Here is a 144,179-nt window from a genome sequence, read left to right as displayed (position 1 = left end):
TTCTAGTTACTTGTTTCTGCAGTTGTATTTTTCTGTAAGATATCTGAGCCTCAGTCTTTACATCTGTTAAAGAGAGAGTAAACATACCAACCTTGCATAACTAGCTAAGCTACAGACCAAGGGCTCAGGTGTGAATAGCCTCTTTATCATTAGGGTTGCTCAATAAGTACCCCACTGAGAATGTGCTTGTGGCAGTCATCACTGTGCCAAAGGTGGGAGTGCTCCCCAAGCCAGACTGCTTGGATTGGTCAGTTAAGGAAACTCTTTACTTCCTGTCCCTAACACCACTGCCCACACATTTCCTGCTATGTGCAGACCAGTGCATGAGCGTGCGCGCGCATACACACACACACACACACACACACACACACACACACACACACACACTACTGCTAAGATTGCACACAGACACAAAGAAGACTTTGTTGGCTGCAATTTCCCTAATCCCCTTTCCCTAACAGTGTGGATTTATAGGTACCATAACCTTAGATACCCCTTTCCCATTTCACCTCTTCTTTCTTGACTTTGTTAAAAGCAAACAAACAAATTGAATGCAGAGGAGACAACATCAGCAGAACATGAATTTTTGACAATCACAACGTTACCAATTTGTAATAGCAAATGGACAGATTGTTTGGGGAATCAGGTAAAAGATGGGGTCTGGTTAATTAAATTAATAACTATAGTGAAACCTACTTTATTGACACACCTGAGATTCCTGCTCCTTTCCTGGAGCAACAATATTCTGATTTCTGTGGTCTTTCTTTCTGGAGCCAGTTCTCCCATTCATAGTCATTTGGTTGGAATGGGCTTGACCCTACCTCCAGTTCCAGAAGTGGCCCCTTATTAGCTGAAGCCAATGGATGCAAGTCCTTCCCATAGTCTCAGCAATTGGTCCCAGATGGGACATAACTCAGGGCCCAGAAGAGAGATGTTTGCTGGGACCACTAAGAGAAACCTTCTCTCTTCAGCTGATTCTGAACTTTCCTATATTTAAATCTTTGATATTTATATGGATGTTCCATTCATTTTTTATTTTTTTGCCTGTAGCATGAAAATATTATATATTTTGATTCCTGAGTATTTTTGGTGCCCACTTAAATTTTGCATCCAAAGCAAATGCCTAGATCCCCTCAGCCTCCTTCTGGCCCCATGGGGGTGTGGAGCTCACAGCTGCATAGTCTTTTTTTTTTTTTTTTTTCATTTGAGGAGAGACTTGAGACCTGAGGTGGGAACACCACATGGAGCTGTTGAAAGAAGCCATCATTACATGCAACTGAGAGAAACCTAGTCCAGGTTCTTTGAGCTACTGAAACAAGCTTTGCCTAAAGCTAGTCCTACTGCTGGAAAGTTTACAGGAACCAGTAAATTCTCTTTATTCTGTAAGCCAACTTGAGTTGTTTTCTGTGACTCAAAACCAAAATAATGTCAACTGACACAATGGCTAATTACAAGGAGTTAGCCTCTGAATGTCTTGCAGAGAATGCTTCTAAATATTGACTAACACTTCCTTCTTTAAATGTGTGATCCATCAAACAAAGTCAGAGTGTCCTTGCTAGCTGTGGGCAACTTTCAGAACAGCAGCTTCCCCTGCAGGATAATATTTTATTCTATAATTTACTGGGTCCTTTTACATACTGGTGCTACGCTAAACACTCCGTGTACACTATTTTCCTTAATTCTCAACCCCTCCTCTAAACAATATCAGGTAATGCTATTATTATCCATACTAGAGGCCTGATGCATGAAATTTGTGCAATAGTAGGCCTTCCTGCCGAAACTGGTTTGGCTCAGTGGATAGAGTGTTGGCCTGTGGACTGAAGGGTCCCAGGTTCGATTCCGGTCAAGGGCATGTACCTGGGTTGCGGGTACATCCCCAGTGGGAGATGTGCACGAGGCAGCTGATCGATGTTTCTCTCTCATCGATGTTTCTGGCTCTCTATCTCTCTCCCTTCCACTCTGTAAAAAATCAATAAAATATATTTTTTTAAAAAAAGAGTAGGTCTTTCTTCCCCCAGCTGCCAGCACCGGCTTCCCTCTGGAACCCAGGACCCAGGCTTTCCTCGCAGTCCCGGCTTCATCTGGAAGGTCATCTGGAAGGACATCTGGTCTAATTAGCATATTATGCTTTTATTATTATAGATTTTACGGGAAAGGACGCAAAAACTGGAAAAAAAAAAAAAGCAGTGTGTACAAGGTCACATGAGAAGTGGCAGAGAAAGTGACAACTTTATGGCCAAAGTTGTCAGTATAAATGCCTGTGTTCTTAATGACTATCTGATATAGTCTCAATATTTTATCTGCAGATGGAAGAAAAGACCTGCTACATAATAAATGCTCAATAAGTATTGGAGGAATGAACAAGTGAATTAGTAAGTTAATTAATTCAAAGGTGAAATGTTAGCCATTTTGATATCCAATCACTTCAATTTACCTCCCTCTATAAATTAAGTAGAGTGGGAAATACAGCCTCTTTATGTTACAGTTAAGTTAATACAAGTTTTTCTGTAAAAGGATGCAATTCTCAGGAGTTGCACATCAACATATTTGAGCCCAGCCAGTGTAGCTCAGTGGTTGAGCATCAACCTATGAACCAGGAGGTCACAGTTCGATTCCCAGTCAGAGCACATGCCCGGGTTGTGAGCTCAATCCCCAGTGTGGGGCATGCAGGAGGCAGCCAATCAATGATTATCTCTCATCATTGATGTTTCTATCTCTCTCTCCCTCCCCCTCTCTAAAATCCATAAGAATATATTACAAAAAAACCAACAAAACAAAAACAAATTTGAATACAAATTGATGAAAAGCACACAGATGGAATAATGGCCAAAAATCTAAAGAAGCTCCATGGCAAATTTGGTCTCCTTACTTCAAAGTTTTGGGAGGAAATCAAACCAGGTCAAAGATGTCAACATGTTTTGTAAACTGTAAGGCAAATAGACAACTGAAGTTTTTACATTTATTTTCTGCATGCAAGGACTTACCATTCAGAAAGCCTAAATTGAGTGTTAAATCTCTATGACTTAAAGCGATTACTTGATGAGCATGTTTGTAAGACAAATCAATATAATCTTAAGCAATAAATTTATCTAATGAAGGTAAATATCACAGTGGAGAGTTCCAGGATTTTAGCATTCTTAACCAAAGCAATAAGTAAACAGGCTCCTCCCAAAGTAAAGATGGAAATATAATTATTCAGTCTCTCCATGTTAGATCTGCCCAGAAATTGAAATATTGTTAGCAAACACGGATTTAAATTTTGTGCTCCAATGAATTGGTAGATCTCTTAGTTTATTGTTTTGATTTCTCTGCATTCTACCACAGGGAAATTATGCAAACTCTTACAGTACATGAAAAGAATACTGATAATTATGGCATTTGCTGCTTAGCTTGAAAATAATTTCATGAATCCCTTCTCATCTTTTGGCACCATAGCCTGTGCATGTTTATGTTACTGCTATTCTTAAGACCTGTGATCTTATTCCCATGCTAAGTTGTGTCTGAAACTATGCAATGCCAAGCCAACTGTTCAATTCAGCACATAAACATTGGCTCAGGTGGGTTTTTTCTGAGGTGCCGGTTGCTGAACAGACTTAAGTCATCCTATGTGGTCCAAGGTTGGAAATCCAGTCTGGTTCCAACCCTGCCTGTAGGTCAGAAACCACTGGAAAGCTTCATAAAATGGAAACCCCAGGTCCCACCCAGACCCTTTGGATAAACATCAGAGTCCAGGGAGTCTGTTTTTCAATGCGCCCTTCAGGAGATTCCTGGGCACTGCCAGATGGAGACCACTTCTATGTGTCTGACCCACAGAGGCCAGAATAGACTAAAATAAATTAATCCTTTGTTCATCTGCATGATGCTTAACATAACTACTTTCATTTTGTTATGTTTATTTACTTATTTATTTTTACAAAACCTGTTGGACACCCTGGCTGCTGGAGTGTTACGTAAATATAAGCTCACAGGCTTTGCTTCCATCTGGAAAGACTCCATTGCTTAGAAGCTGAGAGGACTGCATTTATAATGGAGTCTTAGAGGGTGTTTGTTTCAAACGTCCCGTCTGCCTTCTCCCTGGAAGTTCTTCCCAGCATGGGTCAGAGTCCTCTCTCTATTATAAATAGTAACCCTTCAACTCTCTGAAGGCAACCACTCTCTCAGTGAAAACACCTCTTTTCACTGGATCATCTAAAACATAAAAAAAAGTAATGGAGTACAGTGGAGAGTATACAGGCTTTTAATCCTGGACTTACTACCTGCAGGCTGCTGATCCTCAGTTTCCTTATCTGTAAATGGAATTCAATGGCCCTATTATTTTCTACCTACCTCATGGGGTATGAGAGTTTACGCATGTAAAATGTGCGCACCAAATAAATGGTAGCTATTATGATCGTTATTATGACTAAATTATGTTTTTTAGACTTCTGAACACTGGAGTTTTATATTAGATGCAGTCTAATCTACCAAAAGTGTAAATATAATTCCAGTTATGTCTTGCCCCATGCAGTGTTAAATAACCAGATTACTTTATTTAGGATTGGGGAGGTCATACTTCTAATATGCTTTTTTCTAGCCAGACAACACCTGGAATATCGCAATGATTTCTGAACACCTCTCTTAGAAAGACACTGACAAACCAAAGTATTGAGGAAAAGTGTCCAGGGACGTGTTGGAAACCCAGACTGTGTCTCATAAGTGTGGGGGAGAAACAGACTTTCCTCTGCCCTCGAGGTTCTTCCGGCTGGTCTAATAATCAAGTAGACATGAGACAGATTGGCAAGAGAAAATAACCAAATTTAATACATACATATGTATGGAAACCCTGCCTACATGAGATAGACAGAGACCCCACATGCACGAGAGGTTCAGAGATAGAAAGGGGGACCGAGGTATATAAGACATTCTGAGCTATGGATCAGGTAAGGTGCCTTGGGGGCTTCAGATGGTCATTTTAGGAGGATAAGAAGAGCAGACGCTTAACAAATACAAGTTTGTCCTGCCTGTAGATGGATCATCTCTGATAACCTCTTCTTATGGACAAGGCCCGGAATTCAGGTTCTTCTAGGTAGTGAAGGGAGGGGCAGAATTTCTATTGAGCCTGAGGCCAAATTTGCCTTTAGCTCAAAGTAATCTGTATACCCTTGAGGCATATCTTGGGGTGGCGCTTTCTGAACTCCCACATAAGAAATTATTTCAGAAACTGGCATTCTCAGCGGGGAAAAGAAAAGCCATGGGGAAAGTATGAGAGTTGTCTTCAAGTATATGAGTAGTTTTTTCAAGCAGGTAGAATGAGACCAAGTGAAATGACTCCACACTGTGGAACTAAAATGAGGGCCCTGGAGATGAGCTTAAGGTCTCCCTGGCATTAAGAATTTAAGGAGACTTGGATCCAGGATTTTCCTTGAACTGAGCACTCTTCTTCTATTCAGGCTTACAACAACAACAACAAAAGTGTGTTCATGTTTAAACAGTCATATTACAGTGTTGTCCTTTCTGAATATTCCTATGTGGCTCAGCTTCTTGCTGGGAAGAGGTAGCCTGAAAATTAAACAGGTACCCTTGTAATTAACATGAGAAAAACAACCCCAAAGGCATAGATAAGTGAGTAGCAAAGGTCGGCTGGTTGAAGTGGATCCACTAGCCCCATTCAAAGGCATCGGGCTCTCCATGATCTGTTTAGAGCTCCTACTCTAAATACCATGATTACTGGAAAGTGGAGAGAAGGCTTACACTCCAATAGTCCTGGTTGCTCAACAAACCCCTGGCCCAGAGAACTGAAAGCCATGCCAGAACAAAGCAGGACTTCCCTGAGTCAGGAAAGCAGACCCTTGTTTAACAGGACCCAAGTCCCCTAAATTCATCAGAGAAGATAAAAGCTACTTTTTACAAACCTTGATCTTTATGATACAAACCATAATGGGATAGACTGGGAACCCTGAAATCTCTACATTTATTCTATAAATATATTACGATTTTTGTTTTATAATAGTGATTGCATTAAAACATATCTTTATGGGAAAGATCAAAGTCTAAGAATTTTTTATGCACACTACAAAAATAAAGGAGTTAGCCAATCTAGATGCCATACAAGGACTCTTCCTGCAAATGAATTTTATGCCTCTGTGACTATCATTTTATTCCCCAACATAAACCACTTATGGGTGCTATGTTCAGCATGGGTCCCCCCAAAATTCATATGTTGAAACCTACCCCCCTAAGAGATGGTGTTACGAGGTGGGGACTTTGGGAAGTGATTAGGCTCCTGAAGGAGGCTCCAGGGCTCTCTAGCCCCTCCTGCCACGTGAAGAAGGTACAGTAAGAAGACTGAGACCAGGAAAAAAGCCCTCACCCAACCATGCTGGCACCCTGATCTCGGATCTCCAGCCTTCAGACCTGCAAGAAATAAATTTCTGTTTAGAAGCCACCCAGCATGTGGTATTTTGTTACAACAGCATGTACAGACTACGTAAGTCAATGGGGGAGCCATTGAAGGAAGAAGACAGTGAGGCACGAGTGGCTGACACCCCTTGCCCTGGATCCTGCAATGGAAGTGGCCGAGTTGGCACCAACATTCAACCCTGTTTCTCCTCCTGGTATGTTATGGACTGAAACAGCCAAAGGCCTTTTGGAGGGCCAGTGGGCAATGGTAGCCAAAACGCCAACGGAACCTGGGCTCACCCAAGTCAACAATAAACTGGAGGGATGCCATGTTAAGAGCCAAGGTTAGAAAGCCAAGGAACCGATGCCAAAAACACCAGAGTGAAGTGTAAGCTGGAAAAGAGGCTTTTTGGAAAAAATCAATAATGTTCTAGATATTCTGAGAGATACTCTCATACCAAGCAGAGTCCTGGCATTCGCAAAATTAACTTGAGTTTTCCAATCTTAGTTTCAAAATTGTGTGGGCCACCTAGAAGGTCTACAACACGGTCACAAATGAGACCTCCATGCGGAGAGGCAGCTGCAGCATTGTACATAACTCAGAGGTATGACTTACAACATGAACGGCTTTCTCTGGAATTGTGCACCGGGGCAGTTCTGCCATGTGGTTGGTTTATTAGCAGAGATCTGGGCTCATAAATAAGTGCAGCTCACTGCCTACATCTATATTTTGATGTGGCCTTGCTGCTTTCTCTATTTAATGTCAAATATGCCATAGCATGTGTCATGTGTAAAATATTTTGTACCCTTTTTATTGGGGGGGAGGGGTGGGGAGACCGGTTGCAAATATGAATAATGGAAATAAAGAGAAAGTGAAAAGAAGTGTTGGATAAATTCAAGGGTAAAATATCAAATTTGGTTGTTGCTTGGAGCCACCAAATATTCTATAAGGAACCAGGAGAAAGTAATTTCTGAAACTGTTCAGCCAGTGTTCCAGCAAGAATTTATTTTAATTGCTTTTATAAATTGCTTTGATCCTACATTTAGGGAATCATTAGGGGCCTGAAAGGGTCACTTAAAATTTTCACTTATGCTTAACTAAATTTTATGGAGAAAATTACATGTTTTAATGGTATTCATAGAATTGGGGACTTGCAAAGGTCTCAAGATGTGTCCTTCTAAAATAGCAAAGGTCTGTGACTCAATATCACTTAATTCTCACAATAGCCCTGTGAGATAAGGATAATTATTCTCTTTTTACAAATGAGGCAACTGACCCTCGGAGAGTTTGAATTATTTGCCAAGTAAGCAATTTGAAGGAAGGATCCTTTCTTATTCATCTCTCCATCTCAAGGGTCTGGCACAAGGCAGATACGAGGCATATTGCTTCAAGGGTTCTCAAAGTATGGTCCCCAGACCAGCAGCAGCAGCAGCAGCTGGGAAGTTGTTAGAAATACCAGTTACCAGGCCCTGCCCCAACCCTTCTGACTCAGACACTATGAGTACAGGGTCCAGCAATCTATGTTCTAGCCAGCCCTCCAGGACATCCTGATGCACATTAGAGTGTATGAGAAGCCTTGTGCTCAGAGAATAGTGAATAGAGGTCTACCAGATGGGAAAGGGTAGATCCAGGCTCCTCAGAGCCCTGAGGCCATAGTCAATGGGAAGAGCTGTGGAAAGACACAAGTACAAGGTTTCAAAAAGCTAGGAAACTAAGATCGCAGCTGTGGATTGACCTTTGATGGAGTCTCCCTTGTCCTAATTCTTAAAGGAGCCACATTCTCAAACCACAGTTTGCCAGGATTTGTTCACAGCTGCAATGCCCATACCTCACAGCTCTGCCAGAAATGTGGAAGGAATACTGTGTCCCTCCCCTGCAATGAACACAGTCAGTCAAATCTCCATTTTTCTTTCTTCCTCCAAATTCCCCCACAGTAAGGGCCACCTGAGGAAAGAGATTTTCATCTTGCACAAAACCCGATTTGTCTGAGTTCTTTGCACAACAATGCGATGAAAGCCCAAATGATTTTTCCACATTTGGTAGCACTTAGAAGCTTTTCATCAGCGCAGGAATAGAGAGGAGAACTATTTTCCTCATTTCTGTTTACCGCAGCGATACAGCTGAAAGAAAACAATTTAAATCTATAAACTACTGAGATGTTTTTGACTTAAGACAAGCACTGAAGTCTCAGTCATTTATCTAGAATCACAGCTTGTCTGAGATAAAAGGCACCCAAGAGATCACCTAGTCAGTGCAAGATAATGTGCAGTGGAACTCAGATGCAGTTTCTCATAGTCATATATGTCTTTGTATTTTCATATGTACCAGGAAAAAATACATAACTTTTGCATTAAATGCTGATTTCATGGATATTATTGCTTAGGATAGAGCTACTTAGTATATAAAAAACAAAAATGAAATGATTTCCAAAAAAAGGAAGCCAATATGCAATAGACCAGGTATGGTGCAGATATGGCAAAAATCATGGAAGTGATACATGATTTTGTGATTAGCTAATTACCCCCAATAAGGTCCTGGAAGGAAATAAAATGTGCCCTACCCAGATGGTTCAAATGGAGAGACTGCAATGAAGGAAATTCTGAAGGACTTGTATAGGTTTAAGGGAACCAAAGGTGGTGCTGAGGTCCCCAGAGACAACTGGAGGAGGAAGTTGTCACTACTCCAAGGCTAAAGAGGCAAGGGAAAGAATAGTGTGGCCAGAGAGAAGGAGCAGGGGAAAAAATAGCCCCCCTTCTCCTCCTGCCCTCTTATGTCCCACCTCTACTTTCCACTGGCCAAAGCCAAATTGGAAGCCAGAGGGCAAAGGAGCCAGGTGATCCCAATGGTAGAAGCCAGCCTCCAGGAACACAGGTGGCACCAAGTATAAGTGGGAGGCCAGGGAAGACGATGGCTACGGACAGGGAGATAGGGAGAGTCTATTTCACTTGCTCCTTTAATACCTGCAGAATTATCCAAACAGGAAGAAAGTCAGACCAGTGAGGATGCAGGAAGATTCACTGGGCTGGTGAGAAATATCTCTAAAGAAACTTATAGATATCAGAAAAGTGGCTTAAGCTCTCTGCACCTCAGTTTCTTTATCTGAAAAGTGGGAAGATTATTTCTACCTTGCAGGTTTGTTGTGAAGATTGTAAATTGCATGTAACACAGAAGCTCAATAAAAAGTAGCAGCTATCATGCCAAGTGAAAGAAGCCAGACACAAAAGGTCACACATATTGTCTGAATCCATGTGTGTGAACTATCCACACTAGATAAATCCATAGGGACAGAAAGCAGATTGGTGGTTGCCACAGGCTCTGGAGAGGAGAAAATGGGGAGTGACTGCTTAATGGGTCTGATTTCTTTTAAGGAAAAAAATAAGGTGTACTTGTCATTAAAGAGGAAGCTATTGATTCTATTGGGATCACATCCATGTTTAAGGCCCTTTATGGAATCCCCATTATACTTGGAATAAAATCCAAAGACTTTATATGAGCCTAGGAGACCCAACAGGAGCTGCCCTTGCTCAATTCCCCACCCGTCTCTCCTACCTCTGGCCCCTGGATCACCATATTCCAGCCACACCGGCCTTCTCGCAGGTCTTCAAACACCCGAAGTTCTTTTCAGGCTATAACCTTAACTGACCCATTCCTTGTTCCCAAAATGCATCTCTCTGACCTCAAACACCCAACTGAAGTTGTATCAATCAGGGTCTATTTATGGAGAACAGAACCCACACCTGGTGCTTTAGTGGAGGGACTTCAATTATGGTAATTAGTTGCAAAGGTGTTAGAAGAGCTGGAAGGGCAAATAGGTAAAATGAGGCAGTCCAGTGGCTAGCAAACTGCAGAAAGATTTGGAGAGACCAGCGGAGGAAGTGGTATTAATGGAGCCCAGGACTGTGATCCCCAATCAGGAGCTGGGATTAGAGAGGAGAGGGCTACAGAGCAGATGCTTGAATGGTGGAGAGACACAGCCTCTGCAGCATGCCCCCTAAAGCTGAGAGGAAATGGGGGCACACACACCCTTTCCGATTGTCTCTTCTCATACCCTCCAAACTCCTACCAAATCTAGTCAGAAGCCAGTTCAAAAGGGAGCCTGAGAAATGTATTTTGCAAGGGCCAGCCCCTTAAAGAGGGGTAATACATGTAAACAAATAGGCAAACCACTTCCCTGTAGCTGACGCCTGCTCTTCCTTTAGGTTCCAGCTTTAAGTCGCCTCCACAGGGAAGCCTTCCTTTAAAACTCTAGGTGGTCTTCCCTGTCCTCTGTCACAAGACCTGCTTGTTCACATTCTGCATAGCATTTAGCAGTTATTCATTTATTTCCCGAAACAACAATGAGATACCAACCACTGAATACCCATGAGAATGGCCAAAATCGGGAACACCAACACCACCAAATGTCGCCGAGGATGTGGAGCAACAGGAACTCTCACTCAGAGCTGGTGGGAATGCAAAATTGTATGGTCCCTTTGGAAGACAGTTTCATGGTTTCTTACAAAACTAAATATACTCTTACCACATGGTCCAGCAATCAAACTCCAAATCAGCCAAATTCTGACTTCTTCTTGGTTTATTCCAGGGAAAGCTGTGTGTAATTGGAACCAGCTTGGAGCTCATGTTCCCATACATCTGAGAACAATTGAAAGATCACCATATTGCCTCCACCTTCACTCCCAACCTAGATTTAAAAGAAATATTATGTACTCCAGTTCTAGCCATTTGTCATTTGGTGTTTGAAGTCCATCTCCTAGTTAAGTGGTTCTCAACCTTCTGGCCCTTTAAATACAGTTCCTCATGTTGTGACCCAACTATAAAATTATTTTCGTTGCTACTTCATAACTGTAATGTTGCTACTGTTATGAATCATAATGTAAATATCTGATATGCAGGATGGTCCTAGGTGACCCCTATGAAAGGGTCGTTCAACCGCCAAAGGGGTCGCGACCCACAGGTTGAGAACCACTGTCCTAGTTGGTCTAGCATGTGAGAGTTAGCTGCTGCATTAGGGAGAGGTCATCAGGATTTCATATTGCATGGTCACTTTTGACAGTATGTCCTGATTATGACTTGAACAGCTGGGATGAGTGACAGCTCCTTTTTATTACTATAATGTAAAAATTCTGTGCATGATCTGAAAAAAAATGCTAACTGCAGATAAACAAATGAAATATCTTTCTCAAAAAGTTAAACATAGACTTACCGTTTATCTCTGCAATTTCACTCCTTGGTATATGCCCAGGAGAATTGAAAACTTACACCCACACAAAACTTTGCACATGGATGCTCATAGTAGCAGTATTCATAACAGCCAGAAGGTGGAAACAACTCAAATGTCTATCTAATGATGAATGGATAAATAAAATGTGATTTATCTACACAATGGAAGATTATTTAACTATAAAAAAGAAAAAATTACTGATACATGCTACACAGCATGGATGAACCTTGAAAGCATTATGCTAAGTGAAATAAATGAGATACAACAGGCACATATTGTGTGATTCCATTTATATGAAACAAGCAAATTCATAATAACAGAAAGTAGATTAGTGGTTACAGGGACAAGGAAATGGGGGGGTAGAGAATGGCTGCTACTAAGTACGGGGTTTCTTTTTTGTGGTGTTGAAATGTTCTGGAATCAGACAGCAGTGATGATTACACAAGTTAGTGAGCATACAAAAACACCCCCACTGAATTGCATACTTCAAAATGGTGAATTTTATAGTATATAAATTATATTTCAATTTTTAAGATCTTTAAGAAACAAGCACCATGTATATCACATCTCTGGAGTAATACACTGAGCCCATTTTCATACTCTTGTGTTTTTAAATAGTCTCAAAGAAAATAGTGGACGGTAACCTATTGTATGACTGACATGGTTACTGATCATTGAATCAGGGAACCTGAGAATTTATCATCATTTCTTCGAAGTACTTCTCATAACAGTTGCTAACAGTGTTGAGGGCTACTTATGTCTCCAGGGCTGTTCCAAGAACCTCATATGTTTAAACTTGTTGAAATCTCTAAACAACACTATGTACCGGTTAGTACTAGTGTTATAATTTTTTTTTAGACAAGAGGAAACCAAGGTTCAGGGAGTTTATGTGTCCATAATCACAGAGCCATGACATCTCAGAGGGGAACTGAACCCAGGAAGCCTGGCTCCAAAACCTCTGTTCTTATCCACCACATTGCACTGTCTTTTAATGCAACAAATGCTGTTAATATTGCTTTGCTACTAATGTCTTAAATCTGAGTAATGATTCACAATTTATGGGATATTTTAACATGACTAAAAGACTATTGCATTGAATTCAGTGTTGAAATAGCATCCTGGGTCAAATTTGAATTCAACAAACATTATACACTAACCGATTTTAATCTTTTTCCCCACCTATGTTTTTACAAATGCCACCTAAGACAATGAGTGTACTCATTGCTTGAATAAAAGCAAGGAGTATGCCTTATTTCACCCCTTGCTTTACAGTTTTCAAAACATTTCCTCATTTATTTTTATTTTTGATCTTTACAAATTCCTTTAAGATGAAAAAAAATTGAAATGATTGTTCCTATATTTCAGACGATAACATTGAGGCTCCAAAGAGTTGAGACAGAACTTGAACCAAGGCCTGGTGGTTTATCATCTTCTATACAACATACTGTCTACCAACTGAAACATTTGGGGATGATATATTCACAATAATTCAGCCAACTTGGCAAATGCTGTTTTGTTCTCTTTGCTATAAAAGGCAGCAGGCCACTGTCCCTCCACCTAGCTAGAATGGGTCCCTAACAAGAGTGAGCTCAAATAGGAGTGTTCCTAAGCTAGCCCTTCCTTCAAACAGGGTTGAATCAAAACATTCAGATGACTGGTTTTATATACAACATGTGCATTGAAAGGGAGAAATGACCTCTGATTCTTCTTGGTATCAACATTCCTCATTTAATTGGGGGTCAGCATGGCCATGGGTCAGTATCTGGGCTGCGTCCCTGCATCCAGAACCAGCTCACTGAAGGCAGGGGAGCTGCTCTCCTCCTCATTTGAATGATAGGACAGAAGGAGAGTTCAGGTCTCTTGTAGGCCTCACATCCCGAAGATCATATTTCCCTTCATGTTTTCACAGCCAGGAAATCCCTCATCAAATCCAAGTAAATCCCTCTTTCTCTTCTCTAAGCCCTCGACTTGTTCTATTCTCTAAGAGGGGAGGGAACAGCTGGCTGCTCCTCAGAAGCAGCCACCCCCGAAACCTGCCCACCCCGGAGTCGTGCAGGGCTCCAAGCATCTTAGTGTCAGACACCTGAGGGCAATTGCCCTCTCAAGGCTCCCACATCGGTGCTGCTGGGTTCAAAGCATCACATCACAGTGCAGAATCTTACACAAGGTTCCTTACCTTCCTCACCAGTGCTCGGCCCCTTCTGCAGCCCCTAATTAGCCCCACCCGGACACCCACATTTGCAAAGACACAAACAGAAACCCTTTCGGTTTGCCCTTTCACCCAATCTTGCCCTACCCCTGATCCATTTATATCTTTTTGGGTGTCAGAAGGTCCTCTCCTCCCTCATTCAAAACATCTTCTCTAAGCCACATGTCTTATCTATTCCCTTGTTCATATCCAGGGATTCTCAGGACAGCTTTGCACAATAAATACTTTCTCATACCACCGGTGGAATTTTCCCAGGGCGTAAAATGACTGGGAGAAGCAGAGTCCGCATCACTCATTACTGACAGGAAGGCACAGAAAGACCTAGGGAGTCATAAATGCAGAGCAAACATTCCGGATATGTTTGATACACTCTGACCAAGGATGCGAAAGAAAACCTTAAGAGTTCGTCACTGGTCCTCTTCTCACAAATACCAGAAACTAGAGCATAGTCCTATTACTAGAGATAGTTCTAGTACTACTGGATGGCAGGGTCCCTTGAGGATTTCAATCCACATAACCCCGGTCTCCATGATCCTGTTGGGTCTTTGGTAGACCTTACAAAATCTCCACTCTACGCCTTCTTCTGCACATGGAACATTATCAGGGAGCTTGGACCCCAGGCTCCAGACCCCCGTCACCTGGCCCCCCTATACACTCCCGTGAGCGGTCTAGATTAGGGACTGACAAATGAGACTTCTGATAGGGTTTTGACCATTCCACAGAACAGAGAAGTCATAATCTTATAATTATATATGCAATAGCCCTTAATGGGGTGGGGGGGAGATCTCCCCAGTGAGCCACCAAACCTTTATATATCACCAACTTGGGCAATTACGTACTGTTTTGCAATTAAATTCACTCAGGAAAACAGAATCATTACTGCGAGGAGCAGCTAACCAGCAAAGGGCGAAAGTGTGCTTTCAGCCATATGGCAGGCAATTCCCAGTGATGTCAACAGAAAATTGCACATGAGTAACTGTGAGGCAAGGCTTGTCCCTGGGAGAGGCTCTGCAGTTTTATGATCATAAAGGGGAGTGGTGAAGTGTCAGAACGAAGCTCGGCTGTACGAAGCCATCATTTTCACACAAACATAGAGAGACTTTCTAGGTCAAGTTGACCAATACCACACAGTTCATTATAGCTTATTCTTCCATCCTGTCCAATTTTTAGGGGACAGAAGACTCTTCAGCAAACAAGTGTCTTTTGCAAATGCTTTATTTTCTGATTTCTTTTTGCTCATTGAGATTCTGCCCACCAAAAAGAGACACTCAAGAATAGTATCTTTTGAGTTAGTGAATACAGACCCTCAAAATGCTGCAAATCATGCAGAAGAAATGCACAAAGTCTAAAACACGAACTCTATCATGAGACCGTCTGTGTTAGTGGTAAGATGGAGAAGTAACACACAGATGAGGAGAAATAAACACAGAGCACATGTTCTATTTAGTGTTGTTGCTTCCTCAGCAAGAAGGCAAAAGGTAGTCTCAGAGCCCACCTTGACATCCTCCGCTTTGCACACAGCCCCTCAGGTCTGAGGGTGTCAGACTGGTACCAGGTCACTGGATAGGGCCAAACATCCCTGGTGCATATGTTAGCCTGGGTCGGATCCCATAGAGCATGTTATTAAGAGCAAATTAAATAAAAATCATTCCCATCAAAACACTCGCACTTTTCACTCATTTGCATGAAATAAAGCCCCCACCCTAAAGGCAGGGTTTATGAAGGCAAGTGTGGATCATAAATTCAAAGAGGAAAGACATTGTGTCTTGCCCTTACTTTACCCCTGTAGGTTCTTAGGATGTGATTGTCCCATCAGTTGCTAAGGAAAGTGGGATGCCAATGAGAAGAAAACGCATGGAAGAGAACAGAGTTCATTGGGGAAAGGTGGGAAGTTCAGGAGGCTCCTTCTGGGTTCACCATAGCATTGTTCCTGGGAGTAGAAGGAAACAAGAAGGGATGATGGCTGTTCACAAAATAATCCCAGTAATAAAAACAATAGCGGACACATACTGACAGGTACCTGAATGACAGGTACTAAGTTAAGTGCTCTACACGCCTCATCATGCTGCACCCTCTCAACCCCATGTGGACTTCAACCTCCCAGCTTCCCTGTGTGGTTGGTATTATCATGACTGCCATTTTGCAGAAGAGGAAAGGAAGTGTTAGTGATAAGATGGAGAAGTAGCACACAGATGGAGAGCAATAAACGCAGAGCACACGTTCCTACTCATGTAGGAAAAGAGCCATAAAGGATCCATTAGGAAGGGATGAGAATGGGCAGGAAGAGCGGAGAGTCTGGTCAAAATTTGCAGGGGTGTGTAAGCCCACAAGGTCAACAAAGGCAGGTGAGCATCGGCAGGTACAAGGGATCTCAGCAGGAAGGCAGGGCCCAGGGTCAGTTAGAAAATGAGTCCACCACCCAGTGGCCCTTGTTAGTGAGCTCTAATCTCTAATCATAGACACAGAAAAAACATTTCCTGCGCCATGACTCTTTTCATAGTTGCTGCCACATGAGATTCTGACAACAACCCTGATACACAAATGCTGGACGGAGGCTCAGAATGCGCTTTGCCGAAGCTCATATCACTGGGAATCAGTGCAGCCATTCACTATGGAAGCCCAGGCCGTCCCAGAGCTCACTGCCTTGTTCACGTGTTTTTAAAATGTCCATGCATCAACCATTTGGGGTATAAACCAGAGTCCCAGAGCCTGAGTGCACCCCGCAGGATGAATTTTATTCACAAGAGGAAAGACCACATCTACAGTGGGATGGGCCGTTTCCATGAGTGACCAGTGGTGGAAAAGGCAAGGAGACCCGGCCCAAGGACAAGACAGGGACCAAACTGAAGGAGTGAGCCAGGAGGCATGCCACGTCTCAGGGGGCAGGTTGTAAATCAGTGGGTTGGAATGAAGCAAGAGGCCTGGCCTCCGGTTGGTCATGGCTTCCAGGAGGAGCCTCAGCTAAACATTGGCTGGAGTTGTGCAGTGAACAACGGGCCAGCAAGAAACTGCCTGCTGCTAGGAAGGAAGGGGCTCTGTGTCCTCCCAGAAATGCTCTCCCTGGGTGCTTCCCAGGCTGAAATTATACACAAAAATGTTGAGCCTCCCTCAGATCCTTATCCCTTCCGATGGCCAAGATCCAACTCAGTATCTTGTTTGTTCTCCACTAGTAATACCATTCCCACTTCATCCAAGGTAATATTACCCCCGAGGCCTTATTCGAATGCTCCTTTTTCATTCACCCCAGACCCTCTCCAAGGTCAGACACTTTGAAGCAGGTCCCTAGATCCAGAGCATTGTGTTATTAAAATCTTCCTCCCAGCAACATGTCCCCAAACCCTCAGAGGCTCCCAGGCTTGTCTCACCTGAAATACAGGTAGATACCCTTGTTCAGTGATCAGGGTTAATGAACAGTTCACTTTCTTTGCCAGTTCAGAAAGAATCCTCATTCCAGTTCCTTTTTACTTCCCCGCTTCTATTCTCTCCTTCGGGCAAAAAGAGAGATTAAGAGCGAACAACGTTTTATTGCCACTAAGAATGAGAAAACCCTTTGGTTAATTTTTCTAAAGATAAGAATGTCACATTACTCTCACATAAGGGAACGAAAAGGTTTTCCAGCCGAAGCAGCTGGAAAGGTGACAACTAAATGGGAAACGGTGCGTCAACAGCAACGGCAGTCCCGTCAGCAGCTCCTTCCTGGGTGCCTTTGAAGCCGACTCTCCTGAAAGCATCTGTTTCTTTGCAAGAACAGAATGTTTGAAAACCATAATAAAATAAGAAATTTGACCGTACGGTTAAACAAAGGGTGGGATAATAGAGTACAGGGCTGGGTTTACAGAGAGGAGAGAGCGGCCGCTTCTACCATAAACATTGTTGGGGAATTAGAAATTTCTGAGAATGAGATGATTTCCGTTTTCAAGAGTGGACACAGGCAATAAATGGATGATTAATTTTCAAATAATTTACATCTTTTCAAAATGCTACCACTCAAGTCATACTTCACCTCATTTAATCATGTGTGGGTGTTTCAAAAGGCACTTCAGAATCCAGCGTGGTTCAAGGTCGTCACTCTGAATTAGAGTTCTAATTCCACTATAGACTCGCCTCTGGTCTTGCCTCCCTAGGTTTTTTTTTTAATTAAAATATAGTTAATATACAGTGTTATATACACATATATTCCTAAGAAAGTGATCACCATGATGTCTCATTTCAGCCCAGCAGCCAGAGAGATCCTTTTATTTAAAATGAGACGGCTCACAGCTCAAGTCACTGTGCTTAAAATCCTCCAAAGCTCTCCCTTTATCAATCAGAGCAAAACCCAAAGTCCTGATAGGAACTTTCAAGGCCACCCAGGTGACCCTCATCTCCTGATCTCAGATCAGTCTTATGCAGCAGTTGTCGTTACTATCCCCATTTTATGGATTAGTACACTGAGGTTCAAAACAATAATGACTCCAGTTCCACAAAGGGAGAGTAATAGATGTGATAGAATTAGATGCGAGCCTATGTTTCTCTGATTCCAAAGCTCCTGCTCTTGTTTGTGCCATATTACAACAAACACTAAACAGTCCCTTTTCCTCCCTTCTTTTCTTCCTCCCTCTCTCCACCCCTCCCTCCCTCCCTCTCTCTCCAGGCCTCCTACATCTTGCAATTACTGAAACCAACTCCTCTGCTCTGTTTGCATTCATTCACTAGTCCCTCCAGAGAACACTCTTCCACAGCTTTCAGCGTGATTTATTTTATCATCTCCTTTAGATCTGGACACAAATAACTCCTTAGCAGTGTGGGTTTCTCTACCTTCTCTAAACACCCTACTGAAAACAGCAAACTCTTCCCTCCAACACACACATGCACTCATTCCTTATCCCCTTTATCCTGCTGTCTCTCCTCCCTGTCACTTACCTAAGCTTGCATTCTTCTATTGTTTGTGCCATGAATTTCCCCCATGAGGGCAGAGCTTTGTCTATTTTGTTCATGGCTGAATCCCAGCACCTACGACAGTGCCTGGAAAGTGGTTGGTGCTACTGAATATTTATTGAATCATTAATGCATATGCCTGGCATATGAAAGTTGATTGAAAAATTAAAGTTCTGGCTTCTTGTTCAGACTGATTGATCCAGGGTCTGGCAATCATCTGACTGGCTCAGGAGACAAGATATGCGATCCTAGACACCGAGCAGCCACTAGCTAGCAGCACAAACTTCAGAGCCCAGTTGCACTCCTGTTATAAGCATTGGCCAATTTGTATTTTAATTGTGTATATACTCATCAACTCTCCTTAGCCAACAAGTCCCCTGGTGTCAAGAGATGTATTTTTCATAGCTAACATTCATTTGATAAATCGTTACCATGAGTCAAGCACTAGGTCAGACACTCAGGATATAGAAATAAAGTGCAGTGTTGATCCAAGGCCACTGCACGTCTCTGGACAGGCTGGACCTTGCACATATTGTTGTGCAATGCACAACCTGCAAAATGGAAGCAAACGGCCTTGTAATGATGACCAGTTAATGACCAATTCCAGTTGGCCATACCTTCCAAAGAAACTTATATCCTTCAGCTGCACTGCTGGTGACCTATCCAATGAGTCTCATTAAATCATCTTCCTTGATGATTATTGTATACACCTTTGATAGCCATGTACATGTGCCTTGCAACCTCCAACTGCAGGGACTGTTGTTGGCCAAGGACCTCCACTGCTTAAATGCTCTGAGATCCATTGGCAGATCTGTACTCCAGCCCATGACAGCATGGCAGTCCCACCAGGACGGGTAGGGGTGGCAGGTACATACACAGGCTCCTTCCTGGGAAGCATACTCCTCTGGTGGCAGCTGTGGCTTGAGGACTCCCTGAAACCCTTTCCAACCCTTCCTGAGACTACATTGAAGCAGTCTAGGATGGTGTCCCTGCTGCTTCCTTCCCTCTGCCCTTGGCTCATGGTCAGGCTTGCACTGAAGTCCGATGTCTCCCCAGGGCTTCTCCAGTTCCCTCCCCAGAAACTTGCAAGTGTTTCCCCTCATAAAGTTCTAGCACATTTAATCCTGTCTCCACTTCTGCTCCTTGGAGGACCTGAACCAACACACCTCTATCTCAGCTCCTCAACTCTAGTTTTGTCTTTGTTTTTTAAATATGTTTTTATTGATTTCAGAGAGGAAGGGAGAGGGAGAGAGATAGAAACATCATGAGAGAAAATTATCAATGGGCTGCCTCCTGCACCCCTCCTACTGGGGACTGAGCCTGCAGCCCCCACCAAGAATCAAACTGTGATCTCCCAGTTCATGGGTCGACACTCAACCACTGAGGCATACCGGCCAGGCCCCAACTCTAGTTTTAATTCTCTACGACATGTCCCCAAAGAGGGAACTTCGCAACAAGAAACTTAGATTGTTTTACCTCTACTCCAATTTCTTTGCTGGCTGTCCATTACTCAGAGAATAAACCCTGCTGGGAGTAACAGGAGCATCTGAGGCCCTCGATGCACGAGGAGTCTCTGCTGACTTTCGCAGTCGCTGCCAGCAGCAGCACCAAATTCTGTAGTTCCCCAAAGGGCCATGCTTCTCTAGCCTGCTTTATTTTCAGTTCATGTCTTTTCCTCTGCCTGAAAAGCCACCCTATCCAACCTATACCCTACACACACACACACACACACACACACACACACACACACACACATACACACACACGTATGCACACGCACATGTTTTAGACTCAGCTCCACTGGTGTGTGCTCCATGGAGCCCTCTGCACTCCCTTCACACTGACAGGTCCTGCGCTCTGAAATGTGGAAAAGCCTCATTTCCAGAGCCCTTGGCAGCCACACTAAGAGGTTTCCTCCCCACTTTTCTCCACTTTCAGGGGAGCTCTTAGAAGACAGAAACAAGGAAGGAACCCCAATGGGCTAGCAGCTCAGCCCCCCTTTTTCAGGGACTGCTCCACCACCCCAATCCCCAGGAAGACTTCCCTAGGCTCAGCCACATTATTCAGTATCACCTGGCTCCCCTTACAGTGGTTGAGTGAACCAGATGTGGGTAGTAGCATTTAGCCCAGTTAGTTTCCTTGGATTTTGAACCAAGGGAAAATCAGGCAATCTTCGGATGGCTGGATCTGCAATGTTGCCTCCTATCATGTTGTGAATGAGAAAACCAACATATAGAAAGAAACAGAGGTGAAAGGTAGTATCATGCCTTACTGCTTCCACTTGCCCTCCCGCCCTGCTACCGTGAGATGCCCCCATGTCCCTATCAGAAATTGCTCTTTGCTGTTAAGCTAGTTTGAAAAAAAAGCAGGCCATCATACTCATCTCTGCATCCAAAGTTCCCGGCATGTAGTAGATAATCAATAAATGTTTGGAATAGAATGAACAAACGAATGAATGAGTGTGTGAGTGAGTAGTAAGGCCATGGTGGAGGGCCATGATGCCTGGCATTGATGGTCTAGGGTACTTTGACTAAGAGACATTTGAAGACAGCTTTCTGCGACAAGGCAGTGGCACTGGTATTAAGAGACTCAGAGAGAGACTCGTGGTAAATGTCATACTGACAGCATTCCACGCACGTGCCGGAGGAACCGATCAGGAAATAATAATTTCCAACCCCGCCTGGATGTCTGGAAGTCAGCCTGCTGCCAGCTAGCAGGTGCTTCGGCTACCAGTCTAAGTCAGCAAGCTCTGGCTGCATGTGCAGCGTTTTGCAAAGAAGTCTGTCCTGAATTCTAGCAATATTTCATGCCTGTCCAGTGCCCAGGCCTTCAAATTCAGTGACATGGTCCTTTTGGGGACAGGTATTTTAGTAGCAGAGAACGGTCTATGCCTGAAGTTGGAGGTCTCATTCTAGCCCATAGGTGTGCTTGGTAGTGACAGCATCTACCTACTGAGGTGCTGTACCCAATATACAAGGTACTCACTACCTGCAAAGTGCTTCCCAGGAAGCCTGGCTCCTAGTAAGTGCTCAGTAAAGATGACTTAGCCTGTCTCAGCCTCAGTTTCCTGTCAGTAGACTGAATTAAATTAAATCAGATGCTTTCTAAGGTTTTTCCTGTTTGAAATGTCTATGATTTTTATCAGTCATAGCACAGATTGGGGGCATAGCTCTGGGGCATTCTTGGTGTCACCCAATCAAGCCTGTGCCTAAATCAAAACCTGCCAAGAAAACAAGCATCCCATGAGGACTAAAGGAGCAACATCGGGGATGGTGACAGTGACGGCAGTGTTCTTTTGAGCAGTTAATGGTCGTTAGCTGGTCTCCTAGGGTCCCCCGAGTACCTCTGCTGCTAATTAGGAAAGATGCAGCAAGAGGCGTCCTGGTCCCCAGGGCTTCCTCTTCATAATTTCTCCTGACTCCTATTTCTTTGTAGTTGATGCTCCATCCCATTAGTGTAGGCTGCTCTCCTTATCGCTGATTGATGGAAATAAAGTAGGACAAAGGCAGTAAGAGGCGCCAGCAAGCCTGGGTCCTCAGGCAACACCTCAAGTGCCATCCCTGACACCTCCCAGCAAAATCTAGACACTCATTTGGAGCCCTGAACTTGACCCACCTTCCTTCCCTCAGTATTTGTGAAAGGCCTCTAAATGTGCCAGGCATGTGTAACCAGGCACCAAACTTATAAACAAGCAATTAGTGTAATGTAACAAGTGCTTTCATAGATATGAAAGTGTGTTGAAAGCACCTGGAGCTGCTGGAGAAGGTCCTAAAGGAGGGGATTTCTGATCAGGGCCCAATGGACTACGTGAGCACTTGATGAAGATCACCCTATGTTTAACTCGGTTGCCCCAGTCCACACCCCTTTTTCCCTGTAGCCCTTGCAAACTGAGGTCCCAGGACGCCTAGGACCTGTACCTGAATGGGTAATGGTTATTCTCTACGCTGGTTATAATCTACGCTGTCCTCTGGATCTACTCTCCACCTTTCTTCCCACCCTCACCCCCAGTTCTCGAGACTGGTCAATATGGGCTCCATCAGTGGGACCCTCTTGCTGTCTTGAGTTGAACTAATAGGCATCACCAGAAGGAGATGGCAGGGCAGGAGGAGGGAGAGGTCAGACATGTACCCCTAGCTGACCTCCCTGCTGGGCGGTGGTTGCAAAATGCTGGTTCCTCACCCAGGGCCACACCTCTGTGGGGTGGTGCCGCCTATTGCATCAATTCCCCTGGAGTTCCAGGACCACTCCCTTCCCTGGAGCCTTCAGGCCCACGGTGCTAACTGCTTCCTCCATCCCCAGCCCAGGGCACTTGCCTGCCTCCCACCCGTTCCCTTAACCTGGCCCACGCCTGTGTAAATAGCCCTGTCACTATAGTCTAGTTCCTTTCCTTTGGAGCGTGCCATCTGTTTCCTGCCCGGACCCTGACTGAGACAGATGTTTACATAAATACTTTGAGACTAACGGATTTAGATCAATCCCAGAGTTATTTCCCTGGTGGACACAATATTTTATAGAGGGTCTCGTTTGTTGACTTAAGAAAGGATTTTACAAATGAATATCTAAGAAATCCTTCTTTGGTATCTTTTTCCCTCAGGAGGCTCTCAGGAAGCTCAGAATCCCTTGGAACTCGATCCTCCTGGATTTCTGGTATGGAATCCCTGCTCGGAATTATTCAGTAACTGCAAATACTCCAAGGACCTAGACAAGAATGTCTCACTCAGGCATTCAGAGCCTGTTATAATTAGGCGCTGACCTGCCTCACTGGCTTAATTCTCCCCTCCCAGTCTGCTATAATCACAGCTCCAGAGCACTGCCTCCGCCCTCCATTCATTCCGGTTCCTATGACTGGCATACCCTGTCCCCTCCAAACACCAGCCACCTCCCATTTCTCCTGTTCTTAAAGTGCTGGCCATTCTTCGAAGCCCTGCTCTAATCTTCCTCCCAGTGTGTCTAACATGCTACTCCTCCTGGCCTTCAATTCTTCTCCTGTTCTCTTTGTACATTGGGTCCTCCAATAGTTCACTAGAATTTTCTGAAATGGGCCTGTCGTCAATTGTTAGAGATATACAGTAGAATACAGAAAGCCAAACTGTGAGGGGTGTGGGCTTAGAAAGGAAGGAGTGGAAGAGGCTGTCCGGCCTGCCCTGGCTCTGTGTCTTGAGTCTGCCTCCACACAAAAAGAAAGGCTCCTTGGCGCCCAGTCTAGTTCACCAGGAGACCGCGCTGTGGTTTGGAGCAAAGCTTCTTGGTATGAAAGACTGCTTTTGCCTGGCCCTTCACTCTAGGTATACATTTCATTCAGGCATCTCTAAGGTGGGACTGGGGGAGGCTGTGGCAAGAAAAGTTTTGGGGATTCAGATCCTGAGCCCTCGGCCATCATTCCAGACATGCACAGGGCTGTGTTGCAGCTGGTGATCAAGAGGCCCCATGGAGACTCCATGGCCTCCCAAGAAGGCATTGATATATGGCTCACTCTGCAGATGGAAGTATCCCAGGTAGCAGTCTCCTTTGTTTAATTAAAAATCAAGCCTGTGCAACTATAGGACAACTCGGATGAAAATATTTAAGGGGCTCACAGTAGTCTACTCCATCTACTAAACATGCGCTCTGGTCCCTGAGCCTGTAAGTACGGATTTCTGGATAACAGCAGTCTTCTGAAAGCCCTAGCCCAGCCTGGATCAGGGCACTGGGTCTCTCCCTGTCCTTTTCCTTCTCACCAGCCTGGGCCGAACCCTACACCAATTCATACAAGCAAACCACATACAGCTCAGTGAACTCCAAGTCATATTTAACATCAAAGCTGCCATAAAGGTAGCAACAGAATTCCAAAGCACAATTTTAAGCCCATCTGAAATTTCCTTCCGTTTTTTTAAAGCACAGAAGAAATCAAATTAAAAGTAAAAAGCATTCTTAGGAAGCATCCCTACAGTGACCTTTTCAAAGGCTTGATAAGATGTATTAAGTTTTAATTACACATGAAGCACATAAGTGGGTACTCCGATGAATACAAAACAAGTAGCAAGCATGGTCAACCTTGAGAGTATTCGATCTGGTATAAAGACAATTAGACTTGGCACCAGTGCTTAAAACCCACACTTCTCACTTCCATACTGTATGATTCAGGCTCTGGATTTGCGGACAAATTAATAAGAAATCTAAGACTCACTGAAAAATCTGTGAAACTGGGATAATAATTCCCTCAGGGCGTTCTGTGAAGAATATAATAAAATAATGTGTGAAAGCAATTAGCACAGTGTTGGCACATGGAGGGTCCTTGGTCAATATCGGCTGGGGAGATGGAGGCTTGCATCAATAAGCTTACTTGCTAGTTGGAAAACCGAGAGAAATAGAAATAAAACAGGGAGAAAATAACCTTAAATTATGCACTGGCCATAATATAAACTTCATACTTATGCTATGAGTAGAATGAAGTTTTTATTTTAAGTTATTTTATTTATTTATTTATTTTGGAATAAAGTTTGTAAAAAGCATCACTTGTAGAGAAAATTTGACCAAGAAGCACTTTAGGGAGGAAGGAAGACGTCAGTGGGGTCTGAAAAATGGGCGCAGTTGGATCAGCAGAGAGAGAGCAGTGAGCAATAGAACCACCACCAGTGAAGACACAAGACAGAAGGGGGATGTGCAGCAGTCAGCACCCATATGCGAGCCTTCGGATGCCATCACGAGTGAAACCAAACAAAAATAAAACAGTGTGTGAAACCTAAGCACCACTTGGCCGTTAGCTATGCCCTACGCTCCATGCCTCATCACACCAGAAGCGACACATACTCAGTTCCCACCATCGGCCTCTCCGGCAGAACCTCTCCAGATTTTCTGGCAGAGGGGCTGCCTGGAGATAGAGTCCGCAGGCATCCGCATCAGAGCATCTTTCTGACTGCCGAGCCTTCTCACACCTCAACCTCTCATGCTCTCAAAGGAGAGATTGCAATCTTTCTCCTCTTCAACACGGGTAACTCAATACGTACAACAGTCCCAGTCAGGTGAGGGAGGGAATGTGAAGGCAAGTTGCCCTGCACTGTTGCTGCTCCCTGAAAACTTCTCCCTTAGTAGCACCCTTGGTGTAATGGCTCCTGTAGGTCCCCAAGTGTCCCACTGGGAGCTCCGTGTGTTGGGGAGGTGGGGAGGGGGCAACCAAATTCTCGATAAATCCTAGTCATCAAGCTAGATAACCTATTTCCTGAAAAAGAGAAAAATGCCCTTTGTTAGAAATTGAAGCAGAAAAGACTTTACATGTTCAAAAGCACACTCAGAGCATTCTGTACCAGATAGCATGCTAAGTGCTCTGTGTGTGTCACCTCCCTTGATTAGTATGGTTTTAGGGAGATGGTAAATGTATCCATAATTTGCAGGTAGTGAAACCAATTCCACGTGGACAGATGACATCACAAGCTGGAAAATGGTACAATGGGGATTTGAATGCAGGCTTGTCTGACGCAAAAGCCTGTTTTGAACGTGCTAACTGCCAAAAGTATGTGGCCTGAGAAGGATCCTGTAAGTTAACGTTGTGCAGTCCCTCGCCCACATGTCTGTGAAACTCGGGCAGTGATCTGTAAGCTATAAAGGGCACATAAATAAGTGAAAATTATGTGCAAACACAAGCACAGACAGGTGTGGAGGGCAAGCATTTGATACACTTAAGGGGTTTGGTGAAAGAGTTATGAGATATCATTTCTTAACATCATTAAACTTCATTATTGATGCTTCACAGTCCTCAATTTTATATTTACTTGTGGCTTTTTATTAAATACCATCTCTTTTTGATATGAGAGTCATGCTGACAAAACACGATTGATTAAAGTTTCTAATTATCTGTCATCACAGCATGACCAGTGGCAAATGGAATGCATTTTCTTGTTCCTTCCAGGAAAAAAAAATAGAAAAGAGAGAGCAAGCTCCCTAATGCAAGGCACAGAACTCTTCTGGCTCACTCAAGTGCTCAGAGAAAATGTTCATGGCAGGGCAATACAATGGGTGGGTGATGTCACACGGCCATGCAGCAAAGCTGACTTTCCATTGGGAAGACAACCAGCTAGGGCCAAAAGGAGGGACCCCAGAAAGTGTCTCTAATGTAGGCATCTTATAAAATAATTATTCTTTTCTTATCTTTAAATTTGGTATCAAATATAACTGGGTTATATCTGTCCTTCCTATGGTAGCCACTGAACAATCCCATTGAAATTCTATGTGAGTGTATTGCTTACCGCAACACTAGCTGCTGTAACAAAGTCTTAAATTATCAATGACCTAACATAAAAAAAAAATATATTTCTTATTCAAGCAACAGTCCAGTGCAGTGAGTCCCTGCTGGTCAGCAGCCTTCCATAAGGTGATTTGAGAATTCTACCTTATGCTTGGCCCATTTTCTCAGGCCTCAGAGTCCCATCAATCCAGCCAGAGGATGGGAAAAGGCACAACCACTTTTAACCTCTTTAGTCTGTGAATGGTACCTGAGGCTCAGTTCATGGCAAGAACCAGTCATGATGCCAGCTTCACTGGGCAGCCACTTTCCAGTACAAATCTCATTCTTGGAGGAACAGAGACTTAGGGGGGCAGTCAGTCATCTTGCCACTGTTGTTTCTTCTGTCCCCCAATATTCACAAGCCCCCCTTTTCCTACACATGCATATACTCAGTCCCTCCTTGGGTGTCACCCAGGACTGCATCCAGCACAGAGCATAGAAACTCAGAATAAAGAACAGCCATTTCCATCTAGTTATTAAGAAGCTCTCCATGATATGGTAAGCCATGCGCTAAAAAAAAAAATTATCTTCCCTCCATACACTGAGTATTATATACACAGTGGTGGTAAAGGAGGGACCAGAAAACCACAAAGACAGGAAAACACCTCCCATTGTTTGTCTGGTGAAGGGAAATACAGCACACACCACTAACATTCTGTTTTCTCATTTTTTCCTGCCACAGCTATGGCCTTAAAGACACTCAGTTTGCCTTCCAAGTTCCTACAGACAACAGTTTTTGGTTTGTTCAATGCATATCATGGGCCTGCACCTGTTCAGTCCCTGGTAACAGTATCCTGAAAGCCTGCCACCCACACACCAGGCCAATGGCACGAATTTTAGCTTCTTCTAATAGCGGCACCCCTCATTGGGGAGGGCTGACGGGGGCACATTCCTGAAGAAGAAGGCCCTCCTCCCAGCAGAATGCTGAAAACGCCCCAAACTGGCACCAGAAGGATGTCATCCTAGAGATGGCAGGTGTATTGGGCTGGCTAAGTTTAGAAAGCTTTGTAGAGTATTTTTTATTAACTTCTTAGACAAAAAGAAGGTATTGTATTCTTCCTCCCAACCTATAGTTTGATCATTTTATAAGCATTCAAGCACTGATTGAAAACAAATGCAATCAACGTGGCACCAACCCTCCTAGGCTACGTATGTCTTTCTTGCCCCTTTGAAGAGCCTACATTTGCATCCCAACTTGGTTCCTCTTAACAAAGCACTTTCAGAGCCTATAGTACCTTCTTTGTCTTTCCTCACTGTGCCAAAGCTTTGTTATTAGACCTTTTCCCAAACCCTGATCTATCGTCAAAAGGATCCATTAACAAGTCTGGTGAGTAAAATGGGTGATCCGGTGCTGCACCTGGGGTCAAAATATAGGCTGTAGTTCAACAGGGGCGCACAGATAATCTGTGTATGGGAACCACGGGTGGAGCTTTAGAAAGCCCAGCACCCCCAGGTGGGAATGTGGAGATATGACTTTTATCGTCTTTCATTTTGTGGAAAAGGTCTGAGAATGCTACAACCACACTTCTGAACCCACTAGTTTAAAAAGAAAAGCCTTACACATGAATTGGAAGGACCCTCCCCATACCATTCTGCAGTGACGGAGTCATCCCACCCCTCCACCCTTGCCCAGAGTCACTGATGTTGGTCACCTGGGTTTTGTTTCCCACCGGTGTCTTCATAATTCTTTATACTTATACAACACGTGGATTGAAATGAATTATAGAGCATTGTTTTGTATAGTCTCGAGCCTTAAACAAATGATTTACGATACTCATTCCTGTACAACTTCCTTTTTTCATTCAACCTTGTATTTGTAAGATTTATCCATGTTGGTGGATGTAGCTCTAGTTCATTCATTTTACACTTTCGTTTATTGATCCACAATATGAATATAATGCAATTTATCTGTTCTGCTGTTGCACATTTAGTTTCTAATTTGTCACAATTACATATATATTAGCTATGACTATTTTTGTAGATGATTCCTTATCCCATCTATATATTGTAAGTATTCTGCTTGTCCATGGATGCTCCAGTGCAGGGGGTCTCGAGATGTGGTCCCTGGGCCAGCAGCATTCATGTCACCTGGAAACTTTTCAGAAATGCAAATCACTAGCCCTCACCCAGGCTTACTGAATCAGGAACTGGGCACAGGGGGTAGTGATCTATGTTTTTACAGGATTCTGATGCTTGCTAACATGGAAGTGCTACTGTTCTAGCCTAGCATATGATGTCTCTTGTTTTGCATGTCTTGTAACCCAAATGAAAATATCCAAAATGTTTGTGCAATGGCTGCAACACTGAAACAAATTCAGAAACTCCCACTGACTGCTTGAAAGCCACTACATATGCATTTTAATGAAATACATTAAGGTCTATGGAGGAACATTGAAAATCATAAAGCATAATACAAATTAGTAATAGTCAATGTGGTAAATTTATTTCAAAGCATTGTTGTGTTTCTTTCGAAGTCACGACTCATGTATCTAAACACAACAGGCAGAGAACACAGACATACAAGGGCATAAAGTCATTTCAGTCAAGTGTAAGTGTTTCAAAAAACACTCAAGAGCATCTGAAGCATTAAATATATTTCTGAATGAGCTTCAGTATCATCACCCATATGGCATGGAATTTTTTCCCTCTGTATTTTAATGTGTACTCTTGCTCGCGTTCTGGCTGCCTGGACTACTTACAATTCCATATTCTTGGAACAAACAAACAAAAAAGTCTGATCTTGGCATTTGCTGGTGAGGCATGGCGGTTTTCTGGAGTAAGATGGAGCAGGGAGGAGAACAGGGTGAGAACTGCCCATTCGCCAGGCTCAGGGGAAGGTATCACCAGGTCCGTAGTGGAAAACCAGGCACGGCCCAGGGACAGGGGCCTTGGCATTTTCTCCTCACAATTCAGGAATATCATCGATGCTCTGGGTATTTGGTGTAACTGGAGGTTCCCAGTAGGTGAAAGAGCATAGCGTTTGGTCATAGCGACAGAACATGGATAGATGGATAGAGAAATCCAAGAATCACTAGTAGTTTTCATCTGGGGTAGACTCTGATCAAATGACAGAGAGGGAACTGTCAAGAATAAAGAATGGCCCCATTCTCGTTAAGGAACAGGGGTTACTCAAAGGACTGAGGATGAGAAGCCAGTAGAGTTCACATCCCAGGAAAGGGCATGGGGACAATCAAGCACAGAGACTCCACTAGCAAAAGGGAGTGGCATGACTCTGGGTTCAAGTGAAAACCAGGAAGTGGGGGTCGGGAGGCAGCCCTAGAACATCCTTCTAAGGATAAGGGCTGTCCAAAGAATAAGTGATGGAGAGATGGAGCATGTAAGTACATATGGCCTCAGTCAGGTTAGGCCCAAGAACACAGGCAGGTGAGAGGCGGGCTAAGTCTGTGTGGGGGCATCGGTGAGCCCAGAGGTAAGGAGATGGAAAGAGTAGACTATGGGAAAATGAGGAGAAAGTCAACAGAACAAAGGAGAAGGAAAAATAAGTCAAATGTTTAACTTACTAATGGTCTATGCCTCTCTTTTCCCAAGGGGTTTATGAATTGAATGGTCCAATCCCCTACCTTGAGGGAATAAGGTGAGTGGAAGAGGAGCCACCTGAACTCGGGTGGGCACTGCGGGAAGCTAACTGGAGCCAGAGAACAAGTACAGCAAGTTGTGTCATGCTAGAGGTGTCAAGGTCAGAGCCTGTAGTGTAGCTTAGTCCATGTTGAAACACCAAGCAAGATATCTTAAGGAAAAGGACGAGTCAAAAATAGATGGGCGAAGGGAGAAGAAATAGGTCAAGGATTCAGGAAAATCAAGAGTGAGAAGTCAGAAAGACAAGCTGGAGATGTTCTGGATAAACTGGCCACAAAGGCCAGCATCCGCAAGGTGAGAGAGCTGAGCTCACTCAGTGGAGCCAGACAGGATGGGCAGTGTCCTCCTGAGTCACACTCAATCTGTGGGGAAGAATGGGATCAGTGATAAACATCTTGGGCTCAGAGAAATGAAGAGAATAGAGTTCTGATAAGAAGTGTCCTGCCCCGGACCCTGCCGCTGTCTCTAGGCAGGCTTCGGGCTCTCAAGTAATCCAGACAGGTACTGGACCCAGAAAATTGGATACTGCTGAAGTTTGACAAGACTGCAGAAGCCAGGGCTTCTTTCATTAAGTCCTAAATAAACAAAGGGCTAACTCACAAAGCAAACGCTCACTCATTTACAAATCTAATTTACGCAAAACCACCAGTGACCAGAGGTGGATTTTATTACCACCCCAAAACCCTCTCTACTGTGACAACCCCAGAATCTATGGGCTGCTCTGTGCCTGTTGCACTAGATTGAACCTACATTAGAAGCCAAATGCTTGTTGTGAACTTTCTGAGTGCCAGGCCACGTGCCCAGGGGGAAACAAAGGTGAATTAGACCTAGTTCCAGTGTCTGGAGGAGGCGAGCATTGAGCAGGACAGACAATGTAGCAATAGATTCCTCCAGACTCCTGTGGTTAACCCGATAGATAAACGTTTATGTCAAGCTTGGGGTCTTTCCCTCCCTCGTGGAGCTTCTTTTTCTGATTCTGTAGTGATCTCACCAAAGTGTCAGGCAGGGCAATTCCAAAGCAGGGCAATTGCAAAAGGGGTGTTCGTTACTGTACCGCAGCCTTAGTACAATACTACTTGCTTAACAACAAAGCCAGTCATGAAGTCGGGTGCATTGTGGACTGGATTTAGTTAATGGAGCACTAAGTAGACACTTGCACAACTGCATTTCATCCTGAGCCCTAGGCTAACTACTTTATTTTTCTCTAATCTTTCATATCACTTACACACAGAAATTGTCAAGAGACCCAGAAATGGGAACATTTTCTTTGTTAATGTGAAAAAAAAAAAAGATTCAGTCCTGTTGATTCAAAACATTCCCTTTAGTGTCATTCTCTGAAAGCACACGTAAATTAAACCAGTTTTATTTTTTATTAAGCCAATGAGTGTCCAATAGCTGGCACCAATACATTTCCCCTAATATTGCCCAGGTCTCATGAATGACATAAGGAACAGTGGCAAGAATCAGACCCACTATGTGTCTGAGGCCCTTGGATGGGAAGTGACCCCTTAACTTCTGCTATCATTCTGCTTATTAGTAAAGAAGTACATCTAAAACCAAAGAGAGGTCTCTGTAGAAATGATACACCCTCAGATCAGATTTCTGTGCTTCCAAGGACAGAATTCCAGTTCCAGGTTAGCTTCTCCTCTGACTCTGAAGAGTAATGTGTTACATATGCACAATGTGTTACTTATGCACACATAAGGCCATGACCCAGGCAAGGGAAGCAGAGTCAAGCTTGAAAACTGGATCCATTTCCTGAGGCTGCTATCACAAATTTATCACAAACAAGAGAAATTTATTCTTTCACAATTCTGGGGTCTAGAAATCCAAAATCAGTACTGCTCAGCCAAAATTAAGGTGCTTTGCTACCTGGGAAGGCTTTAGGAGAGACTCTGTTCCTTCCCTCTTCAGCTTCCAGTGGCTGCCAACATTTCTTGGCTTGTGGCTGCATCATTCCAACTCTGCCTTCAACCTCTCTCTTGTAAGGACAGTTATATAGGCACTTAGAACCCACCCCACATAATCCAGGATAATCTCAAATTCCTTGACTTAATCACATCTCATTTTCCAAATAAGGTAACACTTACAGGTTCCAGGGATTAGGGCCTGATACCAGTGGGACCCGTTATTCTGCCTACCTCACCAAGCTCCCCATGACATTAGGCTGAGTTGGAACTTCACCAGAAATTAGAGCCAGCCTCATACTATCTCTCTAGACTGGCCTGTTTCAGGTGCAGGAATGAGTTGGGCTGGTACCTGTATTGGTCTGCTAAGGCTGCTATAACGAAGTACCATAAACTGGGTGGTTTCAACCACAGAGATTTATTGTCCCACAGTTCTGGAGGCTGGAAATCCAAGACCAAGGTGTCAGCAGGGCTGTTTCCTTCTGAGGGTCAGGAGAGAGGATCTGCTCCATGGGTTTTCTCTAGCTCCTGTGGTGTGCTGGTGATCTCAGGCATTCTTTGTGTTGTATATCTCTGTCTTCATCTTCACATGGTATTGTCCCTGTGTGTATGTCTGTGGCCAAATTTTCCCTTTTTGTAGAACTCTAGTCATATTGGATTGGGGCTGGGGGCACCCTATTCTAGTATGACTTCATCTTCACTATATTTGCAACAACCCTATTCCTAAATAAGGTCACATCTGAGGTACTGGGGGTGAGGACTTCAACATATGAATTTGAGGGGGACACAATGCCCAAGGGCCTACCACCTTCTTACAGATTTCTCTGATGCTGACTCACTGCCTCAGTCTCTGTCCGTCTCCAACTCCTAGACATGCTCTTGCCTGTCTAACTGACTTGGACAGCCCTAGCAAGTGGTATTGGGTACAGAGATAGAATTGGCTTCCCTGGCTACCACCCACTAACCATCATCTTTCCTTACTTTTCTGACTGCTGACCTGGAATTCTTCCCAGAACCTGCAGCTATCATGCTGGTACAGTGTAGGCATTCAATAAATAGTCATTGAATTAGCTAATTGATTAGTTACATCCAAATAGGATCTGGATGTACTTCCACATTCTAACCTACTCAAGCAACTCAGGTTTATGCATTTAAGCCATAATCAGCCATATCTTCAGACATGACATTATCTAGCAATGAGATATCAGAGAGATGGCTAAGAACTCATAATTCTATAACTCCTGCATTGCAGGCTCAGGTTATACATGGCAGCAAAGGAAGAGAAGCACACAGCTTTCTGATAAGTCAATAAAGAAGATAAGATCACTCGCAGCCCCAACTGCTATCAAAGACTCCTGTTAAGAACAACAGCCCCTATCTCTTTGTTTGGCTTCAAAGTCTTACAAAGTCAGTGCAATAGAACTTGAGCCAGGAAAGCTAGCAAGTAATCCTGGTAGGTATAGTTTTCCAAAGGCATTCAGCTTAAATTCAGCTCCATAATTGTGTAGATCTACATGTCCAACCTCTCCCCTCCCTGCACTGTCCTTTCCTCCTCTCTTCTTAGATGTCCATACTCCTCACCTCCCTCCTCCACCTCTATTTCAACACCCTCACAAGCATTCTAGAAAACCTAACTTCAACACAAAAGATACAAGATCACTATCTATTTTTGAGGTGTAAATACACACATAAGGCCATGACCCAATCAAAGATAGAAAGTAGCAATTAATTTCCTATCCTACTCCTCTAAGAGTTCGTTATTTCTTTTTATACATTGTTTTTTATTAAATACTAGAGGCCAGATGCACAAAAATTCATGCAAAAGTAGGCCTTCCTTCCCCCAGCTGCCGGCACCGGCTTCCCCTCTGGCACCCGGGACCCAGGCTTCACTCCAGCCTCCGGCAGGCACCTGGGACCCAGGATGCTTTTTTCTGGCCCCGGCTTTGTCCAGAATGACACCCGGAAGGATGTTCATTCTAATTAGCTTATTACCCTTTTATTATTATAGATTGTATACCTAGATACTAGTGTTCCTAATTTATGTCAAGGTTTTAAAGTAAGTCTCTAACAAGTATGAAGGCCCAGAAACCCAGATCAAAACAATTTCAATGAGTCAAAACTAGTATTGCATTAAATTCCATTGCTGATGTCTCCCATGAATCACTTACCTCAGGGGAAATACTTAAAAGAGAAAATATCCCACACCTGCACACTTGATGTGGTGGCTTTAAATCAGCCCACGTTTGCATTTCATTAGTTATATCTGACCAGATAAACACTTTGCATCCTTCCATTGTCTTCAAAACTTCTAGCTTTGTATTTTTTACCCATTTCTATTCTTCCCACCCCCTTGAACCTTGTCTTATATAACTCAGCTTCAAGTCTACCCTTTGTATTTGCTGACTGCTCATGGGAGTTTTAACCCCAGTTCTAGATAAATGGGTTCATTTGGACTTGAACCCATTTATCTAGAACTTTCCCAAAGTTCTATCATTTTATTTATGTCAAATATCAGAAGGTCCCATTCTTCTGTTTGTTGCATCTGTAGGATCTGAGCCTCCAGCCTGGCTTGTTTAGCTCACATCACAGCCAAGCCAAGCCCCACTTAAGAGGAGATTTGGGAAATGCCTACCATCTTCTAAAACTGTCCTATTCAGTTCCCTTATAAGTGGCCATGGGAGGGTGGTGGGGAACACAAGTAAAATAAATATTGAGTGTGTTATTTCTAAATAGTGAGAAAGACTTATATGCTCAACACAAAACCAGTTATTTTTCTTCAAAGCTCTTCAAAAACCTGCATGGTAAATGCCCCACTGTTAATAGGGGTGCTAGACATGTAAATAGGTCATTAGAACACAGCAAGCAGGTAAAGGGGGTAACTGCAGGCACTAACAGGGCACAGAGAAGAGGCACCCCCCTGTCCTTGGGGTGTGGGGAGCAGAAAGGACAGGAATGCCATTCCAGAGAAAGTAACATCAAACCTGAGTCATAAAAGGAAAGTAACATCCTGTCCCTTGCTCCATTTTTAAAAAATATATCTTTTATTTATTTCAGAGAGGAATGGAGAGGGAGTGAGAGAAACATCAATGATGAGAGAGAATCACTGATTGGCTGCTTCCCACATGGCCCCCACTAGGGATTGAATCCACAACCCAGGCATGTGCCCTTGAGTGGAATCAAACCCAGGATCTTTCAGTCCACAGGCCGACGCTCTATCCACTGAGCCAAACCGGCTAGGGCCCTTGCTCCATCTTTTAAAGCTGTCACTCAATATGGCCTTTCCCTTCTCTGTTGGTTACTATTCCATATCAAGTCAGGTAGGTTTTTGATGCCGAATGTTCGGTAGATCAGCAGACTAAATGTTCTGTGAAGGTATTTGTTAGGTGCTACTAGCATTTATGTCAGTAGACTTCAAGTAAAGCAGGTTACTTTAATGCGGGTGGGCCTCATCCAGTCAATTGAAGGCCTTAAAAGCAAAGTGAAGTTCCCCAAAGGAGAAGGGCTTCTGCCTCAAGACTGCAACACAGAAACCCTGCCCGAGTTTTCCAGCCTCTGGTTCTGGTTCTCTGAAGAACCCTGATTCAAACACTTTTTAAATCACAAATCACTAGGGCTTTTGGCAGGGCTTATTCAGCACTGTCAGCAGCATCCATGCCATGAGGCAGGGCAGGGAGCAGGTGAACACCCGCGCCCCCTCCCCCCCCACCCCACCCCCCCGCCAATGTCAGGTTTTTTGTAAGTTGGCTGCACAACCACTAAGGGAGTTACTTCTTTTAAATCAAAGAAAAAAAGTTTTTTATTATGTTTTTTAATTGATTTCAGAGAGAGGAAGGGAGAAGGAGAGAGAGATAGAAATATCAATAATGAGATAAAATCATTGATCGGCTGCCTCCTGAACACCCACACAGGGGATTGAGCCCACAACCCTGGCATGTGCCCTGACCACAGAATCAAGCCATGACCTCCTGGTTCATAGTTCTATGCTCAACCACTGAGCCCTACGGGCAAGGCGGGTGTTACTTCTAGGACAACCTAAAGAGGTCTCCCTGAAAGAGCAAGAAATCCCTAGAGGCAGGCCCCTGGGGTATCCAGAGAATTGCTGCTAAGTGCCACCAACCTGAGAACATGATCAAGGGCTGATCCCCTGAGATTTTTTTCTCCTTCAATGGACTGAGTGAGCCCCGGGGACTTGGGAGCATGCAGGAACAGGGGGAAGAGTGGTGGGGAGAGAGAAGAAAAGCCATGCTGTCTGCATACAGAACAAGAAAGATTCCCACTTTGGGAGGTGGCTTTCTTTGAATTTCCATGCATGTCCTCTGTTACCCTCTGCCCAAGATGGAATCTGAACACACAGTTCTGCACGCCTCTGGGTGACACCCTGTGATTCTCTCGCCATGCTCTCATGTGCCCCCAAAGCTGGATGCTTGTTTGATTGGGGCCTGTCTGTGCCATTGGATGTTCCTGGTTTCAGGAGCTTGATTTTCAAAAAGAAGCTGAGACAAATGGCTTCAGAACCTCAGAAGGGTCTCCCAGGACACTGGGGAGTTGACTCAAACTTTCAAGAAATGCTGTATGAATCAAGAGTTATTCATGAGAGGAGTTTACAAGACGGAGAAATCGGGGCCAGCTGAGAAGTCAAGAAAGTGTTCCTAAGTCATGCTTTGAAGAAAGGCTTCAATTTGGATAGGTGAGGAATGGGCTAAAGAACATGCCTTAAGGAAACCATAGGCAGCATGGGATGGGGGAAGGGGAGGCGGCTAGGGCAGTGCCTAGAGCAGGGGTGGGCAAACTTTTTGACTCGAGGGCCACAATGGGTTCTTAAACTGGACCGGAGGGCCGGAACAAAAGCATGGATGGAGTGTTTGTGTGAAGTAATATAAATTCAAAGTAAACATCATTACATAAAAGGGTACAGTCTTTTTTTGTTTTTAGTTTTATTCATTTCAAACGGGCCAGATCCAGCCCACGGGCCGTAGTTTGCCCACGGCTGGCCTAGAGGGTACCACCTGCTAGATCAGGGGTCCTCAAACTACGGCCCACGGGCCACATGCAGCGGCCGAAAACATTTATCCGGCCTGCTGGGTGTTTTTGCCGCCGCTGCCTGTTGCTTAGCAGCCGACTCATCCAGGTCCGGCAGTGAGCATGTGTGGAATGTGCTCCGCACTCTCCTACTCCCCACCTTCTTTCTGTCTCTCGACTCCTCCTTTCAGTCTCCGGTGTGATCGGACAAGTCACGAGCTTGCCTGTGCAGAGCCTGATGCTGCCTGAGGACCGAGGTAAGAACAAGTTAGGATTTTTTTTTTTTTTTTTTGAAGTTAGGAGGTCTATTTTTTTTTTTTTTTTTTGCAGTTAGTAGGGCTTTTTTTTTTTTTTTTTTTTTTGAAGTTAGGAAAGCCTTTTTTTTTTTTGAAGTTTTGTTTTTTTACTTCAAAATAAGATATGTGCAGTGTGCATAGGAATTTGTTATAGTGTTTTTTTTAATCTATAGTCCGGCCCTCCAACAGTCTGAGGGACAGTGAACTGGCCCCCTGTTTAAAAAGTTTGAGGACCCCTGTGCTAGATCATAGAATGCAAGTCAGGAAGCTGTCAAATATTCATGTGGCTGCAAACAAGGTCTATATCTTAGTTCTCACTTGTCCATGAGCCCCACATTTATTCTGAACCCCTCTCCCTGACCTTTACCTCATACCTGATTCTGGTCACTCTCAGGGTAAGCATGCTGACCATCCCCAGTTTCAACCTTACTGTGATGCTTGGTAATGTTGCCCTAGCTCCAACCTCGCTAATCTTAATAAAAATGCTGTTTCTCCACAGTTACTTCAATCTGCCTTCAAAATGCCCCTCCTGGTTTTACCTGGCTCCATGACCAGCCCCTACCCCCACCCCACCCCCAGTCTATCTATGAGTGAGGAGCCGGCCTCTAAGACTTGGGCAGCCTCACTCCCACTCCCACTCTTGCCTGACTTCTCCACTGGACACTTTCTCCCATGTCCCCACCATCAATAGTTGTCATTGCAGCTCACATTCTAAATGCTCGGTATTTGCAGTTTTAATAGAGATGCAAATCCAGATTATAAAAAGCAATTTTAAAAATAGAATGTCTTTGCTTATAAAATAAAGCAACATGCACACATGTGCTTGTGCACACATACACTCACACACACGTGCACATGCACACACACACACACGAGTTTATGAAATGCTTGTTTGTAAAATAAAGCTGCATCCTCCCAGCTGTGAATCATACTGTCCCCAGAAAGTGGTGCCACTTTTCCGTGACGGTGTGACAAGGCCAGTGAATCAGGCTGCTCCCACCAGCCTGTTGAGAAAGTGCAGCCTTGCAGGATGGATTAAATGGTCATTCCCACCTGTCACTAATTTCCCTTGCTGGGTGAGCAACAGCTCTATTAATCGGAAAAGACCTTGATTGGTACAACTTCTCTACCTTCAGATTCAGATGTGCCCATGGTGGTTTGCGGAGCACAGCAGGGGCTCTGGGCCGGCCTGTCTGCTGGCGGCTGCGGGAGTGGGTCAGTGAATCTGATTATACTGCTGCTCAGTCCGGAGTGTCTAGCTCTGTTTTTTTTACCCCCTCTCCCTAAAGAGTGGTGTGATCACTTTATGCCAAACCACTCAAGGATAATTCATACTGTCAGGCAACCCTTGTGTTTACCCATTATCCGACAGTTTGGGGCTCACTTCATATTCCAGAGTGGCGTGATATAATGTAATGCGATTTGAAATACTGTAAAGCAATAACCAAAGTAACACAGTTTGACATCTTGAATCTCAGAGGAGGCGTCCACACACTGGCTACACTGTATTTCCACTTTCCCAGTATCTGCTGCTTGATATTATTGGACTTTTTAAACTATTATCTGTTTTTAAATGCAATTAGAAGGATGAGGCATTGGCAAAGGAAATTTCTCACGCTGTAAAAGGGCAGTCAGTGGTTTATCCATCCTACATGGGAGCTCCTTAGTGGGGACACTGCCCACACATGTGACACACCATAGACCCAATAGTCAGTGCCCATCCCATGTCACCCGATGAGACAATGCTGGCTCATTCATGGGAGCTGCAAAGTTCTTTAAACTTCACACCCATCCAACACATCACACCTGTGCATTGTGCACTACTATGCATAAGACTTTAAGAGGAAATAGCTGGCGTGTGAATTGAAAATTAGACGGGTTATGATGGGACCTCCCAGCCAGCTTAGAGCAATGTGGTTAAAAGCTTCGAGAATATGCTGGATCAAAGCACCAGGCTTTCTTACCCAACTGATTTGTTTGTTCTTCGCATGAGCCAAAAGCAAGGGTTTGGGCCAAACGAGCAGTGGCTGGCTGAGCCTCAGCAGCCTGAAGCTCCAAAAAGCCAAGAGAACTTGCTGCCTCAGCACTGAGGCCCAGATTTGGCACAGAGCCCATTGGAAGGAAAGGAAAAATTCTTGATAATAAGGAAACACCCCACAATCTCTTCTTCTCAAACTATTACCCGGCCCATCTTTTCTCTCACCGCGAACATTTTAGAACAAGAGTTTCTGCTTGCTGAATCCACTTTCTTACCTCCTGTGCTCACACCAGCCCCCTGCGACCCACTTTCCAGCCAGTCATTCCAGGTGCTTCCAACTACTCCGTCTTCCCCTCCCCTGTACTGGACCCCTGAGCTTCTCCTGAGACGCAGACCATCCTGACCTTGGTAACAATGTCCCTCCGCACGGCCTGCCTCTGACTCCTCCTGCCCACCTCGCAGGCCGCTTGTTCAGGTCTCCTTCGGGGCGTCTTCATCCTCTCCCAAAAGTTCTGTGCTCGGCGCTGGGAATATAGTCAATAATATTGTAATGACTATGCATGGTGCCAGGTGGGTACTGGAAATATCGGGGCCACTTCGTAAAGTATATGATTGTCTAACCACTATGCTGTACACCTGAAACTAATGCAAAATAATATTGAGTGTGGAAAAAATAAAAGAATAAAAAAGTTCTGTGCTTGGCTGTCTTCTCTTTATGCTCCTCGCTCTCCATTGGAGTGTGTCTGTCTGCCTTTGATGTCACAGCCGTATTTGCACTTGATGCCCAGGTCCTTACCTCTAGCACAACCCCGATTCCCCATTTCCAGGCTTGGAGTTCCAGTTGCCTGTGGGCATCAGCTTGCGTTCTGGCCCTCCTCTCCTCTAATCTGACCTCCGACGATCAGCTTGGAGCTGTTCATACTCTTTCAGCTTTCCTGCTCCAGCAGCAGGGGACTTCTTTGAGTGCCTTCCTCACTTTTCAAATTTGAGTTCCCACCTCCTGACATGTTCCTCTCCCAAATCTTCACATGCTTCTTCCAATATCACCTCCTCAGAAAGGCCTTCCCTGCTCAAAGGGGCTGCACAGCCTCTCATTGTATTCTAGCCCATCATTTATCCAATTCAGTAATAGTTTTATTTATTGACTTAGTTATTGGCCAGCTCTATTGCTCCACTGCTATGATGTAAACTTATAAGAGAGACCTGCATGAGGGTAGGTGCCTGTCTGTCTTAGAGACTGATCCCTTCCCAGCACCTACTAGGGAATAGCAAGTGCTCTTGTTAAACGAATGATTGCGAATGACACCCCAAATTTTCTATTTAGCATAGACCTCTTCTTTCAGTTTCAAATTGTTATGCCCAATGGCCTACTCAGCATTGCCTCAGCAAGATAAACAATGCAAACATATCATGTCTAAACCTATATTCTGCACTTTCTCACCTCTCTACCTTCATCGCAGTAAATGAATGGTGCCAGTTACTTGTTGCTCAAGCCAGAAACCTTGGAATCCTCCTGGATTCCTCCCTCTTCCTCACTCCTGCTGATATCCACTTCATGATGAAGTGCTGTGAGTACCACCCCAAGTATACCTCAGACCTTCTCCCCAGCTCCACTCTATGCCACCTCCCTTATAAGCCACTATTATGTCTAGAAAGGAATAGCCTTAGGACCAGCGTCCCTGGTTGCACTTCGCCATATGATGCACAACATTTTCTTTTAGAATTTAAATCTGGTGATTTCATGCTTAAATACTTTTATTTTCATCCCATTCTTGTGCATACTACAAACTCCAGCATGTTATATCCTTAAGTCATCTCTCCTAGCCTCATCCCATGCTCCTCACCAACAAGTCACCAGCCTCACCGGTCTCCTTCCACTACCTGGGACACTCAGAGTCTTTGCATCTGCTAGTCTGTCTGCCTGGAAGGCTCTACTCCCTCCTCTCTAAGGGGCTGGCTCCCTCTGTCCTTGAGGCCCTAGCTTAAACTCAACCTTCTCAGTTCACTAAGTTGGTTCTTCCCCACTACCGTTATTCAGTTTCCCTGTTCCACGTTTGTTTCCTTATGATACCACATGGTCTCTCCTCCGCTAAACACGCTCCCCAATCACAGTTTCCAAGTCTGTTTTATTCTACAATGTATGCCTAACTGTTGACATATTTGCAGGATGTGTTAAATATTTATTAAGCCACAGGAAAGAAGAAAGTCTGGAAGGAAAAAAGAGAGGAAAGAAGGAAGGAAAGAAGGAAGGAAGGGAGGGAGGGAGCGAGGGAGGGAGTGAGGGAGGAAGGGAGGGAGGGAGGGAGGGAGGGAGGGAGGGAGAGAGGGAGGGAAGAAGGAAGGGAGTTTCACAAGTATTTTTAGATTCAAATAAAACCTTTATCTTTTTCCCACCATCATAGAACCCACCAGGCATCCTGAATCCCCTATCTCATTTGATAGCATCACGGTTCATTATGTTGCTCAGGTTAAATATCTCTGAATCATTTTCATGTCTTGTTCTATTTCCTACATCTAGTAGACTACCACAGGTTATTATCTCTACCCCTCAAACTCACCTCAAATTACCCCCTTGTTCCTCATCCCCACTGCTTATCTCATCTGAAATACTGCATGAGGTTCCTGACTGTTCCCTTCTTCAGACCTGCTCTCCTGCCAAGATTCAAATTCTAAAATAGAGGTATGATATCATTCTCTTTAAAAAAAAAAAATAAATAAGAAAAAATCCTTTAATGACTCCCTATTGACTGAAGAATTCTTTGTCATGGCATTCAGAGCTCTGGCTATATTCTATATTTCCTGTCTTATCTCTAAGAGATGCTGGGAATTCTCTCACTCTCCATTCTCACAGGCATCTTACCATCCCCCAATCTTATGCATGCTGCCAACCTTTGTCTTACCATCTCTTCAATCTATAATTCAATGTCAAACCTTTTCCTATCTGAAGGACCTCAAGTCATATCCAAGCCTAGTCACTTACCAAAAAATTAGGCAAATATCATTTTCCATAAATTAAGTAAAAGGTAATTTATATATTAACTTTAAATTAATTATTGACTTCCTATAACACATAAGCAACTGAACTGTCTCTACATTGAGCACCTACTATGTGTTAACCTTTATATATTAAGTCTTTAAACACACACTATAAAATAGATGCCAGTATTATCCCAAATTTTACAGAGCAAGGAACAACGTTTAAATAAATTAAATTAATTCACCTGGGTCACCCACTTATAAAATAGGAGCGCTATGAATCCAACCCAGATAAATCTGACGCCTGAGCCTGGTTTTACTTAAAGCACTACTTGGCACACCCTCAGAAGGTGGAGGTCCCATTTGATTTATCTATAATGCTTAATATCTAGGCTATGGTAGACAATCAATAACTGTTTGTGGATTGAAGGAGAGAGTAGAAAATCATCAGGCTTCCCAGGATTCACAAGGGAAACCAGGAGACTCCTTTGTAATTTGGCTGAAGTAACTATTCAGTCAACATTGAATTAAATGTGAATTGAATTGAGTTACCCAAGTAATAGAGCTGGATATGTCTCCGGAATTGAAGATGGAAAACTCCCTTCTATATGACTTTGCAACTTATCACTGTCAGAAAGGCTGAGCAGGGAGAGCTGGGGCTTAGCTGGCATACACAGAAGAGTCTAAAAAATAATCAATTGAATTCAAACCACTATATATCATAGGCATTTAGAGCCAGAAAGGACCTGGGAGATCATCTGCTTCTCTTCCTTCATTTCACAGGAGAAGAAAATGAGGCCCGGCAGGAGAGACATCAGTATCCCCTAGTTAGTGTCCCGGGTTAGTGGAACATTAGGACTAGGAGCACATTAGAACCAGTCCCGTTCTATCCCATGGACTAGCCCATGGGTTGCCAGAATGCAGCCCTCAGTTGCCCTAGTGCCTGGCTACATTATTCTCATCCTTCCTAAATAATATTTAGATAAATATCCACTTTTTTAATGCCTTGTATGCCTATTTAGAACTTTTACTTATTGTTAACTAATAGTTATACTGTTTTTACTTAAAGGATTATCTGCTTAAATGTCTTACTTAAATTTGGGGTGGGGAATGAGGTAATTTATAACATCAGGCAGCAAATAAAAGCCATATGTTTCTAGAACTTCCACTTTCAGATATGGAATGTGACCTTTCTAGCCATCATCCCATCGAACCATAATAGGCTCTCACTGTTCAGATGAGTAAGACCAAGTCAAACCCAGGATAGAAGGTGTGGGGTTCAGATGGCAAGAATTATGCTGAAATATTCTATCTTCATACTTGCTCAAAGAAAGTAAAATGGAAGATGTGTGATCCTCCCCACATATTAAGGTTTTTTTTCTTTGTCCCCCAAATTCTCTTGCTATATAAAGCCCCACCAGAGAAGGCTGTTTGCAGTTCCTTAACATTTCCCCTCCTCTTATACAAAACACACACACACACACACACACACACACACACACACACACACACACACCTACATACCCACACCCCCACACACATACACACACACAAACATGTTAAAGAATATCAAACATACAGTGTTCTGCTGTGTCTATGACAGAGGCACAGATTTTTTTCTTAAGATATACAAACAAAATGTTAGTCTACATTGAAAAATTCAAAATTGTTCTTCTTGAAACCCCAAAATAAAGCATTTGGCAAGCACTAAATTTGGCACCATGTTTGTATTAGTCAACTATTGCTGCAATAAAGCTGCATAACAAACTACCCCAAAACTCAGTAGCCACAATAATAAACAGTTATTCTCACACTTAGGGTTCCGTGGGTTGACTATGAATTCACTGATCTTGAATGGGCTCAACTAAGTGGCTCTGCCCTAGACTACAGGAAGGGTTGATATCTATTTGATTTATGTTCTTTTGGGAATCCAGGTTGAAAGGGCAGCAGCTGGCTACCTGTAGAAAATCCTTCCAGTGCTTGTCACCAGAGCATAGCACATGAGCAGAAACATTCAGAGGCCTTGGCCTGAAACTAACCCATTGTAAATTTTTCCTACATCCCATTAGCCAAAGCAGATCATATGGCCAAACCCAATAGTACAAAGAAAGATACTCCACCCTCCCTCTAGTGGGAGCTTCTGCAAAGGCAAATGGCAAAGGACATGGATGTGTATTTCTAATATAAGGAGGGGTGAATGACTGTGAACAATGATTCAATCTACCACTATGTAAACCATAATTTGGGAGAATAGTAAGGATTTCCATGCATGTTAAAGATTACCTTTTGCCTTTTCAACATGCAGCATTCAGTGGAATTGACCGCTATGATTACACACTCATGCACACACCCAGGCACACACATATCCTTAATGTTGTTCATGTTCACAATCCTATTTCCTGGTAAGAATGTATCATCATGGGGGCTTTCTTCTGAAGAGGTGGTGTAGAGGAGTAGAAAAAGCCATGTCCTAGAAGTCATAAAAGCTGGATTCTAGTCCTCATTCTGCCTTCTATTAATATATCATTTGGGGCTTAAAATAGAAAAGCTTTAATGAGTCAAGAGACTCAGCTTGCCATGACAGGGCTGAGATGAGAGAAGATGGGTTGAATAAGAAACCCTTCCCAGGAGCAGTGAGATTGACAGTCAAGAGTCTGCCCTACCAAGCACTTGAGCATTCTAGACTTTGGGTTTAATAAAATAACAATCTCGCAAAAAGTAGGAGAAAGACTTGGATCTGTGATATTGCTCCCAACGCATGTACATGGAGAAAGTATTGACAGTATATTTTGCACCCAGGACCAGACCCTCTTGTGAAAACAACTCTAATCTTGAGAGTCCCCAAGGAACAGATGCATCTTCTATGCCATTCTGTTGGTTATAGCAGCACCAGGTCCAGGTAAACAATATTCACCTGGGTCTTTGGGGGACACTTTACCTGGGGGTAGGAGCAAACCAAAGTACCCCAAGCAGCTCACAGCATATCAAATAGCTAAAATGAAACTTTCCTGACCATTCCATTCATGTTTTCCAGGAAAATCCAGACTTTCTCTTTTGGAGTGTGCTGCACCCACTTTCAGTCTATAACAGCTTCCTATCCATGTGCCTGAGCACCTGGCATCATTGCATCAGGGTTGTTGGTGTACCAATATATTGGTCCCTTAGGTCCTCTGGGCAGCCAGGCAGGGTCTGGAATCCACATTGCTTCTAGACTGATGGCCTACAGTAATGGAATGCCATCACTTCCTATGTAATGTCATCACTGCCTCTGTGTGACCTGAGATAAAGGTTGAGAAGCACTGGTCTATACACTCAAACAGGTTAAAAACTTCAAAGGTAAATCCTCACATTTGCTGAAGAACTAGTAGAATTCTCAAGCTGGGTTCTAAGAGAGGATTAATCCCTGAGGCCCTAAGGCACCCACCGTGTGCAATAAATTAGACTCTCTTCTGTTCATCTAGAAAGGTACTAGTTGAGTCTACTCTTGGAAGAATTAAGAAAAATCGTCACTCAAATCAGTTTCTCTGTTCTGAGGTTCTGATGGGGAGCCCAGTTGAGAGTAAGTGGATGACTGCTTACTGTTTACTTCAATAGATTCTAACTCATTTTAGAAGAAAAAAAAATTGCTGTTTGTCCAATAGATACCATTTAGTTCAAATATATGATTAAACAAAATAAGCATTGCACCAATATAGATGTACATAGGACTGCATGAATGCTAAGACTCTCTTCAATGGTTTGACATTTTTTGCAGATGTTTTCTTTTATCTGAAATGGGCCAATAAATGCAATTACTCTTTTCAATACTTTGACATTTTTGCAGATGTTTTCTTTTATCTCAAAAAGAGATGTGGCAGGGGAGGGTTCCAGAAGGGGCAGTGGCTCACTGAAGCACACAAGATACTCACAAAGATGGGACAGGAACCAGGGTCTCTTGACCCCCGGTGAGGCACTCTCTCCCTTCCTCTGCTCTCTTTCTATCAAAAACATGTTTTCTGATTATTTTCCATTAAATGCATCATTCACATTCACTCTCCAGAGAGCACTTTTGAAGCATCCTCACTCTTTTACCCAATCACTTAGCATGGTTGCTCTGTGAAATCTGTGGTTTAGAAACCTTCTTGTTGCACCTAATTATTCCACTTCTTGGATTCCTAGGATGTGTGCACCTGATAATCAAGAGTCATTCATTGGAAGTCTTCATTACATTTGATGTGGATAATACAAATTTTACTTGTGAAATGCTACTCAGGGTCTCATTTTTGAATGAAGACATTGATTTACTTACATTTTCAGAACACACACAATAGGCAGAGAATTAAAATAATGGACAACAACTAATAGAAAACAGGTGTGACTCTGAAGCTTAAATGGTGCATTCTCTGGTCTTGGAGCAATGCTGGGAGAAGAATGTTTGCCATACAACAATGGAGCCAGCAAAAAAATAACAGGAAACAAACAATAAATTCTCACTGACTGAGTGCAGCTTCCCAGCTGGAGCCCATTTCAGCATCTAGCTGTGCAACCAAAAATGAACACACAAAGACTGCTAAACAAGGTTGGTTTTATTTCCCCTAGAGACTGGGAAGAAGATGGCAAGAGTGTAATTTAATTTTTGTAAAATGTTTTCTAAACAAGTTCAGGGGCTGTATCATTTGGGTTGACAAATTGAATACCAGCCCCAATGTTCTTGTAATAAGGTGTATGCCCTGACTTCATAAGAGAAACTCATCACTCAAATCCACACCTGAGAAGGCAACAATATTTCAGGGATACACAAAGCACTAAAGGCCAAAACTTCAGGCAGCTCCTGATGCATGACATGTGAAGGGCAAAGGATTTAATCTGCTGACCCTCAGTGTCCAGAAGAAGTTGGAAGTGGAAGGACTTCCCCATGAGTGGCTATTTTTAGCGTCCTGTGCCCACTCATGCTGTAACACTGAATTAGTTCCACCAGTCAGTTTTTACTGAATGGCTACCATGGTTGAAGAACTTCTTTTCCACTTGTTCTAAGCTCTGAGCTACACTGCCAAATTGGCCTAATTCCATTCTTTGGGCATTTCTACAGACTGCATTGCACAGATGCATTGGAATTATTTAGGGGAACTAAGGAAGGTGTTTTTTTTTTTTTTAAGACTGACCACCTAAAATATCCAGGCAGTGCCTAAGATGCGCCCTCTGAAAATTCATGTGCTGAAACCTAATCACAAATGTTGTGATGAAATTTGATATGGGGCCTTTGGGAGATAATTAGGTGATTAGAAAGGGATTAGTGCCCTTATAAAAGAGTCCCTTGCTCCTTCCACCATCTAAAAACAGTGGAAAAACAGCCATCTATGGACCAGGAGGCAGGCACTCACCAGAAACCAAATGCCCCACTCAATCATGTTGGCACCCTGATCCTGGATGCCCCACCTGCAGAACTGTGAGGAATAAATTTAATTTGTTTATAAACTACCCAGTCTATGGTTTTCTGTTATAACAGCCCAAAGGGACTAAGGCAGGAGAGAAAGAGTGAAAAGCTTGTGGTAGAGAGAAGGACCTCATGAACAAAGGTGGTCAAGAAGAGCACCTGTAGACCCCATCAACATCTCCCACTCATTCCAGCTTTCTTCTTCCCCAAGGGTGTCCAGCTATCGTTCCTCAAATACTCTTCCATGGACAGTAAGAGCCAAAAGTTTGGAGGTAACTTTACAGGTCATCTAATCCAACTCTCAAGTCAAGGCTGTATCCGCTATAGCTGTGGTTCTCAAAAATCATAGGAAACTTGTTTAAAATGCAGGTGTCTGAGCCTAGCCTCCAAATAACATGATCCAACAGAGCTAAGGATGGGCCCAAGAATCTTCATGATCAGTAAGTTCCCCAGGTGATTCCCATGCTGGCGATCTGCTTAATGCACTTTCGGAAATGCTAAACAAAGTTCCCCTGCCACCCCATTCTTCCAAACCTCTGGGATATGGTGTGACCTTCCAAGCAGGCAGCCAATCCTTAGGTCTGATTATTAAAAAGGTCCTGCTTGTTCTTCAGCCCATTGGTGCCAGCTCCACAGTCTAAAACCACAAGCTGAGGTCTCCTCTTGTAATGATACTCTGGAGATCAGAAGACAGTTTGCAGGCCCCTCACTCAGAAATTTTCCTCCTCCTTCAGGCCCCTTAACATGTAAAAGCTACCATGACCTTGCCCAGACCTGCCTCTCAAAACCCCATCTCTCTTCAATCCTTGCCTCACCAGTTAGATTTCCAAAAACCCCAAGAGTGGTTGCTCACACACAATGGCCAACCATGTTTCCATACCTTTGGTCATGGCTTTTCCTCATGCAATGTGTGTCTCTGCATGCCCCCTTCCTTCTCCACTTTCTCCTTGAAGTGGTAGAACTTCAAGACCCACTAAGAAACCTTTATCACCATCACAGAAAGAGCTTAAATGTGCCTTTTGTGTATTTTATGCCAACCTCAAGTATGGCATTAATCTCCATTGCATTAGAATTATCTGTTTTCTCTGTCTCCACTGGTAGATTCAAGGACAGAAACTGTCTTATTAATTTTCATGTCCCCAGCCCATATCTGACCCGTAGAAAGGACTCAGTGGATGCTTGTTGAGTTGAATGGATCCTCCAAGGCTTAAACACAGAAGACAGACCATTAGCCAAACAGCCTCCCACTGATCGCATCTTCTCAAGGGATCAGTCATGTCTTGACCTTTTCCTGTGTCAGCCAGTGTGCAATGCTGTGGGATACCAAGGTAGACAAATATCCACCCTGTCATTAAAGAGAAGCACACGGTCCTACTGTACGATACAATGTAAAAACACATATGTTGGACAAGATGGTAGTGCAGAGGTAATACAGAGCAGCCAACCCTGCCTCAGAGAATCACGGAAGAAGGGAAGAGAGCAACATTTTTCATTTGTTCAACAAATATTTATTGAAACCAATTATATGCCTGTGAAAATTTTAGGTATGTGGTAATACAGCTGTAAACGAACTAGATAAAAATCTCTTCCTCCATAGAGCTTACAGCCTAATGGGTGAGAGAGACAATGAGATAAGTAAGTAAAACATAGAGTATTTTAAATAGTGATAAAGACTATCAGAAAAATAAATAGGGACAGGAAGGGAGATAGAAACTGGGAGCATAATTTTAATGGGTGGACAGAGAACACTTCACTGTAAAAATCACATTAAAGCAAGTGAGGGAGCCAGCCCTGCAGACATGGGGGGAAAGGAGGTTCAGGCTGGAGGGGTCAGGGTGACATCCCACTGAAGCGTGCCAGTGTCATCCATGGAGAGTAAGGGGGCTGAAAGGTCCTTGCATAGTTTTGTCTTTTACTCTGTGTGCTTTGGGGGGGCGGGAGGGGGTCACTGCAGTGTCTTGAGGAGAGGAGAAACAGGGCCCGATTTCCATTGCAGGACAACCATGTGGCTGTGGGATGTGCAGGGTGCACCTGAGAGCTGAGTTGTGTCGTTCCTTTGGTGCTTAGAAAGGGTAAGGAGCTCATGGGTGTATAGCCAGCAAGAGGCAGATCTGGAATTCATGACAGGTCTCCATGGCTCCAAATCCATGTGCCCTCTCTTTCCCTGCAGCAGCACTACCAACCCCTAGAACCCTGGGAGGAGGAGCTCACTCCTACAAACGCAGGAGGACAGCACAGGGAGGAGCAGGGGACCAGGCAGAAGGAGCCGCATCCCATGAAGAGGGCTGTGTGTGCCCTTCGGAGTCAGAAAGGAAGCCGTTAAGCCAAAGAGGCATGGTCCAGTGAGTCCTCACCTGGCTCCTTTTTTGACCCTGAGCCTCAGTGCCCTCACTGAATGCCCCCTCTCTCCTCTGGCTCAAGTATAGACACACACACACACACACAAATCCTTTTTTAATTTCCATTTTAGTACTTGAGATGGGTTGTTATTTCAAAACTGAAATATATTCACTCTTCAGAAAGGAAATAATTATAGAAACTCTAAGCAGCAGCCAAATAGGTAAGTCCCCTCCTGCTCCCTGTGTCACAGGGGCTGCGGCACAATCTCTGGGTTCCTTCCCAGCCAGCCCTCACCTGTTGTTCACCTGGGGCCTTGGCCCTGCCTGCTCACCTTATGCCGGTGGGTCCCGTCAGCCCCCGTCGCTGCACCCACTTTGTTTCGCTCCTGGCCCTCGTCGCATCTGTGATCATTTCAGTCATGTCACACTTGTTTGCCTCCCATTTCTTCCAGTAAAATGGACATTGCCCGAGGTCAGAGGCAGGTAGTGCTTGTTCACTGATGCATCCCCTACACTTAACAGGGCCCTACACGTGTCAGGCATTCCATAAATGTTTGCTGATCGTTGCCACACTGTAAGCCCCCAGCAGGTGTAAAAGATCTTTCTTCATCCAACATGTTTTTCTTATCTCTCAGGCGTCCCACTAGGTCTTCCAACTTTTTGCTAAAAAATTTGACTAAAATGCAATGCATGCTTCAGTCCTTTTGGCTTTCAGACTGAGATCAGGCCTCACAGTGCTGGTCCACCAACCCTCAGGCCTTCAGACTAGGTCTGAAAATTACACTACTGGCTCTCCTGGCCCTCCAGCTGACAGATGGCAGAATGTGGGACTTCTCAGCCTCCGTGACCACGAGAGCTAATTCCTATAATTAAATATGTATATAATCTCCTATTGGCTCTTTTCTCTGGAGAGCCCTGACTGGCAGAGGGTTTTAGGAGCTCTGTGCCAGGAACTGGGGTGGGGGCAGGGACCAAGTATATAGTTCTTAATCAGATGTCATTCAGCCCAATGCCATTCTTTGACAGAAAAAGAAAGTGAGCCCAGAAAGGCTGTGTCTCGCTCAAGTTCACACAGTGGCTGGTGCAGAACCAGGGCCTCTGAACCCCTGGGGTGGATGCTGTTTGCACCGCCTGGATCCTGCTTGCTGCCCGGCAACATAGGACACCGTCAGCACACAGCCTCCAGCCACCAGCGCTGCAGGTCCACCACTCACCCCTGGTCACACCGGGAGGCAGCTCACATCCTGGTCCTGAAAGAGGTGAGAGCAGAAAGGCCGGACCTTTCCACCTGACACGGACCCTTGTGAGCAACACTCATTCCAGAGCTGCTGCCAGGTGGGCCACGGCTTTGTGGAGCCTGCTCCACAGTTTCCCTTCTTCCACTTCTTCCCCAGCCCAATCCTGCACCTTCCCCTTTCTTTTAGAAGGTTTCCCCCATAAACGTCTTGTACCCTAAGCTTTGTTCCAGCATTGGCTTCTAAAGAACCCATCCTGTGACCACCCGCCCCACCCCCCCCCACCCCCGCCAGTCTCTGACTACAAATCCACTCTTTGCCTCCATGAGCATCGCAGATAGGCGTTCCTGAAGCCTGAAGAGCAGACCCTCAGCATGTACGTCTATGCCTGAGGCAAGCAGGGCAGCCCATCACATGTTTGTTTTGCCCACATCTCCCCAAGGTAAGCCCTGCGTGCAGGCATCTAAGCCCCTGAAGTTGCTGCAATTTATATTTAATGTGCAAACACTCCAAGGAGGGCTGCCAGATGAAAACATTTATCCTCTCTCTGTGTTGGGAAAAACTTATTAGCTGGCTGTCTACCCATATTCAGGAAGAGCAGAAAAATGGAGGGAAAGGAAAAAGGAGGGGGGAAAAATCTGTTGCTGCCAGATAAATCGCGCCCTCGGAGCGCCAGGGCGGCCGGTGGCTACTGTAATATATTGTTATGCACCGCCACCAGAGCACTTGTAGAGCAACCACAGGCCATGTCTGACATCGCCTTCGCTGACCTTTTCAATATTGCCCTGCACTGTGGAGCTGGTGTTTCCAGAGGAATTCAAATCGAATGTACTCAGGCAGAAAGGATTTGGCTGTGGGCAAACCCTATCAGTCTCTTCACGTTTAGCCTTGTCATTCTCATGTAAATTGTAATTCTTTATTAGCAGGGCCAGTCTTCCCCCAGGTGCTGGAGGCGCTGACTAAATGGCAGCGAGGCTGAGGCCGCATCTGCCTGCACAGAGAGCCAGCATTAGCCAGGGCACCAGCGCAGATCACTTCCCAGGCAGGGCCCCACTTGACAGCACCCAGCGGGGACATGAAGTTCAAACCTACCCTCTGAGCAAGCTGTAAAGGGCACAGTACCTTATGGTTAACTATAGGCACTGTGTTGTACAGCGGATCTCCAGAGCTGCTCTTCTGTTCTCTTATCCCTGCTTCCAGATGATTCTGGCGCACACCACAGTGTGAGAACCACTGCCAGGGAGCATCTCTGCCTATCTCCCCAGCCTTGACTGCATCCAGCCCAGGGATGTTTAACCCGCTGAGGGAAGAAAGAGAAGATTCATCTCACACTCTCACCCCTTGAAGGCCATATCTAGCAGGGAGCTTGTAGACTGGAAAACAGAGTCAACAATTTCAAGTTGCAGACATGTGGGCCCAAAGAATCAGAAGAGAAGGATTTAGTGGGCTGACTTCTCACAGGCAGATCTTCCAAAAGAATAGTAGCTGGAGGTCCTAACGTGGAGGAAACTAGAATCAGCCCTTCCCTGGCCTCCCTGGAGGCAGATGAGCATCCTGGGGAAGTAGCCGTGTGAGGGGAATCTAAGGACAGGGGAGAGGCCAGGAGTGCATCAGCCTGCAACATGCTTGGCTTGGTAATCAGGAACGTGGCCTTCAGCTGGAGATGGAGAACAGCAGCCAGGCACCGCGGGAGTAGACTGGGAAGAGCAACAGGTGCCGGGGGCAGGGCGCTAGCCCCAGCAAGTGGCAGAAATGCCAGGCAGGAGGACAGAGGCAGCAACCCAGCATGAGACAGGTCATGGAGAAGGTAGAACTCTGCCCGGGTAGCAGCTCTATGGCAGCACCCAGAGGTCCAGCTGGCTGAGGTCCGACTTGTGCATCCTGCCCCAGTTAGGATGGGCTCAGGAGCTGGTGAGTTCACTTTGATAGTAAAGGCAGCAGACACTCTTGTGAGGAAACACTGGGAAGACAAGAACTGATGGACCCAATCCAACCTTGGTGGTTTGAGAGTTTACACAAATTCAAGGGCTTTTATCCCCCAGATGAGGGACTCGGGAGTTCATTGGGGCAGATACAACTGACTCTGTGCTAAAGAAGAAAGAGCTTATGAAAAAGGCAGAAAAGGTTTGCAAGCCATCAGAAAGCTCCGAGAAAACAATATTTTGTCAAGTTAAGTGTAAATTAATGAAAAACACATGGATTGGATTTCTCTAAAAATATACACTGCTCTGAAAATCACACAGGGGAAGGAAGCCGGTAAATCTGTTTGGGGTTTGGCAGACTCCAGTGTGTTTGAGAATGAGGTGCAGTGCTTCAGGGGACAGGTTTTTCCTATTATCTCTCTTTTTCTTCACCCATAATCATTGGTATGCAAAGATTTTTAGAGGGAAAAATACCTCAAAAGTCATCTACTGGGCTGCCTCGTTGAACACATAAAAACCTGAGGTTCCGCCCTGGCTGGTGTGGCTCAGTTGGTTGGGCATCGTTCCATGCACGGAAAGGTTGCTGGTTTGATTCCAGTCAGGGCACATTCCCAGGTTGCGGGCTAAATCCCTGGTGGGTGGCGTGAAAGGGGCAGCCAATCGATGCTTTGCTCTCACATGGATGTTTCTCTCTCTCCCTCTCCCATCCTCTCTCTCTCAAAAAAAAAAACAATTTTAAAAATCTGAAAAACAAAAAACCTGAGGTTCCAAGAGTTTAAGTAATGGTGTACAGTTTCACAAATAAATGACAGCAAATTTGAGATGCTTGAGAACCAAACCAGAGATGATTGCACTAAAGTGCATTCCTTCTTCTCTCCTTACCTTCCGGTGACACATCTAGGAGCCATTCAAGACCATGTGCTCCACACAATCCATGGATGTTTTTTCCTACACGCAGGTCACCTGTAGGCATTGGGTAAAGTGGAACCTGATGGGTTCATCCTAGTTTTGGGCCTCATACAACCTTGGAGCTGAACCAGAATGGAAGCCCCATGCCAACAGGGTCTGTGCCTTCCAAAGCAGTCTGTGATCTGAAAGACAGAGTTAAGGTCCAGGGGTGAGAATCATTAACAAGTCACCCAGAAGCCTGGCAATGAAACACCAAGCCCCATTATCCATTGAGAGATATATCTATACTAATAAAAGGGTAATATGCTAATTAGATCAGATAGACTGGAGGTCATTCCAGATGTCCTTCCTGACAAAGCTGGGTCCCCGGTGCCTGTGGCCAGCCCAGGTGAAACCAGCCTGGGTCCTGGGTGCCTGCAGCCGGCCAGAGGAAGGGAAACCTGGGCCTCAGGTGCCTGATGCCAGCCAGAAGGAGGGAAGCCTGGGTCTTGGGTGCTGGGGGCAGAGGCCGAGGCAGTTAGGGGTGATCTGTCAGGCAGGTGAGCAGTTAGGGGCATCAGACAGGCAGGCAGAGTGGTTAGGGGTGATCAGTTAGGCAGGCAGGTGAACAGTTAGGAGCCAGTGGTCCCGGATTGCAAGAGGGTACAGCCCAGGCTGAGGGACCTTTCCCCCCCGCTCCATGCATGAATTTCGTGCACTGGGCCTCTAATAATTACATAATAGTAAAAGGATCAATCCACCAAGAAGTCACAACAATCCAAAGTCTGAACTCATAAAACAACAGAGCCTCAAAATATATGAATCAAAATTGTTAAAACTGAACAGAAAAATAGACTAACCCACAATTATTGTTGAAGACTTCAGCAACCCATTCTCAGCCATTGATAAAATGACTAGACAAAATCAGCAAGAGTATAGAAAAATGAGTAACAATCAGTCAGCAGAATCTGGTTGATATATACAGAACACTCCACCCAACACCAGCAGAATACACATTTTTAATCAAAGGCCCATGTAACAGTCACCAAGATGTATGTTCAATTGATTGCTGGTATGGTACACTTAAGTTTATTGCCTTGGCATTTGTTTTCTATTTGTCCCTTCTGTTAATTTTATCACTTTCTTTTTCTACTTTCTTTTGGATTAACTTAGTATTTTTATGTTTCCATTTTATTTTCTTTATTTGCTTATAGGCTATAACTCTTTGTCTTGCTAATGGTTTCTTTTTCAGCTTATCAACTTACCTTCAAGTGGCATTATGCCATTTTCTGAATAGTGCAAGAACCTTACAATAACATACCTCCAGTCCTCCCCTCTGACTTTTGTGCTATTATTGTCATACATTTCACTTATATATGTTATAAACACCAAGATATATTATTTTGGTTTAAGTAGCTAATTACCTTTTAGGAAGATTTAATTAATAAGAAAAAGTTCTTACTTTTAGACCTACATAGTTACAATTTCTGGTGATTTCCATTTTTTATTTAGATTCATATTTCAATCTGGAATGATTTTCCTTTTGTCTAAAGACTTTTCTTAATATATCTTATAGGGTAAATGTGCTAATGATGAATACTTTCACCTTTTGTATATATGAAAGCATATTAATTTCACATTTTTGAAAGACTTTTTTACTGGGTATAGAATTGTAGGTGGACGAATTCATCTTCTCACTTGCATTGTTTCTAATGAGAAATCTAATAAGACTGTATCTTTACTCTATTTTTTACTTACAGTGCATCCTTTCTTTCCAGCTACTTTTAAGATTTTCTCTTCAGTGATTTGAACAATTTGATTATACTGCATCACAGTGAAGTTTTTCTGATATTTCTGTGGGTAGAGTTCATTGAGTTTCTTAGACCTATAGGTTTATAATTGTCATCACATTTGAAATTTATTTGGTCATTTAAAAAAATGTTTAACCTCCCCTTCCACCCCTCCAGGGACTCCATTTACAACTATATTATGTCTCATAGCTCACTGATGCTCTTTTCATTTTTTTTCTTTAATTTTCTTTTTACCCTGTGATTCATTTTGGATAGTTTTATTTGTATGTCTTCAGGTTCCCTAATTATTACTTCTACCATGTATAGTCTTCTATTAATTCCATTCTGTATTTTTCATTACAGACATTATAGTTTTTGTCTCTACAACTCTGACTTGCAAATACATATATATTCTATGACTCTACTTAATTTCTTAAACATGTGGAATATAGTTACAAAATCTATCTTCATGTTCTTGTCTGTTAATTCTAACACCTATGTCCATTCTGAGTTGTTTTGATGGACTAATTAGTCTTCTCATTATAGACCATATTCTCCTGCTTCTTTGTATGCCTGGTAATCTTTTATTGTACGGCAGACTATACACATTTTGCTTTGGTGGCTGTTGGCTCCTTTTGTACTTTCCATAACTATTTTTGAGCTTTGTTCTGGGGTATAGGCAAGTTACTTAGGAATAGTTTGATCTTTGGGGGTCTTGCTTTTCTGACTTGTTAAGCAGGTCTGAAGCAGGGCTATGATCCCCCCTATTGAGGCAAGACCTTCCGGGGTACTCACCCTAGGCCCCGTGAATGACAAGACCTTCTGGGGTACTCCACCCTAGGCCCCGTGAATGACAAGTTCTCCAGTCTGGCTAGTGGAAACAGGTATTATTCCTGACAGGTGAGCTCTGAGCACTGTTTTCTAATTCTTTTAATATCCTCTCCTGCGAGTGCTCAGCCATATGCTGCTGAACACTTGAGTAGGATCCCTGAAAATCCCCAGGGTTCTCTTTTCATGCAGTTCCCTCCCCTTCTAGCCACCTGAGTCTCCCTGGACTCTCAGCCTTGTCTTTTCAACTCAGGGGGCTAGCTGCCTACCTCCTGGCATCTCTCTTCCTGTACTGCAACCTGGCAACTCAAGACGGTAAGCTAAGGCAACTGTAGAGCTCACCTCATCTGTTTCTTGTCTCTCAGGGATCACTGTGTTTTGTTTGTTTGCTTGTTTGTTTGTTTGTTTTTAAAGATTTTGTGTGGGTTTTTTCATTGTTTCTGGAAGGATGGTAAATCCCATTCCTGTCACCCCATCTTGGGTGAAAGCAAAAGGCATACCAGAGTTTAATCTGGGGCCAGAGCCCAACTACAGGGATCTTGGCAAAAGGGTCAGAGCTGGGACTTTATTATGCAGCACCCAGCAGCACTGTTGTCTCTGGAAGGTTCTCTCGGTACCCAAGGTCAACAGTCTTGTCAATCATTTTCAATCCCAGTGGCAGTATGAAAACACAGTTCAATACCTTCTCTTTGTGCTCATGCTGGCTAAATGAGTGGGAAAATAGAAGAGTTCAAAGTGAGGGTAGTTAATGTAGCACTTGTTTATTTTAAAAAAAACTGAAAACAGCTAAAAGACAACTTTAAAAAAGTAAGTACATGAAATAAATAAATAAAAACTGAAAACAGCTCATTGACCCAACTTTTTAAAATTATAATTTAAACTTATTTTTTAATAACCATCTTTAATACAATGATAATATTATGACTTTCAAAATAACTTTTAAAATAGTGGTATTAAAAATAACTGAGACTACATAATCCTTATAATTTACAAACCAATTTCATATGCATTATCTTTTTTAATATTTTCTAATTTCTTTAGTACAGAGACATACACTACTAAGTCTCTTAATGGTTTTTTTGAACTCAAATTTGATCAGGTAGAGCTAGAACTCAAACTTGGATCATTATTTAACTGCAGTGTATAATGTGTAAATAATTATAAACTAACTTTTTAAAGAATTGAGGAAAAAGTTGGGGGGGGGGGAATGAGGGTCTGTTCTAAATTAAGGAGAGCAAAGAGACAAAATAACAAAATGAAAAGCCTAACTGTTTATTAGATCATGGTTTAAAAAAACAACTATAAAAGATATGTGGGAAGAAAACTAGGGAAATTTTCATACAGAATGACTATTAGGTCATAAATAAATATCACAGTTAGGATCATAATATTGTAATTTGTATGGAGAATGTTATTATTCCTAGGACATATATGATGAAATTGTGTGGAGTAAAATGTCATGATTTCTACAACTTATAAGTGGTTCAGGAAAAGCTATATATATATATATATATATATATATATATATATATATATATATATTCACCTAGCTAAGTGAAGCAACTATGACAAAATGAAAATAATTGTTGATTCTAAGTGGTGCATATACAAGTATTCACTGTATGATTCATTCAATGTTTCTGTATGTTTGAAGATGTCGATAACAAAGGTGATGTGGGGATTGAAATGGCAATATTAGATTCTGAAACAGAAGAAAAAATCTATGGGTAGACAAAGAGTCTGCAGTGCTATTCCTGCTGCCATAGGGAAATAACTTTAAATATGTTATGTTGCTGCTGACATGTACTACATGGTCAGGCCTCCTGTACACACTTTTTGTTCTTGCCATTATTCCCTAAACAGTACAGTATAACAACTATTTACATGGCATTTGCACTGTATTAAGTATTCCAGAGATAATTTAAAGTTTGTAGGATGATGTGTCTCCTATGCCATTTTATCTGAGGGACTTGAGCATAAGCAGATTTTGGCATCTGCACAGGGTCCTGGAACTAATTCCCCATGGATATCAAGAAATGATTATCTTAAATCTAAAACCAATGCATCCTGTAGATTCTACTTTCCTTATTTTACTAAAGAGGAAATGAGGCTCAGAGTGTTAAATGATTTGTCTGAGGCCACCCCACTAACAGGTGCCAGAGTTGGGACTCAAACCCCTGACCAACTGGCCCCGGAGCCAGAGCTTGCTGCATTGCACTGCGCTGTGTCCTGCTGTCTCCAGCATCTGGTCATCCCTGTGTGAGAGCTGAAGCAAAAAGGCAGAGTATGGCCTCATTTGACCTCAGCTCTGATGGTGTGTGTTAAGCAACTCAAATTTTTCGCTGCTCTGCACATGTCTGCTAATGACCACAAAAGTGCAGTGACTATGGATTTTGAGGCTACAAATAATTTTAACAAGTTGGCAAAGGCACAAACATATAATAGGATCTGCTGTAATTTAAATTGTGAACCTTTCTATTAAACTGTCATGGGTGGGTCCAGACTGTGTGGCTAAATGGTTGAGCATCGACCCATGAACTTGGAGGTCACAGTTTGATTCCTGATCAGGGCATATGCCCAGGTTTTGGCTTGATCCCCAGGAGGGGGCATGCAGGAGGCAGCCGATCACTGATTCTCATCATTGATGTTTCTATCTCTCTCCCTCTGAAAATCAATAAAAACATATTTTAAAATAATAAATACAGATCTTAAAAAAAATTATCATGGGTGGTACCCATGCTGAATTCATCTCCGAATGTTCACTAGTGCTTTCCCCAGAGAAGATGCCTGATATGTACTATGTAGTCAGGCCTACTGTACACACTCTTTGATAAATATCTGGATGAATGAATGTAAAGTTAATACCCTAAACCAGCGGTTCTCAACCTGTGGGTCGCGATCCCTTTGGGGGTCGAACGACCCTTTCACAGGGGTCGCCTAAGACCATCGGAAAACACATATATAATTACATATTGTTTTGTGATTAATCACTATGCTTTAATTATGTTCAATTTGTAACAATGAAATTGGGGGTCACCACAACATGAGGAACTGTATTAAAGGGTCGCGGCATTAGGAAGGTTGAGAACCACTGCCCTAAACCAAATAGATAGTGCTTTATATTTAACCCTACCAGACCTCTGTACCTAATTTTCGGTACTTTGCCTAGACCTATTTTCTACAATGTCTCCAAGTTCCATCTTATTCTAACCACTTGTTTGCATGTAACTAACGTTTTTCTATATCATGTTGGTTTTTTCTCTTTAATGCTCAGGAGCCCAGGTATAGGGGACAGTTAGGTTCAGGGCCTCAGGTCTGGTATGGATAAGACAACTCAGGACTAAAACAAACAAGACCAAGCCGAGGTTACCTCTAATTCCTTCTTGGCTTAGAACCATCCAAATAAAGATGAACAAGCCCTTTGGAAGATGTCAAAGCTCACAGCATTGCCTCTATGGGGGAGGGTGGGCAAAATGCACACTCAACAATTGCCAGGCAGTTCCTAAATTATAAAATAGGTTATATACCTATCAAAATGGGAACTCACTGTTTAAAAATCAAGATAGGTTTTCTCAGTGGTGCTTAGCCCTCAGTCCACAAAAGGCCAATATTACACAGCATGTAGCTTGTTACCACGGTATCGTCACTGTGAGTAAATGCAGAAAGCACCAACTTCCGTGCTAGTCCACAAACCACACGATCAGTGAACAGTCACTCGGGAGTGTTTGCTGAACCTGTGCCAGGCAGTTCACCTGCAGACAGCAAAGCATGTAGCCGTGTTGCCTCCTCGTCTCCCAGTGACAAATCTATGTGACGTTGTAGGAAATGGATAAATGGAAGAAGGAGTGGCCAACCAAGATCAAAGGGCAGCAAAGAAGCAAGAAGTGATACTGCTGAAAGTGAAATTGGATTTTCATGGAAGTGGAGTTACAGAAAACTGGGAATAGTGACACTGCCACCAGAGCTAAACATGCAGCCAGAGTTAGTGAAGGCAAACTTATCAACATAAATGTGCAAGGGCTTTTGGAAAAGGTGATTAAGTCCCAGAAAGTGATGCTGGCAAGAGGCGTTACATAAACGGGGTGCTCGGAGAAATCTCAGGACATTGAAAGCACAAAGAATGAATGCAGAAGGCTGATTCAGACTTAGAAAGCGGTATGACAGTTCACTAAAGTGCTCGCTCGCTCGGCATCATACATCAAACAAAGAGAGCCAAGCACTTGTCAAACTACTCCTGATAAGTTTTTATAAAGAAATAAAACATTTTAATTTTCAGTGTTTCATATGTTTTAGATGATTTGGTAGCAAATACATATAGTTTTCCTATTTTTTATTTTCCTGTACATTTGTAACTGACAGCGAGTACATTTTGAGTATTTGAGGGAAAAACTCATAAAGGTCATTGAATAATCATAATTTTCCCATTGATGATTGAGGTCACTTTGCTTGGTTTCCGCTTACAGGGTCATTTTATGGTGGCCACTATCATAGAAAGCAAGGACTGTCTGTATTTGCAATGATAAAACAATATGCTACTTACCATTAAACAAAGTTGGTAATTCAATGAAACAAAGCAAACTAATGAGGTAAAAGAATGTCATCTTTAAAACCTATAGTATTTTTCCATGGAAAATTCTGTGTGTTCCTATCAGACAAGCAACATACTGATGAAGTTCCAGAATTAAATGTACTTTGACAGTTGGGCCTCTCTCAAACAAACCTTCATAGCTCTGACATTTGCAGTAAAAAAATGCATTTTTTTAACTGTTTACATTTAGAAAAGAGAGGCAGGCTTGTGAAATCTGTGAGGCCTATGAACCTAAGTGGGCAGGGGCTCAGAATTGCCTCTGACAGTTAAAGCCCCAGACTCTCCTGGTGACATTCCAAGGTGTCCCCAGCCCTGGGCAGACAGGGCCTCACCCTCCCAGCCAGACCACTCCTCTTGGAGGCCAGACTACACGTGGCTGTCCTAAGCAGCTAACAATTCAATCAATACTTATTAATTATGAATCTTAATTTTTAAAAACATACCCACAATGGCTTGAAATAAAGTTGTGACCCTATTCAAGCCCAGCATACCCAGTCATGGAATTGCATCTCCTATCAGGACGCTGCCCTTAAATCTTTGATACCCATACTTGAGAGAGGGGTGGGGCGGGGGGGGGGGGGGGGAGAGGCAATTAACCAGACTGGCTCTCAGTGGAGGGACAGCACTAGTTGCTCAGGCCCAATGCAAAGGTGATTTTCCCCTGTTTTAACATTCCAAGGTTTGAGGTGTGAGACTTGTAAAGCAGGTCCTCTGGCACGGCAGCTCCTGCTCCATTTTAAAGTGGCTCCATTTATATTATTGTTTACAGGGTCCAATGCTTTCATTTGGTAAAAAAAAAAAAAAAAAAAAAAAAAAAAGAAGGATACAGAGAGCAAACTGATGGTTGCCAGATACGAGGATTGGGCTGGGTGAAAAAGGTGAAGGAATTAAGAAGCTATGGGGATATAAAGTATAGTGGAGGAAATATAGTTGATAATCTACACTAATAAAAGAGAAAAATGGTAATTGGCGTACGATGATACCCTTTTCATTGGCTAATCAGGGCTATATGCAAATTAACTGCCAACTAAGATTGGCAGTTAACTGCCAACAAGATGGCGGTTAATTTGCATAGGTAGGCATAATGCAGGGAGGCGAAAGGGAAAGCAGGAAGAAGCCCCCTGCCACTGACAGTGATTGGAAACCCAGTGGGGAGCTAAGAGCTGGGGGGCAGGGCAAAGACGGCCCCAGGGCCGCCTTTGCCCTGCCCCCCAGCCATGATCAGAGAATCAGGTGCCTTTTCCGCCCTGGCCAGTGATAGCAGGAAGTAGGGGTGGAGCCAGCGATGGGAGCTGGGTACGAAGCTGGCAGTCCCGGGAGCTAGGGGTCCCTTGCCTGGGCCTAAAGCGGAGCCCACGATCGTGGGGCCACTGCAGCTGCGGGTCTCCGCTGCCCGGGCCGGATGCCTAGGCCAGAGGCTTTAGGCCTGGGCAGGGGCGGAGCCTGCAACCGCAGGGAGCTGGGGGTCCCCTGCCCAGGCCTGACACCTCTGCCGGAGGCCTCAGGCCTGGTCAAGGGGCCGATCCGGTGATTGGTGATCAGAGGGTGCTGAGGGTCAACTCCTCTGGCCGAGGCATCAGTCCTGGGTGGGGGGCAGGGGGTCCCCTGCCCAGGCCTGATGCCTGGGCCAGAGGCATCAGGCCTGGATGGGGGGCGGAACTGGGGATTGGGGGGATATGATGGTCCCTTTGCCCAGGCCTGAAGCCTCGGTCAGAGGCGTCAGGCTTGGGCGGGGGGTGGAGCAAGCGATCAGAGGGAGATGGGGGTCCCCTGCCCAGGCATGATTCTTGGGCCAGAGGCCTCAGGCCTGGGTGGGGGCCAGAGCCAGTGATCGGGGGGAGATGGGGGTCCCCTGTCCAAGCCTGACACCTCTGGTGGAGGCGTCAGGCCTGGGCAAGGGACCGATCAGGCGATCGGAGGGTGATGGGGGTCTACGCCTCTGGCCAAGGCATCAGGCCTGGGCAAGGGGCAGAGCCAGCAATCGGAGGGGTCTGGGGGGTCCCCTGCCCAGGCCTGATGCCTGGGCCAGAGGCATCAGGCATGGGCTGGGGGCAGAACCAGTGATGGGGGGAAATGAGGGTCCCCTGCCCAGGCCTGACGCCCCTGGGCAAGGGGCCGATCCTCCAATTGGAGGATGATGGGGGTCAATGCCTGAGGGCTCCCAGTATGTGAGAGGGGGCAGGCTGGGCTGAGGGACACTCCCCCCACACACACACACCCAGTGCATGAATTTCGTGCACCGGGCCCCTAGTATTATAATAACTATGATGGTGTCAAGTGGGTATTAGAATTATCAGGGAGATCACTTTGGAAACCATATAATTGTCTAACCACTATGTGTACACCTGAAACTAGTATAAAATAACATTGAATGTCAATTGTAATTGAAAAAGAAAGGAAAGTTGATGAACCCAGGACACTCAGGTTACCTTCTCTGCTCTGCCTGAACTTCTCCTAGTTTTCAGATTACTGCTGGGGGCCTCAGCCACTTTTCAATTGTTTGTGCCTCCATGCACTTGCCATGAATCTGTGTGCAGGTCTCACTAGACTCACACCAGCTTTGCTGTTTAAATATCCCACCGGCCACCTGCCAAACACAACTGCCTCTTTCCTGCCTGCTGGGCACAACCAGCTGCAGGCACCAAATGGGACAACTGTTCTCAGTTCTTGGCTCAGGAAGGAACCCACTAATCTCTTTTTCCACCCCAACCCACATCATCTCTGTGGAGTCCAATCCACCCCACCACCTCCTGCATCCTGATAAGAAGACATCTCTGGAAATCCTATTAGCTTGCTCCTCTTTCCTTGTCCCCTTAAAAAGCTTCTGATCCTCTGGACTCAACCAGTGTCTTCTCTTCTATCAAAAGTTTGTCTCCAATTAGATAACAAATTATAGAATATGGCAGTCTGAAAAGAGAGGTTTATTTATTCATTCATTCAACAAAGGTTTCTGAGCTATGTGCTAAGTGTAGGGCACACAGTATGGATTTTTTAAAAATACACAGAATATGGTATTCTCTGGAGCTCAGTCTCATGGAGGAGGCCTCCATTCACCAAATTATCTTGTGGCTAATATGAGTACAACTTGCAGGTAGTGCCATGAAGGAAAGGAACTCACTTCTTTGAGAGTTTTTAAGAGAAGAGCCTGGCCGAGCCTGGGCAACCAAGGCTCTGCTCCTCTGAAGGAGTATCATGTGCATGAGATCTGGGAATAAGTAACAATTAACAATTAACTAGGCCAAGGGCAAGGACTAGGAGAGCAATATGGCTGGAGGAGGCAGGCAGGTGCGTGTGGGCAGAAAGAACGGGACACATTTGAGGAGCTGGAAGGACTCCAGAGTAGGGAAACGGAGCATGTGAGGTGAGACCAGGCATCGTGTCCATGGAGGCACCCTATGGGAAGGGGCTCATCCTAGCCTGGTGCAAACATGGCTCCTTACGGCGGCAAACCTCCAGGCACTCACATCTTTATGGAGTCCCTTCTGCTTGAATCTCAGGGGGCCATGAGACTTACTTTGGACCAATAGAATGTGATAAAAGCGACTTTGTGTGACTTCTAAGACAAAAACATAAGAAGCCATATGTCTTCCACCGGCAGATCTTAGAAAGCTTGTACTACTCTAACCTGCCATACGCAGACTGACCATGTGGAGAGGCCACGTTCAAAGAGAAATACCCAGCTAGCCCACCTTGCTTGGCTAGCCCAGCTGAGGCATCAGATGTGTGAGCGAAGAAATCATCTTAGGCATCCATCCCAGTTGAGCCTTCAGATGACTCCAGTCCCTCAAATATCTGACTGCATCTGCTTCAGAGACCCCAAGAGAGAACCACCCAGCTGAGCCCAGTCCACCTGCAGAATTGGGAGAGCCAAATAAATTGTGATTTTAAGCTACTAAGTTTGGGCTTAAACTTAGAGGAACAGAAATTGGAGCCTGGAAGTTGGGTGCTGCCAAAAAAAATAACAAAACCCTAAAGCAAGGCTCAAGACATAGAAACGTTTCCATGTGTCAGTGGGTTGTCCATTTCATGTCTTGAGTAGTGAATGCTGCCCAGACAGGCTGAGGGCACAGTGCCTGCTGGACAGAATTCTGGCTCCTCTCTACCTGTTGCATTTCCATAGTCTTTAATGTGAGTCATGTGTTTTCCTAACAGACACTGATGGCTCAGTGTGTCCTTCTGGGCATACTGCTGTGAAATTGTAACAGACTTGATGAATAAGGTGTCTCTATTTCCCCTCTTTCAATCACTGCCATTTACAAGAAAACAGCAAAAGTGGGTGGCAAAATATAGACCTGTCAGGATCCTGCCTTAACAGAAATAAAGAAAAATGTGAAACTGTCAAATCTCAAGTGTTCTACATCCAGAGGAACATTATTTCATCTTTGCTCGCATCCCTCAGCATCCCATAATACTCCTATCAATGGGAGAAAAAAAACAACAACACAGCAGTGTGGTGTGCAGATGCTTCTTCTGGGTTTATTTTCATTTGGTTTGATGATTTTGAATCCCAATAACACAGGGACACACAGTCATCCTGCCTCCTCAATTGGACAGAAATATATTTTATTCATTGTACCACACAGACTAAAATGCCCAGAAAGTGTCACCTTGGTCTGTGAAAAACTTCTAGTACTATCGGTAGAGATTTTAGATGTCATTTAATCTGTTTAACAAGCTCATTCATTTATTTCTTCACTCAATGATTGTTTTTGTATTGAATGCGTCCTGTGAGCCAGGTGCAATACTTTACGAAATCAATTTTCTCCATTGTGGTGGGTGACTATGGTCTTGGGCTGCAGAGTCTCATTAACTTGAAAGTTAATGGAGCTATTTCTGAGCCCAGGTTTGGGCTCATGATGGTCCATATGTTTCTATGGCTCTGGTTTCCAGAGTGGTGTTGGTGCCTTTCTCTCTGGATGTCTTCTTATTCAGTTCTTTCTTGAATTGTAAGTATTGACTGTCCTTTCAATAAACTTTCCTTTGTTTAAATTAGCTGGTGTCCATTTTTACTGCTTACAGTTAAGGAACACCACTTGATACATTCCTACTTAAAGATCAGATGGCAAGGTGTTTTATGTTCTTCAGGATGTCGATCCAGCTTCCAATAAAAGAGAACGCCCTACTTTGTGTCAGTCTTGGGCCTCTCCAGTTTTAGTGTCACTAACACGCAATGAAAGCAGCCCTTTTGGTCACATCACTTTAAGTCTGAGTAGCTGCTATCTGCCAGGTCAAATGGGGAAATCCAAACTGAAAAAAGGCACAAGCTCAGTCAGCTATATGCACACATCTCATCCACCTGAACACACTGTAAGCTTCTTGCTGTGAGAGGCTGTGGCATGTTCCTTTTTGCATCCTCAAAAACAGTTCTTGCTAGGCATTTGTACTTCAAGGGCAGTAGATGTGATTTTCAAGTCTCATTAAAATATAGATGACCATTGGATGGCTAGAAGTCTTGGAAATAGATGACAGTGTCATGGAAGATTGGAGAGAATTTAGGAACTAAACCCTATGTAACATCGACATTTAAGAAGAAAGAGGTGGAAAGAAAAGCCAGGAATAGAGCCAGAGAAAGCAATCAGGAGTGAGAATCAAGTGTGCTAACAGAAGCCAGAGGAGACCAGCATTTCAAGAACTAGGTCACAGCCAATAGTACCAAATGCTACAGAAAGATCAGGCCAATGGAACACTAAGAAGAGTTCAAAGAATTTGGCAATAAAAAAGCCACTGATAACTCAAAAGTCATTCCCAGCAGAGGCATGGCAACCAAAGCCAGGTTGGTTGAGGACCTGAGTCAGGGTATGATTCTTTACTGATGTGGTGAAAGAGAAGGAGAAAGGACGGACAAGATGTTGTGGCCAAAAAAACCTACACCAAACAAACAAACAAACAAAACCAAGAGGGGTTGTCACTGTTCTTTGTAAAGGAACAAATTATTAAGTGAATTATTAAGTGAATAATTATTTTAAAACTGTCCTAGTTAATGCTTAATTCACTGATTACCACTAAACCCCAAATTCTATTTCAAAATAATAAAAATATTTGGTACTTGTGTAGGACTTGGTGATCTATAATGGTTGGGTTAGTGCTCTTTGTCTCTGGTGTTTAAGCAAAATTGATTGACTCAAAACCCCAAACCAAGAATAATCTTATATTGAATCTCAGACAAACTAAGACTCTAAAACCCTCCCTTTGATCAGGGACTGAGAGCACTTGAAAAGAATACTGTGGTAATCCTCCCACTCTCCGCCTCTAAAAAAAAAAAAGTATCAAGCACTGATGCAAATAGCAAGTGCTTCTTTGTGCTTTGAACTGAAAATCACACAATGCCGGGGGGAATGAGAGAAGTGCCCACATGGAAATTGTCTCTAATGGAGACAAAGGCAAAAAACCACTTCCTGTTATGGTCAATGGGGTCTAGAAAGTAGAGCCAAAGTCATTTTCCTGCTCTCTGGATGCCACAATCTTGATCCCTATAATAATAATGCATTTTTCTAGTTACTTTATTGTGGAGAGCGGCTACAGTGTTTGGACAGGTTCAAGTCTCGGACTAATGAGAGGGCACAGTCCTCTCATGGCAAAGCCAAGTACAAGTCCTAGCTTGGAGGGCAAAGCCCTCCCAGAACAATTATAGCCAAAGGCTATGGTTGTAAGCTTGACCTTATGGTCCGAACCTGTGGTCCCACATGGCTAAGTGACATAGGCTGCAGGAGGTGCGGCAAGTAAACAAAGCTTGATCAGGTGCATGTAACTGAGTAGATTCGAAACCCATGAGAACATTGTGAACATCTTGACCATGCCCTTACTTTACCTCGTGGAATCTGGCTATAAAATAAAGACTCTGCTTGTAGGCCATAGCGCTGTCTCTCCATCAGAGAAGCAGCATCCCACCTAGCCCCAGCTTTCTTCTCTTGTCTGTCTTTTCTAAATCCTTCACTGCCCACCCCTGCTCAGGTTCACCCATGGCCATGCTGAGCACACTTTGTTATTCTTTCAATGAATTTCCTTTCAACGAATTTCCTTTCAACATTGGATGTGGAGAGTACACAGCCTCAGGTAAATATGAGAAAGCAGCCCAGTGGCTACCTTTTACACTGCATCCTCACTGCCCACTAACCAGTAGACTTCTTGAGCAAGGGGACCTTGTCCACCTTGTTCATATTGTATTCCCAAGACATAGCACAGTGGTTGGTATGTCATAATGATCTATTTAATCAATTGATTGATTGATTGATTGATTAACGCTTTGGTAAAGGCCCTCTTGCCTGAACAATTCTGTTCCCTAACAGATGCCCTTCTCTTACTCTCTTCCCTTGTATCTGTTATCTACTGTGATGTAACAAACTATCCCAAACACAGTGTCTTAAAACAACAGCAATCCTTTATTTTGCCCTCAAAGATGACATTTTGGCCAGGCTCAGCAGGGCCAGGTCCTCTCTGTACCAGGTGGCATTCAATGGGATGGTCCAAGTAGGGGCTGGACAAATCACTTTCAAGACGGCTCATTTACATGGGTGGTAAGTTGGTGCAGATTGTCAGCTGGGAACTCAGCCATGTCAGCTGGGGTCCTGAACTCCTCCCCATGTACACCTCTCCACAAATGTTTGGTGGCTGAGTTCTAAGAGCAAGCATACCAGGAGAGCTAGGCAGAAGCTGTATTTCCTTCTATGATCTGGCTTGGAAGTCATACTGCATCATAAGTCTGCCCAGATACTCTTCAACAAAAGGAGTTCGATGTCACATTCTAGGAAGAGCCTGTGGGATGGCTGATATTGTTACAGCCATTTAGACCATCTGCCACATTCTCTCCAACCATCTTCCTCAAGGCTTCTAGATTTTCTTAAACACAAACCTGATTGTGGCACCTCTCTGCTTAAAAATGTCCAATGTTCCTCTTTACTAGAGGATATATTTCATATTCCTAGTGGAGGGCACAGAGAGCATGGAGGTGATGCGAGGCTCTCCTGACCTGGTACCTGAGTCCTTCCTAGTTTCACCTCTCACCTGGTCCCCAAGTTCACACCAGTAACATCTCTCCCTCACTTGTTCTGCCTGCTGTCTCCAATAGGCCATGCACCTATATGATCAGGAGCATGCTCACCTGAAAAGGGTGAGAGATCATCCTCACATTGTTCCTCTACCACCACCAGGGTTGCGATCCAGAGCAGGCTTCCACTGAACATAGCATTCTCCATGTTAAGAAACCATTTATTTTTCAGTCTGTCCTTAAAAATGACCTCCTGCAGATAATAAATCTTGTTTCATCTCATATATGCTCATCTACACCATGTATATCCCAGAACTTCACAATAACAGTTATCACTATATTAAAGGATAAAACTGAACACACCAAGAATAAGTAATTTGCTCAATATCACCACAAGGGTATGTCGTAATTCTTTTTTCAAGGTCTAGGAATTAGCACTTCTGATACCCATGTCCCTCCAAAAGCCAAACAGGATAAAGGTGGTCAATGGACAAAATCCTAAAATATCTTGCAAATACCTCATAAGTTCCAGAGAAGCAGGCTGAGGCATGTGTGAGAAGTCAGGGGAAGGCTGCAGAAATGTTTCAAAACTGAAGCCCTCCCCCACAATCTCAGTGTCTCACCTCTGGTTTTCCCTGGCTGAGAAGAGAGCTAGAGAGGGAATAGAGAATGATTATAATTGCTCAAAGCTAATTACCTTCAGCAATAACAGGGACTTAGCAATGCAGTAAAGAAAATAAATAAGACGAGATATTCTGAGAGAGAGAGAGAGACTTAGAAGGGAAAGACACACAGAGACCCGATTTTGTCTACCTCTTCCCACAGATCAAAACACTGTAGTCAATTCCTTGCAATTCACCTTCTGTATCTTCCACAGGCTAGGAACAGAGTAAAAACAGACATTGGGGATAGGTAGGGAAAGTCTAAGAGAGACCCTGGGACTCATCATCTGTTTAAAGTGAATTTCAGGACTCTGCCTGGAATTAGGGAAACGACCCAAAGCCCTAAGTGACCTCATTGACAACTGAAATACAAGACTTTAAAACAAAGTTACATAAGGACAGCAGAAATCAGTCCACTAACTATTAATGGCCCACATCTCCAGTCTCTCTCTCTCTCTCTCTCTCTCTCTCTCTCTCTCTCTCTCTCTCTCTCTCTCTCTCTCTCTCCCTTTTCCCCCAAACTTACACTCTGCAAGGAGAAGACAAAAAGGTACCAGACTCAAGGAGACTTTACTCAGAAACAAATAGCACTGACAGATGAGGGGCAAAACACTGTTATCATTACAGATTATAAAATTAGTTAACAATGAATTTAAAATATTTTTAAAATAAAAAGTATAATAAAAAATGAGCAAAAATTAAGAGACTTTCCAAATAACCATGCACATTTGAGAAAGAACCAAGTAGAACTTCTAAATATAAAAATATGATAATTAAAATTTAGAACTGAACATGGTTTCAAGAGCTGAGTAGGACAACTGGAATGTAATGACCCGGAAGTGGACAGGAAAAGATGACCTGGAATGAGGCCCACCGAGACAAAGGGGGTGGAAAATTTGAAACAGCAAGAAGGAAAGAATGGTGCAGTCTAACGTATATCTAATCAAAGTTTCAAAAGAAGAGCATGTACAGAATAGAGAAGGGAAACATATTTGAAAAGAAATGTCTGGGAATGTTCTAAAAATAGTGAAAGATTCAAATATGACAACCAAGCTAAAGCAGGATACCTAAAAGGAATGCCCAAAGTATATCAGAGTAAAACCGCAGAACACCAAAGGCAAAGGAACACTGAGGAGAAGCCAGGGAGAAATGTCAGATCACCTACAAAACAATGCCAATCAAACTGCCTCCTGATTTCTTTATCAGCAACTATAAAATCAAGAAAGCTATAGAATAAGTATAGAATAATAACTTGAAAGTGCTAAGAGATCCCCATTGTTATTAATGCCTCATCTCCAGGTGAATCTAGGAACTTTAAAATGTAATCTTTTAAAGATGGAAATGGGAAGATGCCCCAACGATAACTAAGTTGGAATTTTTTTACTATCTCATCAAGATAGGGGCTTAAATTTGAAATAAATATAAAAATAATAGGATGTGTTATTTTATGCAAAAAAAAAATAGTGTTGAGATAAAATACTATTAACCCAGGACCCTATCCAAGAAGGAACATTAACTAACAACAATGTCAAAGAAATCCGGAGAGGGTGTATGACCAACAGGCCTCACTAAGGGGCCATCCTAAGGATACTCTTCAGGGAAAAGGAAATGATATACAAGAAAGTCTAAGATTTGAGAAGCATTGTTAACTAAATAAAGCAATAATCACATCTGAATAACAAGCAGGTGTTGGCAAACCATGGCTCATGGGCTAAATCCAGCCCACTGCCCGCTTTTTAAAATAAAGTTTTACTGGAACACAGCTACTCATGTGTTGTCTATTGTCTATTGCTCTTTCTACAGAACAACCACAGAGGCGAATAACTGTAGCAAAGGCTCTATGGCCAGGAAGCCTGGTCCTTCATAGAAAAAGGTTGATGGCCCTTGATCTAAACATAAAACAACAAAATAATAATTTATGGATTGAAAGAAAAAAATCTCCATAAAACTAAATATTGATCTGCAATAATATGTAAGTCAGGAAAAGTGATTGGATTTAACATAGTCTAAAATCTATTATTGTTTGAGAGAAAGAGATTGGTTCACTCTGGATTTTAAATTTTTTAAGCAGTGAAATAAGTCGGTCAGAGAAAGACAAATATGTGATCTCATGCATATGTGGAATCTAATTCACAAAATAAACTGATGAAAGGAGTGGATCCAGAGACATGGAAGCATGGAATGGATAGTGGAATCTCGGAGGGTGGGTGGGTGGGAGGTAATCAACCAAAGAACTTGTATGCATAACCCATGGGCACAGACAATAGGATGGTGAAGGCCTGGGGTGGAGGGCGGGGCTCGGGGGTGGGAGCTAGAGGGGTCAATGGGGAACAAAGGAGACACATATGTAATACTTTCAACAACAAAGATTTTAAAATATACACATTTTAAGAATAGTGAGGAAAAGAACCAGAACAGAGTAAAACTTCCTAAGCAGTAGAGGGGAAACATGAAATTTTAAAATACCATCAATCCAAAAGAAGACAGAAAAAGAAAATTGACAAAGCACAGAAAGGACAAATCAAATAGAAAGTAGAAACTATGATATTGGAAAGCAGTTTAAATATATCAGTCATAAATGTAAATAAACTGACTAATATTCAGCAGTTAATAGAGAATATCAGATTCGGTGTTTTAAAAAACCACAGTATTCTATACAAAATAACACAGATACAGAAAAACCTGGTGTAGTTTACTAATATCAGATAAAATAGACTTTACTGCATAAAAGTACTGTTATTAATAAAGAGAGTTGCTATCAATATCAAAAGTTTGGTTCACCAGGAAGACATAACAATTCTATATTTGTTCATGATTAATAGCATAACCTCATTTATAAGACAAAGGTTATAAAACTATAGAAGAAATTGTCAAATCCATCAACAGAGTGGGAGGGTAAAATGCATCTTTCCTAGGTATATATAAAGCAGAAAATCTAATTTATACAAAGTTTGAACTACCCTATTAACAAACTTGACCTGATGAATGTGTGTGTGTCCCTACACCAAACAAGTATTATTCTCAACATTTTTAAAGCATTTATAAAAATTAAAAACACTGCAGGTCAGAGAGTTCTTAAAACCTTTCATAGAACTGGCATCTAATAAACCACATTCACCCAAATTCAATTAAGTTAGATATTAACAACTTTTAATTAACTTTAAAACCAATGCATTTGGACATTTCAGAAATACACCTTTTAAAAAAATCTTTTTCTTGTGGAAATTTCCAAACATGCATATAATCAGTCCTATGTTTGCATCACAAGTTTGATTATAAACATGCAAACACACACATATAGACACAAACACACACATACACATACTTTCAAATAACTCATGGGTCAAAGAAGATACCATCAGGTGATTGTTTAAATACTTGAGACTGAACCATAATAAAATCTTGCACATCAAAATTGTTGGCATGCACTAAAGCATTGTTCAAAAGGTTAACTTAGAATTCTAACTGCTTATATTGGAAAAAAATAAAGACTTAAATTTAATTATCAAAGCATCTAATTTAAGAGCTTATTAATAGAAAACAGAATAAATTCAAGGAAATAAGTAGGGAGAAAATACTAAAGATAAAGATATAGCTGAAATTTAAAAAGTCAAAAATAAAGACAATGGAAAGAATCATCAAAGTCAAAAATAGGTTCTTTGAAAAGACTTAAAAAATAATCTTTCACTGCAAATTGTTAGAAAAAAAGAGAAAGAAAGCACCATGTCATGATTCAAAAGGCATAACTCAAAGAGGACAGATAAAGATAAGAGACATGATATTCATAATAAAAAATAAATCCTGGGATACTGATAAATACAAAAACAGAAGAAATGGACATTGTCTTGGGGTGGGGGGAAGGTTTATCAAAGTTACTCAGGAAGAAATAGAAGACCAGAATGCTCTTAAAACAACTAAAGAGGTTGAATCAGTATCATAACAAAGAATAAACTTGTGAAAATGCCGCCAGAAAACGTAGGCTTTTGGTTTTATAGTGTGTGTTTTTTCATTAGTCCCTATGCATCACTTACGGTAAGGTTATTCATATCATATAAAGCCATGGTCTTCAGCTACCAATTGTGATAAATCTTTGGAGATTCGGGGAAAACTTTATAATCAGACTAGAGGCCCAGTGCACTAATTTATGCACAGGTGGGGTCCTGCCGCCCACCCTGATGGGGGCCTATTGGGGCCAGGCCGGCAGGGAGGAGGGGACGCAGGAAGTTGGCTGGCCAGCCCCCCCCCATTGGGGTGGGGGAGCGATCGGGGGCCAGGCCAGCCAGAGGGAGGGGCCATGGAAGGTTGGGGGGCCAATTGGGGCCCTGATCTGGCTGGTAGGCCACCACAGTGCACATCATAGTGACCAGTCGTTCTGGTCATTCCGTCGTTCTGGTCACTTGGCTTTTATATATATAGATACTTCAAACATAGAACTATACAAACTTAAAATGTAAGTTCTCCAAACTACAGAGCAAGGCATTAACATTTAAGAAGCTGCAAACAAATTCTTTGTGAAAGTTGAGTTTCTCATTAAAGATAGGTATCCAAAGGAAAACGAGACCTCTGTCAAGTCACCCAGGTTAGGAATTAAAGCATTCCATACGCTGCGTTTTCTTGATAAATCCTGAAAAGGGTCTAAAAAGTGCCTGAAAGTCTTCGGAGCAGATGAGAAATGTGTCCCAGGCCGCAGTGTTTATAGTTCTCTGAGTTGCAGGTGTCAACCTTCCTTGGGTTAAGTTTCCCTGGAATGTTTCCCAGGGCTCTCACAGTGAACCCTCAATTCCCGCCTCACTGTCTCTTCTGTCAGCTGTTTCCTCTGTCATACAGAGAAGGAAAGGGCGCTCCCCCAATTATCCAAGAACACCTCTGGATCCTACTTCGTCCATTACACTGACAAGCAGGGGGGCAGACACAGAAAGAAGAAGGGGAAAGCAACATAGCCATGGGCTTTTCCCACCTGACTCCACCCTGTCCACATTTAGCAAGAGCTTATTACCATCATTTGCTTCTCCAGTGAATGCAATTAAACACACCTCCATGCCAGATCCGCTGGGAGCCTGAAATGTTGCTTACAAATTACCTGCCTTCCCCGGCCGTTAACAAGCCTGTTTAAGCCAGCGTTGCACTCTCCATCATCCAGAAGGGAATTGAGGGTGCAAAGCAGGAGTTGGAAGGGAGAGGAACCTGAGTTTACAATCCTGCATCCTGGTGGTCTCACACCTCACAGATTAGGATGTACTTCAGCAAGATTTAATGTTAACAGACCACTACCAAACCTTTAATTAAAATCCCCAATCCCGCCAAAACCGGTTTGGCTCAGTGGATAGAGCGTCGGCCTGCGGACTGAAAGGTCCCAGGTTCGATTCCGGTCAAGGGCATGTACCTTGGTTGCAGGCACATCCCCAGTAGGAGATGTGCAGGAGGCAGCTGATCGATGTTTCTCTCTCATCGATGTTTCTAACTCTCTATCTCTCTCCCTTCCTCTCTGTAAAAAATCAATAAAATATATTTAAAAAAAAAAAATCCCCAATCCCTTTGGACCTGCTCTTCGTCCTGGATTCAGTTATGCCCTATCCCAGATCCACATACCGAATTGCCTTGCTTTCTGGCTGAGGTGGCCTAGGCATAGCTTGAAGTTCCTATGGTCCTGGAACAAGGTTTCTGCTGCTGCTGGCACTACCATTACAGACCCATCATTGTCCACAGTGACAGCTGCCACTGGTCCCTGATGTCAGTGAGCATGCCCAGATGGGGTCTTGCCTCACACCTGTGCCTGCGCCTTCATCCTGGGGCTTCCACATTGCTGCTCAGATGTAAGATACCCCAGGACCCACTAAGCATCCGCACTGAACTTGGAAATGCAGGGCAAACTTTGACAATGGATGATAGATGTCAATAGATAAATTCTTTCCTCCTTTCCCCTCATCAGCATGGCCTGTAACCACCATCCTGTGGTGAAGCCGTGGTCAGTTGGCAATACACTCCCTTATACCTAAGCTCCTCCTTTCAGGCTCACTCCTGCTACCCTGGGATTGCATGCCCCAAATAAGTGTTAGACCTTAAGCCCTTAAGCCTCAGGCTCTTTTTTTAGGGAACCTGGAATGAGCCACCATTCTCTCTGTGCTGCCACCTTCAGGAACTGGCCTCCTACTTATGGCCCTTGGCCTGAAAGCCAAAACTGACCACCCACGAAGCACTCCAGCCTGCCCTGGCCTGGCTCCCACACCCACACCAAGTCCATCTCAGAACTAGCACTAGATTATGGGCAAAGGCTCGGCTTCGACTTCTGCAGTGAAACTTTCTGCGTGAGCATTTCACAGCTGTATTTTTCACCATGGCCAGAAAACAAACATATTCTTTTTCAAGCAAAGTTTGGTTCAAGAAAATATGAGGCAAGCAAGAGGGCAGAGCATTGTTCACTAGGCTTGTTGTCATCACAAATTAAGTATTTAGCATTCAAATATAGTAGCTTATTTTCAGACAGTGGTGCGGTTTCCTTAGTCTTTGTTGACAAGAAAAAATTAATTGTAAAGATCAGAATTTTTATAATTAATTTCTTTAAGCACACAGGGGGTGCAACAGACAATTAAAAATTGCGCTAGTCCACTAGGTATATGTTACATTTCTCATTCCTGGGTCACTGGGTTTCAAAAAGAAAAGCGAAACAGATATTACCGTTGTGATCTGTTTTCGCTATTGCCGTGTTAAAATGAAACGTTTTATATCAAATATTCATTTTTCTAATTCGTGGGATTTGAATTAGTGGAGGGAATGGCAGGAGAATTTTCTATTGCCTGATGGCTACTCTGCTACCTCAGATTTACCCTTTCGTAATTGGGCAACAGGGAAGTCTTGAAATGCCTGTTGGTTCTTTGATAAACCGCAACTTGAGACCTGAGTTTATCTATCAGAGCATTTCGGCCTTTTCATAAACCTCTCTGCTACTTCTTTCAGTGATACTAAATATATGGCACAAATATCAATACTACAGTGAAATTTGAAAGGAACCATGTGCTTTACATAAGCAAGTATATTCACTCACGGGCTATTTATGCCACTGAAACACCTATCTCAGCCATAATTCAAGACTTTTCCGAAAGAAAAAAAAAACAGACTTCATTTGGCATGTCATGACTCAAAAAGATAACCTAAAAATTGCAACTGAACTAACGTTCTGCCTCATTAGATTCACTGCTTCAATGGGACGAGGAAAACCATCTATGGAGCACTGCTGTCTTCGGGCGCTGGGCTCATTGTTTTGTATGCATTACCCCCTCTGAGTCTGTAATAGGGTAATGTTAGCTGCTGTGATAAATAAAGCCCCGAATCTCAATGGATTGCACGCTCTTCCCTAATTATCTACTGTAGGGGGGTCCTGATCAACAGGTGGTTTTCCTCCACATAATGAATCCAGGGCTCCAGGCTCCACCGTCTGTATCCCAGGATTCTGGAATCTTTTTTGTCCAGCTGGCAGGCAAGGGTAGAAGAGGTGGAGAAGGCACACCCATTTCCTAATCACAGCTGCTCACATGGCAAGATGAGTCCAGGCTCCACCAAGTCACAAGAAGGGTGTCAGCAAATGCAACACCTGGCTGGACCGCCCCCTTCCCAGAGACAACTCTACACTGCAACTCTTCTCTTCTCTTCTCTTCTCTTCTCTTCTCTTCTCTTCTCTTCTCTTCTCTTCTCTTCTCTTCTCTTCTCTTCACCTCTCTTCTCTCTCTCTCCCTCCTTCTCCTTCTCTCTCTCTTTCTCTCTCCCACACACAGCACTGTGCATGCACACAAACCGATGAAGTAGACATAGGATTTTTTTCCCATTTTGCTAATGATGAAATGGGCTAAGAGAGACTTTGCAAAATTTCTGAGGTCTCGAAGTAACTGAGTTGGAATAATAGCCCAGGCCTATAAGTCTCTAAAGCCTTGGATCTTTCTAATATACTATATGACATAAACCAAGGATTTATACAGCTCTTTCAACATACGAAGTACTTGGGGCTCGTTGGGAACTGGTGTGTGAAGCACCATGCCCCTCCTCAGCTCATATAAATAATGTATTTCACACACGTTTACCAAGTAATTTTGAAAGAATTAGTGTATACCCCAGAGGACTTTCAGCAATGAAGTATTTATTTATTTTTGACATTCTTTACAGGTTTGTTTTAGAGAAGAACGTAATCTTTTCATAGCATGATAATTTTTAATATGGCAAATTTGTTTTGTAAGATATATAGGTTTGCTTGATATTTGAGTGGAAGGCTTGTATATATTCAAAAAAATTGTAATAACTTCAATTTAGTTTGTGGTTCACTAAAAACAAAAGTGATGTTTGGAACTCATCCTGCCTGGGTTCAGTAATTAATGTGGTTAATTTGGGTTTATAATTAAGTTAAATTCCTTTATCCTAGTTGTCCTGTTTTTAAGTCTTAATTTCAAGTAAATTAGCTTGTTATGTATTTTTTTAAAAAAAACTTTCAGTGTAGAGTTGTTCCCTCCTTTGAGGCAATAAATCTTGGATGAGATGAATATTCCTTCTACTTTCCTTTTATGCGCCCCCCCTGCAACTCTGTCCACCAATTCATTTCCTTGCTATGCAGATTATGCCTTCTATGGTTTATTGTATTGATCACCAGGTAATTAAAATGGTGTTTCTTAGTTCAAGTTTACACTGTACCTCAACTGGAAAATTCTCATGAAAGGTGTTCCAGTGATCTGCCTCTGTACAACAAATCAACCTAAAACATAGTGTCACAGGACAACCATTATGTTATGCTCATGGATACTGTAGCTCTGAAATTTGAGAAGGACACTGGGAGACAGAATGCAGGCTAGGGGTGACTTGACAGCAAGGGGCTGGAACCATCTGCAGGCATCTCTTTTTTTAAAATAAATCTTTATTGTTGAAAGTATTGCCTATGTCCCTTTTCCCCCCCCCATTGCCCTCTCCACCCTATTGTCTGTGCCTATGGGTTATGGGTTATGCATATGTGCATATGAGTTCATTGGTTGATCTTTCCCCCCTTCCACCCTCCCCTGCATTCCCTCTGAGGTTTGACAATCTGTTAGATGTTTCTATGTCTCTGGGTCTATTTTTGTTCATCAGTTTATGTTGTTCATTAGATTCCACAAATGAGTGAGATCATGTGATACTTCTCTTTCTCTGACTGGCTTATTTCACTTAGCATAATGTTCTCTAGTTCCATCCATGCTGTTGCAAATGGTAAGATTTCTTTCTTTTTACAACTGCATAGTATTCCATTGTACAGATGTAGCACAGCTTTTTAATCCACTCATCTGCTGATGGGCACTTAGGCTGTTTCCAAACCTTAGCTATTATAAATTGTACTGCTATGGACATAGGGTTGCAGATATTCTTTTTGGTGGGTGTTTCTGAATTCTTCAGATATATTCCTAGAAGTGGAATCCCTGGGTCAAATTGTAGTTCCATTTTTAATTTTTTGAGGAAACTTCATGCTGTTTTCCATAGAGGCTGCACCAGTCTGCATTCCCACCAGCAGTGTATGAGGGTTCCCTTTACTCCACATCCTCCCCAAAACTTGTTTGTTGATTTGTTGATGATAGCTATTCTAGCAGGTGTGAGGTGGTGCCTCATTGTCGTTTTGATTTGCATCTCTCAAATGATTAGTGGCTTTGAGCATTTTTTCATATGCCTTTGATCTTCTGTATGTCCATATTGGAGAAATGTCTATTTAGGTCCTTTGCCTATTTTTTAATTAGATTGTTTATCTTCCTTTTGTTAAGTTGTATGAATTCCCTGTAAATTTTGGAGGTTAACCCCTTATCAGATGTATCATTGGCAAATATGTTCTCCCATGCAGTAGGCTCTCTTGTTATTTTGTTGATGATTTCTTTTGCTGTGCAGAAGCTTTCTATTTTGATGTAGTCCCATTTGTTTATTTTCTCCTTAGAGTCCATTGTCCTAGGAGATGTATCCATAAAGACATTGCTACGAGAGATGCCTGAGATTTTGCCATCTGCAGGCATCTTTATTCACATGTCTGCTGATTGATGCTGACCAGGACCTCAGGTGATCTATTAGCTGGGACATCTACTTGTATCCTCCCCATATGACCAGGACTTCCTCACAGCATGGTGGCTGGGTTCTAAGAGTGAGTGTTCCAAGAGAACGAGACAGAAGCACATGCCCTTTCAATGATCTACTGAAGAAATCACATGGCATCAATTCCTACTGTATTGGTTGAGGTAATCACAAAGGTCTTCAAGGGTAGGGAACCTGGAACCCAAAACTTGATAAGAGGATTGTCAAGGTCATGTGGTTAGACGAAGATGTGGAATGGAAGATATTGCTGCAACCACTTTGGAAAATACAATCAGTTGCAGAGCTTTCAGCTCTGGGCTAAGGGGGGCTGCTCTGTAAGGGCGAGCTCTGTGCATCTGAGAACAGCTACACCTAAGTGTAGAGAATTAAACTCTCTATATCATCCAATAAAGTCCAACATAGCTCTCTATATCATCTATAAAGTCCAATATGGGTTATTGGACTTTCCGAAAGGCTTAGTTCTAACCAAAGAGAATGACAACATGGAGAACTTACTTTTCTAGACTAGAGGTAGCTCTTTTCAGACGCATAGACCTGGCCCTTACAGAGCAGGCCTCTCGGTTCCAAGGACCATCCTCAGTCTTGGAATGCTGCCAGGTTGTAAGGGTCAGCCTTCCTTCCCACAGTGGCAATGCCCAAGCTCATGTCTCCTCCACCGAAGGTCCAGAACAGTTCTCTGAGGCTCAGATAAAATCCATAATCTCTCTCTCTCCAATCTGCTCTCTCAACCCTGGGGCTGTTTAACAGTGGAAACATGAACCCCTTCAAATGTATGATCTTGTTCTCTGGTACCCCAAAACACATTAGTTCTATGTTAATTTATTTCCCACAGTACAGCACATGTAATACTAGATCACCAGGTGAGGGCTTCCAAAGAACAGTCCCTCCTGGGTCTCGGGCATCCTGTTCAGGGCCTTTTGTCCTCCAGCAGAACTGTGGGAATGTGCCTTCCTATGCTTCTGGGTTTAGCTCCCAACTTCCCATGAACAGATGCACGAAAGTACATGCACAAACCACTTCCAAATATATAGTCACATTTGATACTCAAAGTCGCCATTTTGCATACCAGGAAACTAAGGCTTAGCAGAAGTCCAGGGGCATGCTCACATATCTTAAACTGGGATTAATAATTCAACCTCTAACTGCCAGTTGTTCTTTCCCTCAGACCACACTGGCTGTGCAGATTGAGAAATTCTAATATTGAGTCTCATGCACACAAGTCAATATTTCATACCTGATATTAACTCATTCATCATTGCCTTTACAGGAGCCTTTGCCACTGATTGGAGGTAGCTCCCCACCACTGTTCTCCCTCCTCCTTCCCCAGCCCTCCCTATGAGGCCATCACTTTATTTTCCATCATTATCATTTTGACTTGGATCGGCACCAGTTTTCTGTAAGTGATAGAACAGCCTGTATCCCAAAGAGAAATGCTGCTACGCTGTGAAGCAAGGCTTTGAGTCTCTTTTTAAAGAGAGTTCCTGCAGTGTGGCGGATTCTAATGGCCCCCATCTCTCATGCCTGCATTGGGTCACCTGAGTCACACTTCTCAAAATGATCTAACCACCTCATAATGCAGGCAGAGGCCGACTGAGGCTCACCGCGGGGCGCCCGGCCTAATTCATTACACTCCTCAAAGCCATAAATCACAGGCTTCTCCCCCCTTTCCTGCCTTCCCTCCCACCAAAAGGCTCACTCACATGAAATCTATTTACATGGGACGATTATTCAATTAATTTTTTCATTACACTTGCCAGAAAGCATTGCCAGGATTTCTAAAACTGCCCTGTGTATTTGCATTAATGATGACGATGGTTCCTGCTACCTAATTTAGCAATCATGGCCTATTTGGAGGTCATGCTCAGCCATATGCAGACTGGAAACTGTGAAGGGGCAGTTGCCTGGTCAGGAACACGTGAGTGCCTGACACGTGTTTGAAATAATTACGGAGATATTAACATCGCTATGTGCTGTCCCCATGGCTCCATCCCATTGGCAGGGGCCTTAGCACAGGCTTGAGCCCTCACCCTCTCCAGCCCAGGTGATTACAAGAGCCTCTAATTGCTCTCCTTGTCTCTTTGACCCCTTCCAACCCATCCTCCATATAGGCTGCAAGAGTGATTTTTCTGGAGTGTAAATCTAAAATTTTTGCTACCTCACCTTGTACACATCAGGGTTGCCCAGTGCCCATGGAATAAAGTGCAAGCTCCCAGCTTGCTTTGCCTGCAACACCCTTTGTGATCTGGCCAGCCTCAGCTCTTGCTACCAACTCCCACACCCCAAGATGAGGCCCATGCTCAGCCACGTAAATACCTCCAACCCACTCACAATTTCTCAGTCAAACAAGCTTACCATGAAGCCCTGGTATTTCTTCCACCTGAAGTGTCTTTTACTACCTTATTCACCAGGCAAATGTGTACCCAGTATTCAATAGCCAGCTCAAATGTCACCTCTTTTGGAAAGTTTGTGTGGCTCTCACAAGGTGCTAGCAATCTTTTTCTGTGGTCTCTATGGCATGCTGTGCCTGCTTTAATCACAGACTTAACTTCAGATTTTAATTCTGCTGTAAGTTAGTTAGATCAGAGCCCTGATAAATTTTCAGAGACACTCAAATGACGTTATATATGTATATATATATATATATATATATATATATATATATATATATATATATATATATATACAGATAATTTGAAATTCACCTACACCTACTGAGAAGTGCCAGAATTGGTGTGTGTGTGTGTGTGTGTGTGTGTGTGTGTGTGTGTGTGTGTGTTTTAACAGTTTCCAAAATTGTTTCTTTTGCTGCCATCCTGGCAAAATCCATAGACCTTGTATTTGGCATCTATCACCCCAGCACATGGCCTGCCTCTGAGCAGGTGTTTAATAATTAATTCCTGAATGAATGAAAGAATCCATGCCTATTGGGTTACAGAATCACAGAGTAGGGTTCAGCTGATGGCAATGGAGCAGTGGCCACCTTTTTTCCCCTTCTCTGACCATTATAGGTCTACAAAAGGTATCCTAGCTCTGCTAACCTGTTAGAAAAGAAACAGGTGAAATGCTGATTTGGGTCTCATCTAAGTGCACCTTAACTTCCAGGTTCCCAGCACAGTGTATCCTGGCTGCCTGGATCTACCCTTTCCCATGGCTGTGGGGAGGGAGAAGGGTGGGCAGATGGGGTATGTGCAGAGCTGGTCCTCCGCTGACACAGCACAGGAGTTGCTGCTGAGCATTCACAGATGCCTCTGGAAGTTCAGCTCTCTCTTCCTCTGTCCACTGGGAGATCCCTTGGATCCACTGGCCTTCTGGGCTGTGAATCAGAGTTCGAACATCACCTCTTGTCAGACTGTTGTCCTCTGACTACTTCTGCCTCCTTTCTGAGGGTTGGCATCTCAGGGGAATTTTCAGTGGCTTCCAAATTGACTTTCTCTCCTGATTTTACTTAGAGAATGCAGTGTCATTCTCAAGATTGATACATAACATTGAGAACATAGACTTGAGACGATCAGGACTTCCTTATCAGTTCATTAGAATCCCCACTGGATACAAAGCTTTTCCGGGAGGACCAGAAGGTGGAGGGGGACTGTGTTGCTCACTGTGATTGTGGGTGGTGCTACTCTTACATTTGAAACTCTTCATGCTTTTGTGCCAAGGACTGGCCCTCTAGACCATGCAGGGCTGGGACAACCTCTGTGCACTGTTGACTTGAGGTACACAGAATTCACTGCCTGCCATGACACTGAAATGTCTGCCCCAGATACACCAATGGGCTCCCCAACTTAGATGCTATACCGTCCTGAGAGCAACCAACATGCAAGGTTTTTAGGGACTAGTCACTAGACTTTCAGATAAGTCATCACTAACCACTGTGTTCTCACTGAGACAATTTCAGGAAAGGAAAACATAGAAAAATCTAGAAAATCCCAGAAAATGAAAAAGGGAACTAACATTTACTGAGCCCTTACTAATGTGCTGAAGATTAAACATGCATCATTCCATTAATCAACACCTCATTACAGGTACTTTTCTCCCATTTACAGATGAGGCCACTGAGCTTTATGTGGGTTAGATCACTTGTCCAATTTTGTATGGGAGTCAAGGCCATGGCTATCTTACTCCAAATCTTTAATTATTTTTTTCCAAGTGGTGCTTTCTACAAGGGCATGAAGTAACAGTCTCTGAGTCTTTGCATGCCTAGTGTGTGGCAGTACTTGGAGTACACATCACCAAGGCTGGAGCAGCTAAGACCCTGGGGTTCCTACTAGAGTGTTCTATAAGGGGCGCAGGGCCAAGGACCCCTCCTGAGCTACGAGCTGGAGAAGCTCACGCTCCCTGGTCTTCCGCCAGCTGGGAGGCAATCAGCCAACCCATTTCCTTGGTTGGGAAGATAGCATGAAAAGAATGAGCTATGAAAATTCAAAATCAAACACAATTTATTAAGAGACAGGTGTGGGGGAGAGAGGGAGAAAATTCGAAACAACAACAAGACAAAGTTTGCCCTTGAGGAGTTAGGAGAGCAATGATTTAGGAACACAGAATTCCAGCAAGCCTGAGTCTCACACTCGGATAACTAGAAATGTGCTAAAAGGTGGGGTGGGTCCTCAAGGGGCAATTAGTTCTGTTGGGCAAAAGAGGTGTGGGGAAAGCGGGCAGTTGAAGGATGCGGAGAACATTCCACCCGATAGCCTCAGCCTGTGGGGAGAAGCCAGCAGGAGGTGGACCTGCAGAGCAGGCATTTTCCTCCAACCACGTGAAGGTGGCAGGTGATTATTTTGTGTCCCCAGGCAGGAGATTTATTTAAACTCCTCTGGGTGGAGACCTATAAATGTTGCCATAGTCCCGGCTGCAAAGGTTTGCAGTCCCTTCTAAAAATGCAGGCTCTTCATTCACTTCACCGCCTACCAGGGACCATGAAGTCCTCACCTTCACTGCAGGGTGAGAGAGGAGGTGGAGCTTTCCTCTGCACCAGTCCGGTCCCCTGAGGACACCACCCGCTTCTCTCTTCTATCATTTCCTCAAAGTCTGGGTGGCAACGCCAACCATAAAAGATACATGAGACCTCTGGAATGTGTCTAACCCAGGTCCTTCTGTCTAATCCTGCCAGACTTCCCAGCACTTTCACCACCAGCCACCCCACCTCCTCCAAAGAGCGCTTGCCTGTGAGCAGTGATTTTAGCTCTTTTCTCAAGATTAGCAGTAAATCCCATCACTGGGCCTTTGGACCAGCCTTTTGGCTGTCTTCAAGCCTTTTTAGCAGAGACTGAGTCAAGAATTTAAATGCTAGTCTTTAAGCTGCTCAGTGGCTATGGTTTCGTCTCTATTTTTCTAACTAAACACAAAGTTAACCTACAACTTGAGTTTACTGGTCTTCCGCTGAAACCATGTGAAGCAGGGGGTCCTCTTTTAAACAGGGGGCCAGTTCACTGTCCCTCAGACCGTTGGAGGGCCGGACTATAGTTTAAAAAAAAAAAAAAACTATGAACAAATTCCTATGCACACTGCACATATCTCATTTTGAAGTAAAAAAACAAAATGGGAACAAATACAATATTTGTATTTGCATGTGGCCCGCGGGCCGTAGTTTGAGGACCCCTGATGTGGAGACTGAGAAATGTTTGTTGATGTTGCAAGAAAGGCTATATGGCCTTCTGCATGAAGAAAAAGGAAAACCCGGAGGTTTTTCTTTCTTTTATATTATCATTCAAATGAATATGTCAGCTTTGAGGGAAATTTGAAATATTTCAAAAAGTATTGAAAATAAAATTTAATTTAAAAAACAAACTCATAATCCCACAGTTCAGAGACAATCGTTGTTAATATTTTGGTATATTTCTTTACACATGCACACATAATTTGCAATTTATGACCTTTTTCTGCTATTTTGATCAACTTCTTTTCAAAGCAGCCCATCAGTAGAATTCTTTTGGTTATGGCAGATAAGACAACTCAAAGTGCCTTAAGCAGAAAAGGGGGCTTATTGGTTTACAAGGCTAAAAGTTCAAGGATAAGCACGTCAGACCTGGTGGAACTCAGAGATTCAAACGATGGCCCTATGGCCTGACCTCTCCTCACCTCTGCTCTGCTTCCTTGTATGGCCTCCATCTCAGCCTGGCTTGCTCTTTGTGCTGGCAAAATGGCAGTTAACAGTTCTGGGATTTTCTTCACAGCTTCATAGCATGCTCTAAAAAAAGTCCCATATCGTTATCTCTGATTAAGTCACCTGCTCATCTCTGAGCCAATCCTTGTGTCCAACATGATATGATGCTCTGGTTGGCCAGTTCTTTGTCACATGTCTACCCAGGAGCCAATAAGAGTAGTCTTCCCCTTCAAACGTAATGGACTGAGAAGGGAGAGATGGTTTCCTGCAATGAATTCAGGTGTTATCACCAATGTCACAATGTTCTGGAGGAACTAGTGTCAGTGACACTGTCTCCTGCTATTGTTGCTGTCGCCGTGTATGTTAAGGATTCCTGGTATCTTCTCACTAACATCTTCATTGACACCAATGCTAACAAGAGAGAGGAAGGGGGAGAGAGGAACATTAATGTAAGAGAGAAATATTGATCTGTTGCCTCCCATATGTGCCCAACCAGGGATCAAACCCACAACCTAGGTATGTTCCCTGACCAGGAATTGACCCCACAACCTTTTTTTAGTGTACGGACTACACTTCAACCAACTGAGCCATCTGGCCAGGGCAACCTTTCATTTTTTATTAAAGTCAACTAAATATGTTAAATAAAATCTACTCTTCTTAGTTAATCATCCAAAAGTTCACCTAGTCACTTATTCATTCCACAAAATTTCATGAGCTGTTTATTTGCAAGACATTATTCCAGGAATTTGAGGCTATGGGATTTGAAATGAAGGAAATAAATGAAGGCAAACCTCCCACACCTAAAAAACAAATCTGAAGTACAGTATGTTTGTTACTCTTACGGAGGTAGAATGGTTCCTAGGTGACAATAAGACGTGGTGGGTGAGTTAACTGATTTTATTAAGTTATCCAGAGAAAGACTATATCAGATAGAAGAGGGATGTGATCACAGAACATAGCAAAGGGAAAATGAGATTCATTTGGGCCGTGCTCATGAAAGCATCTTTTGGTATCCTAGAAAGTCCACAGGAACACATGATTTTTTTTTTATTTCTCTGTGAACATAGCTGCATCAAACTATCAGAGCCTGATGATATCAAACATTCAAACCAGCCACCAAGACCTCTTGCTCTGATTTCCTATAATCCATGCAACCTACTGACAATTTGGCTCTGTATATAGTTTTCCTAGATGGAGAAAATGTGCAGATCAGGCTAATGAGAATGCCTGCTCTCTTGTAAGTTGTATTTCCCATTGTAAATTAGTGAATTGACATTTTGATTTATATACACAAGATTCTTGTGAGCTGGGTTAATTTGCACCCTGAGATACTGGCCCACTTGATATGCTGAGAGAATCCTGCTTCTAAGCTCCCACGGCTGAGGGTTAGATTCACCAAAGTAATATCATCCTGTACAGCTACTTGATGACCAACCAACCTGCTTAGCATAGTGCTTAGTATGTAGAAGTTGTCCAACAAATGTTTCTTGACTTAAATGGATTTGAATTGAATGGATTTGATTTAATTAAGGTTGAGAGAGAAAGAGATAAAAACAGGCTGATGGACAGGGGAAGTCACCAGCATATGTCAGTTGAAGCTATGTGAATGAATGCACTCATCCAGGAATAATGGCAATTATAGCAAGTGGGGGAGGGGAGCTCATGACAGTAACTTAGAAAATTCCCATAAGAAGGAGCTGGAAGAGGAAAAACAGTTACTGGGGCATTTGAAGTTCAGTCAGAGAGGAAATCTAAGCAGGGCTGAGGATAATGTAATGAAATCCCCACATTTTAGCCTACCCTTCTCTATCTCTAATCTCTCCATGAATTATCTACATCACTGGCTTTTAAAAGAATTTATAAATGATCTTTAATAATAAACCAAACTCCTATATCCAAGTGATCATTTGCCATCTACACTGAAATGGTGTCTAATAAGGCTCCAATATATAACATACTTGAAACAGAGTTCGTGATTTTCCCCTCCAGACCTTTTCCTCCCCATCTCCTAGGCTCAGTAAATGGTACCCTAATGGTTCACGCCAAAAACCAAGGCATCACCACTAATTCTTCCATTTTCCTCATATACCTCCCCCCTCACATCAAATCTGTCACTGCCTCCTGTGGCTCTAGCTCAAAAATATGTTTCAAATTCATAAACATCTCTTCATCTCCACTACTCTTAGTTGAGCCAATATTTCTTGCATTCTAGACGATCCTCTTGATTATATCATTTGTGACTCTGTGTTGTTGGTTTGTTTTTTTTAATACACATTGGTTCATGTGGCTCCCCTGCCTAAAAACATTTAATGGTTTTCCTCTGCAACCAGAATAAAACCCAAAATCCTCACCATGTCCTATAAGTCCCACATGAACTAGTCCTGAATAATTCTTCAACTCCATCACCTACCACCAACTACTGTGGACTATGAGCCAGTCACTGCCTTTCTTTCTCTTGTATGAACATACCAAGCTCAATCCTTTCTGAGACTCGACACCTGCTTATTTCTTCTGTCCCATCCCAGTCTGTGTCTATCCCAGTCTGCCACTTGTTATTCAGAGTCCACTAAATGTCTCCTCCTAACCACCTCTAAGGACCCTACCAAACTATCCTGTCCCAACTATAGTCACACATCACCTTATTCCATTTTCTCTATGGAACTCCCTTATCGTTAATTTGGTATCTTTACTCCACAACACCCATTCTATGAAAGCAGGGGCATTTTTCCCCTACTACTGAATTCTCCACAATCTATAAAACTTCCTGTCACATAGTGGGCACTTGGTCCATATTTATTCAATAAAAAAATGAATAAATAGAAAGTAAGGAGCTAAAGAAAACTCTATAGGAGGATGACAAAGCAATCAGCCTGCTCACTTTTTACCAGGATTTATTTTTCTCCACCAAGAATCTGCATTAAAGAATCTAGTTCCCTTTTCAATATTTTCTTTTCCATTCAAAGACCTAAATACTTGATCTCTGACTCATCTTAACAGCCTCAACAGTCATGCAAAAAAAAAAAAGTCCACCCATCCTGTTGAAATACCAGAAAGATAATTTTCATGCATTCAAACTCAATATTTATACTGGAATACAGAAACAGGACCCTGAAAGAAAAAAAGGGACCAGAAAATAGAATTCATTGCAGTCTAGTCTCCCTTTCTGGTTTTTTTTTGGTTTTTTTTGTTTTTTTTTCTTTGACTTAAGCTCTCTGAGCCTTAATATCCTGGCTCTACAATAGGTGTACCAATACCTGCTTCTCCTTAACTCTCAAGTCTATTTAAACTCATAAAATGTGAAATATATATATAACAATGGTTTAAGGTTAGAGATTTTATAGGTTATAGAGCTTGTGAATTTCTTGATAGCTTTGGAGAAAGGAGTGAATTATTATTTTATGGTCATAATTCAGAGACAGTTTATCACATTATATAACTTTGGAAAGAATTGTTCTTTAACCAGAGAAATAACATGTTTACATTACAGACTGTTACACTAGAAATAGGATCCAACGCTAGAGCATCAATAAAAAGGAAGACGCTAGAATGAGAGGAATGGAAAATCAATTTATCTGCTCTTCCAACCCAACATTTATATGCTGACACCAAGTGCTGATAGTTATTGAGTCAAGTATCAGCTGTTTATGTAATGTCTCAAACACTACAGGCTGCCAAGATTTTATTCTGCAAATTCCAATTGCCTGATTTCAGTTCCAAGTAAGATTTCTTCTTTCTTCTTCTGCACATCCAAGTGCAGTTCCAATATTCAACCTCACACTGAATATTTTCCACCTGTGTTTAGTACAGTGAGATAATCTACTAGTTATATGTTAGAATTTTGTGTGTGTGTGTGTGTGTGTGTGTGTGTGTGTGTGTGTGTGTGTTTGGGGTGCTGCAAATGCCAAAAAACTTGACTTAAAACCATTAGGACTTATTTGTCTTATCCAACAAAAACTCTGGGAGAGGGCATCTAAAGCTGATATCATAACTCAATGATGCCATCAGGAACCCAGCAGTAATGTGCTGGTAAATGTTTAACAACCATTCTGAAGTTCAACCTGCTTTGTCCTGTTTGCCAGTTTCCATAGTGTACCTATTTCCACCATGGTTCGATTGCAAGCTACCAATGTGACATAACTGAATGCAGAGTTAAGAAGAAATATTCAGTAGCACACCATTTTCAAGTATTTCCACCATGCATATCAATAGATGTAAATAGCCTCAAACATTAGATAATAGTAAAATGTAATAGAAGAACCAGGAAATTATGAGTCTGGGATATTATCTTTGTTTTAACATAATTTCTTTCATTATAAATTTATAAAAGGCATTTTTATACAATGGCTGTGCTGAACAACAGACTTGCAAAATGACTTAAGATTTGGCTGTCAACTCTCCCAACCTGGTACAAGCCATGTCCAACACACCGCTGAATGCTTCATGTTGCTCTTCCATCTTTAATGTGCAGACCTTCATCTACATGCTTGTTGCCTTGAGGTCAAAAGTTGGCTGCTGCCCTTCTAAGCCTCTCAGTGTATGCCAGGCAAGAGGAAGAAAAGGGGGTAAAAAAGCCAAAGTGACATGCCAATTTTTAAAAAATATTTCCCCAACATGCTACCCAGTGATTTCTGTTTACAACTTGTCCAGAATTGTGTCCCATGTGCCTGGATTAAAGATGGTTGCAGAAAGGATTGGATGAAGGCTGCATTGGCCAGCCAAATGGGTCTGCCATAACAATAAAAATGTGCTTGTAGAATTCCAATCTTGAAGACACTGTGCCATGCTCAGCACAATGATGCAGGGATGAAAATAGAGTGGTTCAAGATTGAGTGCTTGCCCTCAGAGAGTCCATGCACACATGGAAATGTAGCCAATAACTCCAGGTGAATTCTCCTGTAACAATACTCCAAGAGCCAGGTATTGGTTCAGAAGCTAAGTGCCTCTGGACTTGGCAGAGGCAGGCATCCCTCTAGACTGGTTGGTCCAGTTCAACACAGGGGCCCATCATCACAGAAAGAGGAGTCAGGTCAAAGAAGAAACTGCCAACAGGTTTATAAATTCTGTTTAATTTGAATCATTAATTAGTGTACATGGGCATGGCCTTTGTACACTTCCCAATTTCAGTTATTTTAGCTAATTGCATGGGAGGTTTAAATCTGTGTTGAAATACAAGGACTAAAATTAAATCACTCTCTCTGCAATGACCTACCTGCTCTTTCTAGGTAACAGATAATTATCATTTTTCTAAGCTTAGTCCAATGCTCTTCAAAGCCCTCTGGAATCATATTACTGGTATCAAGTGGTTTGTTTTTCAAGTGTCCCATTTTTTAAATTCTACCTTTCTACCCAAGAAAGAACACCGCTACGGTGCTTTAAAGCATCATGTGACCATTTTCGAACAATGAGCATAATACTGATTTGAATACTATCTTCATCTCTCTGAAAATTTTTATCATTCTCAAGGTTGAATTATATTATGCCTGTATTTCTTTAAATGTTCTGAGTTTCCTCCTGCACCTGCAGAGTAGGGGACCCTCCGTCTTAGCATGAACAGACTTCACATAAATGAACAAGAAGGCAGGTTGCTCCAAGATGCTGAGCTATACAAGCCTTCGGGGCTATGGAATCAGGCCATCAATTTTGCCTGATTTAAAAGGTTATTCTCTTACTGCCTTTCAGTTTTGCCCTTTTAGCTCTGTATGGGTCACCACTGAATTCCTGCCTTTAAAAAAAATTTAGCATAATGGCCTGTCTGACATAGTGATACGTCTGGAAAGTTCAGAGAAATTCTTGCTACAAGGTCCTTTAGGACCCGTGATAGATAAGTAACGGCATACTCTCCTCACCAGGTAACCTAGGAACCTTTCTCTTCCCCCACCACCCTCTCTCCCCATATGACTCACTTTGCCCCGTGGAAAAAATAATCTATCAATTAGCTATTGCTGCAAAAGTGGTACATACCTACTGTCTCCCCAACACATTGCCTTACAGCAACAAGAATGTCTTTTTCTAGCTCCCAGGTCTGCAGAGTTTCTGGGACCATCCAGGATGTGGGTCAGCTCAACTCAGCTGCAGACTTCCAGGGGCTTCTGGTCCACTCCAAGGCTCCAGTCTCTCTACCTGCCTTTGGACCAGCAGCTAAAAAGACAAGTAAAAACACACAAGGCCTCCTGAGGGCTCAAAATTGTCATATGTGCTCATTTCCCACTGGCCAAACCCAGTGACAATGGAGAGGTAACTGTTCTCCCCTCCCTCCAGTGGAAAGTGAAGTCACATGGCAAAGGGCATGAATGAATAATTCTAATTCAGGGATTACTTGAAGAATTGGGAACAATGATTCCATCTTTCATGGATATCCTTCCCTTTTTGAATCATCGGTTTCCCAGCTTCACAGAGAAGCTTTTCTGGTGACTGCCTGTTCTTCTGTCAAAACGTACACATTGAACGCCTGGGACATACCCTACTAGTCGCCTGGGGGCTAAAATAGGGGTGCTGCTCTAAAGAAAAGTTTAGTAATGGGAACAAACCCACTCGGATCGGTTGGTTGATAATGCAAAACGATATGGGAATGGGTAGACATGATGGACATACCCGAGGGCACCTTCAAAAGGAGCTGTGCGTCTGAAGGAGGGAAGGGAATGAGCATTCCCTCAGACACAAGTCCTCCTTTTCCAAGGCGAGGTATGAAAAATAACAAGTCCCGAGGCTGGTTATAGTTTGGCCCTGTTTATCCCTGATTTGCAACTATCTTTCCATCATTTGACTTGTTAATAATCGTTGTAGAATGACACAAAGAAGGTCCGCTTCAGGATGTTCTCATAATGCAGTCACAGCAACTAAACAATTGATTAGTTATGTAGACTCAAGTTTCCTCCTTTAAAACCAGAAATACTTTCCTATAAAGACTTTTACTCACGTGGAAGAAGAAATAACACCCAAGGAAACGGTAACTGAAAGACTTAATTCCAGGCGGAAGGAGATTCAGTCACTCTGTTCGGTGGGGCCCTGACAGTGGTGGTGCATGACAAGACGGCTTTATGTCTTTTATCCATTTCCACTCAAGGATGCAAGAACAGACCTCAGACCTCTGCATGAGTTTGGTTCCAGTTCTTATACTTTGCTTCCAGGATTCAGGAATTTGGGCCATGGGTCTGAACTGGATTCTGAGAGCTCTAAGATCACTGAGGCTTCCCTCATTTTACCAATACTGAAAAGGAAGCCCGGGAGTTTATTCACATAAATTTAAGTAAAATTGGAACTAAACTCCAGGTCGCCTGATTCTCCAGTTGAAGGCAAGAGTCTGCCAGTCGTCTCCTGGGTCCCTTTCATGCTCCTGGAGCATTGCCTGTAAGCTGTCTCCCCGCACCAGCTTCTGCAAAATCAACCCCTCAAACTGGCATGGAAGCCTTGACTTCAGACAGAGCTTGTTTCAAAGCATGATCCCCACTTATTTGCTGAGTGTCCTCAAGCAAATTGCATGATCTCTCTCTGCCTCCATTTCCTCCTCGGCAAAATGAGGCTAGTGATCAACATGCAGTGTTATTGAAGGAGCAGGTAACGTCATGCATTGCACGGTGCCTAACATGTAGGAGCAGAGCGACAAATAGTCGTTACAACCACGGCAACTGAGTGACTCCGAAGCCTGTCCTGGGAGGATGCAATGCATAAAGCACTTGGTAGGGAGGGGGTTATGGCCTGAGACCCAGGGGAGCTGGGTCTATAGTTTTTCTGTCCTGGGACAGTAAGACTCAGTTAGCTGCGAAAGAGGAGATATGGACATTGCCAATCTTGCCAGATACCCTGTTTGGGGACTTGGGAAAGAGATAATTGTCCTGCTGCACATCCTCACCCACCCTGCTTGAGGTCTTGCCATTAATGTAATGACTCAGTACATTATCAGTGGATAAATGTACTCTTGAATGGATGGGGAGAACCGTAATGGATCTTGAGATTCAGAGATTTCCCTGAGGATGAGGAGATAGATTTCCCAAAAGGTAAATGGAGATGCTCCCCGTGGAGATTGGGAGAACGAGATGCTTGACAAAGGGGACCAATAGTGGAAGGAGAATATGCCGCAGGACCCCTGAGGAGAGTCAGTCTTCCTGGGGGCTTTCCTGGTGGTCTATGGGAAAATTAGATTGAACAATTTTGAATTTCCTCCTCCAATGTTGTAAATTCCCTGAATTACCCCCACATCCGTGAGAATAGTCTAATCCAAGTTTGAAAGGTCATACGGTGGAAAATGATGAAAAGCAGGACCTGTCCGAATTATCCCAGAGCTAAATGTTGGGCCCTGCCCACATACACAACATCCTGAGCAAACCTGACTTACCAGCACCACAGAAATTCAGAAAGAAGACAGACTTTCCTGTCTCAGCCTGGCTCATTTCAGAGGTTCTTCCTTGCACAATGGAGGCCATCCTCCACATTATTGTTCAGAAACCTGTCAGGTCCTGTACTGAACCTCTTTTCAGTGCCACTGGATGGCCAATTGCTAATAAGAAAGAGGTACATTTCCCAGCCATGTACCTCTCAGTGACCACACAAAGACCAGAGGAAGACCTGGAGTTACCATTAGGTAATTAGGATACTGTAACTCTCTCACAGGTGAGTTTCTATAACCTTGTTAAGCCTCAGTTTTCCCCATCTATAAAATGGAAATAACAACACCTACCACATATGGATATCACAAGGCTTGGAAGATCAGCCCAAATCTGGTAAAGCATCTGTGCAGTGCCTGGCATGAGGCGGGGTTAATGTTAGTTTCTCTCTTCTGCATCTTAGTAACTCGCCAAGGTCAACCCTGTAAGTTTACATGTGAAGAGAGCATGATTCCAACAGCACTACGGCAGATGCCTAACGCTGGGGGCCCCAAGGGAAGCTTTGTACAAGAGCACCGAGGAGCCAAAGGACACTCTAGCAGGACCTGCTTCTAAGAATATGGCACCGCATTCTTTCCAGAAAGAAAAGTCACTAGTTGCAAAAACAAGGTGGATGGACATTGTTCAAAGTTTCCCCAAACCAGGTTGGTTTCTACCAAGGTGTGAGCCCTAGGCAAACATTGATTATGCAAGTTGGGTTAATATAGACTAAGAGAGACTTCATGGGAAAAGAAGGCCCACATTAGCGATCTGAGGAGTGTGAGCAGACAGTCCCCTGCCAGGGCTTGGCGATGAGAGGTTTGTGGGAGGACTTGGAGGCCAAGGGTTAATGAGAATGCACTATGTGCCCCGACCTTTGGAGCTCTTTTTAATAAACAGTTGCCAGAGTGACCTTGGTCTCTTCAACTTTAATGAGCTCTGACCAGACACCAATAAGTTAAGAACTCAAGGCAATGGCCTCACTCCAGTCCAGCCAGCACTGCCAAGGTGGGCAAGAGGCTCCAAACTCCTAAGGACTCAGCCCTCAGGTATCTCCTTCCTGGAATTACTACTAATGGGTTTTCCTGTGGAACTCAGCACACTGTCCTCTTCCTCCCTGTCGGTCTCTGGAGATTGTCAAAACACAAGCTAGTTTCACTTTGCTGCTGAGTGTAGGAAAAGAAAGAGTAGAGGAGTTATGGACATGGCTTTGAGGGTTTTTCCATCATCTAAGGGTTCAATATTTAGAGCAATATTGATTCGATTTATCTAGTGTTGTAATGTTCCATTGGTTGCTAGGCAACAGAGTTCTTTCTTCTCTGTTTTCTGGGTGGCTCATGGGAGTTTGACTACCAAAGAGATTACTTTGTGTATATGAAAGTAAATGGACCAGAGGTGCCATACATAAGTAGAGGAATACTGTTTTACTGGGCAGTGTTAAGACCACGTTTCCTATCACATCTGGGTAATTGCAATTCAACCTCCAGAACAACGGGGCCATTCATATTCACATTCCCCAGCAAGGTACCCACTGAGAACAATTTAACACAAAGCTGTGCTGATGCATAAAACCCTATGTTGTGTGCTTACTATTCCATCCTCATAACGTTCAAACCTGCACTGAGGCAAGGATGGATTTATTCCTCCCCATTCTGGTCCCCTCCCAATCCCACATTAATAACCAAAAATAGCAACCTGGATTTTAAAGGGCGAATTCTGGTGTGCACTTAAATCCGAGTGTGGCAGGATCTTCCTTCATTTCTTTTATCCCATCTTCTTCTCAACTCCATCTGCCTTCTTTTTTTTTCTTTTTTCTTTTTTTTTGGGGGGGGGGAGGGGTGTCTTTTTAAAATCCTTTACACTGATGTTCACTGTTTCTTTAAAATCCAAAATCAGAAGCAGCAGGCAAATGAGGCCCTGTCAGCTTGGGCTATATGGTTCAGTGACTTGGCATTAATGACGTTTATTTTGGAACCTGCATGATGGCCTGACCTATTTTAGGATTTCTAGTTTAACCATACCTCCCTCCCCTATTTTTCCAATTAGAAGTGAAGGCAAAGGGATTGTGGGGAGGTTGGGAACGGGAGAGGGAAGACCTGGGGCTTAGAGCTCAGGAGTTACATCTGAAGCTGCCCACGTTGGCCATACATGTGAAGCCCCACTGGAAAGCCTGGAATTCTGGGCTGTGTCCACAAAATGGGGAAAGATTCCAGAGCATTTCCCTGCCCAGTTTCCCGGGTGCAACCAAACACACAAACCAAAGGCCACATTTGGTCTCGCTCAGCGCGTTCCTCAATGGAAGGGCCTGTTCAAGAGAGAAAGGATCTCGTCCTTCCGACGAGCAAAGCTATCTGGAGGAGGCGAAGGAAGGGTAGGAGGAGGGAGACACGAGTGCAGGCAAATGGCCAGCTCCGCACGTTTGTGAAGAGCAGGAATGTAAAACAGATGTTATGCAGGGAAATAAAGCGCTGCCCTGGGAGCATCATCGTCGGCCTCTGGGGAACAGGACTTCTCAGATCCAGGCAAATAACACAGTAAGTCACTGAAAGCTGCATACTCATCGTAACTAGCTCTTAAGAAACGGCCCTTCTCGGTTGCCAGGTCCCCTGTGTCCACATCTTTTTGTGGCCGGGCAGTAGACAGCAATCCTCTGAATAGATGTTTTTATTCTGTCTCTTTAACTAGGGATGAGCTGCTCTCACCCGCGCCACAGCTGTTCCCTGCAGTGAGGGCAGGAGCCACAAGATCCGGAGCTCCAAGGGGGAGATGGTGGCTCTAGTAGAACGAGAGTTATAAGGAAGCAAAAGGCCCCCTGCCACCATGTGGAGCCCCTGACAAAATAGCTGCAGTGAGCATGGAGCAAAGGGTGCTATCAAGTTCAGGGGTAGAGATACCCATGGCAGCTGTTGCTGTGGGCAACTCAGGAAATCTTCCATGGCTGTCAAGAAAATTTTATGTGTGAACCTCCTGAGACCTGCCAAGACAAGAAGGAATTTAGAAGGTGTGAGGTTCCAGCTCTCTGTGAGATAGAGGTCAGAGGTGGGCTGTTCCCTCCCACTGGGTTGGGGTCTAGGAAGGGAGTCTATTAGAGATAACAGCTCAACTCTATCTGGAGCCCCAAGAACATATAGGGCCAAGTGAGTCCTAAGAGAAATACAATTAAAGAACAAATGTCTACTGTGGTAAGTCCCTGAAATTGAACATAGTGATAAGTTCAGCCAGCAAATTGTTCCCTGAGAGTTGAGCCCACAGAGCAAGTCTTATAATAGATTATTTAAATCAACAACTTCTGTGACCTGTGGAATTTGCCCGAAATCAGAAATAATCCTTTTCTAGGCATTCCTCTTTGCCTTTCTGAATCTTCCTTTAGAATTTCACATGGCAGGTAGGCACTGCAATAGTTTGGGTCCCAACCTATTTTTTAGGAAAGCGAGCTCAAAATATCAACCTGTCAGACATTGTCTAAAGTTATTAGCCTGTCTGGCGGGTGCCTTGCAGAAGCTGGTTGGAAATCTGGCCAGGTATTTTTTCTCCTTCTCTATATATTTATTTTCTTTACCCAGTGTGTTTTCCTAGGACCGTGGTCCACATATGTATAATTAGAGGGGGGAGGAGGTGATTCATGTGCTTTCCCCTTTCCTGGCAATGCTTTCACCTCTGGAATCTAGATTAACAGTGTTAGATATTGAGGACTGGGGGGAATATGGAAGAAGGAGGAGGAAGAGGAGAAGAAGAAATAGAGGGGTTTTCTGAAAATTATATATCTGGTTCCCAGCCTCAAAAGTCACTGAAACTGAAATTTCTTGTTCCTCTATAATTCATATCTTTTTCTAAGTGGAATCAGTCTTAACAGAGCAATATTGTACCTTAAAATTAATGAGAATAAATTAATTCCCTAATGAATCATACCATCAAGCATGAAAAAACTAAAGGATACAAAGTATTAACATGCTGATAAATAGGAGTGATTACAGGGATGTCAGTTTATAGAAACCAAAGCTGTGTCTATACACACAGATGGCTTTGAAAGACATCAACTCTTCTGATGATTGGATCACAAACAACCAGTTAGTAACTGCTTGGTGGCTCGACTGAATTTAGCCATTCGAAAATAACCCAGACTCGGCCTAACATCCTCACTTTCAAACCAGTTGGCTGGGTGCTCTCCTCATTCGTCTGCCGGAGCTCAAACAGTGGGCTGGGTGACAGCTGCAAGCTTAAACTGAGCTAAGGAAATTGGTTGGAGGAGAGAGTTAACAGAAATACCAGCAGCCAGGAGAGGAGCCAACAAGTGCTGCTGATCAAGAGCTAACTCCTATTTAAGAGAGATATTGAACTGAGACAGTGGAATTGTCAGGCAATTCTAGAAAATCCCATCCTAAAATATGTCACAGACACATCGTTTTTCCCAGGCACCAGTGCTCAGGATGCAACCCTACAGAACAGGAAGAAAGAACCAGCAAATCAACCTGATCTCTCCAGGTTGGGATCTGGCAAGATGGGATTATTATTCAATGGCATGTCGGCACCCTCCCTCCATGCAATGTCATTTCTATTTTTATAGCCCAGAGTTTTCAGGAACTCAGCACTCTGGATGCACTACTCAGCTGACCTTTTGTTAGTTCCAGAATGACAGAGCAGTCCAGGGAGAGCTGGCTGCTTATTCTAAACAACTGGGCTGGAGTTGGAATGACATAAATATAGACATCCATTTCTAGCACCTCACAATAGCAACTCAGCTCCAGGGAAAGGCAGGGGGGCTGACTTCTTTCTAATTAGTCAGAGAAGCTTTTGATAAGAACCCCAGGAGTTCCTTATCCCAAAATATCACTTGTCACATGAGCACATGGGCCCACTAATGCAGCCTGAATGAGATGGATGGATGGATGGATGGTGCCAAGTTCTAAATCTCCTATGGGGTTCCCCTTGACAGGCTGCTTTTATGATTTAGGGCACCATCAGTGGCCCTGGTTTGATTCATCACTGGGTGATTCATCTTTCCCAACAAGCTATGGCTCCTGTTTTACAATGCCCTTTCCATTTCTCTCCTTTAAAGAAAAACGGGTGATGAAAGCCAGACTTTGGAACATATTTCTAGCTTTTTATCTGCAAAAATTGGCCCTCAGTAAAGAGACACGGACTATCAGATCAATTTCAGAAGACTATGCATATTGACAAAACGATGACCATTTACATCAAATATGTCACTATTATACTTCATATATTGGTTGGTATGTGAAGTACCATGAATAGCCATGGCAACATATGAACAGGTGAGCGGATTTTTCTACCTGAAAATACTGTAATTATTTAAAGGTAAACACATTTGGTGTTTTAAAAAAAATTATATTTTGATGCTTAAGTATATAGATTTATTAATATACTAAATCTTAGATTTCTATCCTAAAAGTTATTGTTTCCAGTTTGAATTTTGTTACACATTATCTGTTTTGGCATAAGTGTGTAAGTCCCTACACTTCTTATTTTTACAATATTTTTAAATAATATTTATTGTGTCTTTATGAAAGAAGCAATGCAAGCACATTATAGTGAGCTTGGAAAACTTATATTTCAGGGAACTATAAATAAAAAATTACCTATTAATTACTCCCCAGAAATAATCATGCTTCATAACTTGTTGAATTTTATATATTTCCTAGAGGCCCGTTGCATGAAATTTATGCACAGGTAGGGTCCCTAGACCTGGCTGATAACAGAGGGCCTATCTGTGGGGTGACCAGCAGTGCCATCGGGGGGGGGGGGGGGCGGTGCTGGCACCTGCCTTGGCTGGCCTGGGGCCTGCGGACTGGGGGCAGCTCCTGCATTGAGTGTCTTCCCCCTAGTGGTCAGTGCACATCATGGCAACTGGTCGTTTCACCAGTCATTCCACAGTTTGGTCAATTTGCATATTAGGCTTTTATTATATAGGATATATAATGTGTATGTTTATACAAAATATATAAATTAGGATCATCTAATATAAAAGTAACATAGTAATATTTTGCCTTATCCTGTGGATGGTCTTCATGCTAGTCAGCCCTAATCAGCCTTTAATGCCTATTTATCTAGTAGGAGTTTATTAGAGAAAGAAATCAAGAGGAAGACTAAAGTAAAATTTAGTTTCTGGAATTTGAAACTAGGATTTAGCAGCAGAAAATACCTTGCAATTCCAGGCATTTTCTTAAGAAAGGTTTGTCTAAATCTCTTAATCACCCCTACTCCAACACCTACCAAGCCAGCTACTTTTAGACTATATATATCTGTATTTTATTTATTGATTAATTTTAGAAAGAAATGGAAGAATGGGGGGAGAGAGAGAGAGAGAGAGAGAGAGAGAGAGAGAGAGAGAAACATCGATTTGTTTTTGCACTTATTTATGCATTTTTTGGTTGATTCTATATGTGCCCTAAGAATCAAATTTTCTCCTCTTCAGCCTGAGAAGGGCAGATATATAGGTGGATGAAGGTAATAAGGAGATCAAAGAAGGCTGTCTTAGTTCATTTGGCCTGCTGTAACAAAAATACCTTAAACTGGGTGGCTTGTAAACAACAGAAATTTATTTCTCACAGTTCTGGAGGCTGGAAAATTCAATATGAAGGTGTCAGAGGATTCAGTGTCTGGTTAGGATGCACTTCCCAGCTCATAGAGGGTCACCTTCTCCTTGTGTCCTCACAAGGAGGAAGGGGTCAGGGAGCTCTCTGGGGCCTCTTCTATAGGAGCACTAATCCCATTCCTGAGGCCTTCCCCTCAGGACCTAATCAACCCTCAAAGGCCCCACCTCCTGATACCATCACATTAGGGATCAGGTTTCAACATTGGAATTTGGGGAATTGCAAATGTTCGGTCTATAGCAGAAGTCCTAGGCCTCATTTCTCATTTTATACTAAGGATATCTGAGCACCAACTTTTTTGAACTCATAATATTGACTCATCTCTAGGTCAATTGCACAATGTCTTCAAAAAAATTTTTTTCCCACAAAGGGCATAAATAGTTGGTAAATTGCCTAGATCCTTACATTTCCTGGAATATTTTGCTTCAACCTTCAACCATAAGTGAAAGATTAGCCAGTTTTATAATCCATGGTTCTAAACAAGTTTCCTGTAAAAACTATAGAGTTGGTATCTCATCATCTTTTGGCATTTAATCTTAAAAAGTAGAAGTCTTGAGCCAACTTAATTTTTTGTTCTCTTTTGGTAAAACTGATTTTTTTTTTTCAGCCTGGATATTTGCATAACTTTGAATGGGTTCTTTTCATTATTCGAATTTTTTTTTAATGGCCAGGACGTGTGTGTGTGTGTGTGTGTGTGTGTGTGTGTGTGTGTGTGTGTGTTGCCTATAATATCACAAGCTATTTCAATCTTTAAATTCAGCTGGTTTTTCAGATTCATATAGATTCCTTCAATATATTTTCAGTTTTTGCATTTTGTACCACTTGTTGTTTCTTTCATCAATAATCTCTTTAATTCTTGTTTTATTTTTTCTGTACTCTGACTCTAATTCTTCTTGCTTTAATCGGTTAGTTCTTTTCCCCTGAAGTCTGAGAGAGCTTCCTTACTTTCCACATCACAGTGAATTTTAATCCTGGCACCGAATATCGCTGTCCTTGATTTCTTTCTTTCACTCTTCTTTCTCCCTTTCTGTCTCAGCTTGTTAAATCTGAATCTTATTCCATTTGACCCCTCTTCTTATGGTTTTGCTTCTTATTTCATCAAGGCCATATCTTTTTGCAACTATTTTGGTCACCAACATTTTTTAAATTTTTTTTCTCTTGCATTAAATATTTCCAGAACTAGATTTCTCCATTGGGTACAATGAGAGATGCCCCCTTTCCTTATTCTGCACCATGTTTTCTAACGAGCCTATGTTAATTTTTGTAATATTTTCATCTTGAAAACAGAAGAGTAAAATTGGGCTTTCTCAATAGACCTGGTGTGAATTTTTTTGGATTCTACTCACAAGCCCCATAAGTGCCAACAGATTCCTTGTTTCGATCTAACCCTAGAGGGAATATTGGTTAGTGTAGCTCTCAGCTCATTTTTTGCATTTATCTAGTCCTAACTTTTTGTTTCATCCCACCCCCCACAGTTCAGTCCTATAATACTGAGAAATAATGGAATATATGCCTATTGATGCAGTAAAAATTAGAGCCAAAGTTTGTAATGACTCAAGACCAGTAAATATAGATTTCTAACTCATGTGAGAATTTAAACATTCCTAAACAATAGGCAGCTCTCCTCCATGTGGTAATGCAGGGTCTCGGGCTCCTGCACTTCCATCCAACAGAGAAAAAGAAAGACAATAAGGAAGAGGCACTGTCTCTTCTAAAATGTCTTGTCCTGGAGCAAGCAAAAATCACATCCACTTACATTTCATTGAAAATAACTCATGCATGACCACATCTAGCTGCAAGGAAAGCTGAAAATGCAGTCTAGCTATGAGAGAGAGAGAGAGAGAGAGAGAGAGAGAGAGAGAGAGAGAGAGAGAGAGAGAGAGAGAGAATGGGAGAAGAGGTCAGGGGAGGGGAGGGGAGGGGAGGGGAGGGGAGGGGAGGGGAGGGAATGCTGATTTTGGTAAACAAGTCTGCCACATGTTTGAAACTAGAATCACAGTAGATACTGTTATGTGGACTTTTTCTGCTTTCCCCTTTGTCAAAATTGCTTTTCTTGGTTGCAAAAGATACAACCCTCGGTATTCAATTACTATGACTCTTCTTGGTTCCTTCTCTTCCTGGTTATTTTCAGTAAGACAGCCCACCATTCCCAGGCTCTTCCCCTGGAATACTAACTCTATAACCAAGCCAGGCAGCCTTGGATCATGCTAGAAATTAATCAGAGAAAATGAAAAGAAAAGGAGGAAGTGGCCAAACACAAACCAATCCATTTTCTTTAATTACTTGGGAACACTTGTAGAATTTCTCTGGCAACACTGGAAAAACAAATCAATCTCACTAAGCTAATATACCTCTAACTCAATAGTTCTCGAAGTGTGGTCCTTGGACCAGCAGCATCAGTCTCATTTGGGTGCTCGTTAGAAATGCAAATCTTCAGGCTCCACTCCAGAGCTTCTGAATCAGAAACTCTGGGAAAGAAGCCTGCAAATATGTGTTTTAGCAAACCCTTCAGGTGACCCCATTACACCCTGAAGTGTTAGAACCACTGCTGACTAAGCTTGCTGGTAAGACTCAAAGCTCTAGTCCGACTGATTGGGGCAACTTAAAATTAAAGCCTTTGTTAAATAGGAAGCTTCTGTCACTCGTGAATTGTTGCTTGTTGGTTTTCTTTGACAGTAAGTATCTACTTCTCTGTGCTAGATAGAAATAATCATCATTGATAAATACAGAGTCATAAAATATCTGAGGTGGGTGGGATCTCAGAGACCATCAAGTCCACACACCCATTTTATAATCTGGAAAACTGAGGTCCAGGATGAATAAGTGGGTCTTCTAATGTCCCACCTCAGGTTGGAGACAGAACCAGAACTAGAACCCAAGACTTCTGATTCCTGATCCAGCCTTCTTTCTGCTAACGTCATCTTATAAGATCATGTTTGTCAAGCCTTTGAAACATAAAGTGTAAAAGTGGTTGCATTATATTAATATTGAATTGGGTTCATATAATTTGAATTTCAAATCTTAAAGAGCCAAAGTGAAATGTGTGTGCAAATTTGTTCTCTAAGCCCTGTCCAAATGCAAATAAAAAATGAATGAACGGTATTGCCTTAGAATTATGGAACACTTTGGAACATTGGTATTGATATTAGGAAATGTGATGAAAAAGAATCAGACAGCAGCCTCTGAGATCTCCTTTTCACAGTTTTCTCTAAACTGCCTGTGGCACCATAGAAATCTGAGAAATCATAGAAAACTCCACTGACTGTAAGGCCAATAGGCCTAAATAGAGAAGGGTGATCCATGGATTCCTTATACCTTATTTCACAAAGAGAAAAATCCAGGCATCATAAAAGAAGGTGGGAAGCCATTTGACCCCTCCTCACTGTTTCTCCTAACAACAAGAAAAGTGGACAACACGGATTCTATTGTAGAAGTGGTAGGAACACTGCCTTCTACTTTCCCCGCTTCAGCTACAGCCTATCATTCAATAGCCCTTCAGAGATTGCAATTCCCAGGAACCCACAGGCTGACCAGATCAGACTTTCAGTTTCTGAATGTAATAAGACCTACACACTACTCCAGACCTAGACCAATTCAGAGATTGGATACAAATTAGGTAGAGATGGGATTGTGTCCCAGGTCACTGATAAGTGGAGTTGGCTCGATTTTACTGATGATCTGTTGCCTAGTGCTGGGCTGGCTCAGACAGGGTTGGAGTGGACATGGCAGCCCCATGCACCCTTGGGTGGTCTCTTCCCAGTAGAGGTTTTTCCTTCCAGTTCATTTTTTAGGGCATGAACTGAAATAAACGTCTCTCTGTTTTAGCTTTATAACTGGCTGAGCTGGGTCTTTGAGTTGGCAATCTTTTTAAACATCTTTATCCTATATAATAAAAGGCTAATATGCAAATCGATCAAACGTAGGAACTACCAGTTGCTATGATGCGCACTGACCACCAGGGGGCAGATGCTAAATGCAGGAGCTGCCCCCTGGTGGTCAGTGCACTCCCATGGGGGTAGCACTGCTCAGCCAGAAACCCTGAGCGCAGTGGCAGTGGCAGGAGCCTCTCCCACTTCCATGGCTCCCAAACTGTGAGGGCACAGCCCCCCACCCCCACCCCCCAAGTGTATGAATTTAATGCACTGGGCCTCTAGTTGATATATAATTCACATATGACACAGTTTATCCATTTAAGGTGTACAATTTGATGAACATTTCATCACCTCGGAAAGAAACTTTGTGCCCTTTATTTTCACCCATTCCCTCAGAGCCCTAAGCAAGCACTAATTTTCTTTATGTCTCTACAGATTTTCCTGTTCTAGACATTTCATATGAATAGAATCATATTATATGTAATCTTTTGGCTTCTTTCACTTGACATAATGTTTTTGAGGGTGACCCATGTTGTAGCATGTATCACTGCTATGTCCTTTTTATTTATCCATTCATCAGCTGGTGGATATTAGGATGGTTCCACGTTTTGATACTATAAATAATTGAATTAGGAATATTAGAATTGTCATCTAGTCTGAGGGAAAAGACATTCTGAATAAAGGAATTCCCTTAATAATTGGCTACTTTTAGGATGTTTAGCATAGTAATTCAACAAATATTGAGCACCTGCCACATGTAAAACAAGGTGGAAGCTACTTAGAGGTTGTGGCTCTTAAGAATATTTATAACAGTGGTGTCCTCTGATACCATCTTAGGTAATCTTTGTTATTATAAGAATATGCTATGGACCTGATATTACTAGTCTCATGTTATAAAAGACATAAGCTCTGAGAATTCAGGATTGCCCATCTAGTGGGTAGAGGACAAATTGGAGCATTCCTAGTCCAGTCTCTTCTTAAAATATATTTTCATTTCATTTTTATAGGGAAGAAATCCTTTTACAAACATTTTCCCACAATAGTTGAGTCTTCTACAGTTGCAGGTTCTGATCCAGACTAACACATTCCTCCTCTTCAAGATTCCAATAGCTCCTTTCATCCTTTTGCCTTTTATCATATTTGTGTTTAAGGGTTATCCTAGTCACTAGCCATTCATAGCAGAAAGGCTGGACTGGAAGTCCTCTGAGATATCTGCTAGCCACAACGGTTCTGTGGCATTTCCTTCAGTGATGTAGAATGATTGCATCATTAAAACAATGCTTGTGATTTTCATAGAAGTCGCTCCCTTTCTTTGAGGCTGGGGAAGTCCTGATAGAAATGTTGGCCATGTGGGTCCATTCTGGATGAATCTGGAGCCACTGGAAGCCAGGGACCTACACAAGGAGGGTCATACGTTTGTTAAAGGAGAAATTCAGAAATGAGTAAGAGAGCAGGAGCCAAAAGGCATCAGACAGATGTTAGAAGTGGAGAGAAATGTGGGGTGAGTCCAGTGGCTCATGATAAGACTTTCAGATGAATCAATGTATCTGAGGGCTTATTTATGTTGTATTCTTGCCTCCTGATTAAAGCCAGAAGGGAGGAGAGCACAACTAAACATATCGGTCCAGCTGAAGGAAGCAGGGCACAATTGAACATAGCAGGCTGTCACTGAGTCTAGTTTTCAGATTTCAGTTTCTTTTTTTTTTCTTTTTTTTTTAAATATATTTTATTGATTTTTTACAGAGAAGAAGGGAGAGAGATAGAGAGTTAGAAACATCGATCAGCTGCCTCCTGCACATCCCCCACTGGGGAAGTGCCCGCAACCCAGGTACATGCCCTTGACCGGAATCGAACCCGGGACCTTTCAGTCCACAGGCCGACGCTCTATCCACTGAGCCAAACCGGTTTTGGCTGATTTCAGTTTCTAAGGGCGTCATTATTATGATCTTCAGTGCAGAACTGCCACCTTGCAGGCTGCAAACAAATGAAAACAACCTAAATGTCCATCAATTTGGACAAGTTAAACCATGGTAAGTACATAAAGCTACTGTTAGCTCTTTAAATAATGGTAAAGAGCTATACATTTTCCTGGGAAGATATTAATGATATAGTGTTGAGTAAAAGGAGTATAAAACACCATGAATATTATGCCATTCCTGTATAATTGTGTGTGTGTATATATACATATATGCAGGAGAGAGGGATGTATAATTTTATGTCTCCAGGCATAAAGGGACAGAGAGACCTTTTGTATCTTGGAAGTATATTTACCAAAATTGAAAAACTTCACAAATTAGTGGATTGTTCAGTGTTTCTTTCTTTTTACTTTTCTTTTAGCTCTTTTCTATATTATTTTACCCCTATCCTTTCCTTTACAACTTACTAAATGCTTAAAGTTCATGAAAAAATTTACTTTAAGAGAATACTATTTACATATTGGCCACCCACCAGTTGCCAGTTACATGATTTGTCTCATTGGAATTTTACAGCAATTCTCCGAAGTATAATATTATTACCTCTGTTTTTTTAAAAGCAGCAGCTAAGATTTAGAAATGTTAAGAAATTGGCCCAAGTTCATACAGCAATAAATGGCAGCGCTGACCCAGTGGTTTAGGGCAGCCTGACTCTACAGATGCACTCAATCGCTATCCTGTGCTTCTCTGAAAAAGGCAGAAATCACAAGCCTTCCCCGACAGTGCCTGCTGAGATGTGGCCATCACTGCCCATAATTCCCATGTTATTTATTCTCCAAAGCCAGATTAAGCAGATCATTATGAACTCAGATTCAGCCTCTGACAAGAAATGTTCAGAACCCCAGAGTTATTCAGCACTGAATTACTCTTCGTATACCAATATCAGACACTGAGCGGCTTTAAAACTTGTCTGTAAGCTCTTTGACACATTGACCATACAGAGGCGGTATCTGTGCCCCCTTTTCTTGAATCTGGGCTGGCCTTAGCGATGTAGCTAATAGAACACAGTGAAAACAATGTGTCATGACTTCCCAGGCTCCCACCTTTGAGCCCTGAACCACGTGGGGCCACCCTGTTTGAGGAAGCTCAGGACACATGGAGGTGCTGCAGTCGACAGCTCCTGCTGAGAGCCCTGCATCAACCGCAGGATGCCTGAGTAAAGATGTCGCTGGGTGACTCTAGCCTTTAGGTGACAAATCACTCCCAGCTGCTGAGTCTTCCCAGCTGAGACCCAGACACCACAGGCCAGGCAAGCCATCCCTGTCTAATTCTTGACCTACAGAATTCATAACTGTAATAAAATGGTTATTTTATGCTACCAAGCTTTGGCGTGGTCCATTATGCGGCAAAAGTAACCAGAACAAATCCCAGCTCCAGCTCATTCCTTCACTACTATCCATTTTACTGAATTCTTACCAGTTGGATTTGAACCTTGGAGGTTATTTAGACAGGAGTTATCGGCACTCATCTCTTTCTCCATAAATCTAGGACAAGCTGCAGGCTCCCTGAAGACAGGAATGAGTTTACCATGCCGATAATTCTGTCTCAACACAGTGCCTGGAGCCTGTGAGTAGAGCTAGAGCTGAGTAGTTGCAGCAGACAATAAAGCCCTCCCACAAAACCTAAAATATTTACTGACCCTTTACAGGAAAAGTTCGCCAGCCCGGCTTAACACAATGGTGATTTATTATTTCTCCAAATTCTATGATTGTGTGGGCTCAGCCAAGCAGATTTTTCCTTCCACATGCTCACTGATGAGGCTGCACTCACTGAGAGCTTGCTAGTGCTAGGGCATCCAAGATGGTCAGCTCCTATGTCTGGGCCTCAGTGCTATCACCTGGGGCATTGAGGTCTCCTCCACGCAGCCTGTCACTCTGGCCTCTCACCATTTACGAGTCTATCCCAAGTTACTTTATGGAAACTTCTAGAGAGAGAGCAAAAGTAGAAGCTACCAAGCCTCTTTGGACCTAGGTCCAGAAGTTACAGAACCAATTCCATTGTGTTCTATTAGTCAGCACACGTGACAAGTCAGTCAATGTTGGAGGGGAGAGGGCTCTGTACTCCTGGTTGGGGGTGTAGCATGGAAGTACGGGGAGGGCACAAATGGTTGGTGGCTGTCTTCAGAGGCTATTTCCCACATAAAGTACCCAGTAAAAACTTGCTGGATGAGTGCAGGAGAGCTCACAGAGGCATAAAAGTTAGAAAGGAAAGTAAGCAAGTAAAAGGCAATGCCTGGAAGGGTATGTCTGAGCTTATTTCATAGGGAGGCAAGGTCTTCAGGAGCTGCCAGTGCTGTGAGGCCAGTAGAGCTGAAGAAAAGCACAGGTTCCTATTGAGTAAAGAGAGAGAAGTCAGGAACATAGTCAGTGAAGTCATTTGGGGATGGGAGTCTGCAAGGGTGAGCTGGAGGGGAGATCAGATACCTGGTCTGCACAGCAGGAGACACCAAACCTCCTCAGAGAAAGTACAAGAATCAGATTTTGTGGGTCAATGACAGACAAGAGGAGCAGTGACTGATGGGGAGGCAAAGCAATGAACTTTTGTGAGTATTAGTACCATCTGGATCAATGTATTGGAAGGCCTTCGGTTGTAGACAGGGTCATGGGTCAGACCAGATGGCTGACCTCAGCACATATGTCTCCTGCAGCTTATGGGTTCTGTCACAACAGCCCCTGACAAAAATGATCCAAGCGACTTGGTTAACAGGCTTGGAAAAACTTGTCACAATCCAAGAAAGGAATATGGCCTCTTCAATAACAGCAAAAAAAAAAAAATCACCGTCCAATGGTATATGCAGATATAACAGAGCCTACAACTCAGCAGGTAAAATAATTGAAAGAAGATGACTCATGTTCATCATTTCCTCCGAAGAGGTTAAAATTTCCCTGTTTCACAAAAGAGAAAACTGAATCTTAAAGAGATTGAAGAACTGGTCTACATCCATGTAATTAACATGTAGAACAAGTAGGATTTGGACCCAACTCCACCCTAGTCTAAAACAATCCTGTTGTGCCCTAGCCGGCTTGGCTCAGTGGATAGAGCGTCAGCCTGTGGACTGAAGGGTCCCAGGTTTGATTCTGGCACATGCCTGGGTTGCAGGCTCAATCCCCAGTAGGGGATGTTCAGGAAGCAGTTGATCAATGATTCTCTCTCATTATTGGTGTTTCTATCTCTCTCCTCCCCTCTTCCTCTCTGAAATCAATAAAGAAATATATTTATTAAAAAAATTTAAAAAAAATAAAACAATCCTGTTGCTTCACTGTGAGGTGAAATTGCCATGTAAGGAAAAAGTAAAATCTGAGGCTTCATCTGCCTAGAAAAATCTGTCTTGAAACATGTCCTGTGTAATACTAGTACCTTGAAATGCCCCTCGAAAATGATGACCCCAGGTAAATAAATTTGAGAGCTGATGCACGACAGAGCCTCCCCCCCCCCCCCGATTTGGAAGTCTGATCAGCAATCGTATATTTGAATAAAAATATGTCTGAAATCCAAATCCTTTTCAATGTACTGTCCACTATTATCCTGAAGAACTGGTGTCCTAGGAACATACTTTGGAAATTTCTATCTAGGAAGATGAAGCAGTGAGACAGCACTGTCTTTATAATCTCATTAAATAGGTAACCACTAAGAACACATTTTTGGCATCCTCTGTAATTTGAAGTAATAAGGAATGTTGATGCAGTTTCAAGACAAAAAGAGGTCTTATTCTTCACAGTTTTAAGCAAGCTTCCTTACCACTGTGCTATACCTATCCTATCTAATAAAAGAGAAAAATGGTAATTGGCGTACGACGATACCCTTTTCATTGGCTACTCAGGGCTATATGCAAATTAACTGCCAACTATGATTGGCAGTTAACTGCCAACTAAGATTGGCAGTTAACTGCCAACAAGATGGCGGTTAATTTGCATATGTAAGCATAATGCAGGGAGGCGAAAGGGAAAGCAGGAAGAAGCCCCCTGCCTCTGACAGTGATCAGAAACCCAGGGGGGAGCTAAGAGCTGGAGGGCAGGGCAAAGGCGGCCCTGGGGCTGCCTTTGCCCTGCCCCCCAGCCATGATCAGAGAATCAGGCGCCTTTTCCGCCCTAGCCAGTGATAGCAGGAAGTAGGGGTGGAGCCAGCGATGGGAGCTGGGCACGGTCCAAGCTGGCAGTCCCGGGAGCTAGGGGTCCCTTGCCTGGGCCTAAAGCGAAGCCCACGATCGCGGGGCCGCAGCCACTGCGGGTCCCTGCTGCCCGGGCCGGACACCTAGGCCAGAGGTGTTAGGCTTGAGCAGGGGCGGAGCCTGCAACCGTGGGGAGCTGGGGGTCCCCTGCCCAGGCCTGACACCTCTGCCGGAGGCCTCAGGCCTGGTCAAGGGGCCGATCCGGTGATTGGTGATCGGAGGGTGATGAGGGTCAACTCCTCTGGCCGAGGCATCAGGCCTGGGTAGGGGGCGGAGCTGGGGATTGGGGGGATATGATGGTCCCCTTGCCCAGGCCTGAAGCCTGGGTCAGAGGCGTCAGGCTTGGGCGGGGGTGGAGCAAGCGATCAGAGGGAGATGGGGGTCCCCTGCCCAGGCATGATTCCTGGGCCAGAGGCCTCAGGCCTGGGCGGGGGTCAGAGCCAGTGATCGGAGGGAGGTGGGGGTCCCCTGTCCAAGCCTGACACCTCTGGCGGAGGCATCAGGCCTGGGCAAGAGGCCGATCAGGCGATCGGAGGGTGATGGGGGTCTACGCCTGAGGGCTCCCAGTATGTGAGAGGGGGCAGGCTGGGCTGAGGAACACTCCCCCCCCACACACACCCAGTGCACGAATTTTGTGCACCGGGCCCCTAGTATATATATAAAAGCCAAGTGACCGGTCACTATGACACGCACTGTGGCAGGCCAATTGGCCCGATCGGGGGTGGGGCCAGTCGGCCAACCTCCTGCAGCCCCTTCCCACTACCTCTCCCTTCCTCCGGCCCCCTCCTTCTCCCGCTGGCCCAGTCCCAATCGGCCCCAATTGGGGCAGGCTGGCCAGACCCCACCCATGCATGAATTCATGCACTGGGCCTCTAGTTGAAATATAAAAAGCTGTAGTCTTGTTATTAAACAATAGACCCTTTAGCTCCCAAACGTGGCTGTAGGTGCCTGAATTAGAGACACTGCATTGGTTTGGGTGTGCATAGCTCTGGCATCTCACAGAGACTCAGAACAGTTGTGGCCCAGCTGGCCTGACTGGTCACAGCTGGCTACGGATTCAGTTCTCCTGCTCCTAATCCACTGAGGATACCTGGGAAAGCCCTTTCAATCTCACCATATTTACATGATCCCAATAACTCGCTACTGAGGTGCATTGCTGGTAGAAATGTAAAATGGTGCAGCTGCTATGAAAAATAGTATGGAGCGCCTCCAAAAATAAAAGTAGAAATACCACAGGATCCAGTAATTCCATTTTGGGTATAAGCCCAAAAGAGTAAAAAGCAGGGTCTCAAAGAGATATGTGTACACCCGCTTTCACAACAGCAATATTCACAATAAGCAAAAGAGAGAAGCCACCCATCGACGATGGCTAGATTGAGAAAGTAGTATATGAACACAATGTAATATTGTTCAGCCTCTAAAAGGAAGGAAATTCTGACAGATGCTACAACATGGATGAATCTTGAAGACATTATGCTAAGTGAAATAAGCCAGTTACAAAAAGACAACTACTGTATGATTCCACTTACATGAGGTACCTAGAGTGGTCAATCTCATAGAAACAAAAAATAAAATGGTGGGTGCCAGGGTTGGGGTGAGGAGGAAGGAAGGATTTATTGCTTAATGGGTACTGAGTTCCAGTTTGCAAATGAAAAAAGTTCTGGAGCTGGGTGGTGGTAGTGAGTGCACGGCAATGGGAATGTACTTAATGCCACTGAACCATTTAAAATGGTATATTTTATATTATGTATATGTTACACAATAAGAGAGAGAGAGAGAGAGAGAGAGAGAGAGAGAGAGAGAGAGAGAGAGAGAAGAAAGAAAGAAAGAAAGAAAGAAAGAAAGAAAGAAAGAAAGAAAGAAAGAAAGAAAGAAAGAAAGAAAGAAAGAAAGAAAGAAAGAAAGAGGAGGAAGGAGGGAACGAGGGAGGGAGCTTAATTTTGCATCCAACAAAGAAAGGGGGGTTCTTCCTAACCCAGAAGCTGAGCACAGACCCTGCACTCTGCTCCCTTTCCCCAGCAGGCCCTCTCAGTCTGGGGAACTGATCCTCTCCCAGAGGGAGGCGGGTGTCCTGGGCAATCGCAGCTGCAGCTGGTTAATCACCTGTCACCCAATCCTTCATTCACATCAGTCCCAGAGCTAGGATCCCACACGTCTAACTTACCCTGGCCCTGTGGACCTCCTAGACCTGAAAGGAGGAGCAGGCGGCAGATTTCAGACTGAACAAAAGAACCAGTTTAAACTACAACAAAGAATGGCTTTAAACCTAATGAAAATCAGACACTGAAAGAAATAGGAAGCCCTGTCTCTCCTTTCTATTTCCTTTTTTGCAGGGAGGGTAAGGGGCACTCCTGAGATCTGGCTCCTGAGGGGAACCAGAGCGGTCGTCCTCCACCACGGGCTCTCTGCACCTGCCTCTGGGATGCTGACAGGTCCTCAGAGCCTCTCAGGCCTCATACAGGGTGTATTAATCTGCTCATCTCCCCTGCCACCACTTGTTTGGCATTTCCTCATCATTTCCTCCTCTTCAGACTACGCTAGAAGTAGAGAACATTTCTGAAGCAGTGGTCAGATAAGAGGAGCAGTCATCAAAGCAACAAGGAAGTATCCTTTTAACCTTGTGGAACTGGAAGAAAGGAAAGAGATAATTTTAGTGAAATTGTATCGAGACAAGAACACGTGAGCATTTACATTGGCTCAACCACTCTGGAAAAGATGGCAGTGTGCATCAGCAGTAATACAAATCAATATGCCCTCTAACCCAGCAATTCCAATTGAGTGGTTTGTTCTCAAAAAATAACTTGCGAGAAATATGCATTGGGAAAAGGCTACATTGAATGAAGATTTCAGAATTATGTCCAATATTGGGAAATGTGCGAACAATCTAAATACCTGGTAATATAGGAATAGTTAAGTAAGCCATGAGAACTAAGCCTGTTGATAGATAGCCATTAAAAATAATTATGAAGAACATAACACATTATAGAAATTTCCTAGTAGAGCATTAATTAAGGAATGCAGGATTTACATTTATGTGCATACTCTGTGAGTATATCAAAGGTATGTATAGAAACCAACTGGGGCAAAATTTAAAACTGAAAAGTGTTATAGTGCAATGGTAGAATTAACAGTGACTTTTTTCCTTTATGAAGTATTTTTTTTCACTTTCAAATTAAACATTATTATCAGAATTACTTACGAGCCAGGAAGCACCACCAAGTTTATTATTTTTTTTAATCATAAAACCCAATTTTCAGAGTTTTCTAACTCAGATTTTTCAACATGTCCAGGTCAAGGAGAGAGATCAAGCAAATATGTGCCTTAAACGATTAATTGCTATTTCAAAGACCTCATCTGAGACTGAGCTAGGCATTGTAAAGAAGCACAGAAACATGGCAGTATGACATTGGGGAAAACAGTTTGGTGGCTCTTCAGTAAGTTAAACACAGAATTCCCATATCACACAGCAATTCCACTAGTAGTATATACCCAAAAGAACTGACAGCAGGTGGTCAAACAAAAACTTGTACATGCATATTCATAACAGCACTATTCACCATAGCCAAATAGTGGAAACACCCCAATGTCTATTAACTGATGAGTGGATAAACAAAACATAATTCATTCATAAAATGGAATATTATTTAGCCATGAAAAGGAATAAAGTAGTAATACATGGACCAATACAGAAAGAAGTCAGATAAGAAAGACCACGTATACTTATAATTCCATTTATATCAAATATACAAAAGAGGTAAATCCATAGAATAAATGGAAATCAGATTAGTGGCTGCCAGGGACTGGGGAAAGAGAGGAATGGAATGTGACTGCGTAACAGGTATGAGGTCTCCTTTATGGGTAGTGAAATGTTTTGGAGCAAGATAGAGGTGATAGCTGCACAACATTGTGGATATAGTAAATGCCACTACCTAACCACTTTAAAATGCCTAAAATGGTGAAATTTATGTTAAGTGTATTTTACCACAACTTTTAAAAAGTGCAACACTGGGTCTGTGCCCTCACAGAGTTCATGACCCCAGAGCCAGGAGGAAGGCACCCAGGCTGAAAGATAAGAGTAGTAACTATGGTTATATCTGTAATGCCCAGATAATGCTTAGCAAATTGTTGGGACTAGATAAGTACTTGTAGAAAGATAAGATGGAGGGAGGAAAATGAGAAGGGAGAGAGGAACAGAGGAAGTGGGGAGCAGAGAGGGAGAGGGAGGGGACCCTGGCACGTATGTTTATTGAATTAAGTTCCTCATACAAAATGTGCCTTGAAGCCACATATTCCTTCTGAATAGTTTCAATAGTATTCACATCTCCTGCTTAAAGAATGGCCTCATTAAAACCCTAACATGTGGCAGCCATACTCTGCTCCTGGAAGTGCCACCCACTTGAGTTGAATAGATAAGTTGCTTTTCCCCAGAGACATGCCGAGAACTATAAAATGCAACTGTCAGCACTGGCCGTGAGGAGTATAAGGGACACAGTCTGGAAAGGCAGTAATACAAAAGTAGAAAGACTACAGCGTTGAATAAAATAATTTAAATGAAAATACTTGGCACAGAGCCTGCTCATTTATAGTAGATGGTGAATAACTCCATGTTGAACCTTCATTAATATGAAAATCCAGAAAGCAGGCTTGTAGATTCAGCTACACTGAGGTGCATGACTTTAAGCAAATCACTCACCTACTCCCTGACCTTGTATTGTCCATCCATGAATAGAAGCTGCTTTGAAAATGACCTTTAATGTCATTTTTAGCCCTTGTACATATCATAGCATATTGGTTAAGAACAGCGTCTCTTAAATCTGGTTCCAGCCCTGACCTCTCCCAGGAACTCCGGGATTTCATCTGCTGACCAAAAAGGCATCTCAAAATTAATAAGACCCAATGAAACTCTGGACTGCTCCCAGGCCTGCTCCTCCCCACTGTTGCAGAGCAGTGGGCAAAGAATATAATGACACTGTGGTAAAAATAAAGTCGTGCACTGATGATTAAACATAATACATGGGTATGCATGTATGTTCATCGATGCACAGAAAAAAATAAGAAAATTATCAATTAACCTGCTAATAGTGGTGCTTTAGTTAGAGTCCAGTCAGGAATAAGAAATCACAAGTTATCTCAACACAGAATTTAATTAAAACATTGTTAACTAGGTAGAGTTGTGAACCAGGTAACTATAAATTATTACAGAGGTGCAATTAGAGGAAGCAGCTCTCATCTCTAAGGCCGGAGGAACAAAGAAAATGGACTGGAATTATTAAAATGTAGAGAACTAGGAAGAGAAGCCATGGAACTGAAGCTCTGAGGGAATAATGGCTGGCTGAGGCTGGTGGCTACAAGGAGAAATGATGGAGCTTATCTGCAGGAGCTGAGAACTATTTGCAGGAGAAACTGCAAACTGGATTCAGCCACTACTACCAGAAGAAGGCATCACACGAAACTAACAGGAAGTCCACAGGAAGCAGCCAGGAAGTCTGCCCACAGGAAGAGGCCATTCTCTACTTCCTCCTTTCATTTGAAGTCTCCCTCTCACCCACCTTGTCAGAGCTTCAAAAAGCCAAATGTCTTTTCCTAGTTCCTGCTCCAGGATTACAAAGCAGACTAAATACTGGCATCAGTGACGCCATGTGGAGTCAGAATTCCGGTGGTCTTCCTGAGATCATGTTGACCAGGCGTTGACACTCAAAGCAGATGCTTTTGCAAACTCTGAGATGTGATGAGCAATTACTTTCAATGATGCAAAGGCCTCCGAATCCATGGACCATTATTCAGAAGCAGGTGGGTCTGGAAGCTAGTAATTCAATGACTAGAGAGAGCACTTCTCAACTTAAAACAGCATATATTTCCATTTATGTGGAGCGGGAAGAATCTTTTATGTTTAATTTTTATCACGCTGTGAAATGAGGTTTTAGCTGTGGGTGTCTCACTGATGGCAGCCTGCTGAGGAGGCTCTGGCTCTCCAGTGTCTTTAAGATTATGCCTCTGCAGAGCTCCCCACAGGCAAGTGCACATCGACCAAATGAGACAGTGACTTTTTCCTGAAAAGTTTCCCAATAAGTTATTCTTAATTCACAATTTTCTTCAATTTCATTCATCCTATTATCTCAGAAAGTCCCACTCAGTGTCACTACTAGTTGCCCAGTTGCTCACCAGAAGCATGTCAAAATCAATAAAATCTTTAGGTCAGCCAGCCTGAAAAGCTGATGGGCTTATATTGTACATATTGTGTGTGTGGGGTTTGTGTGTGTGTGTGTGTGAGAGAGAGAGAGAGAGAGAGAGAGAGAGAGAGAGAGAGAGAATAAGTTTATAATTTTGCTTTTCCAAGACACCTAATAAGCCAACTGGAACTTTAAAAAAAATTCAGCTCTTACAAATTTCCCTTGAAGTAATAATCATTCTATGAATCAGCCTTGAGTTTCAGTCCAGAGTTATGTCCATTAGCTTTTTGGAAAACAGGACGGGTAGAAAATCTAGTGTCATCCACACTACCAAGCACAGAACCAATGAAGAATGAAAAATGGCAGGAGTTAAGAGAGTTCTTCAGGTTTTCCCTTAGACACCCTCTTGGTCTAAGCTTTGTAAACTGACATTCAGAGAAGTGAAATACTCTATCCAGAGTCACACAGCCACTAAGAGGCTGAGGTGGGCCTAGTCCCAGGTCTTAGCTCCCTGGTCAGTGCTGTGCCCATCATCCCGCAATGTTTTTCCATATGAATGTGTATGTAACAAGATGAGATATTCGCCAGGAATCCCCTTGGGATCAGTCAGCCATTTGTTAGGAAGAAATAGTTGCTAATCCATTTAGAATAGCATTTAAATCCGAAAAAGTTAGTTTAAGAAATTAGGCTTCAAAGAATGGGTCCTCTTAAATGGGGATTTTCTAACTCCCTTCTTGTGTATGGGAATGCAGTTCAGGGTTAGAAAGTATTATAGAACTAGGGGCCCGGTGCACGAAATTCGTGCACTGGGTGTGTGGGGGGGGGGGGGTGTCCCTCAGCCCAGCCTGCCCCCTCCTTCTCACATACTGGGAGCCCTCAGGCATTGACCCCCATCACCCTCCAATCGCAGGATCGGCCCCTTGCCCAGGCCTGACGCCTCTGACAGAGGCGTCAGGCCTGGGCAGGGGACCCTCATTTCCCCCCATCACTGGTTCTGCCCCCAGCCCAGGCCTGATGCCTCTGGCCCAGGCGTCAGGCCTGGGCAGGGGACCCCCATACCCCTCCGATTGCTGGCTCTGCCCCTTGCCCAGGCCTGATGCCTCTGCCAGAGGCGTAGACCCCCATCACCCTCCGATCGCCTGATCGGCCCCTTGCCCAGGCCTGACGCCTCCGCCAGAGGTGTCAGGCTTGGACAGGGGACCCCCATCTCCCCCCGATCACTGGCTCTGGCCCCCGCCCAGGCCTGAGGCCTCTGGCCCAGGAATCATGCCTGGGCAGGGGACCCCCATCTCCCTCTGATTGCTTGCTCCACCCCCCCGCACAAGCCTGATGCCTCTGACCCAGGCTTCAGGCCTGGACAAGGGGACCATCATATCCCCCCAATCCCCGGCTCCGCCCCCCACCCAGGCCTGATGCCTCTGGCCCAGGCATCAGGCCTGGACAGGGGACCCCCAGCCCCCCGCCCAGGCCTGATGCCTCGGCCAGAGGAGTTGACCCTCATCACCCTCTGATCACCAATCACCGGATCGGCCCCTTGACCAGGCCTGAGGCCTCCAGCAGAGGTGTCAGGCCTGGGCTGGGGATCCCCAGCTCCCCGCGGTTGCAGGCTCCGCTCCTGCCCAGGCCTAACGCCTCTGGCCAAGGCATTAGGCCTGGGCAGGGGACTCCCAGCTCCCCGCAATCTCCCGCTCTGCCCCTGCCCAGGCCTAACACCTCTGGCCGAGGCGTCCGGCCCGGGCAGCGGGGACCCGCAGTGGCAGCGGGGGGTGCCGCGATCACGCAGGCTCTGACCCTGCCCCTGCAGGACGCCTCTGGCTGAGGCGTCCGGCTCGGGCAGCGGGGACCCGCAGCTGCAGTGGCCCCACGATCGTGGGCTCCGCTTTAGGCCCAGGCAAGGGACCCCTAGCTCCCGGGACTGCCAGCTTCGACCGTGCCCAGCTCCCATCGCTGGCTCCACCCCTACTTCCTGCTATCACTGGCCAGGGCGGCAAAGGCGCCTGATTCTCTGATCATGGCTGGGGGGCAGGGCAAAGGCGGCCCCAGTGCCGCCTTTGCCCTGCCCCCCAGCTCTTAGCTCCCCCCTGGGTTTCTGATCACTGTCAGTGGCAGGGGGCTTCTTCCTGCTTTCCCTTTCGCCTCCCTGCATTGTGCCTACATATGCAAATTAGCCGCCATCTTTGTTGGCAGTTAACTGCCATCTTAGTTGGCAGTTAATTTGCATATAGCCCTGATTAGCCAATGAAAAGGGTATCGCCGTATGCCAATTACCATTTTTCTCTTTTATTAGTGTAGATAGCCCTTCTTTTTTAAAAATTTTTTTTTATTGATTTCAGAGAGGAAGGGAAGGGGAGAGAGAAACATCAATGATAAGAGAGAATCATAGATTGGCTGCTTCCCACACGCCCCGCACTGGTGATTGAGCCCACAACCTTGGCATGTGTCTCTGACCAGGATCGAACCAGGGACCCTGCAGTCTGTGGGCCGATGCTCTATCCACTGAACCAAACCAGCTAGGGCAGAATAGAGCAATTGAAAAAGTAAAATTCAGATTAGATGGTCATACTCCTGAGAGAAGGGGAAAAACTAGTAAAACTGCATTATTTGGGAAGCAGTTAGGCATGGGGGGCATTAGCAGGTTTGCCAGAGATGAACTTTGGGAACCAAAATTGTCTAGAAGGGATTCTTAGGTAATTGGCTAAGTTGCATGTGATTTCAATTCATAGGTTAGTTAGGGCAATGTTAGCTGGTGAAACAAGTAAACCCCAAAACTTCAGTGCTGGACATTTCTCACTCATATAAAATCCTAACGCAGGTGCTTTTGGTCAGTGGGTAGTTTTTTTCCACATGGTTCATGCAGGGACTCGGGCTCCTTCTACCTTGTGGGTCTGCCAGCCCCTAAGCCCTGTGAGATTTTTGCTTTCAGATGGTGGAAAGTGAACAATACATGGGAGAAGGCACACCCACTTCTGAAAAACTTATGCTCAGAAATGATACATATCACTTCTACCCACACTCCATTGGCAAAAACAAGCCTCCTGCATGCATATCCTTGAGAATGAAGAAACGGGTAAAGCGACCATCTTTAACAGGATGGTGTGACCAGGACACCACCACCACCGATTGAGTGCGTTGCCTTAGAGAGCTCTACAACTGCTTCCAAATTCTAATTGATCTCTTCTGCTTCACTTGTTTCTAGGGCCAAAAGCCTAGAAGAGGGCATCCAATTGGCTTAGCAGAGGCCACATGCCAGGACATGGCCACCAAAGGGCCAAAATAAGGGGTCTCCTTTTTCTGTAGACAGTGCACTTCAATTCTCCAACATCACACTCAGTGAGAGTTCTCCAAGACAGGAAATGGGGCTGGATAGTCAAAAACAAAAATAAAGATGAAAAATAACTCTACAAAGGGATAACATAGGTTTGCTTTGACCTTGGCCGTGCCTCCCTCCCATCCTGCTCTATTTTCTCACAGTTGGAACTCTCAGCTTTAGATTATCCTACCACAGGGTTTTTCTGTAACAGCCTTTGTGATTGAAAGGAGAATTCTGTATTCACAACCTACTGAGGTAACAACACAGATCTTTTGACCAAGAGTTTCATGACTCACCTTTGAGAAAGCTCTGTGAAGTGTCCATTTGGTTACAACTGTGCCAACAGGTAAATGCCTTCTTACTATGAGGTGGGTGTTCTGTGCTTCACTCTCCCTCAATGCCTCCAATTACAGGCCAAGCAACTTTAAATAAGGTCAACTTTCTAAGCCCTGGATTTTTTACCTGTAAAAAAAGGTTAACAATCCCTGTCTTATAGGGTTGTTATGAGAAGTAAATGCAATAACATGAGAAAGTGTCTGGCAAAGTGTCTGGCACATAGGAGAGTCTCAAATATGATAGTTCATTTATCCTCTCTAAAACTTTACAAGCTAGTTAAAAAGACCAGACAAATCCTATTGGTGAGCTGAAATGGAGTTTTAAAATCATGCTATCCAGAAGTTTTAAAAATGGATTCAGCTGCACAATTCCCTTTTCCCTCAGCCTATACATAGAAACCCAAACTATAAAACAAATAAGGCCAAGCTGTTCTGGTTGAAGCTATTGGGGAGCCTGGAGCATGGTCTGCTTAATGACCCATATCACTTTACACCCTTCTTCCTACCTCCACATAGCAGCTCTCCTACCCCTCCACGGAACTGGAAAGCACCATGAAAACAGATGGAAAACCACCATCTACTCTAAGTTCATACTACAGATGAGGAAAATGAAGTCCAGAGAAATAATTTGCTCAAAGGTTTCATAAGAAGTTTCTTCCCTCTTGAAAGTCAGTCATTCCTGATATTTAACATCTCATCTGGAGGAGGAATAGATAAGCAATAAAACAGATACAATAAAATGCTAATGGTAGAATCAAAGGGGGGGGGGTGTATGGGTGTTCACTGTAAAATTCTTCCAACTTGGCAAAGATACTATCAGAAAATATTGGGGGTAATCTGGGGAAGGATAAACCTTCATGGTCAAGAGATCAGTCAAGTTTCCAGAAAGTACAATTGCCGCAGGCTTACAGTTGATCAACTTAAAGCCATTTAAATATTTGTGTCTCTAAATTATGTGGTCCTGTGGGGAAAGAGTCAAGACTTTTACTTCTCAGGGCATCCAAGGAGATAGTAGAGCATGTGTTGGCTATGGATTTCTCTTGGAGGCTGGAACTACCAAAAGAAATGTGAAAACACTTTTAAAAGAATTCGTTTACAGAAGAAATCACATGGGCAGTTTAGAAAAGCTGCAATTCTTCAACAAAAGAACCACTGTGGGATCTAGAGAAGTACTTCGGTTTGAAAAGCAAAGGAATTTTTTTCATAGATTTGTGTTGATAATTTTTATCTGAAGTGTAATCTTCCTATACACATACACATAGCAGACACACAAATGGACAAACCCCCATGAGATGGTGGGGGATACACAGGGCAGTGCTCCAGCCTGTAAGACCCTGCTGGGAGTAAAAATAATGAGCACAGGGAAGAAAGAAACCAGTAATGCTCAAAAACAAATTGTCTCCATGTCCAAACAACAGATTTCAACAAGCTCTCCATTTTTCAAGGGGGAAAATGTAATGGCCCTAAAAATAGATCAAGATTATCCAAACTCTGACTAACTGAAGTCTCTGGGGGAATAGGAAAGGTAAGTAACCTTGAAATTATAATTAAGGATATAATTGGGAAAACATTTCCCAGATCTATAAAGAGACCTCCACGGACAGATGGATGGAATGCTCAGGATTCTGGCCAGAAATGCCCCTAAAAGGAAAGACCCAGAGCATATAATTATAAACAGGTTAAAGAGAAAGACACAGAAAGAAAAAGAGGATGCCAAGAATAAAGGGTAATTAACTGAAAAGAGAGTTCAGAGTACCAGCAAGTAGTGCAGAGGGAAGGAGCCAGGGTTTGGGGTGAGCAGACTTGAGTGGGTGTCTGGCTCTGCCACTTTGCAGCCATGTGGCTTACTCATTTCACCACGTAGTCTTGGCCCACTGACTCCAACTCATTTCTTTATCTCATCTCTGAAATGGGGGTAACTATATCTGCCTCCTACAGTGGTGATAGGGATTGAGTGAGATAACCTATATTGGTGGTTTTCAAACCTACTCAGAGACTGCCATGAGGGGGCTGAAGGACTAAAAAGAACTCAGAGAGAGGGGGCTTCCTGCCCCAGCTCTCACCCTTCCACTCGGTCAAGTCACTCACTCCAATTATATCAGTTTTGCATGCTAGGGTTCTTCATAAGACTTTGTTCACAGACAATGTTCTGCAGCAGAGAAACAGTTTGAAACTATTAACCAGAGTGAAGGCATTTTATAAATTAGAATGTGCAAACCTAATGTATTAGGACCCATTTATTCATACACTCATCAAATATGGACTGTGCCTGGGGCTGTTCTAAGCACTAAAGATATAGCAGTGAGCAAAATAATGAGGAAGACAGACAGTAAACACATAATCTAACAAATATAAAAGATGTCAAATGCACCAAAGAAACACAAAACGAGGTGACAGGACTGGGTGTTTGAGGGTATTTTAACAGGGTGATTAGAAAAGACTTTGCTGATTGATGTTTGAAGATATCTAAAGGGCAGGATTGAGCCATGCAGGCACCTGATGGAAGAACCCAAGCACAGAGAACAGTAAGGATGAGATAGATACAGAGCCTGGGCAAGATCACGCAGGGCCTTGCCAGCCCTGGAAAAGACTATGCATTTCATTCTGAGTGAGATGGCAGCTATTGGTGGAAGGGGTGAAACAGGAGAAACATGTTCTGATTTGCATTCTAGATTCATCATTCTGGCTGCTGGGAGGAGAATAGACTGCAGAGACTCAAGTGTGGAAATAAGAAAGCAGTTCAGAGATGATGGCAGGGACAGAGAAGTAGTTAGTGAGCAGTACAGGGATTCAAGACATGTTTCCAAATGAGAGTGGTCAGGGCTTGTTGATGAATTGAGTATGATGTGAGAATAGGGTCCAATGGTAAAGGGATCCAGGGCCTATTAATATCACTTATCAAAGACTACTTTAGAAGCACAGTTTTTAACCTATTGTACCTGATCACACAGAAAAGGGTGAAAGTTACCTAAAATAAGTAATTTAAGTATTGTACTGTGCCATTTTACCATGAGAATTTGAACAGGTAAAGAAGAAAAAAAGTAAGGTACAGTTTCCAAGACACAAAATTATAACAAAAAGTAGGGCTTAGGGAGAGGGGAGTTAGTCCAATAGTATATCTCTCATCCATCCTAAAGTTAGGGCTCAAAACAGTGGTGTTGGTTCAAATATTTCATGAGTAGAAAAAAATTTTATTTAGTTAAATAGGTTTAATTATGAAACAATATTAGGCTGGTAGAAAAAGTTTTCTTCTTATTATCTTTAATTAGAAATAGAAAAGCTCAAAGTATTTAACAGAAATATTTGTTATGAGAGAAAACGAAGACTTTATTAAGTGGAAAAGAAACAGGTTGAGGGAGAAAAGGATAAATACAACGATTATAGCATTAATTAGTAATCAGATGTATTCAGCTTCTAGTTTTAAATATCATCTACTTAGCAGCCTGGAAACTGCTTTCCTAACTTTTAATTAAAATGCCTTTAAAAACACAGAAAAAATATATAATTCATAACTTCATAAAAAACCAGGATCAATAGGCAAGCTATTTCTAGATAGAACTGGGGAGACTTTCCTCTGTAAGGCAATAGAACTAGAAACAACATAACTTATGGCTCACTTGAGCTGAAAGCAGACCCATATCATCCCCCCTTTTCCTATATTTGCTCTTCAGTTCAAGGTACGTGTCATCAGAAACCCAAGTAGCATCGCCTCTCCTGCAAGAATGCTGGTTGTTGAGATCAGAGGATAGTTCCTCTTCCTCCAAACTCCACCTCTCCTCACCCAAATTTGGTGCTCTCTTCAGCATTCAGTCAGAACCTGCCACTCCCAGAATAGAATTGATTTCAGTAGGTGGGCTGGACTGGTGGGAATAAAGGAGTACAATGTACTCTGGGTGGTAAAACCTTGGGGAAGGGGGTACACAGGAAAAGCTATGGAAGAGCTATTAGAGCAGTATATTCTGGGAGCTGTAGCTAGGGTTCCACTTCCCCCAGATGTTAGAAACTTAGGTTGTGGGAGTGAAAGATCTCATATTAGCTAGCAGAACCTCTTTGGAGTAAACTTGCCATACATCGGGGAGTGGTCTTGTGAGCTGCATCTACTGAATCGCTGAGAAGGGTGCTTGACCCAGTGTGTAAGTGAACCCAATAGGCAATGCGCATGTCCAGCCATTAGTAAGAACCATGAATAAACATATATCTCTTCTGTCAAGGATAAATAGACACCACAACCACCCACTAAATAAATAAGGAATAATAGAACACGTAGTGCAACAAAAATGCAGAACAAATGGGAAAGAACCTCACTACCTGGACTACAAGGAGAAGCAAATCACTAAAATGCAGAAGGACATTTTAGAAAAATCACTCTCTTTAGTCCACATCTAGCCTCCACGAGTCAGAGATGGAAAGCCAAAAGAAGAGAATACACTAAAATGAAAACAGAATAAGAAGGGAGCTAAATGATAAAAAAAAAAAAATGGTGAGAAATTGAACACGTCATTGGGCAAGGAGCATGGCTGCTTTGCTCACCATGTTGTCACCAAGGCCTAACACGTGCCTCTGTGCAGCCAGTCTATGTCCCAACGTTGCCAGGAGCCTCACCCAAGCACCAGAGGGCCACTTGGTCATATCATAAATACTAGCATGTGCTGCCTTTATGCAAAAATAGTTCTCTGTCAGTACATTGTGCATTTTGATTTTTTCTCTGATACTCTGATAATCTAATCATAACATATCATGTTAGCAATCATTAATAATCAACACCACATTTCCAATCAATTGGATGAAGTGAGTGAAATAGGAACTTACACACAATAGAATAAAGTCAATTAGATCATATGGAATGTTATAGATGCACTGTTTGTGTTCCCCCAAAATCTGTATGTTGAAACCTAATCCTCAACCTGATAGTATTTGAAGATGGGGCCTTTGGGAGGTAATTAGATCATGAGGACAAAGCCACCATATTTAGTGCCCTTATTAGAGACTTCCCATCATGTGAGGTTATAGTAAGAAGACAGGCATCTAAGAACCAGGACACAGACTCTCCCCAGACACCAAATTTACCAGTGCCTCGATCTTGGACTTCCTCGCATCAGGAATAGTGAGAAATAAATTTCTGTTGTTATAAGCCACAGTTTATGGTGGTTTGGGTATGATTTTGGTATGGTTATTCAACAGCCTGAAATGTTTGAAGACGTGGAGGTTACTCCATGATTCTGGCCTTATTAGAGTTATGCCCCAAATACGTAGTTAAGTTAATGGCACTTCTCCAAATTTGGAGAAATGTTCAGGGCCATTTGAAACCATTAGGGTCAGTACCTCTTTTGGTCAGGACACATGTGCATTTGTGTTCCTCTTGTTCAAAATATCTCCCTCTGCTTTCAATGTTTATTCATCACATTGATTAGAGGATATAATAATTGCTCAGTACATCATCCTGCTCAAAGTGATTCATATCCATTATGTCATTAGAGCTTTGCAACAAGCCAGAGAGGAAGTAGATCAGGCGTCCACCTGTGTCCATGCTGAAGAAGTACACAGCAGGAGAGAGCACTGTGGCTCCCCAGGACATGGAAGGGAGAGGGTGACCGGTTCATATTTCCCATCACAACACTTTCTTCCCTTCCAGCCACTGTTAAACCTCAGACACAGTGCGGGAATCTAGCACTTCATCATGGAAACCTTAGACAACAAGGATTCAAGGACTTCCTCATGAGGGCCTGGCTAAGAAACTTCTTGAATGACAAGTGGTCAAGATCCTTAAAAACAAATAAATAAAAATATAAGAGATATTACTTACTTTGGGGGAGGAAGGCATGCAAGGGCATGGGAGCGTGGTTCTGGTTATTAGTATGCTCTGTTTCTTGGCCTGGGTGCTGGTACACGGACGTGTTCAAATTGTGACAATTCATTGCACTGTGTACCCTCATGATTTGTGCACTTTTCTCTCTCAAAGTCATGGGTCCAATAAAAGTGGAAAATTTTTAAAAGCACAGATACCTTTCTAATTCCATGATTGCCTTCTCTCTTTTTGTCTCTCAGTGTTTTTGCATTCTTTTTCTCTCCACTCCCAGGGTGAATCACCCTACTTGTTAAAATTGTACTACAGCAAATGTTGGTAAATGATGTGCCCTGTGGTGGTGATTAAGTCAAATCAAACACATTTGTCACTGAAGAGATGGCCTCCAGCTGTTTATCTGGGAAATATAATTGAATACTAATGGGATAAACACTCTAAGTTGCCAGTTTTATTTTCACTAAAGGTACAGGCTAAAATCTGAGAGGGTAGATTTCTCTAAGTTTAAAATACAAACAGAATTTTTAAAATACACTGTAAGTGTTCCAAAAAATTTAGCACAGGTAATCTCATCATCTTTTCATCTCACTATCAGCAAAGGGGAACAAACACGGAAGATATTCTTATTCACGTGGTGCAATTGGTACTTTATTTTAACCCCATACTATTCTCGCTACTTACATAAGAACTCACCCATGCATTTTATATTGCATTCTGCTCAATTTGCACTTCTCAGAAATGCTAATTATATCCCTGCCCTTGAGACACACTCACTATAAATAGCAGTTATCAAGATTTGGACAAAAGTGAAATGGGCTCTGAAATTTTTTAAATGACTGAAATTGTAGATTTATGATGTGAAAAATGATGATATTGCAAATGGAAGTGAAAAAGTTTGAATAAAATTGTTTCACACAAAAAAAAGCCTAATGACATTCTATTAATACTTCTAAAATCACAAACTTAAGTCACTCTCGAAGGATGTCTCAGAGAGGGAAACATATCAAACACATCAACAAACACATAAAGACACCAAGACATTAGTACAGCTCACTTTTATCAAGCGTCTTTTTGTTATTTAGCCTACCAAGTTGCAAAGGTGTAAGGTTCAGCTTCCACTGTTCCTCTTTTGGATGAAATCACTGACAGAGCACTTTAGCAACATACTCAAGGTTCCAAAACTAGAACCCAGATTGCCAACATTGTTTTGTGACTGTCTGTGAAGGTAGCTGAAAATCGTGTAGGTCTAGCATTAATGAATTATAGGGGATGCTGGCATAACCATGGACTGTCCGTTGGGCACAGACCTAACCAAAACTCAGGAACCAAAAAAAAGACCAATGGTAGAGGTAGTTGGAGGGGAATGCAGTGAGGTAAGCAACAGGCAGTCCACACAGGTAGCAATCGGTATCTGGGAAGTCTGGCGATCATCAGAAGGCTGTAGAAAGGTAGAGCCTGGGATCAGGAAAGTCCATCAGCAGGCAATGGGGAGCAACTTCCAGAAGGGCTACAAGTGTTCTGCGCCCAACAGATCTTGCAGGATTCCAGGACCCTCCACAGTCAGAGATCAAACAAATTCAATTGCATTCATGCTCACTTTACTTTCTCTCTTGTAGTTTTGCATATGACCCATCACCCCCCCCCCCCACTGTTGAGAAAGGTTTCCTACAAGCAAACCAGCACCAGGAAGGGAAAGAAGACAATGAATCATTAAGAGTTTTCCCCCATCACCTCTCCTGGGGGTCAATATGAGTCTCTTTACTGATCACAATTTTCAGAGAATCTCCTTAAATTAGAACCAGAGAAACACACCATTAATAGGCATTTTTTGCTCTATCAAATCATCTTTACCTTTCCCCTCAACTGTGTTTTGGTTCAAAATCCTTTAAAAGTACACACAAAGGTGGAAAAGTGGGTCAGCACGCATGCTAATGAAGTTGCGTTCATTTCTCCTCCAGCACAGCATGCCCACAGAACCCTGGTACACTTTTGTTCTAGTCTCCGCTCCGCTCTGTAGCACACAGTGTTATGCTCTTCTCAGCAGGCACAGCAGAACCAAAGGGATTATACACTCAGCATCTGGAAATATTCCACTGTCATCGTAGACCAGAATCTGCACCCCACCTCTTGCCTCCTGTGCCGAGCAGTAAAATGAGAGAGAGAGAAGGGTATGTGTACACACCTGGAGCAGCCCATCAGAGGAAGCCAGCCGGCTAATGGTAATCACATGTTCTCCAAGCAGGTGACTTGTTCTGGAAGTGAAACCTGCAGGTGGCAGGTAAGTGAGAAGAGGATTTGGAAAGACTTGGGTGACAGGCTTTTGACATTGTCAAGGTAAACCATTCAACTCCTCACACTCATGAATAATGAATACTAGGCTCGCATATCATTTCTCTAGAAGATAGAACATAACTCCTGACTGTTCATGAGGCAGGTCAACAGAGACTGAGGGAAGAGCACTCACTCTGGGATGTCTGCTGGGCTCACTTATGTCATGGCTCCCACTATAGTTCTCACACAGGGTAGGTGTCCGATTCCTGCCTCAGCACAGATTTCTGTGAACCATGAAGCTGTATGGCCCTTCTTTTGGATGCCTGGGCCCCACTGTAAACCTCCCCAGTCAGAATCTTCCAAAATGGGGCCAGGCAGGCCCCATGATTAATAGCACCGTACTTGAGTTTGCTATGCCCCTCCCCCATTTAGCAATACAGTATTTGCTCCTTGCAGATTCATTTGTTTTTACATCACACTCTGCCATCAATTAAAATGATCACACCTTCTTAGGAGAGGTTTTCATCACAGAAATATTCCATGGGAGGTCATCTAATGTAAATTCAAAGAGAAAATGCAAGGATATCTTGCATTTTTATCTCCACATGAGATCCATTAATGCTGTTCCTCTTTTTCCACCTCCCCCCAAAACCAGTTGATTGATCAGCAATATGGAAAAGGTAATAGCTTTACCAAATCTAGTGTCCAGGTCTCTAGCTGCTCAAATAAATAGAATTTTCCCTAACAAAGGGGAGCCCAGATTGTAGGGGCCCAGTAAAATATGCACACGTGGGTCCAGGCCAAATGCAGGTCATGCCCTGGTCCTGTTTGGGGGGCTGGCTGTGGGCAGGAAACGAGCCCACGTCAAGGAGTTCAAGGACCACATTCTGTTTCTGCCTTTGCCACTTAGTAGCTTCAGGACTCCAGCATGTCACTTCTTCTTTGAGCCTCAGGGTCTTCACCAGTGAAAGGGGGTTTTAACAAAAGTCGTTGGCTTTTCCTTGAGAGAATATTCCCATGTTCCTGCCTTCAGTTTGCTCCATCCTCAGATGGGGCTTCAACCAGGAGCATCAGAAGAGCTTCACACCTGGTTGCTGTTGTTTGTCCTTATGTCTACCCATTTCTTGACCTCGTTTCTACCTCTCTGACAGGCCTGCCCGGCCCCAACCTCTGTCACCCTCCGTTGAATTCCCCCTGCCAGCCCCAGACCTGAGCAGGAAGGGGCACTGAACCCCTCCAGGCCCCATCCTGACATTCAACTCTGATTCTCATGTTCTAGGCTCCCCAGGTCCCCTTCTCTGAAGCCTATTCTGAAAACTAGACTAGCATCTGTTCACCCAACCAGTATCTGTCTAGAATCTCACCTTTTAGTTTGTTTTCCACTTTAGTCTGGCTCCTGGACTGAATCCCTAGACCTGAACCCCAACCTAGTCAATCACTTGGTCTGTTTCCTACTGATCAGCATTCTTGATGCCAAGAATGGGACTGTCTGACTCTGTATGTCCCACCTCCTTCCCAGGTGCTCCATCTGCCAGTGTTGCCTGGGCAGCAACTAGAGATTGTCGTGCTATTCCTCCATCTGCCCCCATAGTCCCTGCAGCTGGGATGATTGCCCCAGAGTCGAGCTACTCGAGGAGCTAGCTTGGTGCCAAGTCCCAACCCCTCTGACCTGGTTAATCCCTCATATCCCAGGTAAATGAAGCCACACCCCTCATCCTGAGCCTGGTCCTCAAACCCGTTGTCTCCATTCCCTTTGGAAAATGTATATGCTTCCTTGACTTAGAGTGGCACCCATTCTGCTGATGCCCCACACCTGGGGCTTTGGACACTATTGAACACTCCTGCCTCATTGAACAGTTTATTCTCTTAGAATATTAGTCGTTGTTTTACTGCTATAACAAGTTACCACAAACTTAGTGGTTTAAACACACGCATTTATTATCTTTATTTATGAACAAACCTGTATTATCTGGAGGTCAGAGTCTCAGAGGGCTAAAATCAAGGTGGTAGCCAGTTCCCTCTGGAAGCTTCAGAGAGAATATTTGCCTAGCCCAGCTTCTAGAGGTTTTCTTTGGTTCCTGTCCCTCTTCCAAATTCAAAGCCAGTAATTGCATTACTCTGACCTCTGCTTCCATCATCACATCTCTTTCTCTCACCCTCCTGACTCCCTCCTTCCTTATAAGGACCCCTGTGATTACATTGGCTCCACCCAGAATAATCTCCCCATCTCCAAATTGTTAACTTATCACAGCTCCAAAGTTGCTTGTGCCATATAAGGCAACATATCCACAGGTTCTGAGGTTAGGATGTGAACATCTTCGGGGGCCATTATTCTGCTAACCACAAAGACCATGACTTTCTCTCTCTCTGATTCTCTTTCCCTCTCTGACCACTCTGCCTCATTTTCCTTCACTGCATCTTTATTCTACAGTGGTTCTCTTAAATGATGGTGCTCCTGATATTCCTATTTCCACTATACACATTCCCTGTGCATGTTCAGCCGTATCCCTGGTTTAGGTCATTCACTGATGAATTCCTAAACAGAGGTCTCCACCTTTCTCCTAAGACTGAGACCTACACTTCCAATCAACAGTCAGACTCTGTTGTTCTGCCTGAGTAGATGCCAAGACCAGTGCTTCCAATGGAGGGGGGGAAGGGGCCCAGAACAATGTCAAGAAGTAGCCGGTGTCAAAGCTTCAGCAGGGAGGACACTAGGGGTGGCTTTGTCCCTCTTCAATGCAATGATTTTAGAGACAAGCTCATTCTTATAGAAGCAATAAACATGGGCAGGCAGAAGGAACAAACACGAATATTTTCAACTTACTAATCATGCATTCTTGACATGTAAAAAGTCTCACTTTTCATATCTTGCTCTCCTAGAACCTGATCCATGAGAGGAAAAAAATAGCTTAAAAATAATACAAGGAAGGAAGTATACAGGATAACACTGTAAATGACTATCATCTGCTGAGAACTTGCCAGAAACAGTTAGGAACAGGACATGAAATAGTTTATCTCATTTCATCCCCAACACATGCCAGTGAGGTATTTCTAATATCAAATGAAGAAAGGGTGGCTCAGGAGGTCAAGGGAATCACCAAGTTCCCACAGTCAATAAAAGACAGAGCCTGGTCTCGAACCAAGGTCTGCCTGATGCCAGTGTCCATGCTATCAACGCTCTAGGTTGGGAGGAGAAGGAGGCAGATGCCCACAGATACAGACAAGCATGTGAAAGCAGCATCTTCTTCGTGAGGCCACACAAACCTCCTGGTGCGATTGTTCTTCCCATGGTCACTCCAGGCCTGGAAAGACGAATCTACGGCTCCCTCTTAGCTAGCACACATGCCACCATTTCCTAGGCTCTGGAGTCAGACCATCAGCCTATCAGCCCCTAAGAGAGCCAGAGGAATGGAAGTACGTCAGAAACAGATTGCCTGGGAACTGCCTGCCCAGTCTCCACAGGCCCCCTCACACCTGTGTGAGATACACTGGTCAGAGGAAATTACTGCCAGAAGGAGCTGAGGCCAAGGGAACAAATACATCCCGGTATGAGTGCAGTGAGGGGGAAAGCCAAGAGGAGCACACCACAGGTCCACTTAACTCCTCTGTGCTCAATGGGCTATTTATTGAGATGCATTACTCGCCTGCTCCTGAATCCCAAGAGCATGGACATCACCTGGGACTAGGTGGCTCCCCGCATCTAGTCCCACTTTTGTACTCATGCTAATAGATGTAGTCTGAGTTCTTACCACCTGGGGACAATGTAATCTGTTGGAGGAGGTCATTGAGAGAATGTGATCACCCATTCCAGCGAGCTGGCCCCAGGCAATCAGAGGCCCCTCACCCTCTCCCCTGTCCTTAGCATGTACATTCTGCCCACTGTTCCCGTAGTGAAAGCTGTTCCAAGAACACAGCCTTGGGAGAGGAAGATAGTGTTGAGACCACCTGGACAGTATACATGACTGAACCCAGTGAGGACCTTTACATAAATTTTAAGATTCTGGCTGGCATGTGCAAAGATCTCCTTGTCTTGCAGTCACCCAATACAAGCTTTGTAAGTTCCCTTACTTGTTAAAACTGCCACCCACCAATCTGGACTGGGCTGCCGCTTTCTTCAGTCACTCCCTGCCCTTTGTATATGGGGTCCACTTGTGAACCAACATAGTCCCCAAATGGAGTCCTGAAATGCACAACAAAAGGAGGTAGTTCTATTCTATCCTGTAACCCTCCAATGCGGAACAGGTGTGTGCTCTTAAACTCCTGCAGCCCCCCTTCCTCCCCTATCCATGCCCTCTCCTCCTGTTTATGACTTTCTTTTCACAAATGTTAAATTTGGTGATTTTTATCTTACAAAAATATTTTTAACAAAAGAGTAAGAGAAAGAGACAGGGAAGGAAGGAAGGAAGGAAGGAAGGAAGGAAGGAAGGAAGGAAGGAAGGAAGGAAAGAAAGAAAGAAAGAAAGAAAGAAAGAAAGAAAGAAAGAAAGAAAGAAAGAAAGAAAGAAAGAAAGAAAGAAAGAAAGGAGAAAAGAAGGAAAGAGGGAGGGGGAGAAGAGAGAGAACACCCCCACCCCCGCTTTGGAATAACATTTTTCCATTATTCTAACACCCACTGAAGTCCCTGAGTACCTTATAACTTGCAATGGATGATCAAGAAGAAAGGAGAAAACATAGAAAATTGCAGAATTTGAAATTAGGTCTGCCACTCTTTAACCATGGAGAAGCTTTTGTATAAAGAAAGGAAGATTAATATTAAGGTGTGAGTGTAGTTGTGAGATTCTACAAGGCCTTCTGTCTGAAAAGAAAAGGTGTGAGGGTAAAGAAGGTATCAACAGGATGGGCCTGAGAAATTGCAGTGGTCAACTGCTAAATTTCAATGCAAATTTTATCCCTTCCATTGTAAGCATTGAGCACTTTCTCCCACAGGCCATATCCCAATTAATTATGTAATAGTTGTCTAGCATTTCTTTAAACCTGGAGTTCCAGAAAGATTTGTGTTAGAAGAAAATGTATAATGAATTCCTTTCATTTTTTATTTTTCATCTTTATTTTTTTCTTAGGTGAGGCAACAATTTTGTGATCCCCAAACATGATTTCCTTTAATTTCCCATTACAAATAATTGCTATTCCTATTTGCTTATGTCCAAAGGTATTTCTCCAAAGATACCTTAAGAGCAAGGGCTAACCACACTCCAAATGCATCCATAAATACAAGAATGAATGAGTGCCCACTGAATGGCAGGCAAGTAATGAAGTGGAGACCAATTCTTTAGATAAGAATGAATGGTATAATGTCAACCTCTTCATGGTCTTCATGATGTTATCATGCATGACCAAGGAGTTTGACCCTAAGTCGGAACAATAGTCCTTCCAGGCCTATGTCCTGGCTCTGAAAGTGGCACAAAATAAAGAACAGTTGAAGAAAGCTAGAAAAATTACAAACACTACCTCTAGCATTCTAAATTCCCTTGAGTAACGTGGGGACACCATGCTAGTGCACATGGCATGAGGCCTGGCACACAATAGGTCCCACTAAAAGAGACCAAGCATAGAGAACAGTGGAGGGGAGGCACGAAAGGCCACTGGTGGGTTTAAAGGCAGCCAGTCACATGCTCATTCTGTGCCAGGCACTGTGAGATATACTTTACACTCATTATCTCCTTATAGCTCCCAATGGCCTCATGAGGTAAGTTATTTTACACATGAGTGAATGAGCACAGGAGGTGAAGGACTCATCATGATTTCTGATGCTTTCCTGCTCCTCTTAGGAGCAGTGTTGATGCTCCCACCTGACTTCAGGGAGCCTGAGTGCCCTTGAGAATCAGGTAGCTGAGTCCTGAGAAAGAAAAGCACTGAGATGACACCTATGTTTGCTCTTTAAAAAGTCCCTGAGAGCACATACTGAAGGGGATTCAGAGGTGACATCTCATCCAAACCAATGACACAGTAAGGTCTAGCTTGCCCCAATATTCCATCCAGAAGGGGCCCAAAGGAGCACTATAATTTCCTCATCAGCTAATTTTAATCAGTTAATATTTATTATTATGTGTGTAAAAAGAATGAATTTCCTAGCCTAGGGGATAATACTTAAAATAGTGTTACAGCACCCAAGTCCTTTTCCTTTAGTTCAGTTATTACATAATTTTTTATTAAGACCCTACCGTGGCCAGGGCAGTGCCAGGTACTAGAGAAACAATAGTGGACAAAACAGTATTATATCTGCCCTCACAACTCACAATCTAGTAGTCATTCCATTTCAATAGGGACACTGAAAATCTAGAAAGAGCCCAGGAGGAAGGCAGAGAGGAAAAAGGTCAAGAAATCACCTGACAAGATCATCAAAAATATTGGTAATTTTTGAAGTTGGGTGATGAGTAAATGGGGGTTTATCATACTTCTCTCTGCTTTTGAGTATGTTTGAAAATATCTGTAAGTTATTTAAAGTGTTGGTTGTGCTAAAAATAAACACACTGTGTGCTTATTCCTTAGCACTTTTGAAACCAGTGTGGTCTAATCAATCCTCACAGGAGTGGTAAGAAGTAGTTAGAGGAACTAATAACTAACCATATTCTATGAATGGGGAAAAGACTAAACTGGACTCACAGAGGCTTGGAGTTGAAAGAGAGCCAAGAATTCAACTCTCCATCCTAATGTTCAATTTCATTACAATCCCATCCATCACAACACATTAAGTCAAGGTACAAGGAGATAGGTGTGAGCCCAATATGAACAAGAACTTTATAAAGTTTGAAAATGGTATAGGCATCCTGGACAAGTATTGAGTCTCTCGCCCTGGACATATCAAGCAGAAGGCAGAAGCTTCTCCCACTGGAAATGACTTGCAGAGATTGCTACTGTAGGTGGGAAAATGGATTGAAAAGCATCAACAGGGCCCTTTACCTACTAATTTCCCCTGGTGCCAGAGATTCCAGAAGGACTCCATGTCTCTCCTCATTGGTTCCTTCCCAGGGAGAAAGGGGCCATCCAGATAGGAGTTTGGTCCTCACTTGTATACTGGAGAAAAAGAATACCAAAACATAAACAGCTCTCAGTTACTGAGCAGGAACACGCTGACAACATACACTTGCTGCGTTTATATGCATCATCTCACCTAATTTTCACGTAAAAAACCTGGTAAGAATAGGAAAGATCACCAAGACCAAAAACCTGTCATTGGAGACCAAGGCTAAGAGCATCCACTCCCTCATATCCACAATTCCTATGTACGGATGATAACGTTACAGAGTGAAGAAGGCTGATGGGGGAGGGGGAGGAGGGAACTGATTCATTTGAAATCTGGTGTTGAAAGAGGGTTCTGTGGATACCCTGGGCCAACAGAAACACAAACAAGCGGATGCCAGAGCAAATTAAACCTGAACATCGCTGGAAGCAGACATGACAAAACTGAAATCTTCCCAACTTCGGGCACATCATGAAAAACAAGGTTCTTTGAAAAAGCCAGTAACGCTGGGGAAACCAGAAGACAGCAGGAAAAGAGGAAGCGCAAATAGGAGATGGATTGATTCCAGGAAAGAAGCTTAGGCATGCATCTACAAGAGCTGAGCAGGCTGCTGAGAACAGGACAGCGAGGACATCACTCACAGGGTCACCAGGAGTAGGAGTCAACTCAAAGGGGTATGTCACACACAGATATGATAATTATACTGAACCTCAGACCTGGCGAAGTAAAGTAACATCCAGCTGACAAGATTCTTGATGAGAATCTCAATGGTAAACCTTCAGTTTATGGAGAGAGACACCACCACTTCTGGGAGGACTTGCTCTCCTGTCCTTGTTAGAATGCTCCAGCGCCTGGGGAGGCCAGCCCAAGACCGACCAGGGCACTAGGGAGTGGAAAGGAAAAACAAAGGCACCTGCAGAGCCAATTAGTGAGTTGAAATTCAAGTCTTTGGCTAGAGTGGTGAGCTTTGATCACCCATTACTAATTTGTGAACAGTGCTGACTGGCCTCATCCCCCGCAGAGAAAGGTAAACATTCTTGTGGAAATGCAAACATATCACTAATGGTCTAAAATGGCCCCGAATGGAGGCATAATTTTTTTTGGAAACAAGCCCCCTAGAAAGGTAATAACGGTTGTTGTTTTTTACTGGCTGAATGAATGATCTTTCTGACTGCAGCCACAAGTCTTTCTGAGGTAGTGACAGCACCCGCTGGGCAGATAAAGAATGAAGTACTAATTTCCCAACCCAAACTCAGGCTTAAGGAGTGTGCTTCTGCCCGCAATGGGGAGGTGAGTCAGCCACTATAGATTTCCTCTGAAAGGGAGGTGGAGAGGTGAAGTTGAGAAGGTATAATTATGGGCGGAGCCTGGAACATCTCCGATCGTGAAGCCTGGAGAGGCTTTCTGTGCTGAGTGCGCCCCTGAAAGAACCTTCTCCGCCACCTTTATCAACAGTGCTGTCAGGGGAGCGCCCCTGTCATTAAAGGTCTGCATGGAGGCATAATCACAGGTGGGGAGCCTGGAGGGAGAGCTATTTCAAGAGGAGGGGAAAAAAAGAAAACAAAGGATGAGCTGACTAGAAACACATAAATGAGGTGTAAAAATTCGATTAGAGACCTAGGGAAGGAGAGGGGAAATGAAGAAATGGGGGAGGGGCTGCACTCTGAAGTTTTCTTTAGTTCTTGTGTGGGTGGGTCAGAGTCTTTTTGTTTTTCAGGCCTGGGTGGTGGTGGGCAGCAGCTTCTAGGAAGATGAGAAACATGTCAGAATGTGTATTCCTGGCATACCCATATCTCCCTGACCCACCTGTTCCTCATTTCGGTCAAGTAATGGCGTAATGGAACAATAAACTAGAAAGCTACGGGCAGTGGACCTGACCTGGCCTTTGACAGGTGCATCCAAAACACAAACGACCTCACAAGATCCAGGTAGTAGGACATGAAGTAGGGTTTGTGACCCCAGAATCAGTCCCATGATGGGCCAATGAACTAATGGCAGTTGCTAGGAGTGTGTTGCAGTCACCAAATAATAATAGTATCATGTAGTGGTGGATAGCAAACCCAGCTGCATGATGGAATCACCTGGGAGTTTTAAAAAGAACTCAATGCTCAGGCCCATTAAAGCAGAATTCTGGGGGGTGGGCTCAGGCATCCCCATTTTTTTTAAAGTTTCCCCAAATGATTCCAATGTCTAGCCTGGGTGGGACCACTACGTTGGAGGAAACAGGGCTCATGCTCTATCTCCTGCGGAATATCCATCCCAAATCTAAATCCTACCCAATCTTCAAGGCACATCGTAAATGTCCCCCCAGGTTACAACCTTTACAGAGTCATAGCAGGTGCAGGGTAATGAGCTAAGTGCTCCAGGGGACACACATGAGAATAAGGCAGCCTCTGCCCAGTGTATATAGATGCATGAGGGAGAAAGTTTGTGTCTGGTAGAGAGGGGAGCTCAATAAATATTTATGAAATAAAAGAATGAGCGAATAAATAAGTGGATAACTTAATAATAAAACAAGTGAAATACATGAAAAACAGAGAAGCAAATATTATGCCCAAAGAAAAAATAATCAATGGAATGAGGGTGAGGGAAGACTTTATAAAGGTGTTAGTATTTGAAGAACAAAGTGATGATAATATTTAACATTGTTCAAAACTTTAACATTGATTTGTGTTTTATATACATGAACTCATTTAGTGCCTTTCAATAGCCCTTGAAGATGGCATTTTAACCAGTTAACTGCCACGTGTCTGAAATGGAAACCATCCCCACACGCCACAATATTTTGAATTTAATTGCATCTATAGATACTTATGGCGTACAAAGGGCTAACCCCTACTGTAGTGGTGAAGAGAGGTCAAATGCTTTACCAAGGTCAGGTAGCTATGAGTGTGGGAGCCCAGGACGTTGTCTGGAAATCATGGACCCTCTATGACACTGCTGAGGGCTCACTCCATAAGTCACATAAGGAGGACATTCCAGGCCAAGAAGACAGTACGAGAGAAACACGGGTGATCGATTCCAAGGGTGCAGTTTATATAAGATGGGTTCTTTTTTAAAAGGAATCGTCCTTTTAGGAAGAGATTTGTGAATGCAAGGAACAGGGCAGACTGGAGAGCTGAGATGTTGATAAAGGTGTCCCCAGAGATCCCTGAATCCTCAGATCAATTGGTTAGCATTTTTCTTGAGGGCCTTGTCACATTCTCCAGGGCATTCTTCTTAAATGAACTTGTCTCATTTTCCCTCCTATGTGATAAGCTCTTTGGCCAGACACTGGTCACATTTGTGTTTGAATTTCTCTGAAACTCAGCCAGAGTGGATGTAGGTTTTGTAAATCCTATAGTTTATACAATTCAGGGGGGCTTCATTAAGAGAAATAATGTAAAATTAGTGTATTGGGTACAAAGATTAGATATAAAAGTGAATACTTATGTAGAATGAAGAAGGAACTCAGCAAAATACGAATTTTAAAAATTGACAAAATATAACAAACCTGGGAAGTCATAAATATATTTTTTTTCCTTAATTGCCTGATACCCCTCTGTAACACTTTTAACCTCCAATTTTTGGCTGCATAATCTTTGATTCCCTTTTCATATAATAGAAATTTTGTAATGCCCTTTTCTACAGCAAGCATGGTTAACCGAAACTTGTTTGGTATTACGCGTTTTGAAATGTTTATTCACAAGTTGCACATCACAACTTGTTAATGGTAATGTTATCCTTATCAAGCTATCCTATCTAATAAAAGATTAATATGAAAATTGACCATCACTATAACACACAAGATGGCCACCCCCATGTGGACACAAGATGGTCGCCACAAGATGGCCTGCAGGGGAGGGCAGTTGGGGGCAACCAGGCCTGCAGGGGAGGGGAGTTGGGGGGGACCCACTCCTGCAGGGGAGTGCAGTTGGGGGGAACCAGGCCTGCAGGGGAGGACAGTTAGGGGTGACTAGGCTGGCAGGGGAGTGCAGTTAGGGGCAATCGGGCTGGCAGGGGAGGGCAGTTAGGGGTGACTGGGCCAGCAAGGGAGGGCAGTTAAGGGTGACTAGGCCAATAGGGGAGGGCAGTTAGGGGCAATTGGGCCGGCAGGAGATCAGTTAGGCGTTGATCAGGTTGGCAGGAGAGTGGTTAGGGGGTGATCAGACTGGCAGGCAGAAGCAGTTAGGGGCAATCAAGTAGGCAGGCAGGTGAGCGGTTGAGAGCCAGCAGTCCTGGATTTTGAGAGGGATTTCCGATTAGAGAAGGTACAGGTTGGGCTGAGGGACAACCCCCCCCCCCCACCCCACCCCCTGCATGAATTTCATGCACCAGGCCTCTAGTTTCTTATAATAGCTGTAATATTTGGAGGCATTTCAAGTTTTCTTATTTAGGAACAAGTCTTAACTACTCTTTGACTTGATGATCCTTATTTATCAATGTGTCATAGATGTCCTCATTGCAACAGTTTAGTATGTTTCATGCTGTCTTACAGGAAGGAAATTTCATTTTGTCTAAGCATGGATGAGACTCAATCATCCACTCACAATTTGGCTTGTCTGAAATTTGGAAGAATTTTCCACTGACTATATCATGGCTCAAATTTTGTTTCTCCTCCATTTCTTCCTTAGTTCTGTTTCCTGACTCTTTAGGACCCGATCATATCAGTATTTGATTCTGATCTTGTACCTCCATGTCCTGATGGCAAGTAAGTCAATACCATGGAAGTTAAGAGTATTCCTTAAAGCTATACCTAAGTATACGTATAAATACCAGCAAACTACATGCCACTGAACTCAGTTGAAAATTTATATCACCTCAACTTCCCCTTTAGAAGATCAAAAGAATGTTGGCCAGCCCTCCAATGACACCCAACACAAGTGGAAGGAAGTGGGATGTGATGTGATGTGATGTGATGTGACTAAAGGAAGCTCAGGGTAGTCTTAATTGATTACTATTATACTGTCTTAGGTTTACAAATTTAGCAAAAACTTACAACCATGCAAACAGGTTGTCAGGGCTCCTCCAGTGCCTTAGAAAGGACCCAGGCAGGAGAGGAGTTTGAAGCTTCAGCTTCATCAGCTTCAGATCCACCTATGGACACAATCTCAAACTTCTCAGAGAATAAGTTCATAATGAATAAATTGCCTTTTTTCTCTTAATGTGAAAGCCTAATCTGGGAGCTAGAATTGCAGCACCCACCAAACAAGCCAAGGAGGGGACCTACAGAGACTCTCTCCTTCATTTGTACCCCAGGATGCCATGCCCAGAATGGCCTGCCGTATTCCAGGAGTGATTGACTTGTGCAGGGCAGGCAGAGTGGATCCCTTACCTTACTGGTTCCAGACCATTTGTCTCTATTCATCCAAACTAATGTTATTTTATTGTGCTTTTTCCTTTCCTTCTCTTTCCAGCAACCTTCTCGTGATATTGATGTACACTGAGCTGTCAACTAAAACCTTTTAATTTTTCACACTTGCTAAACCAGTTTCCCCCAAGGCTATAACTGAGCAATTTAAAGTGCTTGTGATAGTTTATTTTCTTTGTCAACTTGACTGGGCTAAGGGATGCCCAGATAGCTGGTAAAACATTTTTTTCTGGGTGTGTCTGTAAGGGTGTTTCCAGAAGAGGTCAGCATTTGAGTTGGTAGACTGAGTAAAGAAGATTGCTCTCACCAGTGCAGGTGGGCATCACCCAATCTATCCAGAGCCTGAATAGAACAAAAAGGCAGAGGAAGGGCAAGTTTGCTCTGCTTGCTGGTTCTGGGACATGTATCTTCTCCTGCCCTTGGAAATTGCTGCCCCTTGTTCTTGGGCTTTGGGACTTGGACTGAATTGCACCACCAGCTTTCCTGGGTCTCAGTTTGCTGGCAGCAGACTGTGGGACTTCTTGGCCTTAAGAATTGCATAAGCAGATTAGTTTCTTCTGGAGAACCTTGATTGATATAGTCCAAATGCACAGGTCCACAATGATTCTAATTAAATTTTATTTATATTTTTATGGTCAGCTCAGCCTCTGGCCTCATAAGGTGGCTTGGGCTCTCCTGGTATCATCTAGCATACTGACTGTCACTATCCTTTCTACGGTGTCCAAGTCACTGATTCCAAAACACAGAATGGGATGTGATCCTGAGTGGAGCTCTGCAGCTCAGCCCCCTGAACCCCCCCACTCTGGCCTGACATTAATTTATTGATATCTTTTGGGACCAGATGTTCAAGCCACGTTTAATTCATCTGATTGTAATGCCACCCAGTCCAAATTTTAAAGCTCACAGGAATATCAAATGTCTTTGGTAGAATCCATGAATCTACCATACTTCTATAGTCCAGGGATCCATTAAAAATTTTAAATAAAGTTGGTATCAGAATGTCTTTTTTCTTAGTGAACCATCTTATTTTATTGATCATCACTTCTCTTTCTGTAAGCTCATGATACTGGCTTAAAATCCTGTGCTTATGCAACACTACCCTAGCTCATCTGACTCACAGCTATCTCCAGAGAGCCGGAGTCTACAATAGGTAAGAAAGAATACATCTTTCAGTGTTTGTTGAGGTCAGTGATTCTAGAATGTATTTGTATTCAATTATTCATGTCATAATAATACCTTGCACTTGATATGGGGCTGTGTCGTTTACAACACTCTCTCCTATACAATCTAATTTCTTTAAACTATCTAGGTAAAAGGCAAGAATTCTGCTTTATGAAAAAGAATAATAAACTCTAATCATTAATGTCTCATTCATCCCCAGTACATTTGACTCAGAAAAGCCAAGAAAATTTCACTTCCCATTTGAGCATTCCAAAATCCAGGTAATATGATACCAGGCTGCTGAAAGCCATTATCTGCACATTATAGTCATCCTTAGAGCCAGGAGAAAGTTCTGCAAGGCACTGACCCCTGACACCGCCTCTGTTATGATGTGGGATGTGTCTAACAGTCCTTTCCTGGAGATCAACACTTTGACTGCTTCCAAACAACAATATCAGATTGGAGATAGGATGATATGTCAATTATAGACGAGGAAACTGAGTTCAGATTGGCATCAGGACAGGTGGTTACCCTACAGTGAGGTTGCTTACAGTGACAGACCTAAGCGTCTTGAAGGGATTCACCACACCCATCCTGAGCCCTCCCTAGTCCAGAGGATTTCTTCATGATCACCCAGTCTCAGGTTTGATTTCAAGATTGTTTCTAGTTCTCTGGACCTGGTAGCTCTACTTGGTCTGACTTATATTTGACCATTGGTTTCCCTATTACACTTTGAGTAGATCCATATCTGTGGTTCTTGCCAGTGTGGATGACCTTACAGAATGCAAACCTGGTCCTAAACTTTAGGTTAAGCACCTCTTCTCACTCCCACACACCCTCAAGGGAGGTTTGGCACTCATGGATAAATCGGGGAGTCATGGAGAAGAAGCAACTCAGATTCTTTAAAAGGAGATGCATTCATAAATAACCAGTTTTGCTGTCCAATTAGTAACAAACATCAACCAGTTTCTTGCCCACCCCACCACACCTCCAAAAGTTTGCAAGTTCAGACACTTAGACAAACTGACTTTAAGGAACTAGTAAAACATGGGTTTGGGGCTTGTGTTTTGGAGTTGTTGACGAATTGATAGCACAAGAATCATAAAGCAGAATTCTGGAATCAGGATGTCAAATACCTTTCCCTGAGGGCCTCTGCCATATGATGAGTACTGGGATTAAAGAACAGGATCAAGCAAGGGAACCTGAGGACCAGAGATGGTTGCTGCAGGGCATTCTGGAGCTGTAATGA

The sequence above is a fragment of the Myotis daubentonii genome, chromosome 4 (genome assembly GCF_963259705.1).
Source record: "Myotis daubentonii chromosome 4, mMyoDau2.1, whole genome shotgun sequence".
Lineage (NCBI taxonomy): Eukaryota > Metazoa > Chordata > Mammalia > Chiroptera > Vespertilionidae > Myotis > Myotis daubentonii.
This window is presented reverse-complemented; position numbering follows the sequence as displayed.